The sequence below is a fragment of the Cynocephalus volans genome, chromosome 17, assembly GCF_027409185.1.
Source record: "Cynocephalus volans isolate mCynVol1 chromosome 17, mCynVol1.pri, whole genome shotgun sequence".
Taxonomy (NCBI): Eukaryota; Metazoa; Chordata; class Mammalia; order Dermoptera; family Cynocephalidae; genus Cynocephalus; species Cynocephalus volans.
In genome coordinates, this window is record NC_084476.1 from 17,351,816 (window position 1) to 17,495,994 (window position 144,179).

The following is a 144,179-nucleotide window of genomic DNA, read 5'->3' on the forward strand; positions in this document are numbered from 1 at the left end:
ATAAGGTAGGGTATTTTTCCCTCCCATTTTAACATTTCTGAAATTGATTTGCATCTTACAATCAATGGCATGTCATAGTTCAATTGGCAACATTTTCTTTTTGTTGGTGATACATAAAATTATAGTGTGTCATGCAACTGAGGGCAATCTAAATCCGATGCTTCCGTTACTTCTTCCTTCTTGTAACCATGCAAACCAAGTGAAGGACCCAGGTCTCACAGCAGGTAGTGTCTTCTCTCTGCATCACTTCACAAATCAAGCTGTTTGGTTGTAACTGTTAGAGTTAGGTTAAGCTGCTTGTGAAAGAAGCCCCCCAAATAATAGTAGATTTACAGAAATTATTTTATTTCTTTCTCACTTGCAACAATTCCAGAAGAGGGCAAGCTGCGGCTGGTATAGGGTGTTTAGAGGCTTAGCCTCCACTAAATTTTTGCTTCTTCATCCTAATGCATGGCTTTTATACTCAAGGTCACCGTTAGCCAAAGATGGTGGATGGAGCTTCAGCTTTTCACGTCGAGGGAGAAGCAAAGAAGAAAGGGAAATGAGAACAAAGGAACCACTTTTGCTGATTCAATTTCCTTTAAAAGATCTTCTTGGAATTATCTCACAAAAGTCTACTCACTGTCTGTCCAGAACTTGGTCACATGGCCAACCTTTGTTGAAAGGGAGGCTTGGAGACATAATCTTTTTGCTTGATTCCTTGCTGCTTCAAATAAAATTAGGGTCTGCTACAAAGGAAAAAGAGAAAAGAGGACAGGACTACTGGGTAGGCATCCAGCAGTCTCTCCCACCTGAGTGAGGTATGGAGACTATGAATCTGGGCATCAGGAGACAATGTTTCTAATTTCATCTTTCCTTGTGTGGCCTCAGCTTTCTCATAGGCATAATGTGGTTAGCAATGTTTCACTAATGGAAATCATTTTCTTGCAAATTATATGAGACATAGTTACAAAACAGCTTTTTAAATAAAATATATACTCTACAATGAAGGGATTTGTTTTTTTTAGTTTATCAAGAAAATCTTTAAGAAGATTAGGAAAATCATGAATAGTTCAGCTTCTCACTGTGCTGATCTTCATTTCTGAACTTTTACTCTTTTCCTCAAACATGGAAAGAAGCTTCCAGGTCTTTTAAATCCATGCATCAGTATCCATCCTGGACCAGAATCAAACATTCTGGGTTTATGGGCATTTATGTCTTTAAACATAAAGCTGTCCTGGTTTCTACTCTGGTGTCTAGATACCTTCAGACCATTCTCTTTTTCCCTCAAATTGCAATCCTTCATTCTGCAGCTTAATTTCCTTTTCTTGCTTCTGCTAGTAGTAGACACCAAACTATCTGCGGGCTCTGGTCTGGGTTTTTTTCATATGATTATGGAGGTAATTTTGAGGTCAGGAAAGATGTTTTAAGAGTCAGGCTGCCTGGGTTTAATTCTAGTGCTGACTTTTATATCTACACAACTTCAGAAAAATCACATCCCACACCACCACTTTGCAATTTCCTTGTGAGGAACATAGAGGCTATTGAAATCCACTCTACAGAGATGTGAGGATAAAATAGATGTATGTACAAGAGCCGAACACAGTCCCTGACCAGAGTAGGTGCTCTTTGTTGACTCTGCAGTGGAGAACGCTGGAATCTTGGAGCAGGAGAAGACTTAGAAATAAGTGGTTTCCACCTTGTTCTTTTTATAAACAGAAATGAAGGCCAGCCAATGGGGAGTGACTTGCTCATGGTCACAATGCTGGTACGAGTATCAGAGCTCTAACTCAAACACGTATCTTCTTTCTCACAGATGCCAACTTTTACCCACATTCCAACTTTGAACACCTTCAAGCATATAAATTTCTATCTTTAAATTTTGCAATAAAAATTTAAATGCTTACAGTAAAAAAGAAGATAAGTTCATTTTTAGCACATGGGATATGTCTGACATAGCGGAAGCCAGTCCTGGTGGCTGGTTCCATTTGTCTCTCTCACAGCATTTGGAGCAATCTGCAGTGGTGATAGCTGCTACAGAGTGCCTACGACATCAGCCTGACCTCCTGGACTGGTGGGGTCAGGGATCTTGCCAGGTCTTGTCTCTGGCAAGATTCTGAACAAGGTAGAAGTTCCCCAGACCTGGCTGTCCACTGGGTGCCAACAGCTGCCACTGTCAGGAAGTGCTGCGCTGGTGGCAGATAACAGGGTGAAGCGTGTGACAGCTGTGGCTCTCACTTGGGGCCTGGGCTGGGAAATGCCAGTAAAAATAATAAAATCCCCTGGGATGCTGCTGCAGTGAGACAGGTACGCCCTGCTAGATGTCTGACTAGGGTCTGCAAAGCTATAGATAGTGTTGGCTGATGAAGATCCAACACTGGCTAGTGACCACTGTTGCTGCTCAGATCCTCCTTCAAGAAAGGACCCGAGGCCCAGGTTCATGGACTGTGGTTAGATGACAACCTCCAGCTACTAGAACCTATGGGCTCATCTGAGCTTTTGAACTAAGGTTGTGTTCTTCTTGGGGCAGCTGCTGTTTTTCAGATGATATTCTTCTCTTTCTCATTACTTATGTAATATAACAGACATTTGCTATCTCCATTAGGTGTGTGGCATAATAAAAGACAGCAAAGGTGGAGATCAAATCTGTTCTTATATCAGAGGAACACACGTGTAGTAAGCCAGGGAGTAAGGAGACGAAGATAAGGATGTCACAGCCCCACTCTCTGTGAGCCTGATATGTGTGACGTGCAAAGAGGGTACCCAGGACGTGTGCGTATTCATAGCAGTGATGCAAAGAAGAGGAAGGAGGAGGGGGAGTCGGTGTCTTTTAGGAAGAACAGGGCAGGTTTTGTGGAGGTGCTGGCTTTAGCTCTGGACTTTGAAGTGATGACTGCATACATGAGAGGTGGATTGATGTGGTTGGCAATCAAGGACCAGGGTTCTGTAAGAAGAAAAGTGAGGAGGCAGGAGATTATGTCTAGTGCTTAGCTAGCAGTGTATTGTTCACTTTATACTTTGCCTAGAGCTAAAAAAGACCCGGCCTACCTTTCCAGCTTACTCAAACCCTTCTCATCCTTGCTTTGTACCTCTTGCCTTATGGCCTTTCATTCCTTGATGTCCCAGCCTAATCTCCATTTTTGAATCTTACTCATGCTGATCCCAATACTAGAACATTCCCTTTCCCCTCTACCTCTTAGTCTAGATCATTACAACTCAATTTAAATGTCACTTCCTGCAGGAGGTCCTTGTGACCCTCTAGCTAGTGGTCTAACTACACATTGAAAATACGAATTATAGGGGCCGGACTGTGGCTCACTTGGGAGAGCGTGGTGCTGACAGCACAAAGTCAAGGGTTAAGATCTCCTTACCGGTCATCTTTTGAAAAAAAAAGAAAATACTAATTATACTTTGCAACTGACTTTAGTGACACCCATAATACCTGTGTAATAATTATTCAGTCTCTGTTTTCCTTGCCATCTATGTAGCCCCATGAGGTCAGAGAGGGTATCCGTTGTGTCCACCACTGTTTCTCCAGTGTCCAGCATGTGCCCTGTAGCATAATGGGTACTCAATTATTATTAGTTGAATGAATAAACAATAAAGGTAATGTTGGACAGGCAGTGGGTAGCAGCTCTTGAATGTTCTTAAAAGCTGAGTCAAAGAGATTGGGTTTCATTGTTAAGCAATGGGGAACCTCATACTTATTCATAGAAACATAGTCCTGAAAACCTTCTTGGTAAGCATTAACAATATTTTACATCTGTATGGTGCATATTTTTACATTATCACATTATCCTTTTAGTGATTCCTTGAGAGCATTTAAGAAACTTCTTTTATCCCCTTGAGGATAAGTCTGAAGCTCACGGAGGTTGAATATGGTAACAAGGTCACCTAGCTAGGCTTATGGAAGTGTCACTTCAATTCCAGGCCTAATGACTCCACATCCTTGCTTTTTTCCCCTATTGTGCTGATGCTTTCTTTGATGCTCTTTTATTCTTAAAATAATTGAGAAACCATAAAAGACAGTAAATACAGATGAAAATATTTATGTATTCTCAGGGGCCCACAGCACTAGGCAGACCAAAATTACTAAGAAGAAAGCTTGTGTCTTCATTGAATCAATTATTACTTGGGCCAGTCAGTCTGAAGCTGAATAATGAATGAGATTTGAACAGTCAGTAAAAAGAAGGTGACAACTTATGTCCTTACAAACAGCTTTAGGGAGATGCTTCTTAGATCTTCTTGCTGCTATATTTCCACTCCATTTCTTTGGTCATTCCATTTTGTTTGAGATGCAAAAGAAAACACAGGCCCACCATAGAGCTGTCCCTTCCTAGTGAAAATGAACAGTTGCTGTGTACAAAATGCTATTTTCTAAGCATCTTTTGAAATCTTCAAATCCATCCAAAGGCTGAAGGTGGTGTTCTCCATGTGTGCTTTTTGTCAAGAGGAATGAGCTGCACTGATTTCAATTTTAGGGGGAACAGCCTGGGAATAAAAAACAGGACAGAAGTTCCAAACCTGGCTCATCATCAGAATTACTTGGGATTATTTAAAAATATGGGGGCCTCACCCCTGGAGACACTAGCTTCTATGGGTCTTAGAAGGGGTACCAGGAATCTATTTCTAAACCCACCTTTCAAGTGATTCTGATGGAAACCTGACTTGAGTCCCCAGGTATAAAAGAACACTGCTGCAGGTTTAGTTTTTTTTGTTTTGTTTTGTTTTTGTTTTTTTGCCAGATATGTCAATGTATAAAGCATGGTAAGGTTTATTCCAAATAGGGAAGACTGGTTCAACATTTGAAAATCGACTAATGTAATCCATTATATCAACAAACTGAAGAAGAAAAATTCTATGATTATATCAACTGACTCAGAAAAAGCATTTGAAGAAAAACCAAAACCCATTAATGATAAAAAACTTCCAAACTAGGAAAGGAAGAGAATATCCTCAACTTGATAAAAAGCATCTACAAAAAACCCTGAAAATAACATGACACCTAATGGTGAAAGACTGAATACTTTCCTCCTAAGACTGGGAATAAGACAGAGATATGCACTCTTGTTCAACATAGTACTAGAAATGCTAGCCAGTGCACTAAGACAACAAAAAGAAATTAAAGGCATATTTCAAAATAACTAAGAGCAAGGTGATAGATATGCTAATTAGCTTTGTTAAATCATTCCACATCATACAAATATATCAGAACATTGTACCCCATAAATGTATACAATTATTATTTGTCAATTAAAAAAATAATAAAGAGGCATACAAATAGAAAGGAAGAAATAAAATAGCACCTGTTTGCAGAAGACATGATTGTCTACTTAGGAAACCCCAAGGAATCTACAAAAACAAAAACAAAAAAACCATAAACAAACAAAAACCTCTAATAAATGAGTTTAGCAAGATTACAAGATACAAGTTTAACACACAAAAAATCACTTGCATTTCTATATACTAACAATGAACACAAAGAAACCAAAATTAAAATAAAATACCATTTAGAATCATGCCAATTAAATGAGGTATTAGATATACTTTTTAGAAAACACATAGAGGATCTCGATGCTGAAAAATATAAAATACTAATAAAATAAATAAAAGACTGAAATAAATGGAGAGTAATACTGTGTCATGGACTGGAAGAGTCATCATTATAAAGATATCAATTCTTTCCCAAATTGATCAATAGGGTTAATGCAATTCCTATCACAATCCCAGCAAGCAAGGTTTTTATGTAGACATAGAGAATTTTATTCTAAAATGCATATAGAAAGGCACAGGATCAAGAATAGCTCTAACGATTTTGGCAAAGAAGAATAAAGTGATAAGTTTCACAGTACGCAATCATATGAGTCCACTTCTCTTCCTTACAACAGAAATACCTGAAACTGGGTAATTTGTAATGAAACAACATTCATTGCTCACAGTTTCAGAGGCTGGGAAGTCCAAAGTCCAGGGAGCACAGTTGGTGAGTGCCTTGTTCTTGGTGGTGGCTCTACAGCAATGCAGAGTGTCACATTGTGAATGACTTAGAAAGAGACTGCTCAGTTGCTCTGCTTTTCAAGCCATCAGAACATGCTTTTTACTCCATGAATGATCAATTCACAAGGACATAGTCCTCACAATCTATTTACCTCCTAAAGGCCCCACCTTTCCATTACCATAATAGAATTTCCCACCCTCTTAATACTGTCATGGTGGGGATTAGGCTTCAGTGAGTTTGGGGGGCCATTCAATCCACAGCAATTATATTAAGGCTTGCTATATAACCACAGTGATCAAGACAGTGAGTTATTGGCAGAGGAATAGACATGTAGATGAACAGAACAGAACAGAGAATCTAGAAATAGCCACACACAAGTATGGCTGGCTGATTTTTGACCAAGGTGCAAAATTAACTTAATTAAGAACAAACTTTTCAATAATTTGTGCTGAAGAAATTGGACATCCGTAGGCAAACAAACAAAAAACTTCACGCTTTATAAAAGTTACTTCAAAATGGATCATGAGAAAAACGTAACATAAAACATTGAGAAAAAATTAGGAGAAAATGTTCAGGATTTAGGGCTAGAAAGGGAGTTCTGAGACTTGACCCCAAAAGCACAATTCATGAAAGGACCAATTGATATATTGGACCTCATCAAAATTAAAGACTCTTGCTTTGTAAAAGTCTCTATTAAGAACATAAAAAGACAAACTACAGACTAGATTCAAATATTTGCAAATCACACATCTGACAAAGAACTAACATGTAAAATATATATATTCTATATTATTATGTTATAGTATATAATATATACTATGTAGTATATATCATATATACATTATTAATTTCTAAAATTCAACAGTGAAAAAGCAAACAATCCAATTAGAAAATGGGTAAAAGATAGGAAAAGACATTTTATTGGAAAGGGTATACAGATGGCAAACAAACACATGAGAAGATGTTTACTATTATAGCTATCAGGTAAATGCAAGCTAAAATCAAAACAAACTATCACTACACACTTAGCAGAGTGGATAAAATAAAAATGGTGACAACACAAAGTGCTGGCAAGAATGCAGAGAAACCTGGCTGACTGGTTACCTAAGTTGGTTAGAGTGCGGTGTTGCAACATGAAGGCCAAGGATTTAGATTCCCATACTTGCCAGCTGCCTCAAAAAAAAAAAAAAAAAAAAAAGAGAAACTGTGACTCACTCACACATATAGCCAAAGAAGTGCACTCAGGGGCATCCACCCTAGAGACATGAAAACTTATGTTCACACACAAACCTGTACACAAATGCTTATGGCAGCTTTATTCATAATCACCAAGAACTAAAAAGAGTTCGGATGTTCTTCAGCAGGTAAATGGGTAAGAAACCTGGCTACATCCATACTGTGGAAGTTTATTCAGCAAGAAAAAAGATCAAACAATTGATACATGCAGCAGCTTGGATGAATCTCCAGGAAATTATGCTGAGTGAAGAAAGCCTATCCAACATTATTATATACTGTGTCTTTCCATTTATACAACATACTTGAAATCATAAAATTTTATAAATTGAGAAGAGATTAGTGGTTGCCAGGTGTTAGGGATGGTGAGCTGGGGAATAGTGGGTGTGGTTGTAAGAGGGCAGAATAAGGGTCCTTGAGATCCTGGAAATGTTCAGTACCTTGACAGTGATGGTGTTCATGTGGACATATACAGGTAATAAAATCAGAATTGTATAGGTAGAGCGCAACACGCACCCACACACATTAATACAAGTAAAACGGGAAAAGTCAGAATAAGATCAGTGGGTTTGATCAAAGTCTGTGTCCTGGTTGTGATGTTATGTACAGTTTTAGAGAATGTTATCATAGGAGGAAAATGGGCAAAGGCACAAGGAATCTTTCTGTATTATTTTTTCCAACTGTATGTGAATCTATAATTATTTCAATAAATATTTTAATTAACATAGAGTATCTGGTTTTCGTTTTTCTGACATAGCCTTAGGATAAAGTCAACATCACAGAATGCAGGGCAGAAAGATGCAAAATAATTCAGGTTTGTCATAGCCTGGCTCAGCTCTGGGTCAAACCAACTCTGATGTTCATTCTGTCTCCATCCTTCCCATGGAGGCAGTGAATTTCCTTATTGTTTAAGGAATTGGACTACCCAAGAGATTTTCCTTTCCTAGGGACAGTTCTCACTCATGCATCTGAAAGGTGACCCAAAGATATATGTTATGAAACTCATGTTTAGGGGGCAGAGATGGTATAGCAGAAGTACAGTATTTGGAAGATGAAGCTCTTTAATATCTGGGTGACGTTGGTCAAGTTACTCATCTTTTTTGAAGAGGCTACTGGTATTTCTATAGTTTTTGTGGTAAGTCTCCATTTACGAGACAAGTATTTACTGAGTGTCTTGTCTAGGTTTCGGAACATAAAGTTAAATGCACAAAGTCCCCACCTCATGGAGGTTGCATGCTAGCACAGGGATACGTACACTAAATACATAATCAAACAAATAAATAATACATTAGCAGGTGACACGTATTAAAGAGAATGTTGTGGGGGTGGTTGGGGAGTATATTAACTAATATTGTATTGTGTGGTCAGGGGAGGTGTAAATTATACCACCACATTTGAACAGAGGTTTGAAGGAAGTAAGTGACTGAGCCATGTGGCTATCTGGACAAAGAGCGTTTCAAGCAAGGACAAGAGAAAATGGCTTGCCTCTTCAACATCTGTTTATAGAGCTGTAAAAGACGGACAAGATAATCTCATAGGGAATCTTTATCCTCTGCTTGTTTGAAATATTATATTGACTTGATGTGTAGTAAGAAACTAAACTTTTTATTAAAACAGTCACTTTTCAGTTGCCCGAGCTGCTTTCCTAAGAAAAATCTGTATGTGACCTCTTGGCTCAGGTAGGTGGAAAAAATGTGTGAAATTCCCTACTGAAGGGATTGGGCTCAGATGTTGGTTTCTCTTCTTTTTCATTTCAGGAGAGTGGCAGGCAGGAGAAAAAAATAAGTGGGTGTTAGTGGGCATGAGCTTATAGGTATCTGTGCTTGGTGTCCTCGGCTATCAAAAAGTCATAATTGGGGCCGACCCCATGGCACACTCGGGAGAGTGCGGGGCTGGGAGCGCAGCAGCGCTCCTGCTGCCGCGGGTTCAGATCCTATATAGGGCTGGCCGGTGCGCTCACTGGCTGAGTGCAGTGTGGTCAGTCACAAAAAAGACAAAAAAAAAAAAGTCATAATTGTAAGATTAACTCCACAAGGTTGTAGATGTGTAAATTAAGTGAAGAAATGGCGAAAACGGCACTTTATAAACTTAGGTATCTTTGAGATTGGGTCAATGAGATCACCCCTGTGACTTGGTGATCCAAAACATTTTGTTGGAGGAAGAGGCATAAGCATGAAAACTGTGGGTCTTAATATTAAAAAAGTATATATATACACGTTATTTTGCATTCAATTTCAGGGTAGTTCTGATACCCCCTGAAAATCACCTAATAAGGCTCAGATTAGGGATCCTTGTTAAACCATAGGGTTGAAATGCACACACACACACACACAGATACACACACACACACACACACACACACACATTTTTATCAAATAACAAATGGTTATGACGGAAGCAAAGTGGGGAAATGAACATCAAAAAAACTCTGTATGTTGTAAAATGGGGCTACTGGCGTGTTATTATTAAATGTTTATGAGGGCGCTTTTGTGAATAGTCATGCATGAATTAGTGCATCATCTGTCCTGTGCTTGCTGTGATGGTGATGGAGGATGATGTATTGCTTGTTTGTGAAAGCATATGCATGAGGACATCTGTGAGCCTTGGTAGGCATATCTTTGAGTTCAAAAATGCATTTGTGTGTGTGTGTGTGTGTGTGTGTGTGTGAGTGTGCACGTGTGTGTAGGTGTGTGTGTGCCTCTATGTCCAGTGTCTTTGTTAGGCTTGTTGGGAGTGAGGTCTTGCCTTTTGGATCAATGCACCAAAAGATGAATCTCATCTAGAACAGGACCTGGCCCTAGGGGCTGACATCCTGCAAAGATGTCTGAAAAACCCTTTTGCAGGCAGATGCAAGCACAGCCTAAAAAACGTTGACCATATCCAGAATCATGGCTGCTGATTTTCCATGAGTTTTAAAGAGAAAAGAAAAACATAATTCTTTCTCTGGTTTTCAGTAGTTTTCACTTCTTTTGTTCTGTATAGCTATGGAGAGCCAGAAAGAAGAAAAAAGTTTCCATCAAGAAATAAATTTCCTCTGCATCCCTGGCTTTTCAAGAGAGAGGGTACAGACAGTGGCAAAAATTTGAACTTGGTAGTTAAAACATGTGAGTTCTCATCCTGTCTGTACTAGTGGCTGACACACCGTGGACAAGTCATTGAAGCTTCCCAAACTACAAATTGCTTATCACTAGGATGGGGGTAATACCTATATTACTAGGTTTTGGCATTGTTGGGAGTATTATAAGAGGTAACATGTGCAATGATTTGAGTAGAATAACATATATTTATTTTACAAAAAGGTAACATTTCATGTCTAGTCAACAAAATTTAAAATACTTGAGAGAATTAAATAGTACTTCCTCTTCTGGGGTGGGCTTTCTAGACGAACTCTGAAAAGGAAGTGGGGAAATTCTCATGTTGTATTTATTTAAAAAAGGATGTTTGCTCAGATCTTACTTTATGCCAGGCACTGTGTCAGATGTTGAAGATACAGTAGAGAGCAAATATAGTCATAGTTCTTATGTAAAGGAATTTACAGTTTACTGAGGGAGACAGCATCAAGCAAGCAGACAAATAAATATACAATTAAAACTGTAGTAAGAGCAATGAGAAGGACTAATAGGAAGGATCTAATTTAGCCTGAGTCATCAAGAAAAGCTTCTCTGAGGAAATGACTTTCAACCTAAGATCTGAAGGGGATTGGTTGAATTGGTATGGAGCTAAAATGTTCTCTTAATGCTGCCTGTTAAGATCTGCTTTTCCCCCTGCGATTCGGTGGAACAAACATGAAATTGAATTCCTATTCCATGCTGAAAAGTAAGTAAGAGAAAGAGGTGGAGGAATATATGTAAGAAGAATATTAAGAGATAAATCTTATTTTTATATTGTAGTCTCTTTCCTTCAAACTGCTCCTAATCCCTTGACTTTGGGTTCATAAATAGAATTTTCCCTCACATTATAGCCTTGCCTAAAGACAATGAGCAATTTCATGACAAATGATTTATGTACTGAAATCTGGAGAGATTTGACTCATAAAAATACTTTAGCTGTTTATCTTGATCATCCAATATATAAGAGCCTGGCTTGGATGCCTCTGAATTAACCACAGATTAAATGATTCAAGCCACTTGGAAAAGAATAAAGGCAGGGGAGGGGCACCAGAAGAAGCTGATCACCACCGTGATTGGATACTTATCAACTGAGAAGGCAAAAGGCTTCCACTGCTTATTTCTGGATTAAAAGCAGGAGAGGTTCAAGTGAGAGTCAGGACCTTGGGGAGTTCCTGGGTGGGTGAATGTTCAGTCGTCAACATATTTATGGAGTACTTTCCAGGTGTTAAACACTGAGGATGCAGAGGAGGGCACATTAGATATGGGCTCTGTTCTCTGAGAACTTACATTCTGATGGGAGAAGGAGACGATGAAACAAACATGATATCTACTAATATATATTAATCACATCAACCCTTCAATTTGGTGGAAATTGAGTGTGGGTCAGACCATGTTTCAGCCTTCCAGATACAATGACTTCACTCTTTCTGCCAAGTATTTCTTGATCTCCTCTTATACATTCATTTATTTAATTATCCACCCACTAGTCAACAAATATGTTTACTGAGCTTCTGTTATGCTTTTATTTTGTGTTAACCAGTAGGAACCCCAGAAGATAAATGAGATGAGATCCCCACCTACAGAAGAGCTTATAATCTCATGGAAGTAAAAAGCCGTTCTTGCAAATCATTACAGTGCAAGGCAGATTTGAGTAAGAAAGTCAAAAGAGTCTCATCTGAGAAGTTGTGAGTGCTCAGAGGGAACTGAGATCTTATTTAGCTGATGCAATTGATATCACGGAAGAAGCCAAGAATTCAACCAATGTATGCTGAGTACCTTACTCTAATGCAGGCTATAGGCTGTATTCTGGAGTCACAAAACTGGCTTTCATAATAAAAACAATTTATTTATGTTTAACAGCTTCATTGGTACATAATTCAAGTACTATTCAATTCACTTATTTAAAATGCACACACAATTCAATTCAATGGTTTTAAGTATATTCGTACATATCTACAACCATGACCAATGTTAATTTTAGAACATTTTCATTACCTCAGAAAGAAATCCTGTACCCTTAGCTATCAATGCCTATCTTCCCATCCCTCCCAAAACTAAACAACCACGAACCTACTCTCTGTCTCTAGAGATTTCCCCATTCTGGACATGTCACGTCAATGGAATCATACAACACAGGGTCTTTGTCATTGGCTTCTCTTAATTAGCATAACGCTTTTGAGGTTTATCCTCAAAAAAGCATGTGTCATTACTTATTACTTCATTCCTTTTATGGCTGAGTATTATTCCAGTGTGTGGATATACCACATTTTGCTTATTCATTCATCAGTTGATGGATATTTGGATTGTTTTTGCCTCTTGGTTATTATGAATAATGCTGCAGTAGACGTTGTTTTTATTCTCTTGAATATATACCAAGAATGGAATTGGTAAATCACATGGTAATTCTATGTTTAGTCATTTGAGGAACTGCCAGACTTTTCCAAAGCAGCTACACCATTTTATATTCCTATCAGTAGTGTGTGTGCATTCCGGTTTCTCCACGTGCTCACCAGCACTTGTCAATATCTGACTTTCTGATTCTAGCCATCTTAGTGGGTGTGAAGTGATAACTCATAGCAGTGTTGATTTGGATTTCCCTGATGATTAATGATGTTGAGCACCTTTTCTTGTGCTTATTCGCCATTTGTGTATCTTCTTTGGAGAAATGTCGATTTAGATCATTTCCCCTTTTTAAACTGGGTTATTTATCTTTTTATTTTTGAAGACTGTTTTTGTATGAATACTCCCAAGACATGGTGGGTTTTAGGTGAGGTTAGATCCAATGGTTCGACAATACTACCAAAACACCCATTTTCTTCATATATCTTATTTCTGTTGTCCACAGGCACTGACCTTCTCCTAAGTTTAGCTCCCTTAGTGGTTGAAAAATGGATGCTAACCACTGCTTGGTTAAATACTTCTTCTGTCATATCCACTGGGAGACTAAGGGAGTTCTCTTCCCCACTATAAAAGTTCTGGACCTCCTGTTGCAGACAGAGATCCAGATCAGAATGTCTGAGATTCGGATCACATGACCACCTCTGAATCAATCACATAAATTTGATTGTGCTGTTTAGGATGCATTTAAAGAGCTGAGATTGGGCTCAGTTCCTGCTGCCGCCCCAAATGCACATGGCTACTGCCCAATGGGGGAGAGCTGGGATTGATGTTAGAAAGGCGACCAACACGATCCACTTTTGCACATTTGTAATGATATATTTGTATAACTGTTTGATTAAAGTCTACACTTCCCATTAGAGTATGAAGGCAGGGACTATATTACTTTTGCATACTTGCATTTAGAGCACCATCCTCGTCCTCTCCAGTTTAATGGACAGCCAGGGGCTGGGTCCTGCGTAGTGCTCTACATGGATCATAACACTATAAAGTTGGTACTATAATTGTCGCTATTTCTATTTTACACATGAAGAAATCGAGGCTCAGAAAGGTTAAGACACTTGTTTAACATCCTACGTCCAGCAAATGGTGGAGCTGGGATTTGAACCCGAGTTATCTGAGTCTTGGTTACTCTTGACCACCTTTCTCAGGAATCATGAGTAATTGTCATCTTTGCAGCTCTTAGGACAATGTGTGGCTCAAAATAAGCATAGACACTCAATAAGTACCTATTGAATCAAAATGGAATCAAATTCTAACATTTTTCAATAAAGGCATGAATTCTTCTTTCATGGAAGAAAAGTAGAAGAGGTCAGAGACCAAACTGAAGAGTCAGGTGGCTGGAAGACTTTCCTAGCAGCCCCCTCCATCACAATGATACTGCTGCCCCCAGCTTGGAGACAGAGGTCTGGGTCAGAATGTCTGAGGTCTCATGCATCAGAGACATCCTTCGACCTTAACTGAGCTCTCCTCCCAGGAGGTCGGACAAACTTCCTGATGTGCATGAGTAAGTGTAGAAATCCAGAAATCAGCTTTTGAAACTAGGCCTTAAATGACTTCTATAATAAATAATTGAAAAGTCCTGTAGGTTTTTTCTTCCACCCTTCGAATCAAAAGAGAAATAATGTGAGATCAAAACCCCCAGAAGAATATAAAGAAAAATATTCAGAAAAGATATGGGTGCTTGGAATAGAAAACATCTTCTTTCCTCATGCATCAAAAGAAGTTCCCAGTTTATCAGACATTTTCACATGGGCTGTAGCACATTGGGATGAGAATAAAATATAGCAGCGAATTCTAGGTCATTAGACTAGAAAGTCAGTTGAAATGAAGCTAGATCTTGTCTATCCTTTGAGACAGACACATTTGCAAAAATTTCTTCAATTTATAACTAATTCCTAATTTTTTCACCCACATTTGGGATTGAGAGATACCTTATATAACCTGAAAAATAAAATCTTTAGGTGACTGCTAGTTTATAGTTTTCTATACATGTATAGATGCTTTTACTATATCATTCTCTCATGATTCTTAAAACAAGGATTGTACATCCCTTTTGATATAGGAAGGCTAGTATTATCAATCCCATTTTACAGAGAACAAAAGTGAGGGTAATGGTGGTGCATTGATGTGTTGAATGTAATACCGCTGGTGAGGACCAGAGCTGAAATTCTGTTAAGATCTTTGACCCTCTAGTTTGAAGAATTAAAACATTGAGGGTTTCTGGGAAATGAGACATGGGTTCAAATCTTATATTACATTCTAACTGGGTGATTTTGATCAAGTTATCTTTCCTTCATTTTCCTCATCTGTGAAATTGGGATACTACCTACACTGCAAGACTGTCGTGAGGATTAAGGGAGATAATGTGGTGTAAAGTTGAGAAGGCCCAGTAACCAGCAATCCTCTTTTCTGCCTGAGATCTGAACTGTTCCAGAAATAGAATTACAAAAGTAGGCAGATGGAGAAAATGTAGTTGGTATGGCTAGAAAATGGGGTATATAATAAAAAATAAATTTAAAAAAATTAAACCCTGGAACTAGGAAGATGTCACTCAGTCATATGCAACATATAGTGATCTAAGTAGGGATGCCATTGTCCAACTCATAGTCTCTGATGTAGCATCAATGAATTTTAAAATTCTGGGGGACATAATCATCAAATATTATTTTCTCTGAAAACTATCATAATGTGGCTAAAGAAATGGAGACCCAAAAAGGATATATCACTTTCCCAAGCAGCCAGGTAGGGAAAAAGCTAGAACTCAGTCTTCAGACCCCCAAAATGAATTTCTTCCCAGTGCACCAGGCTGCCTCAGCTCCCAGGAGCTGGGATGATCTTGCAAGAGGTGTTTTGAATATTTCCTTGACCGAATATGATACAAGAGTCCCAGTCATAAATATAATTAATAAATTAATTTATACATTCATTCATTTATTTATAAAACATTCATTGAGCCTACTGTGTGCAAGGCATTATTCTAGGTGCTGGGGATACCATTACTGATAGATGAAGATCCTCCTCTCATGTAACTTGCTTTCTGGTGGGGGTATATAGAAAGTGCACAGCAAGCAAACATATGCTATTTCAGATGGTGATGAATGATGGCAATGATAATGATGCTATGTAGAAAAATAAAGCAGGATAAAGAGGTAGAGAGAGGAGCATGGTGCCATTTACGTGGATGATTCAAGGGAGGTTATTCTGCGGAGGTGATATTTGAGCAGAGAGCTGAAAGTTGTAAGAGGGTGATTCATGCAAATATCTAGGGGAAGAACATTCCAGGTGGAGGCAAGAAGATGCTTGGCATGTTCCACAGACAGCAAGGAGGCCTGCAGACTAGAGCAGAGAATGTGAGGGGAAGACCGTGAGGACAGGGGAGGGGGTGGTTAGACTGTCAAGGGGAACCTGGTTCATAATGGTCCTTGTGGGAAATTATGGGGATTTGACTTTTACTTAGAGTGCAATGAGAAAACATTTGAATTGCATTTTAAAACAGTCCCTTTGGCTGCTGTGCAGGGAATTGGGGGTAAAGATGGCAGTAGGAGACTAAAGTGCTGTTGCAATGATTTAGGCACAAGAAGACACTGGTAGCCTGGAACAAAGCTGTAGTAGTGGAGGTGGAAGAAAGGGGTCAGTCTCTGGATGTATTTTGAAAGTAAAATCAACAGAATTTGAAAATAAAAAATCAACAGAATTTGTTGACTGATTAGATGGAGAGCATGAAAAAAAGAAAGAAGGCAGAGATGGCTGCTACTTTTTTGCCTGTGCATGAGAATGAATGAGCAGGTGGGTCACTGCTTATTGTGTTGGGAAAGATCGTGAAGGAACAGGCTGGGAAGTGTGCATCAGGAATCTGGTTTTGGATATAATATGTTTGAGATACTTATTAAACATTCAGTGTGTTACGAAGAGCAGAAGTTTGGCTATTTAAGACTGGATGTCAGGAGAGAGGTCAGGTGGGGAAGGTAAACACGGGAGTCATCAATCTACAGGTGGTGTTTATAGCCATGATGCTGGATGAGATCACCTTGAGAGTGAGTGGAGCTGGAAGAAAGAAGAAACAGGACAGAATGTTGGGATACACTAAGGCTAAGAAATCAGGAAAAGGAAAATAATTTGGCAAAAGAAATTAAGAGGTAGGATGAGAAACAATGGAGGGTGATATGCTTGATTTCAACTCAGGGAAGAATTTCCAGAGAGAAACATTAAGTGAGACGAGTACTGAGGACTGACTATTGAGTTAGCAAGATGGAGGTCATAGTTGACCTTAACAAGAACAGTTTTGGTGAAATAATGTGGACAAAAGCCTGATTCTAGTCTGATTCAAGAGAGAAGGGGAGAAGATGATACAGAGATGATGAGTACGGCTAACAGCTAACTCCCCCAAGGAAACTTGCTGCAAAGGGGAACTGTAAATGGGCCAATAGTTTGAACAGAGTATGGGGTGGGTGGGTGGGGGGTGATTTTAAGAAAGAACTTATTACAACATGTTTGTTTGCAAATGGGAATGGTTCAGTAAAGAGGGAAAATTTGACAGTGTAGGAGAGAGTGGGAACCATTGTTGAGCTGATGCCCTTGAGAAGGGGTAGGAGCCTGTACCTTAAGTGGGAACAGGAAGAGTTCATTAGCGGCAGCTGGAGGGAGGTGGGCTGTATGATTAGGGACAGAAAGCTTAGTAGATATAACAATGAAACAAGTGCAAAATTCTCTATAGGTATTTTCTCATTAAAATAGGAGACAACCTGAGACTGAGAGTGGGAAAGAAGATTTTAGAGATTTGAGGAGAAAGCAGAAGGTTCTGAAATAATTAACTAGCACAGTGGACAGTGGGAGAGTGATTGCACTAGGGAAATGTACTTGGAGTTCCTAGTATTCCATGAGCTTAGTGGCCATGAATTTAAAGTGGGAACAAATCTCTGAGGTTATATGCTTTTGCTTCTACTATATTTAATTGTGTGGGTGGGTGCAAGTGAATATGGAGGAAAGCTGAATTTAACTGAGATTGTGATTTTTCCAAGCAAGTGTGAAGAATTGCAAAGGAGCAAGGGAGTTGAGATTTGGGTGTAGTAATGATAATAACTATGGATATATAACTGAAGCTGGTTAAGACAGAAAGTGAGAGCATGAAAGAGTAAGAAACAGTGAAAATCTGCAGGATCAATGAATTGTAGATCACAGTAGGGCTAAAGAATTTTAAGTGTCTGGGAACTATCTATTGTGAGCTAGAAAGGTAGGAGGCAGTAAGAGGAGGGTGGGATTCCTAAAATTGAGATCATGGACTTGTTGAAGTTATTTTCAGTGGTGAGGTTTGTGTATGGCCATTGAATTGAGTGACTGAGGGTAGACAAAGGACGTGATTACTGGAGGAGGTGAGGCTCAAGAACTTAGAGGTCATGGTATGAAAAGATCATGTGAGTGAATATCACAGCCCAGGAACAACTATCCTAACATAGCTAATAAACACATGGTCATGTTAGGATAGTTGTTCAACATCTTTAGTTATCAGGAAAATGCAAATAAAAATCACAATGAGATACCAATAGGATAGCTCTAATAAAAAAAGCAGACCATAACCAATACTGGAGAGGATGTGGAGAAATGGAACCCTCCTTCATTGTTGGTGGGAATGTGAAATGGTGCAGTCACTTAGGAAACCAGTTTGACAGGTCCTCAAGTTGTTACTATATGACCTAGCAATTCTACTCCCAGGTATACATTCAAAAGGAATAAATACATATGTCCACAAAAAAACTTGCACACAAACATGAGGAGTAAATTATTCATAATAGTGAAGAAGTAAAAACAATCTAAATGTGTATTAACTGATAAATGGATAAACAGAATGTGGAATATCCATGCAATGGAATATTATTCAGCAACAAAAATAAGTGAGATGCTGATACATGCTCCAACATGGATGAACTTTGAAAACGTTATGCTAAGTGAAAGAAGCCAGATACAAAAAGTCTTATGTTGTCTAATTCCATGTATATGAAATGTCCAGAACTGACAAATCTGTTGAGATAGAAAGGAAATTTAGTGCTTGCCTAGAGCTGGGGGAGAGTGTTGAGAAGGAATGACTGCTAATGGATACAGATTTTCTTCCTGGGGTAATCAAAGTGTTCTAAAATCAGATTCTGTGATGGTTGCACAACTCTGGGAATATACTGAAAACCTTTAAATTGTACATTTTAGATAGGTAATTTTATGGTCTGTGAATACCATCTCAAAAAAGATGGTATAAAAAGGAACTATACTAGAAGTAATGTTGAAGACTGTGACAGCAATCTAGGAGCTAAGAACTTCAAGGAATAAGTGGTCGTGTCAGGAGGGTTTGCAGATGGCAGGGATAAGGAGAGGGCATAACTGAATGGTGTAAGCTTCAATTCTAGTGTGTGTGTTTGTAGGAGGAAAGAAGAATGACGTAGAAAAGGTGATGAGGGAAAAGGAGACTTTTTCTCCTTACAATAAACCCATGAAGTAGGTACTATTATACCCCTGACGTATGCCAGGATCTTCAGAGTGGTTAAAACCCTTGTTGATCTACCTTTTTCAGTACTGAAGGAGTGGAGACTGAACTCTAAGTGATTTTACTCTAGTGCTCACGTACTTAAATGCCAAAAATGTGGAACTCCTGTGAAGGTTAATTCTAGGTGTCAACTTGGTTAGATGAAGGAATGCTGAGAAACCTGGTAAAGCAATCTTTTCAGGTGTGTCCATGAGGGTGCTTCCAGTAGAGATTAGTGTGAGAGTCTGAGAGGCCTGGGTGTGAAAGACCCACCCTCAGTGTGGGTGGGAACCATCTAATCCACTGGGGGTCCAGAGAGAACAAAAGACAGAGAAAAGAGGTGAAGCTCTCTTGCTCAATCCGCTGGAGCTGGGATACACTCTTCTCTCCTGTCCGTGGACATCAGAGCTTGAGACTTCAGCTTTTGGGTTCCAGGACTTACACCAAGGGCACCATCCCCGTCCCTGGTTCTGAGGCCTTTGGACTTGGACTGAGCCACACTACTGGCATCCAGTTTATAGACGGCCTATTGTGGGACTTTTCTTCATAGCCATGTGAGCTAATTTTCCTAATAAATCCCTCTCATATAAATATAACATATCCTATTGATTCTGTCTCTCTGGAGAACCCTGACTAATACAACTCCCATCATAAATGAAGTCACCAGTATCTCTCCCAACTCAGTCCAGTTCTGTAAATTTGATTCTCAGCTTCTTCGGGCATGGTGTGAGAGAGGGGTCTTGGAGAAGAAATTTCCTCAGGGATCAGCTAGATTTTAGGTAGACCAAGACTGTGGAAGGAATCTTATTAAAACTGGTTGAAGATACAGGGGATCTTGCTGATGGAAAACTCTGATTTGTAGAGGGTGTCGTGAAAGGATTTGGGGAGCTGGAATGACAGGTGGGATTTGGGGACATCCAGCAGAGTTGGGGATGAGAGTCTAGTTATGAGAGATGACTTCAGAGTCCTGGGCTTTTGTGGTGATTGATATAAGCAGGCAGGTAGAGCACGGCAGGATTCATCCTGAAGGTCTCCAAGGCAGACTATGTTGGAAGGAAGAGGTCTTGCCCCCTTCACTCTTCTTGAGGATACTGTCAAGGCAGAGAAAAGTGTGGTTTTACCAGAAAGTAAAGTTATTTATAATTCATAAATAGTGTGTACTTTGATAGAGGAAGAGAACATCAGAAATAATAGAGGTAGGGCTGCTTTCTTGCAAGATTCTAGGGGGCACCATTTGCTTTGTGTCCCGCGTAAACCACCCTGGCCCACGAATTGTGTATCAGCAGTCTTCCATGGAGAAAGGATTCCATGCCCTGTGTAACCTTGGGAAAGTCACTCTGCAAAATGGGCAGGGCTAGGTGGTTTCTAAGGGATCTGGGATTCTATCTGCATATATCTCTGCCCTGTATTTCTCTCTTGCTTGATATTCACATGGCTCTGACTGTTGGTGTCTTAGCTTAGTCTGGGAGCTCCCAGAGCAGTAAGATGGAAATACTGGGAGGTATATTAAAGCCATCTGTTTCTTTTGAGTCCTGTTCAACATGAGGCCTCCCTCCCACAGAAGCTGCTTCCAGCCTTGGATCCATTTCACTCTTGTGGATGGTATTTCTGTAGAAGCAGGGGCCAGCTGTAGGCCTTGGTGGCACTGATTACTAATGTCCAAGGCAACAGCAGAGATAGAAACTGGAAAGAGTGTCCAAACATACTCACACATTCTGGTGTTGCAGGATACTTTTGGCAGATGTGCTGATGATGAGGGAAGGGGCTGTTAGAGTGGATTGCACGGTGTTCCATTGCTCTCAAAGGTAATCATTTAAACAAGAGGAGGAGGAAGGAAAACCCCAGCAGTCCTGATGGTTATCAATTGTGTGGGTCTGGCACTGCACCATGTACTTTACATGTAAAATAAACCCACAAGGTAGGTACCATTATACATGCTACATAGGCCAGGAGCTTCAGAGTGGTCAAAATACTTGCTGGTCTGCCCTTTTGAGTAGTGGAGGAGTGGAGACTCAAATCTACCTTATCTTATTCCAGTGCCCATATACTTAAACCACTACACAATATAAACTTCCATTATAAACAGGGTCACCAGTTATCGTTTCTCTCCCAATTCAGTTCAACTCTCTAAGGATTTAGCGAGCACATACTGTGCTAAAGACAAAGATGAAGGAAACCAACAGTTTTGTGCCCTGTGTATAAATCGGGCACTGTTGGAAGCATTGTGGATGAACTATCTCTTTGATCCTTCTCACCTAGTGTTGGGAGGTGAGAATCATGATGTCTGCTGTACATAGAAAACTGAGATTCTAGACGTGAAATGTCTTGCTCAAAATCACATCCCTGACTTGTAGCCGAACCAGGATGGCTGAAGACTCCTGAACTTGAGCCCTGTGTTCTTTCCACCTTCTTTGGACAGGTTGAAGTCTGGCTTGAGGAAGTAACCGCTTGAGCTAAAGCCGACCCCCACCTTCTTTGGTATCATTCGAAGTTCTCTCTCATCAGCAAGCTCTAGATGCTCCCAGGTCTAATTTATCACACAGTTAAAGTCTAAATCTCTCCCTCTATGTATATTTTTAAAAAGCATTATAGTTATCTCCACCTCAAAGGGAAGTTGGGAAGACCAAATTGCATACAAATGGATGTGGTAAAAAGACTTTATAAACTGTAAAGTGTGTGAGCATACTATTATTTATTGTTATTACTTTATGGTTATTATCACTCTTATAAAATCCAGCTGCTCAATAGAGAAGGATGGGTCCTGACCCAAAGCATGCAGGGTCTCTGGGAAAACCTGAAAGACAGAATTTTACCTTTTCCACTCTTTTCCTGCTGACTTCACCAAGAAAAGACTGATTAAGTGGTGCAGTGTTGACTTCAGCTCCATTAAAGTCACAGAGGAACAGTGTCAAGAGAGAAGGATCTGTCTGCTGGAGACAGGCAGGGAAATGGGATTTGCAGGTGGCTGGCTTGCAGCTCTTTCAGTGCATGGTGACTCCCTCTCTTCTGTACCCCTTAGAACTTCTTCTAGTTATAGAAAATCCTGACAACCGCTTGGAGATTTGGGTATCTATAAGATGTGAAGGCTGAGCAGAGACTTGGGGAGAGTGTAATGGGTAAGACATTGGAAAGTGCTGGTGGAGGGAGTTCCACCAGCTGGTTCAGATGCTTCTGAGCCAGAGTACTGAGTTCTACAAATGGCTTCCAGAGGGTACTCACTGAGTTCAAATCCTAGTTTGTCCTGTGTGACTGTAGGTAAGCTGTTTAACACATTCCATTCCTTACTTTTTTTTTTTTTTTAAAGATTGTATTGGAACCTAACTTGTAAAGTTGTTGAAAGAATATACAGAAATAATATCTGTAAAGCTGTTAACACTGATCCCTACACATAATAAATACTCAATAAGTTTTAGATACTATTATGTTATACAACCAGCCAGACATGTCCCACCACTATAAATGCAAGTAAATTCGTACTGTCAGATACCTTAAGCACTTGTCAGAACAAGGCATGGAAAGAAAATGAAGAAAACAAGAAAGACTAGGATAGATGAGAGAATAAAAGAAGGGGGTGCTGGTCCTCTCCTTGAGTATATTAAAAAGACCAAAATGTTTAGAGTCAAACAGGCCTGGGTTTGAATTATGAGGCAAGTCATTTAACCTCTCAGAGCAACATTTTCCTCATAAATAAAATGGAAAGAACAATGCCTTCTCCTAGAATTTGAACAAATCAGAGATCTGATCCCTCTTTCACTCCCGACATAGGAAGAGGTTGAATGGGGTTGGGAAAAAAAGAAGTAACATTTATTAAGTGTTTATTACATTCCTATTGTGAGGTTTGAGACAGGTGATATATGTGAAGTGCCTGGCACATAGTAGGTGCTTATGACAAGGTATTGTGTGATGGGGATGAAATTTCAGCAAGACACCCAGAAATGCCAGGAACCTAGAACAATGCTATTCAGCCTTCCATCCTCCATGGTTCCCAACTAAGGGGGTTATATGCATGGAACAATAAGAGACCAGAGCTTATAGCTATCACTTTACTAATAACTGTATAAGAACCTGCTCTCCCAGTTAAGCTTTCTGATAAAAGTTAGATATGAGCTCATGGCTTAGGCCTGCATCTGACCTACCTCTTGGTGTCAGCATGCTGAGGAGAGACAGGGATGGCCAGGACTTGAGAGCTACCTTGCCTCAACTTATAAAGTTCTCTGGATGGTGTAGAAGCTGGAACTGCCAGAGAATGGCTCGTCTACCCCAAGGGACAGCCTCATGTGGTGTGAGGCAGGACATGCATGCAGTGAGTAGAATATGGGGCCTGCCTTGGAAGCTCAGAAGCTTCTGTCCCTAGTAAAATCTGGCCCAAGTAGTGCCCTGGGCTCTGATTTATCTGAAAGCTGCTTCTCCTACCTGCAGGGACTGGGAAGATGGCTGTCAGAAGGGGATCTGACGTTGATAGGGGGTATGACCCTGTCCCCTCTCCACATTATTATTTCCCATGGGGATTCTTTAGGCTGAATGTTGGATATTATTTTCCCTTTCAAGGTGGCCCTTGTGTCTGGGTTTCATCTTCCCTTCCATTCAGCTCCACTTTGAGCATCTACACCAGGCTCTGTTTCTCTCTCTCTGGATCCAGTGACATGGTTTCCTAACTCATCTTCCGGCCTCCAGCTTCTCTGACTTTCCCCAGTTCACTCTTCTCACAGCCACTAATGGCTTTTCTAAAATATACTCCCAGTTCAAAATTCCACTGGCTGCAGGCCAAAGGTCACATCTCTTAGCAGGATGCTCTAGACCACTACATGCTGACTTCACCTACCCTTTCCATTCAGGGAATTGTCAGCTCCATCCATCCATCTCATGCCCCAGTGCCATCACATTATTGAGTGTGTGCTTGTTCCTCAGTAGACTGGAAACCCTTTGAGCTGGAGACTATATGTTGTAGTTGAACATGCAGTGCTTGGCACACAGCAGGTGTTCAAAATGTTGGAGCGGGCCCCTGGAGTCAGACTTCAAGTTCAGATCCAGTCTCTCCCACTTACTATGAGGCTTTGGAAGAATTGTCTAATAACTATACAACTTAGTACCTTCATCTTGAAAATGGAGGTAAGAATAATACCTACTGTATAAGGCTAACTTGAATATTGAATTGGTTAGTGTTTATAAATTCCTTTGATTAGTGCCTAGAATAAATAAGTGTGCAGTAAAGTTTAGCTATCTATTACTTATTACTATCACTAATACTCCCAACTCTCAGAGTGGGAGGTTTACAGGAATTAGTATGAATTATAAGCATCATGGTCCACCACTTTTATTGGAGGCTTTACTGCTTTTGTCACATTTCACATCAACAATTTCAAATGATGCTCACAACCAATTCTGTGAAATCCCTTTCTTCAGATGGGGAAACACAGAGGGCTTTAGTGGCATCTCCAGGTGACCCAGAAGAGACTCAAAGTAGAGCTTTGGATGTCTGGTTCATTACTCCTTCCATGACACTGTGACTTAGAAAAGAAATCAAGTATGAGGCCTACACTAAATTGATTTAATTTACCCACTTTTTTATTTTTTAAAATGAGACTGTGAACTTTTTGTGTGTTAGGACCATGTTACATTTTGTCTGTGTTCTCTGATTCTCATACAGTACGTGGAACAAGGCACACACTCAAAATGTTGTTGAAAGGGAAAAAAAAAATAAAGAAAAAAGAGAAAACATAAAAAAGAGTATTTTAGGGTATGCGAAAAATCACACAACCTCATTTTTATGATACCTATAACATCACTTATATTAACTATTCATTAGTAAAAGTGAGGGTCCTTTTCTTTTTACTTTAGAGGACAAATAGGCACTAGCAACCATCTCTTACCCAATTCCCCTTAAGAAAATGCAGAATGCAGACTAAGTAGAATAATTATCCCCTGCAAGAGTCCTCCTACAATTTCTCTGACATCATGAAAACATCCATAGCACAGCTCAGTAGGAGAGAAACATTAATCATATTCAAAACTCTTCAGTATGTTCCTTAGGAGTTGCTTGAGATGGAATTAGCAAACTCCTTTAAATTAATGAAAATCCTAAACTCATAGAAGAGACTCATTCAGCTGCCTTTCTCTGGCTTGCAAATTCACCATAGTCAAAGTCTTGGAAATCAGAGTCTTCAAAAGATGCTTTATTGGAATAAATGCTCCACAAGAGCATATCTTGCCTGTTTGTGCCCTTTTGTGCTCCTAGTGCCTAGAACAGTGCCTGGTGAGTAGTCAGAGTACAAAGAATATTTGCTGAATGAATTAAATGGATCTGATAGGAACCTTTGAATGACATTGCCTGTGGTTTATTTTCTCAGTTCAAGTCAGAGGCACTGGCATTTGCCTGATTTTGTCTCCTTTAAAAATAAGTTGATGTCAATTCTCCCAATGGCTCTGTGAAACCAGGCAGACTTGGCTGGATATTTATGGTTGACCATACTAATTCGTAAGTAGATACTTCGAAACATAAACTGTAACACCTGACTTGTGTATACAGCAAGCCCAACTGTATTCAAATTGTTCACATCACCACCATGTACGGTTTACCAGAAGATTTGATTGCCTTCTTTTGAGCAATGCTCAACGTTGCTGTACCTCAAGCTGCTTTTGTGGATCACACCAGCTCCTTCTCTTTGGGACTGAGGACAAGGACACTTATTGTGTTTAATTCTAATTGAGGGCTTCAATCCTGGGACATTTTAAGTATTGCAGGTGACACATGCTGTCTCTTCCAAGGCTGTGTTTCAAAGGGTTTTCTAACAAGGAAACAGACAGATTTGAATATGGTGACATTAGACCTTGTTGGACAAAAACATCAATATTGGTGCATAATTAATGCTTAGAGCTTATCCAACATGGACAGACAGGCCCAGAGTGCTTTCAAAAATCAATTTGCTACCTGAATTACAAACATCGTAGACGCAACCTGACAGGCTGGTGTTACTAAAACATGGGGGTATCCAGTGAAAGATCTGAGAAAATCAAAGGTCTGATCTCCCTCTCACTCCTGATACAGGAAGAGATTGAACGGAATTGAGACAAAAGAAGCAACATTTATTAAAGATCTACTATGTGCTATACATGGTACTCAGCACTATACAGGCATCATCTTGTTTCAATTCTTATAACAATTGATGAAATAAGGGTTGTCATCCTAATATTAAAGAGGGGGGAATTAAGCCTCAGATAGATTAAAGAACATAACCAAGGTCGCATTGCTAGTAAGTGACACAGGTGAAATTTGGATGCAAATATGGCCCCAAATTTCATATTCTGCCTTTAAATTCTTTCCTAAGACCACGTGTCTATATTCCTCCATTCTCTATCCTTTTAGAGTAGTTTTTACAAAGGTATGCTTCCAGGGAATGGTGAGTGCTTCTGCAGAAGGGCAATTGTGAATAGACAACTGCATAAGTTAACTTAGAAAAAAACAACTTACTTTAAAAGTTGTAATTAAAAAATATAATGTACACACTCCATTACATCAAATATCCAATTTACATGTAACAATGGCTACCAAAGAGTTAACTTATTTTTTTGTTTATGTGTGTGTGTGTGTGTACATGTATGTAGACTTTGAGATGGATGTAATTAAGCTTTCTCCCATAGTCTGTCTGTCTATCCATCCATTCTCACTATCTATCTATGAAATGTGAATGTGTTTAGAAGCCTATAACCCTGTAGTAGGATTTTTTTTTTAACCCAAGGAAGTGTTTTTCCACTTACATAAAACTCTGTGAGTACCACCACCTATCTGTGTAAAAAAAGATTTTTCTCAATACTGTGCAACTCAAACAAAGTACTAAAATGTATTAAATATTCATGCTGCTTTAGGTCTTATCCAAAACTCCTGAGTTATTGTTTTATCAGCATAAAACATTGTTTTTAATTATTTGTATTTAAATAAGTGTTGTGAAAAGGAACTTAGGAAATAAATGCATATTGTTAAGATATGCTTTTATCTGTTTTCTATATTAAGGCTTCATATAAAATTTCATTTTTTAAAAAAAGAGCTTTGCTATTAAAGCAAGTTGAAAATCACTGAGCTAAAGGAATTGGGACATCCTCAAGTTCTATTTCCCTTGGTCTTAATGATTTCAGTTAATTCAGTGTCTAAGAGTAAGTAAAAAGTTAATCATAATACCGTAAATGCCTCAATAGAATTTTTGTACGTAAAATCTATCCATCTTTCACTTCCAGTCAAGATGGCAGAATAGACGGTCCCCAGCATCACTCTCTCCCACAAATCAATGAATTTACAACTATAAAAATGTAACATCAGCCAAGCTGGGGCTGCTGGAGCTCAGGTGAAGAGGAGGAGAGACCTATGGAACTCATGAAGGTGGGAGAAACCATGAAGAAAGAAAAAACTGCTCTCAGTGTTTCGGGCTGCGGCCACTTTAATGCTGGAGCACATGGAGCAGGAGCCGGCAGAAGCCTCAGCTGTGCCCTTTAGATGGAGTCACTTGGAGGTGGAAGAGGAGAAGAGGACTTTGGTGGCCCCCAGGACAGCAAGACCACTAACAGAATTCCCGTGGACCCACGCAGGAGCAAGGAGCCAGAACAGCTGAAAAAGGGGAGCCACTCAGAAGCCAGTGAGTCATCACAAGGGACCAGCACAGGGCCCGTCCCATGGGAAGTGTTTGGAGCACAGGCGGTGGGGGAGACGGGCCCACCGGGAGAACACTGGGACACAGCAAGGACAGCTGATCCGCCCCCCAATCAGCACAGGATCACTCAGAGGAGACTGGTCGGGAATGCAGAATTGCATGGGGTGCAGTTTGATGAAAAGACTCAGGCACAGATCAGAGTTTCTACACAACCGGGGTGCACCGAGTATCTGGAGAGCTGGAAGTACCTATAAGGTCAACTATTAAACCCTGAGCTACACAAAAAGCCTTCCCTAGGGAAACAGCAGCAAAGCAGCAATTTAGCTCAACCACACAGCTCAAGTACTGGTTCCCACAGGAAGTTTCCCATGTTAGAAGCAAGCAAAGGACAAAAACTTAGTTCCGACCCAGGTATACCACAAATACCTTGGGGCCCACCAAGGCAATTTACCTCAACCACACAGCTAAAGTACTTGTTCCCACAGGAAGTTCCCCCAGGTTAGAAGCAAGCAAAGGACAAAAACTTAGTTCTGGCCCAGGCACACCATGAATGCATGGAGCCAGGGGCAGGACCCCCGCCCACAACCACACACACTACCACTCAGGAACCTGAGGATTGGAACCAAGGACCAGACCCTACTCCCACATACAGGCATACTACCAATGCCTAGGGGCCTGCCCAGGGACCCCGGGCTAGCAGCCAGGGACCAGACCCCCTTTCTATAACCAGGCATGCTGTGACAGTGCCTTGGGGACTGCCCAGGACCCATGGCATGGAGAATGGGACCAGACACCCCTCCCACAACCAGGCTTACCACACCAGTGCCTTGGGGCCTGCCAGGGGACCCAGGGCATGGAGAAGGGGAACAGACCCCCCTCCCACAACCAGGCTTACCACGCCAGTGCCTTGGGGCCCACCAGGGGACCCAGGGCATGGGGAAGGGGACCAGGCCCCCCTCCCACAACCAGGCTCACCACACCAGTGCCTCGGGGCCTGCCCAGGGCCTGGGATAAGGAGTTGGGACCAGACCCACTCTCCCACAACCAGGCATGCCAGGACAGCACATCAGGGCCTGCCCAGGGGCCCAAGGCATGGAGAAGGGGACCAAACCTCCCTCCCACAACCAGGCACACCTTGCCAGTGCCTCTGGGCCTGCCTGGGTACCCGTGGTATGGAACGGGGGACTGGATCCCCCCTCCCACAACCAGGCACACTGTGCCAGTGCCTCAGGGCCTGCTTGGGGACCTGGGGTATGGAGAAGGGAACCGGACTCCCCTCCCACAACCAGGCACACCGTGCCAGTGCCTTGGGGCCTGCCTTGGGACCCAGGTCATGGAGAAGGGGACTGGATCCCCCTCCTACCACCAGGCACACCACACCAGTGCCTTGGGGCCTGCTGTGGACCTGAGGCATCGAGAAGGGGACCAAAACCCCCTCCTACACCCAGGCATCTCACACCAGCACCTCGGGGCCCAGCTGGGGACCCAGGATATGGAGTGGGGACAGGACTCCCCCTCTCACAACCAGGTATCCTGCACCAGCACCTTGGGGCCTGTGCTGGGACCCAAGGCATGGAGAAGGGGACAAGACACCCCTCCCACAACCAGGCACCCTATGCCAGTGCCTTGGGGCCCAATCTGGGGCCTGCCCTGGGACCCAGGGTATGGAGATGGGGACTGGACCCCCCTCCCACCACCAGGCACCTCATGCCAGTGCCTCAGGGCCCACACAGGTACCTGGGGTATGGATCTGGGGACCAGAACCCCCTCCTACAACTAGGCACCTCATGCCAGCATCTTGGGGCCTGCCCTGGCACCTGGGGCATGGAGAAGGGGACCGGTCCCCTCTCCCACAACCAGGCACACTGCCAGCACCATGACGCAGGCCAAAAACATCTCCTCCATGTGGGTGGCCCACCACAGCCACTATGATAACCATGGCTGCTGTGAAGGTGGTTAGATGCCACAACCACCATGCGGATGGTGTGCCAGCCATTGGAGTGAGGTGACTCTCACAAGGAGAGTCACCAGCAGATATAAAGAAAGGAGGAGGATATCTCTCTCCACCAAGCCCATTTCATGGTGATGGAAGAGACATCCGCTCGATGATAGTATTGGGGGACCTGATCACGCCTCTCAGCATTGGACAGATCATTTGGGCAGCAAATCAACAAAGTAACCATTATTCTTTCAGAGGGAGAGAAGAAATCTAGGGCGATTAGAGGGGGGAGGGGGCAGAGAATGGGAAATGGGGAGGAATGGGACAAGGGGCATAAAGAATAATTACAATTTGTAACAATATAGGTGCTAATAATATTGATTTGATCAACATATCTCAATGGTGAACCCCCAAAATATGTATAATCAATTTTGATTCAATAAAAATTTTAAATAAATAAATAAATAAATAAATAAATAAATAAACGAAAACAAAAAACAAAACAAAGCAAAAAATCTACCCATCTTTCAAGGCATAACTAAAAGAACAACTCCTTGATGAGTTTTTTTTATCCCAGACCACAGTCTTTCCACAATGTGGAAATGGTACCAGGAGTGAGATAGCAACAGAGACACTGAGATAAAATGTGGAACTGGCTGCATATAGTGCCACACCAAGCATTACTATTCAAGGGGATTGACAATATTCTTTCTTTGCATATGCATAAAGTTAGTTCTGACCCTCTTGCCTAACCCATTGTTCAAGTGTCATGCACTTATTCCTTCTAGATTCTACTTCTATTGCTGAGTCTCCCATTTCTCTCTTCATAGGAGTCTTCAAATTCACTACATTTTTGTCTTTCTGGCTGCACTCTTTCTTCCTTTCAATCACAATCTGAATTCTCTCTCCAGCTGTAACATTTTAAGGCTGCACTAGTTAAGCAACTTTGGTGCATTGATTACACAGATAACATCAATTAATGGCCTCTTTGAATCCACATCCTTTATCCTTGTCGTTTCATAGTTTCCACTCTGTCTGACTTGCTGGTTTTGTGACTTCCTTTAGCCAATAGAATGCAGCAGAAGAAACAATGTACTCATTCTGAGCTCAGGACTCAGAAAACATTGCCTACTTCTGCTTGTTCTCTTGCATAATTGGCTTTCCTGTGATTACACTGTGGCCTTGACCTGAGAACATGCTAGAGGGATGTGAGGGACATGTGGAGGCTGAGACTTGTGGGGAGCAGAGGCCCCCCAGCTGTCAGCCAAGCCAAAACCAAAGAAACTGCCCAGCTCAGTCCAGCCTAAACAGATAACTCTGAATTGTGGAATAAATAAATAAGCTTTCCTTTAAATCACTGAGTTATGGGATAGTTTGTCATGTGCAATAACTAACTGACAGAGTAACCCTGTTGGACTCAGTTTAGCCCCATTTCTCCTATTGGCTCAACTGAGTATTGCTGCATGCCTGCCTTTAATCAGTTCTTCTTTCATAGAATTTAGCAATTTTTGAGGATTTTACCTTAAATTATTTTTGCTTATTACACCTTATCTTGTCTACTAGATAGCGAACATCTTGAGGATGATATTTATGATTAAATCATGCTCCAACTTGCTCTCTAAGTTCCAACCACATTGCTCTTCCAACAGTTCCTGGATCATACCCTGGTATATCTTGCCTTGGGTTTTTGGCACTTACTTTTCCTTTTCATGAAAACACTTTCCCCCAAGCATTTCCCATTCTTCTTATGGCAAATTTCAGTTTAAATGTCACTTCCTACTAGAGGTCTTCCCAGACTACTCAGACTAAATCATGTACATCTTCCTCGACTTTTTTCTCTATTGCAATGCTTTGTTTTCCTATCACGATCTTACAATGTGCAGTTATTTCCTATACTTATTCATTTTCTTGTTAGTTATCAAATTCTTTCACTAGAATATAAACTCAGCAAGCTCAGAGACCATGTCTGTATTGTTCTCTTCACTGTATCCAGTATAATTGGCTCGGTGCTTGGGATAAAGGAGGTATAGTACTAATATTTATTAAATGAATGAATTAATGATACCTTTCTATATCCCCCCGAAAGGACTTGTACCTTGTAGCTGTTCAGTGTATGATGTGTTCATTGACTGGTTGATTGAATGATTTCACTCTATCACCCCAAAGCCTTATGAGGTCAATATAAACTATAGTAGTGTCTTTATTTTCTGGATTGGAGAGAACTTGTGAGGTTAATTACTTACCCTGATTTACTGGGCAAGTTAGGAAGCACTGTGATGAGAACTTGGATATTCTGAGTTCCTGCCTGTGCCTGTCCATACCACTCCACAGTGGTTTTGCACAGCAAACTCAGTGGAAAGTTTGTGCATTTAGAAAAATTAGAAAGAGGCTGTTGTGAATTACCAAAGTCTCAATTATAATTTAATAAAAAAAAGTTGTTAATCACAAGTACACACCACAGCTCAAACTAGTCTAGCACAGTTGTATATAGAACAGTACAGTTCTTCTGAGATCCTTTAAAAGTGAATAGATGAGAATAATTTTGTAGTTAGTCAAGTGATTTTATATGAATGGGTATTTGAATCTAGGCTTAAGCCCTCACCTTCATGCCATACAATAATGTCCCAGAGCAGCTGACTCATTTAAGGTAGTTAACGAGTCATCTTCTTTGACCCATTTACCAAAACTTTTAAAGCTCTGGTTGAATTACCATAAAGTTTAAATTAATGGAACTGAAATTCTCAAGTTTGGTTATTCTTGGAATGCTGGAGATTGGGTGAGAAATGAGGCAACCTTTCATAGGGACAGGGACAGGTTAACCTAGCCAAGAATCCCAAGGCAGCTGATGGGGGTGGTGATGGTGTCACAGTTCACTGGACAGGGACGTCACTCACAGGCTCTGTCAGAAAGGGCAGCAGGCGGGGCTTGGACAACAATTTAATCAAATTGACACTCACCCCTCCCTTCAGGTTTAATTCTGTCCCTGGAAGTCAGATGCTTAAGCAAACCAAGCAAAGTATTTGCTCACTTTAAGTGGGGTGATTCAAAGACAATCAAGAAGTCAAGCTATGAGTCACAGAATGTCCCACTTGGAGGGGTCCTTAGCAGTCACCTAGTCAGAAAAACAAGTCCTGACTAAAATAAAGAAGATAAATAAAAATAAACTGTTAATTTGAGAAAGCCAGAGACAGGTACAGATCTCTGTGCTCTGGCGGATGGAGGCAGGAAACCATGGAGGCATCCCAGAGCAGCTGCTTTTGAGTCTTGTCACCCTAGACAGGACACTCCCCAGAGTGGATCTCAAGTTTTGGATTAAAAAATGGGGCGTGCATGTGGAGGTGTTGATTAAGCCTCTCAGGTCTCTTCCAACTCTTGGCTTTTTTTGAGTAAATAAAGGCAACACAAGTCAAGGCAATGAGAGGCTGAGAAAATCTGGACTTTAAAAGGCAGAGAGCCTAGAAATCTTGATTTTAATCTGACTGTACTTCCTTCCCCTCATAGGTTTTCAGAGAATCAAAACAACATTCTGGGGTGAATAATTCACAAACCAAGACTCAAATGTTTAAAAAAACCCAAAAAGTGTCTGATTACTTTTTGTCTCTCATATCACTTTAGCCACCAACCCCTGATTGATTGGGGAGAAGAGAGGCATTAAAACTTAGCAAAAAAAAAAAAAGAAGAAAAAGAAAAAGAGAGAGAGAGAACACTGTCTCTCCCAGCTTTACACGCTCTCTCCCGGAGTCAGCCAGCTTCTTTCAGACACACGCTCAGTCTATTGGTGTTTCTCTCCTTTCTGCTCTCTTCTTCCCAAGAGAGTGGCAGGGTGCAGGGTGCAGGGAAAAGGGGAGCTGTCCTTATGGTGGCAGAGGAAGGGGGTTGTGGAGCCATGACCTCATGGTCGTGGAGGCCACGCTGGCCTCGGGTTTGGCGGGGTCCGGAGTCTTGCTGCACTTGTTTCTGGGCACGTGTTTCTCTCCTAGCTCGATCCCTGGTGATGTAACTCTTCCTGCGGGGCCTCAGGGCCTGGCCAGTGCTGGCTGCTGACCTTGCAGTCTCCATGAAAGTCAACCCTGGAGGCTCCTTGAGGTTAGCTCTCCTAAGGGTCCCGGGGGATATTCTGGGCCCCCTGCACAGCACACTCGGGGCATGGAGTTAGTCACACTCACTTTGCCTGTGCAGGGTTCCTGCATCCTTGCCTTAGTGCATTCAGCAGAAAGTCAAACAGAAGCCCATACATCCTCAGATTCTCTGTCACCACTTCTGGAGATTTTGCTGTTATGTTCTCTCCTTTGATCCTTCTTTGGGATGAGGCCCTTGAGGGAGGGTGGGGTTCCGAGTCTCTTTCTGAGGACTCAGGCCTCATATCCACCTCTGTCTTATCCCTTCCAAATCCCTGTCCATTGGTAAAACACATTCCCCTTCCTCCTCCTGTGTGGTGGAAACTGGAGTTCTGTCATATCCTGAGTTTCTTTTGCGTATGGCATGGGATAAAACTTGATAGTAAATTGTCCTGGCTGAGCTCTTGGTGTCTAATGGGAGCTTTTGGAATTTAGGAAATTCCTTTCCTTTCTAAACAAAGCCTAAAGACTATTGTTTCACATTTAAAAAATGTCTAATTTGATAGTCCAAGTTGAGCTGTAACTTCATTATTTTAGCTAGCAATGTCGTCTCCCTCAAGGACTGCCTGCAACACACTGATTCAAACCTAGGAAACAACAGTTCATCATGAATTGGAAGAATACAAAGCACATTGCTTTGTATTGTCAAAAATATTACATATTTTACACAAAGAATAAAGAAAAAGGAGAGGAATGTAGCAAAATGTGGTATAAAGAGCAAGTGTCTGGGACTCAGGAAACTCCAGTTCCAACTTTGACCCTGACCCTACTGGACTTTGTCAATTTCAGCAAGTCATATGGCTTTCTGGTCCTTAGTTTCCTTCTGGTTCAGTGAAAGCTTTCGGTGAGATGATCTAGAGAGTTCTTCTGTGTTCTAACAGTCCATGTGTGTAGATGGGTGCTGGAAATCCCCCAGGTTTGGCAGAGCGTGTTGCTGGGGACAGGCGGCAGGACAGTGCACAGCATGTGGGCTTTGGGGTCGGGCAGGGCTGGGCTTAAGTCTCAGCTCTGCCAACTTCCCTGCTGTATCTTGGGCAAGTACCTTGACTTCTAAGCCTAAGTTTTCCGATTTGTAAAATGGGGATTTTAAAATTAGATAAATGTATTGTGAGGATTAAATGATATAATTGTTCTCCCTCACTATGAGGCCAGGGACGTGTCTATTTTTGCCTGCCATTGTATTCCTAGTGCCTGCTTATTATAGTGTGTGGTGCAGAATAAGTTCTCATAAACATTTGTTGAATCAGTGAAAGAAAGGATGACATATTTAAAATACATAGCAGAGAGCTGGGCATGGTGGATGGTCTTTGAGCTCTTCTTTCCTCCTTACTGCCTGTCTTCCTTCTCTTTTTCTCTCTTCTTTTCTTCCTCCCTTTATGCTCATTTCCTAGCTTGTTAGTTGGCACAAAACTCTCCCTACCAGTTGCAGGAAACCCTGGGGAGATGGGGCCTCTGGCTCCAGACCCCAGGGGACACACATGTTCAGGCTGAGCTGAGATGGAGAGGGTGTGGTTGGGGACCTGAAGGAAGAACACAGAGGCTGAGCTGTGCTCCTCACAGCTGGGGCTGCTGGCGCCTGCCACCCAGGCAGTGAGCAGCATGGTGGGTAAAAATAGGCTGCACGAATGGAGAGTGTCAGAACTGCTGCCTCAGGATTCTTCTCAGCAAAAACAAAGCAGCATATGGTAAGGCTTGTGTGGACAGGGATGGGTGGGGAGGGTGGGAGGCGTGCATAGGGGATCAGAGAACAGGAGGAGAAGCAGGCCATGTCACTGCACGGACTCTTGTCCAGGCCACCCAAGCATTCCTTTGCATAATTTTAGACTGCAAGAGCTGGAAGGACCCTAAATGAACCCAACCTGGAGCCTGACTTGCCCATTTCACAGGTGCAGACACAGAGGTTCAGTGAGTGTCTTCACCTGCTGAGGTCATGGAGTGAGGTGAAATAGCAGTCCACTCCTGAGTGCCTGAGCAGGATGTGCAGGCAGGACACCAGCGGGGGCCAGCCAGGCTGGGCTAGGCATCAGCAGGCATCAGTCGCCTCTGGCCTGAAAAAGCACACAATTAGAATGAGGACATGCTTGGCCTAGACCCTGGTAGGTCTCTGGGTAACCCACACACTCAATCCCACCCCTTAGAATACATCAAGATTTAGAGAACTGCAAAGCACTTGAACTGTCAGCACTGAAGCTGTAAATAGGTAACTAAATCCTCTGGTTTTGGTGCATATGCCCCATTTTTAGGGATGGGAACAGCAGGGTGGTGCTGGTGGGTGGGGAAGACTGGCAAGAATTTAAAATTGGACCCAGGAGCCCAAGTACCTCAGTTTCTCACTCTCAGACTCACTTTCCAGGAACATGGCAGCTGTCCGTCTTCCGTTTTGTATAATGTAATCCCAAGGTCTAGAATAGTATTCTAGTCATATAGTAGGTGCTCAATAAATAAATATTTGTGGCCTAAATGAGTGAACTCATCTTGGAATTAGGTAAAGCTGAATTCTAAACTCGGTTCCTAATCTCCCTAGCTCAGTGGCTTGGGCATGTCTCTTCTCTGTTCTGAATCCTCATTCTTTCATCAGTAAATGGGATCATCGAATCTAGCTGGTGAGGGTGTTAAGAAGATTAAACAAGATGGATTATGGAAAGGATCTAGCAGAACGCTAGATGGTGTTGACACCAGCATCCCTGTTGAGGCAGCTTCTCACAGGATTGGGGGAGGAAAATTCATTTAGGAGTCAAATCCACTTTGGTTGGTATTGTGACCTCTTGTGCTTTTTCGGAGGCGAGGCACCATTACATGCATCTCTCAATCCATATTTTCTTTCCTATTTAACAGGGCCTCTTGGTAATGCCTTGAGCCCCATTTTGTCTTAGAACATCTTACCTTTCCCTTGTTGACATGTAAAATTTACGGAAATCCATCTGACTCATCAACACTGGTCACAAGAGAGGACCAGGAGATGTCTTTGGAGCCAGTGTGCCAGAAGGCTCACATCTATTCAGACTATTTCTCAGGGCTCATGAATGGGTGGCATATGCAGAAGATGCCAAGAGCCATTAGAAAATCATGGACATAGAACCACTGTTGACAAACACCTCACAATGCAGCCAAGGTTACTCTAGGAAGACCTTTTCTCCTGTCTCCTGTAATAAAATCCTCTCTGCTGGTACTGCAATGTGGGTTGTCGTGGAGATAGGGTTAGGCTGCTGAACAAGGAAGACCTATGCAACACTGAAATTAGAAAATGTTTTTGAAGTTGGTGTTACTGTGGTTCTGACCTACATAAGAATTGACCAAAATGTATTCTTTTGAGGTGAACATGTGACATTCACTCTGATACCAAGAGAATGTTCTAAGATTTAGCAAACTCAAGTCATTTCCACCTTCCCTACATCAGTCAGAACTCAAGACATCTTTTCAGAGGGTTCCAGCACTGGTAACACCATTCACTCACCCACGCAGTCAGCAAATGATTTTCTGGTCTGTGGAGGAGTCACACATTGAACAAATAAATCTATAAATACATAAAAATTTCAAATGTCGATCAGTTCCATGAAGTAAAAGTACAGGGTGCTATGAAATAGGAGAAAATTTAGATCTGGATCTCTTGGACAGCCTCTGTGAGGAAGTGACATTTCAGCTGAGACCTGAGGGATGAAGAACTAGCCAAGAAAGGAGTGGGGATGGAGCATGTTCTGGGTGTGAGTGTGGGTGTGGGTGTGAGTGTTCCAGCCTTTGAGGTGAGAAAGAGCTTGCTGTGTATGAGCATCCAAAGGACGACTGCTTTCTGGAGAAAAGTCCTAGGGCTTCGTATACTTCAGCACTGCAGTGACCTTGAGCTTACCTCCTGGGAGTCTTGGGCAATCACTGACTGGTCTTTCTCTTTTAGCCCTAAGAGATGAGAGGTGATAGTGGAGCTGTCTTCATAGCAGGTGTGCTTTGTAACTCTCAGTGCCCTCAGGTTGCTCTCAGTACCATCTTGGTGTCAGAGAGAGAAGCTGCTTCCCCATCACGTACCTCAGCTGCAGAATGAGACAATAGCATCTCAGGTTGAGAGCTGTCACCTGCCAATGTTCCCTCTCCTCCCCTGCTGGGGGCTCAGCACAGTGTTTGGTGTACATAAATACAGTTTGTTGATTAAAAGAGACCATGAATTATTGTATGCATGAAAAAGGAGTGCCTACACTCTTGAGAGGAAGAAGAATTTGTCCATAGGGATAGAACATCCTTTAAGTAGATGCCAGATGTCCCATAAAGCTCTGGAAGCATCTCTGGCCTGAGCAGGAGCTGACACTTGAGCCTGTGGAAAGACCTGTGGGAATTGCTAGAGTGTCAGGAAGCAGATGGCTCCAAGTTGATTTGCAGCAACTGTATAATGGCCCAGAGGAGGGTCTGCTGGCGGGGATGGGCTCCTCTGTACAGCTGTGGAGTTACACTCATGCCGTCTGAGACCTGCATGCATATCCCAGGCTTTCTGCCTTATATCTTGGCTGGATCTCCATAAAGACTGGATGCTGCCATTCTGTCTTGTTTACGCAGAAGGTAGCATCAATTGGTGGTTTCGATTTCAATATTCCATTTCTGATTCAGCCCCTCTTCACTTCTCCTTTCCGGAAGAGTCTTACCCCTCTCCACTTACTCCTGAGCTGCCTTGTGGACAGAAGGAATTTGGGCACCATGAAATGAGCTTTGATTAAAACATGCTGGTTACTGTACTAATCATGATGGTAATGATAACTGATAAAACTACTTCTATCATGTATCATGTATCATTCATCATTATCATCATCATCATCATCATCATCATCATCATTGTCTTGGACACCAGGCTGCTTGTCTGTTCATACTTCTGGATGCAGTTGTAAATAATAATAGCAAAATGGTAATTCTTTCTGTTTATTGTTTACTATTTGTCAGTGCTTTGCATATCTATCTACCTACATTTTCTGTCTATCTTTCTATTTTCCTATATTCCTATCTTCATTTATCTACTATATTCTCAACTCCCCTATGGGGTAGGTACCTAATCCCTATTTTACCAGCAAGAAAAAAGAGGCTTAGAGACGCAGAGAAGAAACTCAGATTGCTCAGTTCATAAGGCTAGCAACCGGCCGTGCTCAGACTCTCACTCAATTCTGTGCAATGCTACACTGCCTCCTAATTCTGTACCCAATGGCCTGGACTTTTTCCTTGCCCTGGATCCTAGGTAGGTGGGGGGTAACTAGTGCACTGTCCTGGGGGTGAGTCCAAATCCTTGTCCTGGCTGCTGTCATTTTCTATGCACTTGTCTTCAATCTCTCCACTTTCCACCAGAAACCACTAATACAGAGGCTGAGGATGCATAGCAGGATAGAAAACCAGAGAGGTTAAGCAACTTTCTTGGCATCTCCCAGCCACCAAATGGAGAATTTTGGACGTCAGCACGCTCTCTCTCTCTCCTACGGTGGCAGCCACCAAGCCAGCTGCCTTTCCTTGCCAATAGCTGACAAACAGGAAGCCACGTATCGGGTGCTCCAAAATGTCGCACAAACAGTTTGCACCAGCACTGGGGTTCAAATAGTAGAGGGCTCCTGTGACATTAACAGCATTGTTTCCCTGCCTGTGGAAAGCTCAGAGTCAGGGAAATGGCTGACTGTTTTCAAAGGGCGAGATAATTCTGTGTGACCAACAATAACATTTACAGTTATTTAAGCTTAGATAAAGGTAATTAAATCTCATGCTTCATGGGCTAAGCTGATTGCCTGCAGGGGTCAAGGAGGACATCCTCCCCCACCCACTAGCACAACATCCACAGAGATTATCCGGGTGCATTGTGGGTCCTCAATGAGAGCATGGGTTTTCTCTAAGTCTGAGGCCCCAGACAAGGCAGCTTCCCTATCAGCATCTCAAGAGAAGGGCTCAACACTTTGGATTCAATGTTCTACTGCACTGTGGCTAAAAGTCAGTCTCCGAAGTCAGACAACCCCAGATTTGAGTTCTGGCCCTGCTAAGTGCAGGGTGATCTTCAGCAAGTGACCTGACCTCTATTAGATTTAGTTTCTTTGCTTATAAAATGAAGGTAGCACTATATCATTGGGTGTTTAAAAATATGAAGAACAACTAGTATTTATTGGTGTTTTTTAGGAGTCAGACTGTCGAAGTGTTTTTCCTTACTTAATTCTCACGAGGGCCATGCTGTTCATCCTCCTTTCTTTCATCGTCTTGCCACCAGCATCCTCCTTTGGGAGAGGAGGAGACTCGGTCTCAGAGGAGGGGTGTGACTTGCCCAGGACCCCATTCTAGAAGTCAGAGCATAGCAGGAATCAGATGACACACACAAATGGTGTAACTGCGGAGAGTTAATGAAGAGCCCACTTAAGAAGGAGTGGGCCAGGAGGTTGAGAGCAAATCACCCTGGGCTAAGGGGCAAAGGGTGTTTTGTCACCAGAACCTGGGGAGAAGAGCTGACCCAAGAGAGGGCTGTCATCCTGGTTAACTGGGGGAAGGGTTGTGATGGCTTTGCCCTAGCTCTCCTCCAGTGCAATGGCTGAACCTAATTGGACCATACAGGTCAACTCTCAGGGCAGAGGGCAGGGTGGAGAAAGGTGGAAAGGATCTGAAGGAGGAGACAAAATATCCAGTCGTGTGGCTGATGGGTGACAGAAGCAGGAGGTGAACTGGGGCAAGGCCACTTCTACCCTCCATGCTGTGCTGCCTCCCCTAGAAGGCGTACAGTAAGTGTTCAGTAAATGATAGCTATCAAAGTTTGTTGGCATCTCTTCCAAACCCAAGCAGAGAAGGGGAATAGATTATTGTCTTATCCCAAGTGGAGTTTGGAGTCTTGCCCTGCCTCAAGTTAAGAATAGGGACTTCCTCTTCCATTTAGGGAATAGACATGAATGTCCCCCTCCCTGAAGCAGAATGGTCCTATTGTCTGCCCCTGGACACTCTGGTTACAATGTGAAGATTGGAAGGGGACAGATTGGGAGGCAAGATCCCAGCCTGGAATGGGCAGAGGTGGTGAGGATGCAGAGGAAGGGGTGGGACTGAGATTTGTTACATGGCAGGATGACTGGATGCAGGGAGAGAAGGAATCCAGGGTGCGTGAGTGCATGGGAATAGAATTGTGTACCCCACTGGAGCCGGTAGAGAGGAGCATAGAAGAGTGAGTGGATGACCCTTGAGAAAATTTTGGTGTTAGTGACCCCGTGGCTGATGCATGTCGAGAGAGATGGAGGCCGTCAGAGAGCAGCTAATTGTTTCAGGAGGATGGCAGAGTTAAGGGATCAATTTATAGAGACGGGTTTTCCAGCTCTGGCAGGTAAAGGCAATTCAGTCCAATTTATGTCCGGTGAAAATGGACACTTAAGAGAAAAATATTTGCAGATCGGTACAAATTCAATCTTGCCCCTAATGCCAGCCTCAAGCCAAAGGGGAGGAGGAGGAGAAGGGGGAGAAGGTGGAATTTTCTTTTCCTTTCTTCTTTCTTTCTTTCTTTCTTTTTCTTTCTTTCTTTCTTTCTTTCTTTCTTTCTTTCTTTCTTTCTTTCTTTCTTTCTTTCTTTCTTTCTTTCTTTCTTTCTTTCTTTCTTTCTTTCTTTCCTTCCTTCCTTCCTTCCTTCCTTCCTTCCTTCCTTCCTTCCTTCCTTCCTTCCTTCCTTCCTTCCTTCCTTCCTTCCTTCCTTCCTTCCTTCCTTCCTTCCTTCCTTCCTCATAATCTTAGGGAATAGCGAGTGTTGCTTCTGGGTGGAAAGAAAATTTGGTTTGCCTGTATTCTTTCTTCACCTACAAAACAGGGAGAATTATCCATGTCTTCCCAGTCACAGAAGTTGTCGTGAAGATCGGATGACTGACTGAGAAAGCATTTTGTGAACTGAGATGTGAAATATTCATCCAATTGATTAATTATTTAACTTTTGGTATTATTACTACATTACATGCTATAATGGAACACCATCAATCAGCAGCTTGGGTCTCAAATGAACCCGATTTCACATCTTAGCTCTTCCACTTAAATGCTGTGTGCCTTTGGTCCAGTTGCTTCACTTCTCTGAAAATCTATAGCCTCATCTTTAGAGTGGGAATAACAGGACCTTGCAGGGCTATGGTATCATATGAGAAAATGTATGCAGCAGGCTCGGATGATGTCTGGCCCACAGACGGTACAGAGTATAGACATTGAGGATGATAATCATGATTTGATTGACAAAAAATCTGGGTAAGAGTGGAGGAGGAACAAGTAAGATATCTAGAATGGATATCCTAGGAGGAGAGGCCATGACAAGAGTAAGCATGATGATGAAAAGGTATATGATTTGTTTGGGGGATGGGGGACCACTGAATCTAGAATTTCTGGGCTGAAAAGTCACTGAGATGATTTATTCCAGAGGTCAGAAGGCCAACCACCCACAGGGGCCAGATGGGTGATGTACATGTGTTAAGATGGCTGGAGAGACACGAGGGAGTGGTGAGGACTATGGCGCTCACAGAGCACATGCTATACCTACAAATATCCACATTCAAATATTTCAAAACCCTGTGCAGACAAACAAAGCACATGGGCCCTTGGCACGAGTTTGAGACCCTGATTTAGTCCAAACGTCATCTTACAGAAGGTGAGAGTGACACTCCAAGGAACAGTGACATTACAAGATTAGTGGTTCAAAGGAGACTTGAAGGGCTACATAGAGAGGGTGAGTTATTATAGGGGCCTTCACCCACCCAGGGAAATCCTGGACAGACGTAGTTGAAGGACAGATGTAGTTGAAAGACACACTTTCCAGAGGAGCCTGGGAGTTAAGGGTGACTAGTGGGATGGGATTTAACACGCATAACCCCCCCCAAACTGACCAAGAATTCTAATGTATGTTTCAGCTACCCTGTTCTCACTTAATTGTCATAGTAATCCTGTGAGGAAAGGATATTAATATCCCCATTGTGCAGGTGCAGAAGCTGAGGATCAGAGATGTAAAGTGGCTTCCTTGTGGCCCTACAGCCAGATTGGGATAGGAGCTGAAACTTGAATCCAGATCTGAAATTTGGCTCCCAAACCCAGTTTCTCTCCTCTGTCCCACTCCAGGCTGTATGGCCACCTGCTTTATACAGTCACCGTGTTCTCTTCCTTTGAGCTATAAACCTCATCTTCCTTGCATAGCATTCTCTCATTGCTATAAAAAGACTAGAGCCCAAAATATTCTCTTGAAACTGTTCCCCGGTGGCTCCCTCCTCTGTACCTCCAGGTAAGGCGTGGGGTGTGGGCCACCCACTGACACTTAATAAAAAGGAGAAAGAATCAAGGTCGGCTTGTCAGGTGCCATTGGAAACCTTGCATCACATCTAAAATAGGCTCCAGAGCAGCACACCCAAGGGAAGTGGGCCCAGCCCCAGGAGGTGTCTGGGTTACTCAGCCCCTCAGCTCACTCTGCATCCTCTCTGTTCCTTGGTCGTTTTTTATCTCTGTGGATTACAGTAAACCCTGAGACATCGTGATGCCTGCAGAGCAAACTGCTGGTCGGCTTCCAGTGTTTTAGAATTCCAGAATTCTATCACCCATCCCATGACTTAAGAACTATCCCTGCAGGATGTGCTACTGAATCCTCTGACCCCAGCTCGCCCATCCAGCCTCATCGCCTGCCATCTTCTGCCACCACACGCACACACACACACAGACACGCATGTGCACACATGCACAACTATTTTTTACACATATACACACATGCACACACATGCATCACTTTGTGCTTTAGCAAAAATGGATTTTCTTTTTCTGCTCTTTACATACCATGCTCCATTAAACCATCCCCTTCTACATGTTATTCTTACTTCCCAGAGCAATCAACCTAATGGATATCTCTCAACTTTTTTCTCTATAGCATTTCTTGCTTTGGGGAACAGACCCTCTCTCCAGCTCCATGTGAATCTGGTGAAGATCTCAATCCTGCAGCCCTGACAAGGTGACATGGGATACCTAATAGAGAGCTACATTTCCCTCTCTCCCCAGGTCCCAGGTGTGTGCAGCAATTGGTCTGGGGAATCTTTTTTCTTTTTTCTGAGCACTAATGTAAATGCTGGAGAACCTCATTCTTGTTCCGAGCTCTAGAGCTCAGCCTTGTAGAAGAAGCCTGTTTGAGAATGAAGCCAACAAGAGTCAAACTGGAAAGAGAGAGAGAGAGACCTAATGATATAATCCTTGGATTCCATTCTGGAGTCAACTCTATATATTACATAAGTCAATGGATTCCCCTCCCATCCCCCCCTTTTTTTAGCTTACGATATGTTAAGCCACTTTTGGTTGTCTTTTTAATGGTAACTCAGAGTCCTGATGTTATAATAATATAGTGCTAATCACTTTACCTCTACTGTATGTATTATTTAATCCTCCCAATAGTCCTCTGAAGGGGACGTTATTAAGCCCATTTTGCTGATCAGTAAACTGAGGCTAAGAGAGGTGAAGTCATTTGCTCACGGTATGTCCTTTTTGTGTTTGATAAAACTATACTCATTTGGCATAGTTGGAGTTAGAAAAATACAGCTCGTGAATTGTGCCACCAGCTGGCTCTCTCCTAGACTATAAACTCCTTGAGGTCAGGGACTGTTATTTATCACCAACATAGACATTATAGACAGTAGTAATTCAGGAAATGTTAGTTGATTTGTACTGAATGTGCACATATGAATCTTCAGGGAACGAGGAAGAGTATTCACAGCAGAGTTGGAAGACAGAGCAGCAGATAGACAGAGAGCCTCCACTGAAGCATTATTACGACACAGAAAAACTGCTGGGCCTCCATTGTCCTTAGGGAAACTGTGATTCTGCAGAGTAGGGATATTTAGACAGATCAGAGCTCTTTCTTTCAACACAGAGAATTTTTTTAAAAAGACCATTCAGTTGGGTATCCATCTAACCAGATCACACACTCCCCTGACTTTCTAAGCAGGGCGTTCACTCTCCCATCTGTGAGGACTAAGAGTTGCCACGACAATCGTCCCACAGTGCATGGTACCACCATGCAGCAGTGTTCTCGGGTGTGTGCAGGACCACCAGAGCCTGCCCTAAATGGCATCAAACCACTGCGCTTTATGAGTTAACTGGGCTGATGTCGACCACCCTTTGTTTTGTTTTGCTGTCTTTTCTTGAAGTCAGATTGTTGGCTATTACTTCTTTGTCATTTGTCACTGGTGTCGGGGTCCTTGCTATGACTGATCTCCTGGGGCTTCATCAACGAGATAAATAAGCCTTCACACTCATGCAAACAACTCCTATAGCGAGCACTCGTATTTCTGAGACTCTGCAGTACACAGTTTGGAAGCTATGAGGTCTCCTTGACAGGCATGTGGGCTGTACCTGATGCATGGGGGACAGTACTTGTTTTGTCTTTTCTTCACTGGGGGACCTCGGGCAAATTAATAGTCCTCTTTAAGATATAATTCCCAGATCTGTGGGAATAATAACAGTGCCTACCTCTGAGATTTGCTGTGGGGAATTAATGGAGAAATGAATGTAAATGTTGGATATTGTTTTATTTATAAGTAGCTTAGAGCCTGATATGGGAGATAAGACTTATAGATAAAGATTTGGGAGGTGATGTCTTGGGGCCTCCAGGGAAGAGACGATCAATTGGTAGCTCAAAGAACTGGTAGGATGTTTAGGAAGAGAAGAGAAAGACAATCTAGGCAGAAAGAACAGGAAAGTGGTACAGAAGCTGGAAATGAAGGAGCTTGCATGTGGAAAGACAGTCCTTTCTTTTGACAGATCGAGAGAAGGAGAATGAGGTAGGGCAAAAAAAAAAAAAAAAACTGCAAGCTGAATCTAGTCCAGACGTTGGCACACTATGGCCCAAGGGCCACCTTGGCCCCTTGACTGCTTTTATACCATCTGTGAGCTAAAAAAAAAATTTTTTTTTCATTTTAAAGTGGTTGAAAAAAATCAAAGGAAGAATTTTGTGATACATGAAAATTATATGAAATACACATTTCAGTATTCATAAATAAAATTTTATTGGAACACAGCCACTCGCATTTGTTGCAATATTTATGGCTGCTTTTGGGCTACAAAAGTAGAATTGCATAGTTGCAACAGAGACCATATGGTGTGCAAAGCTTCAAATCTTCAGTACCTTGCTCTTTACAGAAAAATTCTGCTGACCCCTGATCTAGACCCTAAAGTGGCCTAAATTCCTATGAGGGATTAGACCTTAAACTGGTGGCAAAGAGGAGACACAGAGCTGGGAAAATGCAGGAATCAGGAGTGAAAATGCCACCTGACCCCTCTCTGATGATCACAGCTCTCCATGCCCCATTAAGCACCATCTTCTCTATGATGTCCCCAAATACATGCTTTTGCCCAAACTTCTGTCCTTTGAACAGACAAATCCATTCTTTTCTCTTTTCATGTGGGAGTTTTTTTTTTTTTTTTTAAAGAATATTCAAATGGCTTTCTACCTTACACGCAACGTGCAGAGAACTCTGGGCCTCACACTAATCAGACCGGGTGGCATTCTGTGAGTCATTTTGTGCAATTTTGTGTTCTCTCTCTCTGAAAGAAGTAGAATTACTTTGATAGATTAAAGCTGTTTCCTTATTGGAATGGGCGTTTTGTCTCTTTCTCTCTGCTCTTGTCCACTGTCTTTCGATGCCTGCAAGGCAGGGTGGCCCTAATTTCCCTGAGTCCCTTGTAGGGAAGCAATTTCTCATCTCCTCTGACCCTCCAGGGTCTCATTTGTAGAATGAGGGGGACCCTGGCTAGGGTAGGAAATGGAAGGGGCTTGAGGTTGACCCGCTCCTTTCTGCTGTGGATTCCTGTTGTAAAATATTTTTCACTCAGAGGCAGATGACCCTGGTTGTTGGTCAAAGGGGTTTCTTTTAACTCTGTACTTTGCAAGGGCTGTAAAAGGGCATATGGTATATAATTGGGCTCCTACTGTGGAGTAAACTGGACACTACGCTCAGGTAATTTAAACCTAAACAGCTACATTTATAACCCCACATAACATATAGGCGTACTATGAGTAAAAGCCTGGTTTTAATTGCTAATTCCTCCTTACTAGAATTTTGATGAACTTAGCACTTATACATTAGTGTATTTAAGAATCACTTGGAGGCATGCTAAAATGCAGATACCTGGGCCCCATCTCCAGAGTTTCTGATTTAGTAGGCTGAAGTTTAGAAGTGGAAATTTGTATTTTTAACAAAATCCTTGAATGATTCTGATGCTGGTGGTCCCAGAACACCCTTCGAGAAATGCTGTCCCATGATAACATGTTTCTGGTTATTTTTTAAGCTTGCCTGAGATACCCTAAGAGCCTGGCACACAGAGGGTGCGAAATAAACAGGGACTGCTGTCATCACTGATGTAGGCTCTGTCATCATAGTCGTTACTCCTATATACTTTTTGTGCTTCTAATTCATGTGATCCATGTGGTTTGCATTTATACCCTGTGCTGATTCATACCGGATTTACGATTAACTTCTTGGAACTTCTGTGTCCTCCTTGATGGAAGAGAAAGACAAATATTTCACTTCAAGACAGTGTCTGTCATCAGGCTAAATGCTAGAGATTCTTAGTAATCAATTAAAGTTCTGTTGCTTTATTCCAGTTTGTAATTCCTTCTGCACAAATCCACATACATAGAGGCTGTTTGTTTATTTATTTATTTATTTATTTATTTATTTATTTATTTGGTCTTTTTCGTGACCAGTACTCAGCCAGTGAGTGCACCGGCCATTCCTATATAGGATCCGAACCTGCGGTGGGAGCGTCGCCGCGCTCCCAGCGCCGCACTCTCCCGAGTGCGCCATGGGCTCGGCCCCATAGAAGCTGTTTAGATGGATCTCTCTCCTATGCCCTGTGGCCTTCAGATGGAAATATGCTTTACCCAGATAATACTCTGCTAAGAGGAAGGGGAGGCTGTTTTCAGGACCACCCAGGATGAAGAATATACACAATTTCATTTGTAGGTTTCTGCTGCAGGAAACAGAGTGGACAGGACACAGGGTCAGGAAACCTGAGTCTGCCCAGGCCTTACAATCAATGCTTGCTACTAGTTTCTATCGACCTGCAGGTGTAGGTAACACACACCTTTATTTTCCTACTCACACTATTTTCTTCTCATACTATTTGTTCATTTTTTTCTATTTATTTATTTTACTATTTATTTTTCTATTCATACTATTTCTATACTTCAGTGTTGCAAAACTATATTTCTAAAAGAAATAGAGCTAGATTTAACTACATGCCTGGGAACATTGTTATCACCTTTCACACTAATTTAACCCTTAACTGCTGCAATGACCACTTTATCCAATCCTGACTCCCAAATGGAAGGAAGTAACTACCCCCGAAACTTCTCTTGAGAATGGAACTTCTCTAAGTGTGTTTGGAACTATGGTGGATTTTATTTTACAATCACAAACCCTTGGGACTTCATGTTAAGAGTTTTTATTCTTGGAAGGGTTCCCAGTGGCAGTCACTTAGTGCCACCACACTCCTCTACGCTGAATATTAGGCTGGACATCAGGGCTGCAAACATGAACAGGGTAGTGTCTTCAGCTTTGAGACACTTTTGGTGCCATTTTTATTTATTTTTTTGGCAGCTGGCCGTTAAGGGGATATGAACCCTTGACCTCAGTGTTACAAGGCTGTGCTCTAACCAGCTGAGCTGCCCAGCCATGTTGAGACACTTTTGGTTTGTTATAGAACAGTGGGAAATACAGATACATCTAATAGAAAAACAAAAAGGTCCTGGGGCTAAATGAAAGTTTTGTGAAAAAATATATGGGGGTATGATAATTAGCAGGAATGATGAGGGCCTGGAGAAGGGAGTGTAAGGAAGCTATTCGGAGGAGATGCCGCCTGGATTCCACCTGGATGCCACCTGGAGCTCCTGCATGAGCTCTGGGCCTCAGGAGGCATCCAGATATGGGCACGAACATGTGCGAAGGCCCAGAGGCACCCAATTCACTTATTCACTTGCTCGACCCTTAAAAAAAAAAAAAAAAAAAAAAACACCGAAATAAACTAAGTCGGGCATGGTGCTTTGGGTTTGCGTGAAGACAAAGAACATGTTTGGGAGAATAGGATGACTCTTATTTTGGCAGTAGGAGTGGCTACAGAAGATGAGGCTGGAAAGGTGCTTTAGGGCATTTTACATAGAATTTTATAAGCCAGTGGAAGATACTTGTGAGCAATGTAGAGACCTGGAGTTACGTAAGAAAAGGAGAGACCCGATCCAAGTGGTACAATGGGTACTCATAGTCAGAGAGGATTATGAGAGGCAAAGAAATAGACAAATGCATCCTCAGACCCCACTCCCACCCCTCCCTTGTTAGCAAGGACCACTCTCTAGAGCAGCCACTTTATCCTGGCTTTGAGGGTTTCCCCAGAGCCTGCAGTCACATCAGCCTTCCTTTGGTGTCTTTGCTGTGATTGATAATTTGTACCAAATCCATTTTGGGAGGTTGTTTTTCTTCCCTGACATACATCACAGGATATTTTTATAGCTTGATGAATCTAACACATCTGTGTAATCACACAGTTTCCAGAAATCCAGATGTTCCCTAGAGCACCTCTGGCTCCCACGCTCTTGCAAACATTTGCTGTAAACACCAAAGGCTGTTTGTTGGTTTTAATGTTCTAGCTCATCTCATTACCCAGTGAAGGTGAAAGATTGAAGCCAGATAGTGTTGCCAGTAAATGTTTTCGCCCCTAATGCATCTATTCCTAGTGACTGATTAGTATGCAGTGGGTCCCACAGGCCGATGCTGTCTAAATGGCCAATCGTGTTCTGCCTGCTCTGCCACAGAGAAGGAAGTCAGGCTGGGTGTGCAGATTCCCTTCTGTTTTCTGGCCTGAGGTTCCCAGCTGAATAGAGGCTCAACCAGCTGAGATGAGACAGCGAAAAACATGGGGCCAGTATCAAGCCCTATACCACTGGGTGGCTGGGATGACTATAGTGTTTAACCGTGTCTGGAATATGAACAAACCTTAACAAAAAGTAGCTAGTATTGTTACTGCTATTCTAACCATTAGTCCATAATGAAGACATGCACATTATTTCATTACCATGTATGCAACTTAACCCCGAAGCTGGGGAAAGAACACTGGAGTGGGAGCCAGAAGACCCCGCCTGAGCCCCAGCTCTGACACTGCATCACTATGTGGTCTTAGGCAAGTCTCCCACCTTCTCTAGGCACCAAGTTGTCCATTTGTAAAGTAAATAGGTTGCCCCATACAATACCTAAGAGACCTCCCAGTTCTAAAGCAGGTGATTCACTTATCCTAAGAGGCTGTTACAAAGTAAAGCAAGAGGAAGCATCTCTAACCATAGAGGCACTTAACCGATCACCTAAAATGGAAAGTGTAGGTGCTTTTCCTCTACAGATCTTTAAACAGTAGGTAGGAGGTGGTTTTGGGGGAAGAGCCTTCCTCCTCTCTGTTTCTTCCGTGGGGAGTCCCTGTCCAACCTCCTATCTCTATGCAGCTCATACATCTCAAAGCGGCCTTTTTCTGACCCCGCCTAATGACCCTAACCAGTGAGATAAATTAGGTCCCCTCTGTTATTACGTTGCTCAGCATCACACATTGAGACTATGTATTTTGTAATTATTTAATTAAGAATACACTACGGTGTGGGCTCCATGGGATCTGGGACCATGTCGGTTTTGACCATCATCCTATCACCCATGCCTGGTTATCGTCAATCAATATTTATTGAATGAGTGAGTAAATAATTGAATAAAGCCTTGCCTGGGGAAGGGGGCGGGTTAGACAGCTGCCCTCTGGGATCTTGGAGCCCTGCAGTCTCTTACAGAGGAAGTGCAGGAATGCAAAGTGGGCAGCAGATGCAAATACTGGCAGAAAAGCCAGATGAACGTCACCTGTTATCAAGGACAAAATTCAGCTTTAGAGTGAGGAAGCAGGAAGCAAAAAAGAGAGGAATGAACGTGCTATTAAATAGAAAAATAGAAACCACGAAGAAAAACAAGCACAGTGTGTAGTGTTTGAGGGAGGGAAGGACAGGGAATGGTTTTCTGACCAAAGCCTGAAGATCAAGGATGCTACTGAGCACATTAAATATTTCACAATGATTATCAACTTATTAAGACAGAAAGATTGATTTATTCTTATGTTCTTGAGAGAGAATTCTGAAAAGCAGTAACCCATCTTGAGCACAATAAGCTTGCCTTAATCGGAACAGAGAAAGCTTAGAGGACTGAAGGAGATTAAAAGATGAAAGAATGAGTCCCCTGGGTTTCTTGGGGAGGCAGTGTGTTGAAGAGGAGAAAACTGTGGGGAAGTCGTACAGACGTGGATTGAAGCCCAGCTCACTGCTCAGAAGCTGGGGGACCCTGGTCAAGTCTCCTTTTCTCTCTTACACCAAATTCCTTTTCTCCAGAACAGTGGTCATCAAACTTGGGACCATGGGCTAAATCTAGCCCACCACATATTTTTTTAAATAAAGTTTTATTGAAACAATATTGCCAATGCTTGCTTTTGCCTTACAACCCTAGTTGTGATAAAGACCCTATGACCCACAAAGCCAGAAATCGTTACAATGTGATAGAGTTCGGATGTGTTGTCCTCCCAGAACTCATAGAAATCTGATCCCCAATGTGGCAGTGTTGGAAACTGATTGATTCATGGGGGGGGATCCCTCATGAATGGATTAATGCTCTCCTTAGGTGGGGGGATTAATGAGTTCTCACTCTATTAGGTCCCACAAGAACTGGTTGTTTAAAAGATCCTGGCAGCTCTCCTCTCTCTCTTGCTTCCTCTCACCATATGATCTGCTTGTACCTGCCTCTGCCTGCTGCTTTCTACCATGAGTAGAAGCAGCCTGAGGCCTGTGCCAGATGCAGCTGTCCCAGAATTGAAAGCCAAAGAAACTCCTTTTCTTTATAAATTACCCAGTGACAAGTATTTCTGTTAATAGCAACACAAACGGACTAAAACACAATATGACCCTTTACAGAAGAAGTTTGATGACTTCTGATCTAGCATGATGCAAGTGATAACCAATTCACAGGCTTGTTTTGAGTATTTATTTATTTATTTGGTATCTGGAGTGAGAAGGTGCTCAACAAATGTTGGGGGTGTTTGATTGAATCAATAAATAAATGCATGAGTGACATAATATACCGGAATGGGTAAAGACAGTTGTGAGGTGAGATCTCTCAGCTCAGGTTCCTAAGAGCTGTGCAATCTTGGGCAAATTACTTCCTCTCTTTCAACTTCATCTTCTCACCTATAAATTGGATATCACAAAACTTATCTTGCAAAATGGTGGCTAGTAAATGAAACACAGTATGATTATTTTGAACATAAACACTTGATAATTTCTTATTTAATTAAGGCCAAGAGAAAATGAAAATAATTGCCATTGGTCAATCATTGCCATTAAGGCACCAGAGTGTTGTGGGAAATAGCTGGAATTCTCAGCTTGGGTTCAGAAACTACCTCTAATAGCCCCTCACTTGAGGTCATTGTGCAGAAGCAGAAGTTCTTTTAGCTGGACCAGCACATAATAAAAGTTTAATATTAATGAACGAATGCATGCATGAATGAATACATGCGTAGGGGTTGGTTCTGGTTAGGACTCCCATTGTGTGAAGTAGTGCTTTCCAGATTTTTCTGAGTCATCTCTAACTCTTCTTAAGTTGTTTCAGGACAGTAACTTGATCCTTTCCATCTTGTTTGGGCTGGAAGGAATGCTGTAGCCATTATCCAGAGGATATTCCTATAAGGCTTTCCCACTGTCAGTTTTCGATCTAGCCTACTCGTTAGAGTTAACTAGGGAGTTTTTGTTTAAAAAAATAATAAATAAATAAGCTGATATATACACTGTGCATCAGAGCAGCTAAACTAGAATTTCTGGAGGATGGCCCTAGGCATTGTAGTCATTTAAAAACTCCCCAGGGATTTAGAGCTCCTGCCCTAGAGGCTGTGGTTTAGCCTTGCTAGGATGGACCCTGAAGTCTCTTTGGCTGGTTCTTGGGAAGCCTGGGGCATTTCTGCTACCTTCTCAGCTGAGCTAGAGAGACCTTGGTAAGGCTGTAGGAACAGTCCGACATTGGATTTGTGGGTCTCAGGAAAGTACACTGGTTCATACATCTTCCAAAACTTGAGAATTTTATCCTGGAGGTGGGGCAAGGGGTTGAAGGGTCCCCAAGTTGAAGGAATTTATCTTTAGGATCCAAAACTGCTACTGGGGGTAGAAGCAGACTTCCTTGGTTCCTTAGAATTTGAAGAAAAAGCAACTTCTCAGACAAGAGATCCCCAGGAGCATAAAAAACATCTGGGTCCAGCTGACTAGTGTCAGAGGGGCAGCTAAAACTATGTCACTGAGTCCAAGGCAGTAGTTGTTACTTACCCTATAGTGAGGCTGTGTCACAGGAATGAGGGTTTAGGATCCTAGAGTCCAGTATAGGTAGAAGTTAGAAGGAGGCTTTCAAAGGGAAGGAAGCTTCTTTGTCTCAGGAGAGACCCAAAGGCATGCCATCAATTTGGAGAGCCTGGCTGAATTGTTTTTCAGGGGTCTCTGGGACTCTGGACTAAATTGAGCCAGCTTGGCCAAGAACCAGGCTCTTCTAGGATAAGACAACAGGTGGATTTAATGTTTTGGCCCAAATGTAACCAGTTGATTGTGGCTGTTAGAGCACTGTGTTTAGAAGGATTCTGATGTCATGTCTGACTTACTAGGAAAAAGAGCCATGATTCATTAGCTTGGCTGCTATCTGTGAGAGAGGGGGAATGACTTATAAGAGAAAGGATAAGAAGATAGTGTGCGGAAAGACCGGGAGGTATGACAGGAGCTTTGGGGGAGACAAGGCTGGGGCCAAATTGTGCAGGGCCTTAAATGCCAAGATGGGGAGCTTGGATGTAAATTTTTTAGATTCTGAGAAACTCTGTTACACCTTGTAAACTGAGGGCTAATGGAACCAGATTGAAATTTTGGAAATATCTTTTGACTGCAGTAAGGAAGACAGCTTGAAGGAGGAGGCTGTGGCACTGGGTAGGGGTATAAAGAGATCACTGCAATCCACAGTCCGGACAAGAGATGAAGATTTACTTATTCCTCCACAATCGTTCCAGTGATGAAGTCTGCGGGAGGGTAGTGGAGTATGCAACTGCAGAATGGTCCTGTGTCTATGTTATTTATTCCAGAAGGCCTTAGTGATTGGTATTCTGACCCCAACCTTTCTTCCAAAATTAGGAGTGAGAGCAAAGTATGTTTTACTTTACTCTCATAAGTAGTAATAGCAGTTGTAATAATAACCATCATTTACTGAGTGTGTTTTAAGTGGTAGTGCAATTCTATGCACTTCTGATAAATTTTTCTATTTAGTCTTCACAATAAGCAAATGAGTAAGGATTATTTTATTGTTCTTATATTGCTGATGACGAAACTTCAGCACCATTCAGTGACGTTAGGTAGTGTGCCCAGAGTCTCACAACTAGTAAGCAGCAGACCTGGGATTCAAACCTCAGGCTAGTCTGGTTCCACGCCCACACTCGCCATTACACCTCTCTATCCCTGTCTCTGAGATCAGCCACTCCCATGGGTCCCCTTTGCAGTATTAAATAGACCTGCAGGCTTTCTGATTCCACAGGGATACTGTGCTCTGATTGTTTCTTGTTAGCAGTTGGTTACATAATACCTGAAAATATTAAATTAGTCTTCCTTTACAGGAAATTATGCTCCATTAGGGCCACTGACATAGCTATTCCGAGACCTCCAAGAGAGTGTGTGCTTTTTGGAAATGTCTGGCAAATCTGATTGCTCTCTGGCAAGGAGCTCTCTGAAGGCCTTGTGCCTGGTTGAGTAATTAGGCGTTAAGTGGCTTTAATAATAGAAATAGGAGGCCCAGACAAGAGGGTTCCACCTGTGAACATCAGAGCTGCCTTGGGTCCTGCTTCTGGCAGAAAAAAGGAAAAGAGCAGAGGCACGTGGTGATCTGCAAAGCCATCCTCTGACCTTCTTCCATCACTCATCACTCAGCATAGGCAGGAGACTTGCTCCCCTTCTGCATTCCTCTAGGGGGCGCTGCTTTGATCCATTGCACTGAGATACTATTCTGCTTGAGTCATGCCCCTGCTCAAATACCCTCTCAAAACACAGGGTAAAGTCCACCTTGGTTAAACATTTGAGATCCTACAAGATCTGGCTTCTATGTATTTTTCAGAAAGCTTCTTTACACGGAGCTAGTGGCCCTTGTGATTTCCTATTCCTCCCATATTTGCTCCATAATTTACCCCCTTGGCCTTGCCTGGGATGCTTCCTCCACCAGGAAGACTCTCCTATCTCTGCACTTTCAAATCCTACCTAGAGTTCAAACCTCAACTTCAAGACCATCTCTTCCTGGAAATTTTTGCTAAATTCTCTTGCCAAAGAAATCTCCCTCTCTTTTGCATACTAAGAGCACTTTATAGCACTTAAACTAAACATCTTATTTTCTCTTTCCTTGCATTATAATTATTTTATACAAATCTCATCTCTTCTGTCATGTGGTAAATTCTTCAAACGGAAGGACTATAATCCCTCTGTATAGCTTCCCTGGCTCCTGTTACAGAGCCTTGCATGTTGTAGGTGTTTAGTAAATACATGCTATCCGTAACTATCATTTTGGAGGTAGATAACATATCTAGAGACTGATGTCCCATGACTATCTATCCATCCATCCATTCATTCTCTCTCTAGTGGCTCTTAGAAATACCCTCCATCCTTGCTCCACTGTCAATCTCAATATGGTATTGATGCAGGTAGAGGAGTAGGGTATGGGATGTTAGAACCCAGGACATGGACATGTTTTGGGCACAAGTCTCAACACACAGATCGACAGGCAGGCACCTTAAGAATGGAACCCCATTTTCCTAAAGGGAAGGTAGATTTCAGACTTCAGGCCAATTTGATATTTGGTAGGGGGGTAAGAGCACTGAAATTATGTGACAACTTGGGTTTCTCCTCTCCCATTTCTTAAGAAACAAGTCTGCCTTCCCAGCTGTATCTCACACCATCCAAGCCCTACCCTGTGGTCTAGGTATACCAAACCATACGCTGATCCTGCAGCACATTGTGGGAAGTCTAGAGCTGCTGATACCTGGCTCCTACACCACTCCAGGTTGGATGCATTTAAGACAAACACAAAGATTCAGGTAGGAAATAAAACCAGTGTCAGATTCACTAATGGTAAAGCTGGATTAAAGAATGTGACTATACTTGGACCTTCTTTCCTGAATCTGTACTGTGGAACCCACCCACCCCAAGACTGATGGAGAAGCTGGCAGAGCAGAGGACTGCTTGAGCCCACAGGAACTCAAGCTCCTATGCCCAGCACCCAACTACCTGGGAACAAGCAGGTGAAGGGAGCCCCAGGAGAGACATCTCTGCTTATTTCTGGAAGACTTTGCTCTTTCTCACTCTTCCCCAGGTATGCCCTTTGGATGGTGGGATGAGCTGCTCTTCAGCCTTGCTGATCAAATCTATTACTCCTTTCATGGGGAGAGGTGAGTGAGGGAGGGTGTAGGGAGAGGTTCCCTGAGTCATCGCCAGTTCTTCTAGGAGAGGACTAGAAGCCTCTGTTTCTCAGTAGATCTGGGACACAGAGCTCCAAATGACTTCCCCCTGACATACACTGTGTATCCACTTGCCCTCATACTTTTGCCAAGATTGGTCCTTTTCCCAGAGTGTCCTCTCCTATTTCTACCTGAAAAAGTCCTACTCAAATGTTTCCTCTCTCTGGAAGTTTTTCCAGATTTGTCTTCATTTTTTTGGGGGGTGGAATTCAATAGCTCCCTTTGGGCTTCCATTGACTTTAGTGGTGCCATTATCACAACACTTACTACATCCAGCTGGTGTTCTGGAGACACACGAGGTGTGTCTCTTCTCTCTCTCCATTCCTGCCCATGTTCTCTGGATTGCAATCTTCATGAAGGATGGCACCTGGCACAGAGGTGGTTCTCGTGAATGTTGACTTGATCTGCTCAGAGAATTGGCTGTTTGATGGTGCAGGGCCAAGTGCTGTGATTCTAACTCTGGGATGAACATCTCCCTCTCCTGCTGATACAAACAACATTCTTGTTTGTTCCCAATTCCCACGCTGAGACCTGGACCATGAGATGTAAGGAAGCCATTGCACTAGACTAACACATGAAGACCTGTTTCACAGTAGCCTGCATGGAAATTTCTCTGTCTTCGCACAGAGCTGACTTTGCTTCAGCAAAACTCCCTTCTTTCCTCCCATGAACTAAGCAAATCAGTGAGTGACTGTGTCTTTTAGGGAGCACATCCCTGACTGCAGTCTTAGAGCGGGATCTTGCTCCCCAGTCATAATGCCAGGGGGATGGCCATCATTTGCTCGGTGGATGTTGTAGGAGGGGAGCTCAGGCCTGGAGTCTGACAACTCCAGGTTCTATTAATGTTCTTGGTGTAAACAAGTAGCCCATAAAGTCTGATTTTCTTCCCTCCTACACCTTAAAAAGGGACACAGTTTTAGTGGATACTCATAATAACCCTGGAGAAAGTTGTTACTGTCATTATTAGTTTTTTTTTTACTGTCTGGTTTAATCTTATGAAGCAGAAAAGAAAGATTTCTGCTTTAAAGCAAATGAAAAAGGGAGGATATTTATCCAGCGGCTAAGAACATAAAGATTATATTAGATAATATATGGAAAGTACTTAGCATAATAGGAGACACTCAATAAATAGTAGCTACTATTATCATTATTATCAGAAAGGGGAAATGACTCACCCAAAGTCACACAGCTGATTCATTTTCTGGCATTTGCATTTGGAATTTTAGGCTCTTGGTCTGCTGCCCTTTTCCTATTCCCATGGATCTGTGTGTATGAACTTCTTGATTTTTTTTTAGGTCTTGGCCAGATTCATTCTGCCACTCAGCAAAAAAAAAAAAAAAAAAAAAAAAAAAATCTTCCAGCACGAAGCAGGGAAAAAATTACCCTTAATTACTGGGGCTTCTCTACAATTATAGGACGTGCATTTGAACTCTGAAGGGTCCTCTCCTGAGGATAACCTTTATTTGCCTGATTGCGTCTGTTCAGTTAATTCTGGCTAATTACTATTTTCTTCCTATTAGATTCTAATTATATACAGTATTTTCATTATAAAGCGTAATGTTTCCCAGAGAACATGTCAATTATACAGGCAATATTACCAGAGGTCTGGTTTACTTCATTAAGCCCTAGCGATGGAGCCACACATCTGATTAAACACACAGTGTGCAGGGTGGACTTTAACTATATGTGGGCACCAGTGACTCCCACCTAAAACTTGCTGGATGTGGGAGAGGGCTAGAAAGCCTTAGAGAAACCCCTCACAGGAGGTGGAAGCCCATTTGGATGTCTTGGGTTTTCTGCAGGAAGGGCAAGTGTTGGTCCACATTGTCTGTTTCTGAGCACCCATGATTTCCTGTTTGGCTGAGGCACAGATTTGTTGTTATGTTGGAAGAGTGAGTCTAACTGCTAAGACAAATATTTCTGCAAGACCATCCTGCACTGCCACCCCTATCCCTCAACATACTGACAACCTGACGTCTTTCTGAGCTCCTGATATAACCCTCCAACAATGGTTTGGTATCTTTACTTGGGTATCTAATACTCAGCTTACTCTGAATATGTCCAGGACAGAAATCTTGATTCTGCTTTACCTGAACCTTAAGCCCTTTACTCCTTATATTACTCTCATTTCAGTAAATGCTGTCCCTGTCCACCCAGATGCTCAAGCAAAATACCTAGAGGTCATACTAATTCCTTTCTTTACTTCATCTCTCATAACCAACCCACGAGTATGTCCTGTGAACTCTAGGTCCCAAATATATCCTGGATCCATCCTGTTCTCATCTTCACTGCTGTCCCCCTAGTTCAGGCCACCACCACCCCTACTGTGTAGTGGCCTCCTAATTGGTCTCCTCGTTTTATTTTTTCCCTCTACACCCGTATCCCTTCTCCCAATGCTATCAAGGTGATTTACCAAAAACAAACAAACAAAAATCAGATCATGTTACTCTCCTGCTTAAAACCTGTTGTTTTTAAAATTAAAATCAGGCTTTGTACTATATTCATAAGACACTTTGATTATACTCTTGCCTACTTATTTAACAAAAGTTTATTGAAGGTCTACTATGTTCCAGGCACTGTTCTGGAACAAAAGGTTTCTTGCTGTATGGGAATAAAATGGACAAAAGTCACCCTCATGAGCACTGCTTTCTTATATCGTCTTGATATTACCTAATATTGCATATGTTTGTTTCATCCAACTGGATAGTCTAAAAGGTCTGGGTCCATATCTGTCCCCCACACTCCTGAACCAGCCCCTGTACCTGGAAGCTTCTCAAGAAATGTAGGCTACTTTGCTATAATTTGACACTTGGGCAGGAGTTGGAAAACAAAATTGATTAAAAAAACACACTTTTATTGGATTCTAAAGGAATTAATAAAATCCTCCCTGTGGGGATTAATAAAACAGGAATTTTTAATATTAGCTTTATTTTTTTCTACTTTATAAAAGTATTTTAATCAACATTCTTGGCTTTCATGGATGGATACAAGTTAAGTTCTCTACTTGGGGGGTGGGCAGGGGTTTCATCAGCTCATTTGTAGATGAGTCACGTTTTTGATATTGGCTGTCCTGCCTGAAAAATGTTGTGTCTATTGTTTTCTTAATAAAAATCCATAGAAACTGTGAAGTTTAAGCAAAAAGGGAAGTAACCTTTCTTGAGCATCTCATAATTTAGGAGTTAATTTTTTTGATCAACTGTAGGCCATGACAATATTGCTTTAGTTTAGAGAGATTCAATACATTGTCTAACATCCTCAGTAAATTAGTTAGAATGTTACTAACCATGTGGGCTCTGGAGCCAGGGTACATGGGTTCAAATTCCAGATCTTCCGTTTATTAGCTGTGCGTGACCTTGAGGACATTTACATAATGTTGTACTTCACTTTTCTCATTTGAAAAATGATAATAATAATAGTTCCTACTTCCTGGGGTTGTTTTAAGTGTTAAGTGAGTGAATCCACTTAGAATACTGCCTGGCATATACGAGTACATGCTCCATAAATGCTGTCTGTTATTATCTGGGTCTAACTCTAGACTGGTCTTATGCCAAACTACCATTCTTGCCATTAATAAATACTACCAGCAGCATCATTTACATTCACTGAGTGCTTTCTATTACTCAACCTCTAATCCTATTAAGATACTTGCAATGCTAACACTATTATTTCAATTTAAAGATGAGTAAAACTGAGGTGCCCGAAAGTATTTATTCAAAATCAGGCAGCAGATGTAGTAGTCATGACCAGGTTTGCCTGTCTCCAAAGCTCATGTTCTGAAAAGTAGTTAAAATATTTTGTAAGCTTTAAAAGGCAATATAATCTACACATGGAAAGTGTTAAAGGTGTTATGGACTGAACTGTGTCCTCCTCAGATTCATATGTTGAAGCCCAACCCTTGAAGTGACTGTATTTGGAGACAGGGCCTTTAAAGAAATGATTAAGTAAAATGAGGCTGTCAGGGTGGGCCCTAATGCAGTCTGGCTGGTATCCTTATATAAAGAAGAAGAGTAACCAGGGATGCGCTGGCACAGCGAAAAGGCCATGTGAGGACGTAGCGAGAAGGTGGCCATCTGCAAGCCAGGCAGAGAGGCCTCAGGAGAAATCAGACCTGCTGACACCTTGATCTTGGACTTCCAACTTCTAGAATGGTGAGAAAATAAATTTCCATTGTTTAAACCACCCGGTCTCTGGTATTTCGTTATGGTAGCCCTATCTAACTAATACAGAAGGGGACACTGCTAGTGGGAAAACCATAAAATGAGATGTCAGGTGACCTGTATCTTTTATCAAGATGTTTCCAAAGCTTAGCTCTGCGTTGGGTTCTTAGCAAGAGCTTAGTAGATAGAAATATACATTTCTATCTTAGTAGACATATTCCTATCTACTAAGATATAAAAAGTGCCTTCCCTTTCAAGATTGAGCAGGGGGCCCCTTGCGTGGGCCCCTTGGCGTTTTAGCACCCCTGTTCTTTCACTTAGCCCCCTGCATGGCAGTGGTCTGTCTTCCCCACTGGACTGGATGTGCCGTGAAGCTTGGAATCATGTGTGTCTTTTTGTTTGACTCAGACATAGCACCTGACAGCTTCCCAATAATTACATATTGGCTGCATATCTGTATAGCCATGAGTCTATCGGGGCATCTTTCACTTCTACAGGCCTCTTTTCTAAGGAGCTGCCCTTGGCTGGTTGAGATGCTCGGGTATGGGGAGTGGGTTTCATGTGGCCGTCTTGCTGGGCCCCTGCCAGGGCGCCTGGAGCCTCTGAGTCTGGGACGTGCAGTCTATTTATGTGAGCATTAGAGAACATTGCTGGAATGGACCATAAACAAGGGGCAGGCTATCAGCCTTGTGCTGATTTCTTCCTTATCTCAGTGAGATCTCAGGACCGAGGCAAGACAGGGACTCTGCCAAGTGGAACTGGAGCCTGAGAGAGGGCATGAGTCTCCCAAGTCTGAGGTCCCTGTGGGGGTGAACCTTTCTGAGGGAGGGCTGGGTGTGGATTCATACACGACAGATGCTGAGCCAGGGAGGAGCTCCCACTCCACTTAGGAGCTTGGACCACGGTAAGAGATAGAACTAATTTGTTATAGGAAGAAGAAGAGGAAGAGGAGGAGGAGGAGGAAGAAGAGGAGGAGGAGGAGGAAAGAAAAAAAAAACCCTAAGATAAGAGGGAAACTTCAAAATTTTTTTCCCTTAAAAATATACATTAGAGGAGGTTCAAAGGTATTGCTTTAATTTATTTTATTCCACTTTTACTTTATTCCAGTTACCTCTTGAATGGGAAGGATCTTCGTGGATTTTAGCTGTATCCAGAATTGTGCCCCATCTCGAGTGTCCTGCAAGTGAAGAGGTGGAAGAAGGATTGAGAACGATTAACAACAGGACAGACCACGCAGAATTACTTAAGGGGTTCTTTGACGTTTTCTTTCTTCCCACTAATTTTTCTCCCAGAGGCCTAAAAGTCTTCTCTCAGAGCTGTTTTTCCCACAGGAGTCTGCCATGGGTAATAAGCATCCTGACAGCTGCGTTCCAGTGGCAAGCCTGATAACCTGGCTCTGCTGCCCAGGTTAGCCGCTTGGGAGGTGTGTGTCGTTGCTGGTTCCCAATTCCCATCCTGTCTGGGTCTCAGTTTCCTCATTGGTGAAATGAAGAGGTTGGTCTAGAATCATGACTTGTTCTGCCTCTGTGAGTTCAGAGCAAAGGTACCTCCATCTGGATGTCACAGCCCCTTGTGTGAAACCTTGAGCGTTTGGCAAAATCAAGGAATCCTTCCAGGATGACTGAGGCCGAAACTGTGACTGGTGCATCTGCATGGTGTATATGATAGAGCAGGTGTTTGGGGTGGGTGAGAGGAGAGGGCAGGGGGCCCCCAGATCAGGCACCATGTTGTGTGTGACCAGCACCTGGACCGGCTGTGGGGACATGGGTTCTGGTCCTGGTTTCAGCATTTGAAATCAAGTTTGGTTATAAGATTGATTTGTGGCCAACAGAATACTGGCTGCAATGATGTACACAGTTTCTAGTCCCTTAAAAGCTTGTATAATCCCCATATTCTCTTTCTCCTCTTGTCTTCCCTTCTTCACCTTTCTCTTCTTTTTCCTGCTCTCCCATCACCCTCTTCTCTTCTCCTTCACTCTCCCCCTGCCCCTTCTTCATGCTCATCAGCCAACCAGATGAAGCGCATCCATCTGAAGATGCTGTGGTCCTAGAGGATGAACAAACCACTAGAAGAAAGGAGCCCAGGTCCCTGAATGATACTGTGAGCAGTGCTAATCCTGCCAAGACTCCATCCCCACCCAGGTGAAGCCACTGATATTTTGGGGTTATCAGAGCAGTTCCTATACCTAGACTAATACACTAGAGTACTGGGTTTTTGTGCCCATAACCCTTGAGAAAAGGTCATCTCTTTCCTTGCATTACATGACAACCTTTGGGTTGACTGAGACTCGGGGTGCCCTGAAAGCATAGACATGGGCTGGCTTGGCCTGGAGTAGGTGTTCCAGTGAGTCTTCCCAGAGGAGGTTGTGATGTAGAAACAGCAAGGACTTGATGCCACATAGACTGAAATAGAATCCTCCTGTCACCAATCATAAGTTTTGCAATTTCATATGGGTGGCTCACCCCTACTCTTTGCCTAAATTGAGCCTACTGGTCATTCTGGTCTCTGCAAGTGTCACGTCCAGAAATTCCTTTCCTGTTTACCAGGCTGAGCAAACTCTGCAAAATCCCTATGTCTCTCCTTTTTAACTTTCATTGCATTTGTGATACCTTATTTAATGTCTGTCTCTCCTGTTAGTTAATAAGCTTCAAGAAAGCAGGGACTGAATTTGTTGCATTCAACTCTGTTATCCTCATCTCCCTGTAAAGTGCCTGGAACACTATTGATGCAAAAGAAATAACTGATTTAATGAATAGATAAATATGTGGATGAACTTAACCATCTGAGCCTTAGTATCATCATCTACAGACTGGGCATAATGCTAGCCACATCCTGGCATTTTGGCAAAGATAAAGTCAGATCCTACATACAAAGTCCAGCCTAGCACAAGGCTGGCACTGAGAGCCCATGGGAAGTGTTAGTTCCCTTCTGCCTTGAAGCATAAGTTTGCCAGACTCAGAAAAAGGAGAACATTTGTAGTAGAGGTAACAGCACCGTGCAAAGGCAAAGCCATGCACTTAGTGTTTGTGGAGGGTTGTACAACATCAGAAGGGTCTTATACTAGCACATTGGATGTACAAGAAATAGAAATATATCATCATTGTGACTTAAAGCCTCCAAAAAGTGATGAGATTATAAATATTTAGAAAATAAGGAAAACAAACACCCTCATTAATATGTGTTCATGCGATGAAGACCTGTGATGGCAAAAAGGACTCTTAGGGGCTGGAAGTTTGCACTGAGCCTTATAAAATTCATGTTGCTGAAGAGCAGGAGGAAGTTATTCCAGGTGGGAGTTACAGTGCGGGCAAATGAATGGAGGTTAGGAGCAAAGGGGCAAATACCAATTTGGCAGCAGTGAGGTTTATGTTGGGGGCTAAGAAGACACTAGGCAGCATGGAACCAGAGCACTGGGTATCTTGATCTGGGTCATGTGACATGGAGGAGCGAGAGCTGTAGAGAGCTTAAGTGTTGTGAGCATTTGATGGCCATATTTTGCCTGAGGGTTTTTAAGAGACAGGGCCTGGACCAGATGACCTCTGGAAGTTTCTTCCAACCAGAAGGCTCTGTGATAGTCAAAAGACAGAGAGAAACAAAAACCAGAGACCTTGGCCTGGATTTCCCTCCCTCATAAATCTCCTCGGCTGCCCCGTGTCATCTCTCTGTCCTCAGATTAATCTTCTCTGGCCTCCTGCAGGGAAAGAAAGACCTATTGACCTCATCCTGTTCTCCAGCCTACAAGTGAGAAATGGAGGTCTCAAGTGGCAAAGGCCTAGGTGTGGGCAGAGGGCAGCTGAGCCTGAGACCCAAGCCCCCAGGGAAAAGCAAAGTAAGCAGGTAGAAGGTCTTGCTCCAGAAAGGCTCTCACCAGGACAGGCCCAAGAGTCCATGACAGATTATGAAACATGCCTTGTTCTTTTGCACAAATGCCTTTGATCTAAGCCTGGCAAATGTTGGAGGAGACAGAAAATTCCTATCAGGTAATTTTCTAATGCAAACACTGACCTGGACTAAATGTGATTTTCACATGATTATTTTCTTGGTTCTTTTCTTTTTGCCATTGGTAACTTGGATTTGAGGCCCTGTGGCTCAGTAAGAGGAGCAGGAGCTTTAAACAGGAAACCCTGTACTCTGTCCTCAGCTATGTACTGCCTGTCCCACAGTTTCCTCATATGTAAAATGGGAATCAGAATAGGACCACCTCAAACAATGAGTATAAAGTTCTTAGAATACTCCCAGGCACACAGTGTACTGAAGAAATGCAATTCTATTAATTTTATCATTCATTACAAAAGGGGGATTAAAAATATCTGTTGCACAGGGCTGTTGTGAGAGTAAAATTTATGCATTCATTTGTTCAACAAATATACACTGAGCACCCACTGTATGCCAGGTGGTGCACTAGGCACAGGAGTGCCATATCGAAAACAAATAAAGCCATTTCTCACTCCCTGGAGCTAACAGACTGCTGGCAGAGAGAATTACATGTGTAAAAGCACAGGCATAAATGTGCAAATTTGTAATAATGCTGTGAGCAACATGGGCAGTGTGCTTAAGGAGAAATTAAGACAGAAGCTACATTTGGTAAAGTGGTCACAGAAGGTTTCCCTGGGGAGGCAGCTTTTGAGCTCACATATGAAGGGTGGGTAGGAGTAAGTACCCCAGGTAAAGGCAACAACATAGGTAAAAACCCAAAGGGGAAAAAGGGTGTGGCACGTTGAGGGTGTGAATGAAGTGACTGGGTTAGTAAGGATCAGGTGGGACAGAAGCGGAGTTTTATCCTGAGTATAAACTGCAAAGCAATGGAGATAAATGCTTTTGGGAACTGTAAAATTCACTAATCTATAAGTTATATTTTCCAGCACAAAATAGGAGTTGGAGTTCATAGAGCAGAGGCCAATTGAGGGATTTCACCTTCGTTGCTTTAGCAGTCGCACTCAGGAGGAAACAGTTGCCTGAAAACTACCAATGTTATGCCACAAAATGCACGTGTCTGTGCATCTAAGTCATTCTAATTCTCAGAGTGGTGTTCGGAGGCTGGCAGACCCTGCCCCTGAATCCCATCTTCTGGGTGTACATTAGCACTTCGAACCTCAGATTCCTCCTGTGTAATAATGGGGCTGTTTCCTCCTCTTTACTAATGGGGTCGTTTTCTCAGAAGGCTGTTTGGAGAAAAGCTCCAGTAAATGTTGGTTCCCTGTACCTCTTCTCTCCTCGGTGGCTTAAGCTTCACTGTCTGGTGCTTCGGATGACAGTCTGCATTTGAGAGGAGGCATTAAACATTCATAGCTGGCTGTTTATCAGTATGTGTCCTGCCCACTACACAATCTTGGAGAACCCGATGGGGTCTGAACACTCCAGAAATTGCCCCTTTCTTAAAGGACCCCCCCCAGACCTCCCCAGCCAGTCCTAAAACCCATCCGATTCACACACCATTGCTATGAAAGCAAGTCCTCCTTTTAATTCTGATCAAGTGAGCAAAAGGAACATAGGGAGGGATCCATCGGAACGACTCATGAAAAATTGTATATTCTTTAAAGGAAGACGGCATACAAATGGGATATATATATTTTCCAAAAGGGAGGGGAGAAAAAAACGCAGGCTTTTAAACAGAAGACTTTAAGCAGGGAGTGAGAGAGGAAAAATATGTCTCTTAAATGCATTCAGCGCCATTGCCACAAGGCTGCCGAGCCAGGATTGTTTATTAGAAGATAAGATAGTGAAAAATGTATTTTGCAGAAAGAAAATAGTAAAGTCAGGTCTGAGGCAGATAAGAAGCCAAATTTCTATTTTATGCTCAATTGAGTGACTCAGTTACATTATCTGGGAAGCAGGGGTGAAATAACACCCTTCAGAAATGAGGCCCGGCTTGCTCTGGGTCTCCTTCCAGCCTTGGCTACACTGAACTCAGCACAGCTGGAATGCTGCCTCCTTGGAGCACTGCATTTGCTGTCTGGGAATGAGGGGAAGACAGGTTCTGGTCTTTTCTGTTCCGTTCCTTTTCTCCATCTTGTTTTATATGTGCTTCAGTTCAGCATCACACCTCCCCTTTTGCTGCTGAAGGTGGGAAAATGAAAACACACGTGCATACAAGATGAAGCTCTGCAAAGGCTAGCAGATGTCATAGATGGAAGCATCATTAGAGATCAGTGGGTCTAGGGCTTATAGACTCCTGTGACTTGTGGTCAGTACATTATTTGGCAAGCACAAATATCTTATTTGAATGCTTTTACTTTACATAGAGCATTGATTTCCAGGTTGCCAAAGAGCCCACCACCCCCTTTTCTTATTTTTGCCTGGCTGCTTTACACATTTTTCTTATGCACCTGGTCCCTGGAGGAATACAAGCTGGTTACCCCAGACATATTTCAGAATCCTCAGTGTGAAGATGGGGGAACTTTCATCTCGAGAGGCTGAATCTCACCTCCAGTCACACAGATAGTGACCTGCATCATCACCAGCAGAGCTCAGGATCCTGAGATCTACTCTCAAGTGTCTCTTATTCCTTTCCTAATGGTTCAAACTCTGGGTCCTTTCTTACTTTGAGGATCCTTAGTTTATTAACCAGTTGGAGGTTAGAAGGATTTGAAAAATAGAGATTAATTTAATTCAACAACTGTTCTTTGGGCCGGCAATCAGATGAACAACTCACCCAGTTGTGAGTTGTTAAGCTTGTGGTAAGTGGAATAATGGCCTCTGACGATGTCCACATCCTAATCCCAGAAACCTGTAAATAATTTTGCAGATGTGATTAAATTAAGAGCCTTGAGTTAAGGACATGATGCTAGATTATCTAGTGGGCTCCACCTAATTACACGGACCCTTAAAAGTGAAGACATTTTCAAGGTCAGAGAGGGAGAGATGTGGCAATGGAAGAAGGGTCAGAGAGATGTAACTTTGCTGCCTTTAGAGATGGAAAAAGGAAGCCATGAGCCAAGGAATGCAAACAGTGTCTAAAAGCTGAGAAAGCAAGGAAATGGTTTCCTGCCCAGAGCTTCCAAAAAAAAAAAAAAAAAAAAAAGAAAGAAAAAAGAAAGAAAAGAAAAATGCTGCCTTGCCAGCACCTTGATTTCAGCCCAGTGGGATCCAAGTGAAACTTCTAATCAACAGAAATAACCTTAAAATAATAAATTTTTATAGCTGTAGACAGTAAGTTTGTAGTAACTTGTTACAACCACAATAGGAGTCATTTAAGTCCTAACTACACTTCACACCCCCATTCATTCCCTTTTATTTCTTTCCTTCAAAAAGATTTCTATGAAGTCACTTGTAGCTAATTTTTAGGCTCATTTGGAACTCAACTTTGAGATAAAAATCAGCTCCAATATGGAGCGTAATTATAGAAAAACCTTGCATTTGGCAAGCCGTTGTATAGTAGAGCACAGGAGCAGTGTAGTCACTGTGTTCTGACCCCTTATATCTTTTATCAAGAACGGTTGCTCAGAGAAGGAAAATACTTCCCCAAAGTTGCAGAGAAAATTAATGTTAGGATCAAAATTAAAATTTTGGTTTTCCACCTTCTAGCCCAGTGTTTGAAGATTCTGGTTTTTTTTCATTGCTTTAAAATATTATCTGTCTAGAGACTGACCCACACATTTTTTATCATCTGATTTTCCACAAAGACATAATTGCCATTCAGTGGGAAAATGATGATCTTTGCTCAGTTAATTAGATATCCATAGGGACAAAAAGGAATCTTGACCCTTCTTTCTCAGCATATAAATTCAAGATAGAATATAAACATACATGAGAAAGGTAAAACAATAGAGCTTCTAGATGAAAACATAGAAGAATGTCTTTATAATTTGGGGGTGGGTAAAGAATTATTAACAGGACATAAAAATTCCTGACCATAAAAGAAAAGAATGATAAATTGAATGTCATTAAAATTTAGAACATTTGTTTATTGAAAGACACCAATAAGACAGGAAAAGAAAAGTCAGAGACTAGGAGAAGATATCTGTAGCACATGCATCTGACAAAGGGCTCTGCTATTATCTGAATGTTGGTGTCCTCCTAAATTTCATATGCTGGAAACCAATTCCTAATGTGAAGTATTAAGAGGTAGGGCCTTTGGGAGTTGAGGGCCCCACCCTTATATAAGAGGCTGAAGAGGGTATGTCTGCCCTTCCACAATGTGAGGACACAGGAAGAAGGTGCCAACTTCGAAACAAAAAGCGAGCCCTTACCAGACATCGAATCTGCTGGTGACTTGGTCTTGGACTTCCCAGCCTCCTGAACTGTGAGTAATAAATTTCTGTTGTTTACAAATTACCTGTTCTATGGCGTTTTTGTTAGAGCAGCCTGAACATACTGATGGGCTCATACTAGGAACATATAAAGAACTATTAATCAATAAGAAAACAACAACCCAATTACAAAAGACTTGAACATAAAATAGTATATCACAATGGCCAATAAGCATATAAAAGCTGCTCAAATGCATTAGCCATCAGGGAAATACAAATTAAACTACAATGAGTTGCTACCCCATGCCCACCAGAAAGGCTAAAATTAAGAGGACTGATAACACTAGGTATTGTCAAGGATATAGAGCAACTGAATTCTCATACATTGCTGAACTATAATTCCTCATCATGACATCGTTTTTTTCACAGCAAAAGCCATGTTTGATTCATATTTGTGAATGAATCACCCACTGCCTCACCTGCCCTGTGCCCATAATAAGTAAGTGCTTAAGTCTTTGGACTGCAAGTCATATTTCAGATGAGAAGCCACAAATATGGCAAAAAGCAGTGACCATGATAAGTAGAGCAGTAGAGAAGGACCAAATAATCTCCCAAACTGGAAGTACGAGCAGGTGGAGTGGTCTTGGCACCAAACTCCAGGCGAATATGCAACTTTTCATGCAAATGGGCTTCTATGACCTCAGGAAGCAACATGGTACTGGGGACTTCTGGGCTCTGGAGTGGAAAGAATGCTGGATAGTATCCTAGCTCTGCCATTTACCAGCTGTTTGACCTTGAAGCAAAATAACTCAACCTCTCTGGGCCTTGGTTTTCTCATTTACAAAACAGAAATAATAATTGTATATACCGCATAGGATTGTAGTGAGAATAAGTGAGATGCTAGAAGCAAAACACCTGGCCCATAGTAGGTGCTCAGTAATGAGGCCATTTTTCTTTTTGGGCTTCATGACGTTCTCTAAAGGGAATTTTACACTTTGCATGACAGTAACCCATTTTGGGAGCATTTGTGAATTGTTCTTTGTATCTTCTGGAAATCTCTTCTGTTTACATTAAAACTTGACCCTCAATAAAAGCTCTGGCCAGCATTATCCAAGACCTCAACATTTTGTGGCCTGTGGATATGAAGGTCCTTCTCTTGGGAAAGGTGGGGCTTTGGGAGCCCCTTAGACTGGCCAGAGCATCAATCACCCTCACAGCCTGGCTCCTGCTGCACTATGAGAAGACAGTGGTCAGGAAGAAAGCCACAGACCTACAGCCCATACCTTCATCATTACGGCTCCTGAGGAAAAGACGGAGATGTCCTGGAACAGTGATGTGGGAGCCTGTGCTGAGCATATGCTGGAATTGTTTATGCCTTGTAGGTACAAAAAGCTGGGAGTAAATATTTACAGTCAGGGAGTCTTGGCACACTGATACATCGATGGAATGAGAAATTGTATGTGCGTGAATGTGTATGTGTGTGTTTGAGAGAGAGATCTTCCTCTTTTCTCTGCCCATGGTGGGAGAGCTGCTATTTAAATGGAAAGAACCATCCTATGGGTCACAGTAAAGTGCCCTCTGGCCTGGCCTCTGCTCTGCCATTTTTCTGGTCTACTGTATAAGAGGCAAGAGGCAGAGAGTCCCTCAGGAGAACTAAGGGGAGAGCAGTTTATTGTCTGGGTGACTATGATCCAATGAGGGGATTGGATAGACCCTACCAGGAGATTCAAGAATAGAAAAACTCGGACTCACAGAGGCCAAAACTGGATGGTGACTCAGAATCCAAAGAAGTTCCAGGGCCTTTGGCAAGAAGATTCATAGATCTGATTGAGTGCACAGACTCTGGAGTCAGATGGCTAAGACTGGAACCTGGCCTCCTGGTGGTGTGAGCTTGGACAAGATACTGAACCTCTCTGAAGCTTTAACTGCATCTTCTGCAAGATGAGAGTAGTAATAATAACATCTTCTTCAGTATGTAGGATGATGCATATAGAACACTCAGCATAGTGCCCAGTACATAGTAAGAATGATTGTTGCCATTGTTGTCTTTCTTTTTTGATGCAGTTAAGGTGATCTAGTTCTTCATCCCCACTTTCCTCATCTTTGCTCTGTATCTTTACAGCAGCAGTTTGCATGTGTGGCCCTGGAACAGCAGGATCTGCATCACCTGGGAAAATGTCATAAATGCAAATTCTGAGACTCCATGTCTGTCCTATTGGATTAGAACCCTGGGGTGGGGCTCAGCAGTGTGAATTTTAATGAGCCCTCCAGGAGATTCTGCTGCACACCCAAGTTTAAGAATCACTGACCTACATTATGGCTACTAATTAATTCTAGTTTTGTCCCCTCATAGCTTTTGCATTCTTGTGGAACATTATGGCCCTTCTGATCTGGCTTCTATTCTCACCCTTATAATCTATTCTATACATCGTTTACTTTTTAAAAATCCTACGATGGCTTCTCATTGTCCCTAGAATAAAACCTAGACTTTAGCTACAGCCCAAAGGCCCTATGTGATCTGGACTCTGCCTCCTCTCCAGCTTCCTCCACCCTCCCCTTTTCCCCATCCTGGCTATTTTGCTGTTCCTCAAATACACGAAGGGCTTGATTTAAGATTCCTTCTGCCTTCAATGGAATGGTCTTCCACCAGGTCCTAACGTGTCTGGGCTCTTTTTACTATTTAGGGCTCAGCTTCCATATACTCCTTCTCCTATAGGCCTTTCCCTGCCCTCCCTCCCTCCAACTAAAGAAGCCCCACCCCTCACACTAGCAAATACCCTCTCTCATGGCTATCAAGCGTCTTGTCACTGCCCTGTATATTCTTGCTTATTTCACTGTTTTTGTTTACCAACTGTCTTTCCAACTGGAATATAACGTCCTTGAGAACAGGGCCCTTGATTACCTGTTCCTATTGTATCCTGGATGATTACAAAAGTGTGTGGCACACAGGTGATGCTCAATAAGTATTCGTTTGTTGAAAGAATGAATGAGAACGAATAGAGGGATGGAAGGATAGATAAAAGCAGCAGAGTGTTCTAGCAGGATAATGACTGAAAGCTGTCATTTAATTCCCTTCTAACCCAATGATGTCACATTTCCATAGTTTGTTTAGCTCAGCGATTCACAAGAAGGTGGTACAACTCCCCCTCCCACCCCCACTGCCCAAGGAATTTGGAATGTGGGGACATTTTGCAGTCATCACAATTGTAGGCACAAGGGTGTCAGGCATCACGTGGGTGGGGCAGCTGGCCAGCCTACACATCCTGCGATGTGCAGAGGAGTCCTATTCAATAAGGCATCAGCCCAGCATCCCTCCCCCAGCAAATGCCAGAGCATTCCATCTGAGAAACAATGGCCAAGCCTCATCTTCTTATTTTATAGTAGTTGGAAGCTGGAGTTTCCAGGCATTTCAAAGCTCCTAGCCTCTTGTGTTCCAGCCATGCTCTGTGCAATATTTATAGCTTCAATGAACAAAACCTCACAGTGGCTAAGAAATAGTTAACCCTGGCTGAGACAGCAGCTATTTTGTTTGTGAGTCTTTATTCTCAGTGACTAATAGGTAAAAGGGACACGAGTTCTCTTAGTCTGTGGAGACTGCAGCATAAACGACGTCTCGGAGGCCCATTCCTGTGATTACTGAGCTGGATATGAGTGATAGGATATTTTGAGGAGATAAAAACGTCTGACCAGCTAATAACTACCAGATGCCAGCACCAAGATGGGGGGCAGAGAAAGGGGAGTGAAGGGGGATGTAATTCGCCCAGAGACAGAGAGGCCTGGTGAGGGATTCTTGCTAGGCATATACAAGTGCACACGCACGTGCATATACACACATCAAGTACACATGCAACAGAGACACTTAGATACACAGTATGGACACTTACCCCACACACAGACATAGAAACACAGACACTGAACACACCCAGATACACCGCATTTTAACTTACAGGACACAGACTACACACACAGGTACACACACAATATACACTGATGCAGAACACATCTTTCCTAGACACACCACACATCCACACATAACACCTGGCTCTCAACACTGAGATACACCCATATAGGAAAGGCATATGGAACACAACCAGCTCACACAACAGACAGATACACATATATAACACACAAGACACATGCACACAACTCACTCATATGGACAATATCCATTCATACACCATATGCAAAGTAACCACAATACACAGATACTTACAGACACACACAATCACATGTAATATTTAGAGATGTACGCATATAATTACAGGTTCAGCTAACACAGATATAAACACAGACACAACATGCAAACACACACACACACATGCACACACTGCACTAAACACACACACACACACCATAGAAGTATACATATAAGCCATAGCATGCACATAAACACACACCTCTTAGAGGCACACAATCTTAAGACACAAACATCACACATCTACTCCATACATATATGTGTGTTCATTTTTTGCTAACAACCACTTTTGAAATTAATTCTCAGACTCCTGCTCCAACAACAACAACAAATCAACACAATATAGAAATATTACTTTGTAACTGTCAGGTTAAAAAATAATTATGTACAGAAAACTAATGCATCATGCAACCGTCTTTCACCTTTGTGGATATCACCTCACCCTCACTAAAGGCAGAAAATCAGCCCTCAGGACAGCTGAGGTGGGGCCTGTTCTTCTGCTCTCTTCCAGCTGCAGGAGCATGAGGGCAGAAGGCAGGAGAGGCCAGGGCTTCTAGCAGGCTGTTCAAGTGGGGCTGGTCTCAGCAGCAGGAGACCTGGGCGGGGGCCCTTCAATCTAATACTATCTTACTATGTGATCTGGAATGTGTTGTTTCCCATTTCTAAACCTCAAATTTTTTCCTCTATAAAATGGGTAAGAACCTACCTTAAATAATTAAATAAGATAAACTATAGCATATAATTCAAATGTGAATTGTGGACTGATGTCTATATATTCCTAACAGGAGATAAACAAGCCTGTAGCAAACCAACAAAAGCATCAATTTTCAGTTTTACCCTTCACTTTGCCTTTTCTCCCAAATGACCTTCTTTCTGCAGGATATGAATAACTAGTCTAGCTGGGCTTGTCCACAAAGAGGGGCTGTGACTTATTTTACTGTCTTCATTGAGTCTATTAAATACCGGGTCCTGTGCCAAGTGATTGACCTGTATTATTTAGTTTAATCCACACAACAATCCTTTAATGTGACTTCTGTTATTATCCCCACTTTATTTTACAGATGAGGATATGAGGTGCAGTTTGGTCAAGAGACTCACTCAAGAAATCAGCAGCCAGTGAGTTTTGGAGCCAGGATTCAAACCTGCTTGGCTGGTGTTTAGATTCCTATCCCTCTTTACCCTCCCCACCAAAGCTGGCCGTAAGCTTCTATTGAGTTAGTAGGTGATGCCAACTTGAAGTCAGAAGTGAGGGTAATTCATAGAAAATCCCTCTTATGCTGACACATTCTCCATAGCGACCCAGGAGCTGGGAATGGCACAGGCTTCATCCGGGGAATTACTTACCTCTCACTTAACACACAGTCTCTGTTCAAGTTTGTACAACACTTTCAACCAAGTGACAAGTCTTTAATTACGCCCTCATTTCTACTCTCCACTATCTGTGATCGGTAACATTGGGTTGATCAATACACAGTGTTTCTGTAAGTAATACTGGAGGTCCATGTGGGCATTAGGACTCCCTTTTAGTCATTTGGATGTTGCCTTTTGTATACCCTACACTGCTGCATGGTTGATGATTGAGAAACAAAAGCTTAGAGTCAGGCATATTGCGTTCAAATCCTGGCTCTGTTACTGCAGGTAAACTTGAACATATTACTTCACTTTCCTGTATCCCAGATTATCTCTACATAAAGTGAGGTTTGATCACAATACACAGACTTTTTGAGGTTGTTGTGTGGTCTCAATGAGTTAATGTCTGTCATGTGTTTAGAATAGGATCTGGCACATAAATGTTAGCCATCAGTGTCATCAACATGAGCCTACAGCTCTCTATGATGTTGCCATTGGACTATGCTCTTTGTTTTATATTTCAACTTGTTCAAGTTTGGGCCTTCCTCTGGGTGGGCCTTTCTCCAGTCATCTGTTTCCTTGGTCACCATCACTGACTTCTCATTTCCTGAAAAGAACACGATATTCCAGACCCACCTTGACTTTGCCCCAAGATTCAGGGCTAGCTGTCTTCTGTGGCTCCTTTTAGTTGAGGGTGATGCAACAGAACCAAATTTGGACATTAAAGGTGCACATTTACCTACCTTTGTGGTAGGCAGCTGACACCAGAGGTGGCATGGTTAATTTTAGTGACAAGGTGGAGCCCATGCTGCTGTTTCCCATTTGACTGTGCTTCCTAAAATCCTTTTCCACCTTGCTCCAATTAGAGAGCCTCGATTTCCATTTTCCTTGCTTTTTCTGAGTTACCAGCTTCTCTTCTCTCTCCTTTACAAAATCCTCCCACCTACTTTGATAGATCATGTTATATTTTGTCACAACAAGACTTGTGTTTAAATTGCTATGCAATCCAAAGATTTAGAAACCTCAATTTCCTGCTTTGATAACACTAGATCTTATCCAAGTATACCTTTGGTGGAAAATTCACTGTATTCCCCCCAGTCATCCACTGTCTTCAGGGAGAAGTAATATGGTTTGGCAAGAATATGAGGACGGTACTGCTGTGAGAACAACCCCACATTGTGTGTGTTTGTGTATGTGTATGTATGAGTGTGTGTGTGTACACATAACATAGGTCAAAAGAAGTCCAATTTTGGCAACCCAATATGGTTCAGCCTTATAGGTCTTGCCCCCCAAAAGAAAACAACTTCTTTCTGCCACAGGAGAATACTCAAGAATCAAGAGTGTGGCGTGTCCAGCATCATAAATAGATTGCTCACTATTGAACTTAATTCTTATCTTTCCCATTGCTTTTTTTGACACTGGCTACACAGCTGATGTTTCTGTCACAGGCCCTTTCAAGCTGAACTCCAACTTCTTAGAAACCCTTGTGCACTAGCAGACACCCATGGCCTCAAGTTCTAACCACCTAAGACCACCTTGGAGCAGTCAAGAATATTGGAAAATTTAAACAAATCAATATCAAGGAGTATTAAAAGTAGACATTATACTTGATGTGAGAGAACATCATTATCTTTCTCTGAGTCTCAGTTTCCTCATCTGTGAAATGGGGACACCATTTACCTCAACTGGTCATTGTGAGGATTAAGTGAGAGGAGCCAGGTCAAGATATTTACATCCAAGGTCTTGTTTCTGAGGCTAGAACTGGAGCCAGACCTCTCAGGACTTTGGATAATAGAACAGGAAATTTGGGACGGTATTCGGTAGAGGATGGGGAATGGTATTCATTCACTCATGAATTGTTTAATTCAGCTTCCATTCCCAGGAAAGATAATGATGGATAAGATAAACAAGATTCCTTTAGTTTTGGAGCTTAGAGTGTTTAGTGTTCAACAGACTTTAATCATATAATCACACAAATAACTATATAAATTGGTAGCATTTAAGATAAAGAGAAGCTGATGTAGACTGGGGGGTGGGGTTGGGTTTGGGGAAGATTTCCTTGAAGAAGCAGCAGGAGTGCTTAGACGCAAAGGTGGGTATGTGAAGGGGTTGGGGATCATTCCAGGCAGAGAAAACACCCTCTGTAAAAGTCTTTATGAGGCAAGGGGGAGCATGGCTCATTTACACAAATGGCCAGGATGGTTGAAGCCTTGATGGAGGTAAGAAGTTGTGTGGATCAGGCCAGAGAAATAAAGTCTGGAGAGGTAGGTGGGGGCTAGACAAAGCAGGACTTGGCAAGACCTTCTGGCCTTTCCCCTAAGAACAATGGGTCACATTTGAAGGGTTTTAAGCAGGGGAATGACACTTTTATATTTGCTTTATACCAGGAATTATTTTGCTTTTGAGGATGGGTTGCAGCAGGGCAAGTGGGGAACATGGAGATCAGTTACGAGGTGGCTGTGGTCATCCAGGTGAGAGACAGATGGTTCCACCTAGAGCCATACATAATGGTAGAGCTAGAAAGAAGTGGGTGGGTTCAATATATAATTAGGAGATAAAATTGGCAATGTTGGAATAGACCACTGGGATGGTGATGAAGGGAAAGGAAAGTATCAAGGATGACTTCTAAGTTTCGTACTTGCCAAGACAGTGGCAGTGTTCACTAACACTTTAAAGATAGAGCATTAGAGAATGACATCTACCAGACTTGTTGAGATAGACTTTTCTTTTTTTTAAAAATTTTATTTTGTCGATATACATTGTAGCTGATTATTGCTCCCCATCACCAAAACCTCCCTCCCTTCTCCCTTCCCCCCTCCCCCCCCAACAATGTCCTTTCTGTTTGCTTGTCGTATCAACTTCAAATAATTGTGGTTGAGATAGACTTTTCTTATTTGGTGGCTGTCTTGCAGGAATTCATTATGTCTCTCTACAGATCTATCTTCTCTGTTCCAGTGTTCTCTGTAGTTCTGGGCTCACAGGAGGGTGTCTGGCAATGACATAGAGTTATAGAGTGAGGAACACGTAGGACGCCAGCCATTCCAGCACCCCACATTTTACAAAGAGATAAAGAAGGCTGTGACTGAAGGCCCCAGAGTGAGGGAGCTCCAGGGCTGGGCTTAAAAGTTTTAGGCCTGGGTCCTCTTCATTATTTCTTCTGCTATGTAGCCCTTGGCTTGATGTGGAGGATGTAATGAACTGCCACCCGCCCAATCCTCTTGTTCAGAAACCCTCAATACTTATTGTATGTCAATTAAAGGATTTACTATTTGAGCAAGCCCAAAGTCCTGGCATCCAAATTGGGTTGTGAGGATTAACTGAGTTAATATAGATAAAACACTTAGAAAGTGCCTGGCATAGACTAAATACTATGTAACTGTTTGCTTCTGGGAGGGCCCTGTGACAAAGACCCCTAGTATCCATTCTCCCCTCTTTCCTTGTAATAATACATCCATCCCTTCTGCCAGGCTTGGTTGAGCACACAGCTGCCCAGCCAGTCACTACATTTCCCAGCTTCCCTTGCAGCTAGGTGTGCAATGTGACCAGGTTCAGCCAATACAGGGTGAGTGGAGGTAAGGTGAGTGCCTTCCCATTTCTAGAAGATTCAGGCCATTTGTAAAAGGCAAACCTACCTGCTCTTGACTCCATGTCCCCATTTCCTTCTGGCTCAGAAGTGGCAATGACTGGACAGCTGCCTTGGATCAGGGGTGGAAGTCCCATGTTGAGGACAGCAGATCTGACTCAGCAACTCAGGTCACTGGTGATCATGTGCACCAGAGCAGCTCTGACCCCCACCCCCCGAGGTCTTGAGACACTCACTGGGGATCACTCATGTGAGGGGGAAACAAACTGCTGTCTTATTTAAACCCCTGCATTTTGGAGGTCTCTTTGTTACAGCAGCTTAACCTGAGCCTCAACCATCACATGTCAACCTACCTTTCCTGCCCATCTCCCATGACTGACTTTCACTTACTCTGTGCTCCAGTTACACATTACAGTGCCACCGTTGCCATTTCTCTTAGCATCAGCTTTCCCCCCTCCAGGCCTTTGCTCAGTCTGTTTCTGCAACTGGAATGTCCTTTCATCACAAATATGAATGTCCGGAGTGTTGCCTAGTGAAAAGCACACAGGTTTGAGTTTAGACAGAATTGGATTTGGATCCTGGCTCTGGCACTTTTCAGTTTGTGACCTTGAACAGGTTCTTTCAACTCCCTGAATCTCGGTTTCCTCATCCAAAAAATGGGTCTAGTAATACGTGTCTCAGGATGTTCATGATGACTGATGTGAGGTGTGAGTGCAATGCTTGGTTCTCAAAGAAAGCTGGAGGTTACTATTACTGTTGTCCCCTAGTGGACAAGTCCCAGCGTGGATGGCATTGACTCCAGTGTTTTCCAAGTTTCATTTATGATACAAATCCTGGGGGTGCTTGTTAAACATATAGCTTCTCCAGCTCTTTCCCTGGCTCCTTCTCTAAAGATTGGATGTGGGCTATGGCTGATGAACTTGTATTTGACAAGCTCCTCATGTGATTCTTATCATCAGGCAAGTTGGATAAACTGACCCTGTTTCCATAGCTGGGAGCTGCTGTCTCTCCTTTGCAGTAGCTCAGCACTCCTTGTATTCTTCTGCTTTATCCATTTCTACTTGGCATTATTATTATTTTTGTAATGTGCATGTCTTTATCTCCTCTAATAGTAGCCACCACTTATGGGGAGTGCTCACTAGGTGCCGGATACTATGTGAAGTACTTTACATCCATTAGCTTACCTAATCCCCTAACCTCTTTTTCATCAGCTGCTGATGAAGAAAATAATAATAGATAATTTATATTGTGCCTTTAAAATGTGCCAGGCACCTCTCATGCTTTATCTCACTTGTTCCTCACAGCAGTCCTCTGGGACAGAAATTAGGATCCCTAATTTACTGGAGAGGTAGCTAGTTTCAGAGAGGTGATGTGACTTGTTCAAAGACACACAACTTGAAGGTAGGAAAGAGCAAAGGAGCTGATCCAAGGCAGTGGTGAAATCAGGATAAATCTCCTGTCTGAGGGGAGAACATAACTTCTGCAAGCTGACACCACTCATGGTAGCTTCATAGAACATCCTCTCCCAGAGGTGGCCACCAAAGAGACAATTTATGTCTTTTTTCCTGCAGTGCTAGAGGTACAGACAGCTGCAGCACCCATCTGGGCACTGGAGGGGAAATGGGAGAAGGGAAGGCAGGCTCTACACACTTCCTTTTGATTGGTGGTTGATTTAGGAAAATAATAAGGACTCTGCAGGGCAGGGGTCAGGGTTCCCCTCAACAAGAGGCTGGGAATGTCTTTAGGGGCCTGATATATTCAGAAATTCCTCATATGATTATAATGGCTGCTAGTTAATAAAGCATTTATTAATCAAATATTTATTAACCATGTATAGAGACAAACTGGGTGCACATTCTACCCTCAGGAGCAAGGAAGAAGAGCTAACCATCACTCCCTTTTCAGTTAAGGAAAGTGAATAGAAGCAAAAACAGACACCATCTCTCCCCCCAATATTTTTTCATTCATGTCACAAGGGCTTCTGAGTGGCAGCTAGGTGCTCTGAACCTCAGTAAGACCTCGACTCTTCCTTCTGCATTTTACCTCCTCCACATTGGGTCCCCAATTCATATTGAGCCTTCACCAGCTCCTGACCCCCAGGGAGCCAGCCCTCCTTTGAAGGAGGCAGAATTGCTGCAGGATTATTCCATACTGTGAAGAAATGCAATCTAAAACTGTCAATGTATGCAGAATGTGGAATTTAGGAGCCTTGTCAGTCTTGTATGAGCAAAGAGAATAATTGATCAGTGGCAACCTTCTCTTTAAAAACACTTCACATCCTAAAAGATACTCATCATTTACATATGAAGCAGCACGTTGGAGTTTCTGAGCACTTCATGCCCATTATCCTATTGAGCCACCCAGAAGTCTAGTGAGATGGATTAGGAGGGAGAGACTCAGAGAGGTCTGGTACCTTATGCAGCGTCTCACGGAGTCTGGGGCTCTGACTTGAAATTCATTGCTCTATTTGCTAGACCAAGCTGCTACTCTAATCAAATCACCCTTCATATTTCTGTTTGCTTGACTAAAAACCCCCATTTCTCACAGGAATGTTTTCTCCTGCCTTCAATCATCTCTTATGTGGGGTAGAAATGCAGCTATATTAAAGAATGATTCCATCAAACTGCAGAGAGGCATAGCAAGAGATGAAGTGTTTCCGGTTGAGAGATCCTTATTTTTCTGAGTTAATGCCAAGTACAAGGGGCTTCTTGTACCATAGTCAAGGAGGAGAAATACCCCTGAGAAGAGATCTCCAAGGTGACCAACCTCCAGACTGTCCTGATAATTAGAGTCACCAGGTAGAACCATTGACTTCTCAGGAAGCAGCTCACATTCAAGTCAAACAGATGGTAGGTATGTTTGAAAATCGTTCTTTCCAGGATTTTCCTGCAACCAGATAGTAAGCCAAGCAGACACCTGAGCCATTATCTCATCGACTTGGCCTGTGCTGACTGCCAATTTTGGTAGCTCAAGATCAGAATCCAGGTCATGTCTAGTAGATCAGTGGGCCAAGAAAAGTCTGGAAGATAGATACAGGGCATCAGAGGTGATGTGGACACTCCAGACCTGGGATGGTGAGAGAGCAAAGTGGTGAACTCCTGTCTGGCACAAATGCATTTCACCTTTCGTTCTGTGTTGTTTGCCTGTTGGATGGGGAGAAAAGGCTGGGTGTGCTCAATAGTCAGCTCATGAAGCAACATGGAGCTACCATGTAATATCTCTCCCTTTGTTTTTGTTGTTTCTGTTTGTCTGTCATGGTTCCCCCACCCCACACAGATGCAGCCCAGGGTTCTCTTTGACTCCATTTCCTTGCATATGTTCTTCTGTGGGGTCCCAGCAACAGATTTTGTCATTAAATGTCAAGAATTGGAAAGGCTCTTGCAAAGTGATGGTGCAATCTCAGCATTTTGCTGGCAGGTAAAATGTCCATGTTTCAGGTTTCCAGAACAAAGTTTACATCTGTGGTCCTGATGTAATGATTGATAGTGTCTCCTTTCACTCTCAAAAAGGTCCCAGTTTAGGTCATAAATTATGGGTCCCTGGATTGATCAGTAAATGTGGTCACAGAGAGGGGTAAATGTCTTGCTCGAGTCACACCGTGGGTTGGGAACCAGTGCTCTCCCTCCCAGGGAAGAGTCCCCCCTTCCCCAGGCACCCTTCCTTAGGTATTCATTTATTTACACCTTGCTCCATTCCAGAGAGGATTTGAGGCAGTCACGCCCCCACAAAGTTTAATACCTGTCGTTACCATTTACCACCTTCAAATCATAGAAGTTTAGAGCTTCCCCTCATAAAACCAAGTTGGAAATGTGGTATGCTTGTATATCAGGAACATACATTAATTCCAACCTCTCCAGGGATTTAAAAGTTTTCCCTGAAAAGCCATTCTTTATTCTAGAGTTTTATAATGACTTTGGTCAGAAGCGATAATGCTCCTAGCATGATTCTAGCTATTGGAAGACACTTCAGAGGCAGCTGGAGCACCAGTTAGGAGCACGGTATAGGGAACTAGAATTTCCCCAGGTTAAATCCCAGACTTACTATTTATTAGATGTGTTACTTGGAGCAAGTTTCATCATCAGTCTGAGCCTCAATTGTGTTATATGCAAAATGAGGTGACTAGTAATAGCTGACATTTATTAGATGCATAGTAGGTGCCTGGTTCTAGGAGTTAAACATTTTATAGGCACTATATCTTTTAACTCTTATAACAGCCCAGTGAAATAGACACCATTAGTATCCCCAGTTTAGAGACAAGGATATTGAGGCCTGGAGTGGTTAAATTAGTTGCTTAAAGCCACACAGCAAGAAAGTGGCAGAGCTGGGATTTACATTCAGGCAGTGTGCCTCCAGACCTGCTGATTCTGACTATCACACACAGAGTTACTCTGGCAATCAATGGAAATGACACTAGCCATTGTCATGACCAGTGCATATTGAGTTCTTACCATGCACCAGGCACTATGCTAGTCACTTTATGTGATTAACCTATTCGTTATGTACATTTATGCACATTAACCTACTTGATCCTCACACTACATCTGTGAGGTAACTACCTCCTAGTATATGACCAGTACTGAATATATAGAAATTCCTTTGCTCTTACCCTACATTTAATTTTTATAGAGGGGGAAACTGAGGCCCAGAGTGAGAAAGTGGTGTAACTTCTCAAAACCATACAGCAAAGAATCAAAGCTAGGATCAGGATCCAGGTCTTAACTCCATCTAGGGTGGTGCTCTTCTGTCGGGACCAGCTGAGAGCCGGCTTCTGTGGGGATGAGTGGCAGAGAGGGCCCAGGAGGTGACATGGCCTCTCTTTGCAGTCTCCACTGGCTCCTGTTAGCTCACCCATGCTGGCCTCAGCACTCCTCCCCTGCCCTCTTCCTTATGGGCACTCTCGCTGCTTCCATTCCCAGGCAGACCATGCACGTGCACACCACAACCTTTGTTCATGCCATTCTGTCAGCCTGGAAGGCTGTTCTTGGTTCTGTTCACATGGGGAATACTTGTTTTTCCTTCTAGAATCGACTTATATGCAAAACCTTTCTGACACATTATGCTCTTGCTCTCCCACTGAAGACAGAAGGAATATGTCCTTTGCACAACTCTGTTGTGCCAATGTCACAGGTACAGCCAAGAGGTTAAGCTGCATTTGAGTTTGGCTCTGTCCCCTTGGGCAAATCTCATAACTTTTCTATGCCTCAGTTTTCTCCTTCATATAAAGGGACACTAATTGTGCTGTTCTCCTATGGTTGTTGTGAGGATTAAGGGAAACACTCTATGTAAAGTGCCTGAACACCGTAAGTCCACATAAGCAGGAGAAGCTGTTGTTATTATCCACGTCCATCTCATCTGCTAGATAGTGAACACTTTCATGGTAGGAAATGTGCCTTTTTTTCTCTTTGTCTTCATGTTTAATGAGCATATTTTCATTGAGTGGCTTCTAGTTGCCTGGCACTGTTACAGGCACTGGGAATACAGTAGTGGTAAACAAGACAGATAAGGTCCTAACCCGCACCAAGCTTATGATCTGTTGAGAGAAAACTGGCATAAACAGGCATATATCAGTTAGCCAAACTACTCCCCAAATTTAATGGCTTAAAATGACACTCGTTTCTTTAGCCCATATTCTATGGGTTGGCTGGGCAGTTCTGGGCTAGGACCTCAGCTGGGCTTGCTTAGGCATCTCGGGTCAGCTGGTTGGTTGGCTGGAAGCTGGATGATCTGGGATGGCATCACTCGTGCCTGGCAATTCGTGGGATATTGGCTGGAGAGTCAGAGTACCGCATGGCTTTCATCCTCCAGCAGGCTAGCTTTGCCTTCTTCACGTAGTGATCACAGTGTCCCAAATGCAGCAAGAAAGAGCAAGCCCCAATGTGCAAACACTGTTCGAGTATTGGTTTACATCATGTTTGCTATTGTCCTGTTGGCCAGAGAAAGTGTCACAGCCAAGCTCAGAATCAGTGTGGAAACTGCCAATGCATGTGGATACAGGGAAGAGAAGAATTTGTGCCTGTTTTTTGCAACCCTACTGATGACATCATCAAAGATATTTCTTAGAACCTGTCACTTCTCTCTGTGGTCATCACTCTCACACTGGAGCCCAAGCTACCATCTTTTATCTGGCTCCATTTCTTCCCCCATGTTGACCCAGCCTGTTCTCTACTCTGGTCCGAGAAGCTTCTGCAAACCACAAAACTTGCATGTCACTCCTTTGCTTAAACCCCTCAATGGCTCCCTCTTGTGCTAAGAATAAGACAATGGACATACAGTGGTTGTAGGACCCCGCATGATCTCCCTTGCATACATCACCAGGCTTGGCCCCCACCCTCCACTCTATGCCACCTTCCTCCTTGCTCTCTGAGATCCAGGAATATTGGTGTCCTTCCAGCTCTTCAAACATTGGTGCTCCCTCTGGTCCCAGGGACTTTGCTCATGCTGCTCCTTCTTCTTGGAAGGCTTTCCTCCTATCCTCACCTGGTTGGCCCCTATTCATCAACCTTCAGGTCCCAGAGCTAATGTCACTTCCTGGGAGGAGAGAAGGGTGTCTTCTCTGACCCCTAACTGTAAGGTCCTAGTTACCTGCTTCTGTAGTATCACATACTTTCCCTCTGGAACAGGTGCCCAGGCTATAATGATGCACGTGTGTGGTTATTTGGTCATGTCAGTCTCCTTAGCTAGACTTTAAGCTTCAGGGAAGGGATGGTATCTGTTTGGCTTGCATGGTATAGTGGATTGAATTCTGTCCCAAAACTCACTGGAACTTGAATTGTGTTCCCCAAGTTTTATGTATTAGAAACTTAGCCCCCACTGTGACTGTTAGGAGGGTGGGAAATCCTACTGTGGTAATTGAAAGGTGGAGTCTTGAAGAGGTGATTGGATTGTAGGACCATGCAGTAGTGAATGGATTAAAAATGGTGGTCAAGGGCGTGGTTCTGAGGGCTTTAAAAGAAGAGGAGAGTCTGTCTTTCTCTCTCTCTGCTCTCTCTGCTTCCACCGTCTTGCAATGTGAGACCCCTGGGTCACTGTTGGAAGACTTTGGACTTCCCAGTCTCAGAAACTGTAAGCAATAAATTTCATTTTCTTTATATATCACCCAGTTTCAAGTATTTTGTTATAAGCACCAAAAATGGACTAATACTCATGGTATCTGTGGAACGTAGTGCAGGAGCAAGTCAGTACACAGTAGGTGTTCACTTGATAGCCATTTATTGAAGAATGCTGAGATGCTCCCGTCTTGCCTCTCCTCTGTGCTTGTGTGGAATTTGTCAGCAAGCGAGCCAAGAATTTGTCCTGAATTTTAAATAACATTTGATTCCAAAATGGGGAGATTTAGCAGACAAAGCTCTTTCCTTCATCTTTTTTTTTTTAAACCAAGGCTGAGATACTGCTCAACTTCTGGGGACATTTCCACCCCCCTCTCTCCCTACAAAATGGGCACTGTGAACTGCTCTCTTGGAAATCTTGTGAAAAGGGCAGGGTATTGGAATTTGAGACAAAGGGAAGAAAAATGAGCTGGCTTGAAAAGTCTGCCGGCATCATAATGAGCCAGATTATTCTGGGAAATGCAGGAGTCGGCTGTAAAGGCCCTGGTAAGGGGCAGTTTATAACCAGCCTTGGGTCAGACACACAGCCCACTTGCATAGGCAGACATGGCCATGCAGCCAGCCTCCCTGCACCAGCCATGGTCAGATAACTTACTCCAGGTTAGGAAATTCATACCTAGCATGACTGGGCAGCCCAGCTGATGGGAGAAGGGACAAGATAGCCGAGTCTGGAGCTCAGGTTAACTGGCATCACCTGGTGCCACCAAACTCAAGAGTTGGGCTCCAGTTTTCTTACAGTTCAAATCTTCTAATGCCTGGGTCTACCTTCTGGGGTACAGAGGGAGGTAGCTCTGTGGGGCCTAAGTACACTATACTCAGCCCAGGAACCTGCATTTGAGTTTCAGCTCTGCTGCCAACGTGTTGTGTGCTTTTGGGCATGTCATTCTTTTGGCTTCAGTTTCTTCACCTTTAATAATATTTATTATTTTTACTTTGATATTTATTGAACACTTGAACACTGATTACATGCCGGGCACATGGGCTTTAACCATACTTCACCCTCACAACAATTTTATCTGGTAGGTGTTATTATTTTCATTTATAAGCACCAACATTGAAGCTCAGAGAGGTAGTCCAAGGTCCCATGTCAAGTAAGTGGGAGCATCAAGATTTTATATGATATAAGATTTTATATCCAAATTCAAGTAGAACAATGAGGACATTGATTATTTTCATATTTTCATTATTTCATTGTCTGGATTATTTTCATGGTCTAGAATTCACACGATCTGATTGGCACAACCGTGGATATCGGTATGGTTCCTGCTCTACAGGTAAGAAAACAAAGGCTCAGAGAAGTTGAATAACTTCCTTCAAGGTTTCATAGGAGAGCCAGGATTCAAACCTGTGTCTTTCTTATCCTAAGACTTCCATGTTCTTTAATCCCTACACTGTGCTTTAAAATGAGGGGACTGAGGCTGGCCAGCTAGCTCACTGGAGAGTGAGGTGTTACAACACCAAGGTCAAGGGTTTGGATCCCCATAGTGGCCAGATAACAAAAAATAAAATAAAATAAAATAAAATGAGGGGGTTGAGCTTGACATTCTCTAAGGTCCTCCACGTGACATTCATGAGTTTGTGAGCATAGTGAACTTGAGTCTGGACTCCTCACAATGATGCAGTGTCCTCTGGTTCCCTGCTAGGGTGGAGCAAGTGAGGCACTCATCTCCAGAGCAAAATTTAAGGGATCACCAAAAAATCTCAGTCATTACATTGTACACCTGTACTGGAATAGAACACTGTACCCCATAATCAATGCATGTCAATTAAAAAATTTAAAAAGATAGATAATATCCAATTCAATATATTTTTTAAAAACCCCTCAAAATTAATGCAAAAAAAAAAAAATCCAAATCATTGAAGACAAAATTAGACCCTGTACTTGCACAACTTTCCTCTCCTGCCTCCCCCTAATCCCAGCCCTGCACAGGAGAAGGCCTGTGCTCCAAGGTGTGGCTGCTGATCACAGACTCCCATGGTCAGCAGTGGGAGGAGAGTTCCTGTGGCAGGGACCAGAGCAGAGACAGCCCTCACTGCAGGGGACCGAGCTACTGAGTGAGCATTGCATAGGCCATCTGTGGAGAGTGGTGGCCAGGAATGGGTAGACGTGGAGTTTGGAGACAAAATCACACTGGGCTTAAACCTTTCTTTGTTGAGGAAAATAGTTGAATGGACAAAAATATCTAGCCTAAGAACTTCCCTGGAGCAACAGGTAGATACCCTATACCCTGCAAAAATCCAGTAGCCCTAGTGGTTTTTAACCTGAGAGTTGTAAAGATGTTGAGCTTGTTGCCTTCGGACAGAAGTGCCCCTGCATGAACACATACAGAATTTGCACACAAGTTCAAGAAGTTCAAGGATACCTCAGACCCCGTTAATGGAATTTGAATGACCCCCACCTAAGGAGCTTTGGTGAAGTGGAAAGTGCATTGCATTTGGATAGAGGAAAATAAAATTTCCCAGTAACAATCTGAGCAGGTGGCTTTGCTCCCTGAGCCTGTCTACTCACCTGGTAAATGGGGGTGAAAGCAATATGCTTACCTGGTCAAATACTCTGAGGCTCAAACAAGCTAATGAGAGTGAAAATGCTGTGTAAACTGTAAGGTGCTCTCTTCCCATGGGCTATCAGTTTCAATTTCACTGTTATCTCTATCGGTCTTTAAAAAGCTGGCTGGCCTAGAATCTACTGCCCCAGGAAGGTGCTTCTTCTCTTTTTCTCTGGTGGGTGGGTGAGCTGGGCCTGGCTGGCTCTAAGGCCCAGGGCTTGGCTCCCCGCCACCTGTTCCTGTCTCCCTTCACCAATCACCTCGAGCCCCTTGGAGAGCTCTTTCATGCAGACATAAATTTCTCTCCCTGCAGATTAGTCACAGTAGCAGATAAAGAAGGTTGAGTGGTGGAGGGAGGCCACAAATGAGCTCCCATTAGCGTGGTCTGTGTGTCTCTTGTGGAAGGGGTTGGTAAACAGTTCACACTTATCTTGCTCCTCCGTGTTTAGCTGATTTCCATAATGAGCTCCATCGAACTGCAAGGCCCCAGAGGTGTCCCCAGGCTTTCAAAATGCACTGTGTTCTGTAAATCTGATTTATGTAGAGGTGAAGGCAATTGTGTTAACAAAGGGAAACAATACCATCAATGCACTGGCTGCAGCATCTGGGGGTGGAGAGGTCTCTGCCCCTAGGTCCCAGACTGGGGATACTGAGGCTCCCTGGACCTTGACAGACTCAGGTGGGAGAGATGTAGCTGCTGGGATTTTGTTGTGGCTCCTCCCAGGCACAAGGTGAGAGGGTCTGATTGTTATACCTCCAGGGGTAGGTTGTAGGGTCTGATCATAGCCTGAGCTCTATCAACACTTCTGCATTGTTTTCAAGGACAAATGACATAAGCAAGGTCATAAAGCATCCTGATTCCTCCTGCATCAATACATCATGTGACAACCAACTTCACTGCAGCAGGATGGGGCAGACTTAGAAACTAAGGACAAAGAGCATTTGTTCCAGGCATTTGCCCTTCTTTCCTTCCTTTATTTCATTCTTTCAGTCAAGAAATATTCACTTAGGGCCTACAATGTGCTGGACCATTGTATGTACTGAGGATTAGACGATGAACTATAACAGTTCTGGACTGTGCTCCCATGGAATTTACAATCTGATGAGAGAGATGGAAATTAATAAAACCATCAAATAAATAAAGATGAAATTGCCACTTTGAGAAGAGCTATGAAGGAGAGATACTTGTTAGGATGAGAGCCTCTGATAGGGGAGAATGACATAGTTAGGGAATACTTCTCTGAAGAAGAAATACTTGAGGCTTGAGATCAGAAGGAGTTATTTAAATGGAGAGGGAAGAGACTTCTAGGAAGAGGGGCCAGCTGGAGTGAAGACCCTTTTGTCAGAGGGAGAATGGTCAGCATATTGTCAGATGAAGCTAGTTTTTTTGTGGTAACAAAGCATCCCCAAATATTAGAAGTCAAACATAATTGTCTTAGTTCGGGCTGCTATAATAATACGATAGATTCAATGGCTTAAACAGCATTTGTGTCTCACAGTTCCGGAGGCTGGGAAGTCCAAGATCAAGGCTCAGGCAGAACCTGTGTCTGGTGAGGGCTCGTTTTCTGGTTTGCAGATGACCATCTTCTCATTGTATCCTCACCCAGCCTGGAGAAAAATCATCTCTCTACTGTCTCTTCTTATAAGGACACTATTTCCTCCCAAAGGCACCCCCTTCTAATAGCATCACATTAAGGGTTAAGATCTCAACATATGAATTTTGGGAAAACATAAACATTCAGTCCATAATAATAGAAAGATTTGTTTCTTACCCGTACTCCATATCCATCATAGTTAGCATAAGAGCTCTGTTTCCTGTCACTTCCATTTGAGAATGCAGACTGATGGAACTTATATCATCAAGAAATTGGCTATGAAGGTTTCAAGATGGCGGCGGCTGCGGCGGCTGGCGCGGAGTAGCTGAGGTGGAAAAGGTGGCCACTGGGCCTCAGGCAGCCGGGAAACTTGTGGACCTTCCTCTGGCCATCTCTTAAGGGAGGACTGCTGCTGCTGGCCGGTCGTGGGGGCTCAACGCCACTTTGCCCCCGGCAGGAGAGGCTGCCTCATTTACAGGCAACAGCTTTGAAGTGTGGAGCAGGAAAAGAACTGATTCTTAGCTGCAAAAGTGAGTCTTGAAACAGGGAACACGGCGCCAGGGCTGCTGTGGATGCAGCCAGGATCCCGGAGGCTGGGGCCGCACTGAAGGCGGCCAGCTGCCCTATTCAGGATTCGAGGTTTCAGGCCGGCATTAAAGAAGATTCCTGGGAGCGCCCGAGCGGCGCCGCGACTGAACAGCCCGAGGCGGCAGCGCCGAGAACACGGAAGGCAACAAACCAGAGACAGAGCGAGCGCCCGACCTGGCACAGCACTGTGAGTGATCCCTGGCACAGCTCTGTTCGGGGGGTGAATGCCCACGCGGCTCCCGCCTGCACCACCAGGCCACTCACTGCCACGGTGCTGCCTCCATTTTCCCAGGTGCGGGCAGCTCTGCCCTGCTCGGCCATCACTGAGCCCATTTGCTTGGCCTGGCACGGGGCTTTCCGGACCCTGCGGGCCGACCTCCTCTCCCACTCCCTCCGCGGTTCTCTGGCGGGGCTGGGGGTGTGGGGCGTCCCGACCAGTTTTAGGAGGGCTAGGAAGTACGGGCGGGCAGACTGTCACGCCACCACACCCTGGACTCCGGCCCCGGTAAACTTCCTGTTACTGGGAGGCAGATACCATCTCTGCGACCACCAGTTTGGAAAAAAGCCTAACGAATTTCTGGTTGGGAATAGTGTGGTAGGAGAGTTCCCAGGTCCGCTTGAACCTGCCGGAGAGCAGGCTGCAGGCGGGCACTTGACTCGGTTTATACCGGGGGGATACAAAGGTGAACAAGACCCGAGAAAGATCTACACAGTGCTACAAAGGCACCCAGAGAGACCGGTCGTCTGTGCCTAGCAGAAACCTGGTAGACTTCCTGGGCGAGGCGGTGCTGAGCAGGGTCTTGAAGGCCCAGCTGATAGACGAGGGGTGCAGAAGACACGCCCCAGCCCAGCACAGTGTGTACAGAGGGGGGAGACGTGCGGCCAGGGAGGCGGAGACTCGACAGAAACCACACACCCGGTGGGGTCGCCACTGCACGATCTAACAGCCTGGGCCAGAGCACACGGAACGGGGAGAAGTCCTGTACAGAAAGTGAAAGCTCAACAGAGATCACACACCCTGTGGTACGTGATCCACCAGCCCAGCAGAGTACAAGCTGACCAGAAAGGTGGATCCCCGGAGAAGCCCAAGACCCGAGGCAACCACACACACAAGACACTAGAGGCCAACTGAGCAGTCACGGCGGGAGCCATACCAAATTGGCAACCACAGCAACATCCTAGTTAGTCATTAGTCTTAAACCGGTGGACTGTGAAACCCCCTGCAACAATGAATAAACACCAAAAAAAAGACACCAGAAATACAAAAAATCAAGAAAGTACACCACCAAAAGTTAATAAATCTCATACTCTAGATCCTATAGAACAAGAAGCCCTTGAAATAACTGACAAGGAATTTCGAGTGATAATTCTAAGGAAACTGAATGAGATACAAGAAAACTCAGCTAGACATCATGATGAAATGAGGAAAAGTATACAGGATCTGAAAGAGGAAATATACAAGGAAATCAATGTCCTGAAAAAAAATGTAGCAGAACTTGCTGAACTGAAGAAGTTATTCAGCGAAATAAAAAACACAACGGAGAGTTTAACCAGCAGGCTTGTAGAAGTTGAAGAGAGAACCTCTGAACTTGAAGATGGGCTGTTTGAAATAACACAAGCAGACAAAAAGAAAGAAAAAAGAATCAAGGACATGGAAGAAAATCTGAGAGAGATATCAGACAACCTCAAGCGCTCAAATATCCGAGTCATGGGTATTCCAGAAGGGGAGGAAAATGGAGATTGCATTGAAAACATATTCAACAAAATAGTGGCAGAAAACTTCCCAGGTATAGGAAAAATCACAGATCTTCAGATCCAGGAAGCTCAACGATCTCCAAACGTATTCAACCCAAAAAGGCCTTCTCCAAGACATGTCATAGTCAAATTGGCAAAACTCAGAGATAAAGAGAGAATCTTAAAAGCTGCAAGAGAGAAGCGTCAAATCACCTATAAGGGAGCCCCAATCAGGTTAACATCAGACTTTTCATCACAAACCCTAAAAGCTAGAAAGGAATGGGATGATATTTTCAAAATACTAAAAGACAAAGATTGCCAGCCAAGAATACTCTACCCTGCAAGGCTATCCTTCCGAAATGAGGGGCAAATAGTATATTTCTCAGACAAACAAAAACTGCGGGAGTTCACTACCACAAGACCACCCTTACAAGAAATCCTCAAGGGAGTACTGGGTTTGGTTCCTGAAAAATAACTACCACTGCCATAAAAACCTAAGAAAAATCTAAACCCGCTAGTACAATAAAAATGGCATTCATGAAGAGAAAACAAGCTAACAAAAACACTATCTACAACCTAAGGAACCAACAAACAAAGAAACCAAACAGTAAATCAGAAAGCAAGGAACAAAAGACACCTAAGACAACCAAACAACCAATAAAATGCTAGGAATAAATCAACACCTTTCAATAACAACTCTTAATGTTAAAGGCTTAAATTCCCCAATTAAAAGACACAGACTGGCTGACTGGATCAAAAAGCAGGACCCAACTATATGCTGCCTACAAGAGACCCACCTCACCCATAAAGATTCACACAGACTAAGAGTGAAAGGATGGAAAAAGATTTACCATGCAAACAGAAAAGAAAAACGAGCTGGAGTGGCTATTCTTATATCTGACAAAATAGACTTTAAACTAAAAACCATAAAAAGAGACAATGAGGGACACTACTTAATGATAAAAGGACTGATCCATCAAGAAGACATAACAATCATAAATATGTACGCACCCAATGTTGGAGCAGCCAGATTTATAAAACAAACTCTATTAGACCTAAAGAAGGAAATAGACACTAATACCATAATAGCAGGGGACCTGAACACTCCACTGTCAATATTAGACAGATCATCTAGGCAAAGAATCAGTAGAGAAACACAAGATCTAAACAAGACTCTAGACCAATTGGAATTGGCAGATATCTACAGAACATTCCACCCAACAACCTCAGAATATTCATTCTTCTCATCAGCACATGGATCATTCTCCAGGATAGATCACATATTAGGTCACAAATCAAGTCTCAATAAATTCAAAAAAATTGGAATTATCCCATGTATCTTCTCAGACCACAATGGATTAAAACTAGAAATTAATAACAAACAAAACTCTGGAAACTATACAAACACATGGAAATTAAACAGCATTCTACTTAATGACATATGGGTCCAAGAAGAAATCAAGCAGGAAATCAAAAAGTTTATTGAAACTAATGAAAACAATGATACATCATACCAAAACCTGTGGGATACTGCAAAAGCAGTATTGAGGGGAAAATTTATTGCATTAAATGCTCACTTCAGAAGAATGGAAAGATGGCAAGTGAACAACCTAACACTTCACCTTAAAGAACTAGAAAAACAAGAACAATCCAATCCTAAAGTTAGCAGACGGAAAGAAATCATTAAGATCAGAGCAGAACTGAATGAAATTGAAAACCAAAAAACAATTCAAAAGATCAACGAATCAAAAAGTTGGTTTTTTGAAAAGATAAATAAAATTGACAAACCATTAGCATGGCTAACAAAAAAAAGAAGAGAGAAGACTCAAATAACAAAAATTAGAAATGAAAAAGGCGATATTACAACTGATTCATCTGAAATACAAGGAATCATTCGAGACTACTATAAACAACTATACGCCAACAAATTTGAAAATCTGGAGGAAATGGATAAATTTCTGGACACACACAAGCTCCCAAAACTGAACCGTGAAGACGTAGAAAATCTGAACAGACCAATAACAATAAAGGAGATTGAAGCTGTTATCAGAAGGCTCCCAACAAAGAAAAGCCCAGGACCAGATGGATTCACAGCAGAATTTTACCAAACATTCAAAGAGGAATTGACACCGATTCTTTACAAACTATTCCAAAAGATTGAAACGGACGCAAATCTCCCAAACTCATTCTATGAAGCAAACATCATCTTGATACCAAAACCAGGTAAAGATATAACCAAAAAAGAAAACTACAGGCCGATATCCTTGATGAATATAGATGCAAAAATCCTCACTAAAATACTAGCAAACAGAATACAGCAACACATACGAAAAATTATTCATCACGATCAAGTGGGATTCATCCCAGGGATGCAAGGTTGGTTCAACATACGCAAATCAATAAATGTGATACACCATATTAATAAACTCAAACACAAGGACCATATGATCATCTCTATAGATGCTGAAAAAGCATTTGATAAAGTTCAGCACTCATCATGACAAAGACCCTCTATAAGTTAGGTATAGAGGGAAAGTATCTCAACATAATTAAAGCCATATATGCCAAACCCACTGCCAATATCATCCTGAATGGGGAAAAGCTGAAAGCTTTTCCTTTAAGAACAGGCACTAGACAAGGATGCCCACTCTCACCACTCCTATTGAACATAGTGTTGGAAGTACTAGCCAGAGCAATCAGAGAAGAGAAGGAAATAAAGGGCATCCAGATTGGAAAAGATGAAGTCAAACTGTCCCTGTTTGCAGATGACATGATCCTATATATCGAACAGCCTAAAACCTCTACAAAAAAACTCTTGGAATTGATAAATGATTTCAGCACAGTAGCAGGATACAAAATCAACACACAAAAATCAGTAGCATTTATTTTCTCCAATAGTGAACATGCAGAAGGAGAAATCAAGAAAGCCTGCCCATTTACAATAGCCACCAAAAAAATAAAATACTTAGGAATTGAGTTAACCAAGGAGGTGAAAAATCTCTATAATGAGAACTACAAACCACTGCTGAGAGAAATTAGAGAGGATACAAGAAGATGGAAAGATATTCCATGCTCTTGGATTGGAAGAATCAACATAGTGAAAATGTCCATACTACCCAAAGTGATATACAAATTCAATGCAATCCCCATCAAAATTCCAAAGACATTTTTCTCAGAAATGGAAAAAACTATTCAGACATTTATATGGAATAATAAAAGACCACGAATAGCCAAAGCAATGCTCAGCAAAAAAAATAAAGCTGGAGGCATAACACTACCTGACTTCAAGCTATACTACAAAGCTATAATAACCAAAACAGTATGGTACTGGCATAAAAACAGACACACTGACCAATGGAATAGAATAGAGAATCCAGAAATCAACCCACACACTTACTGCCATCTGATCTTTGACAAAGGCACCAAGCCTATTCACTGGGGAAGGGACTGCCTCTTCAGCAAGTGGTGCTGGGATAACTGGATATCGATATGCAGGAGAATGAAACTAGATCCATACCTCTCACCGTATACTAAAATCAACTCAAAATGGATTAAGGATTTAAATATACACCCTGAGACAATAAAACTTCTTAAAGAAAACATAGGGGAAACACTTCAGGAAATAGGACTGGGCACAGACTTCATGAATACGACCCCAAAAGCACGGGCAACCAAAGGAAAAATAAACAAATGGGATTATATCAAACTAAAAAGCTTCTGCACAGCAAAAGAAACAATTAAAAGAGTTAAAAGACAACCAACAGAGTGGGAGAAAATATTTGCAAAATATACATCTGACAAAGGATTAATATCCAGAATATATAAGGAACTCAAACAACTTTACAAGAAGAAAACAAGCAACCCAATTAAAAAATGGGCAAAAGAGCTAAGTAGGCATTTCTCTAAGGAAGATATCCAAATGGCCAACAGACATATGAAAAAATGCTCAACATCACTCAGCATCCGGGAAATGCAAATCAAAACCACATTAAGATACCATCTAACCCCAGTTAGGATGGCTAAAATCCAAAAGACTATGAACGATAAATGCTGGCGAGGCTGCGGAGAAAAAGGAACTCTCATACATTGTTGGTGGGACTGCAAAATGGTGCAGCCTCTATGGAAAATGGTATGGAGGTTCCTTAAACAATTGCAAATAGATCTACCATACGACCCAGCCATCCCACTGTTGGGAATATACCCAGAGGAATGGAAATCATCAAGTCGAAGGTATACCTGTTCCCCAATGTTCATCGCAGCACTCTTTACAATAGCCAAGAGTTGGAACCAGCCCAAATGCCCATCATCAGATGAGTGGATACGGAAAATGTGGTACATCTACACAATGGAATACTACTCAGCTATAAAAACGAATGAAATACTGCCATTTGCAACAACATGGATGGACCTTGAGAGAATTATATTAAGTGAAACAAGTCAGGCACAGAAAGAGAAATACCACATGTTCTCACTTATTGGAGGGAGCTAAAAATTAATATATAAATTCACACACACACATACACACATACACACACAAACCGGGGGGGGGGGAGGAAGAAGATATAACAACCACAATTATTTGAAGTTGATACAACAAACAAAAGAAAGGACATTGTTGGGGGGAGGGGGGGAGGGAGAAGGGAGGGAGGTTTTGGTGATGGGGAGCATTAATCAGCTACAATGTATATCGACAAAATAAAATTAAAAAAAAAAAAAAACATTATTTGGCATAAAAAAAAAAAAAAAAAAAAAAAAAAGAAATTGGCTATGAAGGAGGAGAACCAGAAATATTTGGTGAGCAGCACTGATGTCCCTACAGGGGATGCAAAGGAAGGAAAGACAGCTGACATGAGAGGACAGCAGGAATGAAGGGAGGTGTGAGACAAGCTGATGCTGGAGAGGCAAATGGGATCGGATTCTGCAAGGCCTTGCAGGATATTGTAAGGGTTTAGATTATTATACTAAGAGGAGGGAACAGCTGTTGAAATTTTGTGAGCACAGAGAGTTTAAGAAGAAGCAGCTACTGGTGTTGATACGGATAGTAACCAATTATTGAGTGCCTACCCTGTACCAGGCACATTTCTTTCCCCTGCTAACTCCAACATATTTTAAAATTTTTATCCCTATCTAACAAGGATACGAATGCGACTTAGAATGGAGAAAAAACTTGTTCAAAGTCGCAACTACTAGTCTTAACTACTAGGTGATCCATATTCTCACCAATCCATCATTCTAGTCTTAGACAAAGTCAGGCATCAATAAGGCTCCTGGGCCTAAAGATCACTGGAGGAAGAACACAGGTAATAGAAGGAAAAAGGGGATGAGGGAGGTCTCACATAGGGCAGCCATGTGCCCTGCCTGTATTGGTAAGTTCCACATCACTAGTCCTAGCACAGTGAATGATACCTGCAATACACTTTATACAAATGCACAGGAAAGACTGGAGGATGGAAGGATGGATGGATGGAAGCATGGTGAGAAGAAAGAAAGAATGGATGTTTAGATAGACAAATATAGGTAGGCAGCATCAGGGGAGCTGGCTAGCAGAGGGCAGCCTCCCAATCTCAGACTAGGCTTCATGAGCAATATCTCAGTTCCACAGATGGGAGTAGGAGCTGAGAAGAGCAAGAGTAGGTCTGCATGGTAGGGCAAGAGAAACTAGTCTGAACAGACCTACAGTTTGGACCGTCTCATATGTGCTAGGTTCTTTTGAGCATTATCTTGTTTAGTCTGTGAGTTAGAGGCTTATATGGTAAAAGCAGATCAACATTCACTAGGAAAACTAGTATCAGATTTTGTGTACCTAATAGTTGCTGAATTATCAAATTTTTGCACCACTAAAAAGCCAAACGCAGAAGAGAGAAAACTTCAGCTCTGCTCTGTAAGGTTATGTTAAGTGTGATTCTTAATATAAGTGAGTCAACAGGCAGAGAACTCATCAAAGGGCTGCTGCTAACATTGTTATGAGCCTTGCATCTCTCACATCTTATTTCAGTCTCTCCCAGTGGGGTTATTGTTCCATAACACCCTTCTGGAATGCACACCTAGACATCCTGCGTGATTTCTATCTCTGGCAAGAAAGTAACACCAATGCGTGTCACTGGCGTGCTGCCTCTTTGTTAATCAACACGTTGCTTTATGAGAGACGTTCTTCATGCCTCTTGCCCCGGTTTTTGTTTTTTGCTGGGAAACCTGAAACTCGCAGATTCCCTGGGCTGGGGGAAGAAGCAAAAAGGTCGAAGAGAAAGGAAGAATGCCTTGGTAATGTCTTATTTTTATTACCCACTTCTTCCAGTGTACTTTGAAGTCTGGCCAAATCTTTCCTAATGTCACTCAGCTCAGGTCTCACAGCTCATAGTAGCCAATGGTAGCCCAACTTCTGTTGTTCCCTTCATTCATTTATTTGCCTACTTATTCATTCATTCACTCACTCACTTATTAAGTGCGCAGTATATATCAAGCCCACTGCAGGTGCTGGAGTTCTTCCTTCTGCTTCCTGGATATGGATTCATGTTTTAAAACATGCTTCCCATCATGACTTTCTGTAGCTCAGGAATCTGCAGCATCGCCTTTCTGTCCACCAGTAGCCAAGGCTCTCTGCAATCCTATCCCTGACACCCCAAACTTGTCCTCTGGTAGGGTGCATTTATCACTTTTGTCCATGCCCTATTGTTTTTGCCTCTGCATCTTTGCTCATTCAGTCTCTCCCTTGTCCAGTTTGCCATTTAAATCCTACCAGGCCTTTGAGACTGGAGTCAATTCTCCATTTTCTCCATAAAATCTTTTCCCACCTGCTCCAGGCATGCTTACCTTCCTGTGACCCCCGGTAGCAGTGATTTTTGCTTATCACTATAGACTCAATTATTCTCTCCTGGAATATTAGTCTGATTTATTAACTAGAGGGAAGCACTTTGAGGTTGCAAACTAGACTCTCCACTCTTTTTATTCATTCATGGTGTAGTGGAAACGGCTCTGCTTTCAGAGCCCAAGAATGTGGGTAGTTCTTGGCTTTTTACTTACTAGCTGGGGAAACCTGGGAAAATTATTAAACATCTCAGAGCCTGGTTTCCTATTCAGGAAAACCAAAATAGTAACAGCCATCTCGAGGACTGTGGTGCTGCCAGGGAGGTGGTTAAAAGTACCTGGGACACAGTAGATGTTTACTGAATGTCAGCGGCTCTGGAATAAATTCTGAGTGTTAATGAGGTGCCAGGTTCTATGCAGGGCCAGCCTCCGATCTTGCCATTAGGAAACCTACAGTCATCTGGGGATGGTGACACTGACTAAAATAAGATTAAATGAGATATTGAATGGAAAGTCCTTAGCATGGTGTGTGCATCTATTAAGTGCTCAGTAAGTGGTGTTTTAATCTACTGATGTGCATTTATCCCTTCATATCATTTAACATAGAGCATATGTGAGAAAGTATGGCTTGGTTATGAATCATAAATGGTTGCTCTTTAATCATGTAATGGTATTGAGTTGGAGCTGATTTCAGAATGTAAAGCTAATGCACATTTGCAGGTTTGTGCTGTTAGTGGACAGAAATGGTGTGAGAGATCAGGTTGCTGAATAACAGAACAATGCCTCCAGGGAGCAGGGCTTGGATGACAAAGGAGTTGAGGGTGACTGACAGTACCCATGGGCATGAGGTGCCCCAAGATCCAAGGTCGTGTCTTTGGAGGGTTTCTCTCTAGCACCTCCTCCAATCACAATGGGGTTCCCAGAGGCAAGGCATCCGAGTGTTCCCAGAACGAGTTCAAGAGTCCTATGTGAGACCACCAAGTTTTCAGTGACTCAGAACCATCCATTGATCACTATGTGAGAAATGATGCATTTGGCTGAGAGGCACATGGGTTCCAGTCTCTCTCCAGCTGAGTAATCTTGGCAAGTCACTTGACTCCTGTGAATCCTGGTTTTTTTTATCTGTAGAATTGGGGTAGTCAAACTCACCACCCAAATTGTTACAGAGCTCAAGTGCAGTATAATAAGTGATGCAGTGTCTCAGTGCCATGGCCCATGGTTCTCCGTTAAGCTGAGGAGTAAGTGAGGCCTCCCTTGGCCTCTCCCTTGAATAGAGTCAGGGTCATTGCCTTTGCACAGACTGCTGGCTAAGTGTCAACTCTTGCTAAACCAGTTCTTTTCTTTGACTTCCTCCAGGTGCAGGCTTGCAGGGAAGTAACGAAAGGCCCATTTTGGCTGTAGGTCTGAGTTGCGTTGCCAAATTCAGCTTTACCAGTAATAAAGCTCACATGTTTATCTCCATCCATCTGTGCTCGGCATCAATTTCTCAGACTCAGTCCTCACGGGAGGAAGAAGTCAGTCACCTTAGAGGGCTGGGTGAGAAAATGTGCAGGCACAGGCCCTAGTGGGGGCTGAATAGATGCACATTTTCAGAAAGTTAGTGGGAACTTCTCCTAAGAGAAGGAATCCCTTGTCAAGTCGTGTTTCTTAGGCAAAGGCAACATGATCAGCACAGAGGGACAGGGGCGTTCCGGGAGTCATAGAAAGGGAAAGTTAAGAAGACTTACCTAAAACCCCACCAGATCATTGTATAAATTAAAATAATCTTACTACTGCTTTTACTCTTTACCTTCAGCTTGGGAATCAGACAAATTTGGGTTCTAATCCTTAAGATCTGTGTACCTCGGTTTCTCCACCTGTCAAATGGGGATGATGATGCCTCCCTCAAAGAATTATTAGAGGATCTCATGGCGGTAGTCCACTGACAAGCAGCACAGTGCTGACACACAATAAATACTCAATAAATGACAGTAGTTATTATTGTGGTCCTCACGGTTATTCTATAAGATAATTTTACAATAATCGTTCTAGAGTATAATAACCATTGAAGCAGGCAGAATAGATATTATTAATTAAATGAGAAATTATTGGGTTTAATAAACATTAATCAGGACCTACTCTTTGCAAGACAGAAGTAGACTCTAGCAGTTAGATTAGTTTGAACCTTTTAGAACTTTATATAATGGAATTGTGCAGTATACACTTTTATTTTGGGGTGCAGGGGAGGTCTGGCTTCTTTCGCTCAGCATAATTATTTTGTGATTCATTCATTTTGCATATTTCAATAATCCATTTCTTTTTATTGCTGAGGAGTGTTCTTTTGTATGAATGTAGCATATACGTTATATTCACATGTTCATAGACATTTGTGTTGTTTGCAGTTTGGGGCTATTACAAATAAAGCTGCTGTGAACATTTGTGTATAAAAACAAACAAACAAAAAACAATGAATCTGCCAGGGCCTGGAGAAAGGAGGGATAAGAAAAGACTGCTTAATGGTGACGTGTTTCCTTTGGGATGATGAAAAAGTTCTGGAACTAGATAGGGGTGATGGTTGCACAATATTGTGAATGTAGATACTGCTATTGACTTGCACACTTTAAGATGATTAAAATACTAGATTTTATGTGATGAGTGTTTTATCACCATTAAAAACCAAACCAAACCAAAACAATGGACCAAATAGGTTCTGTGTTCTGGAACTTACAAAGTAAGAGTCGGCAGTTTGGTTGTCATGTAAAGGATCCACATGAGGGTTGTGGGATTTTAGAAAGGAAAGTGACTCAGGGGTCCTGATTGACCTGCCAAGAGCTAACTGTAGGTGGGGTAAGTAGCTGGGACTAGGACAAGCCTCTCTTAGACTTGAAGCTCAGGTGTTTCCCTCTGTGATGAAAAAGCTAAGAGTTGTTATAGGAGGTGAGCAACTCTGCAAGGGAAAACATGAAAGAACACTGGCTTTCCCAACTCCACCACAGCCCCAGACTTGTGGGGTAAGGGAATGGATGGTGTGTGCCTGGAGCGGAGGGAGGCCCTGATGGGTCGCTTGGGTGTAATTGTATATTTTGGAGTTTATGGAAAGTACAACATGAGATTTTCTTTCCACCCTCATTTAATATTCCACAAACACTCACCACATAAACAACATGTCTTTTCTCAGCCCTTATTATCATTCCCAGAACCACTTGCAGGCTTTCAGAAACCCATTATTATAATTATAATCAAGAATCTCAGGACACAGCCATTTGTGCCAAAAATACATTTACACTAGGAATTGTTTGCAGAGGAATAGGAACGAGAGATGTCATTTTACAGCTCAGGAATCTATGGGTAGGAACTCCTATGCCATGTAATTTCTTTTCTCCCATTTAATTTCTTAATTTAAATTTTTGTTGTCAAATTCCTAACTAATATTTGCTTTTGTCTCTTTGATTTTTTACCCCTCTTAGGTCTTAGTTTTCAAAGGCCAAAAGCTTGCTCTTGTGATTGTCACCCTCTTGGCTTTTCCATCAGGGACAGCCACAGGCAAAGGCAAAAGAGGGCTTATTTCAAAAGTATCAGTGGGGTCTCCCATAACTCACACCCCCCATGGAAAATAACTGCCTACACCCTTGATTCTTTTATATGAGAACAAAGACTTACATTCCATAATTTAAGAGATAAATCAATGTAGAATTACTTTAATTCAGTTCACATGTATTTGGTTTTTCTTTTTCTTTTTTTTCTTCCGTAGGCATATATAGATGAATCAAACATAGCTCTAGTCCACAGAAAGAACATGGCTCATTATGGGATACAGACTGCAAATAAATATTCGTGATGGGAGGCAGGATGTGATGAGAGCCATAAAAAATAAAAAATACAAAGTAAAAACAACAAAAAAAGATGTGCCTTGGGGATGAGAGGAAGGGAGAATTATGAGGCTAGATTTGATGGAAAAGAAAACACAGAAGTGGGCTTTTTTATTATTTTTTGTTAATGGAGTGGTCATTATTTGGTCAGGTCTAAGATCAAGGCTTAGCCTCATATTTACTCCATGGTCCCCACAGGTGAGTTAGATAACCACTCACCTCAGTTTTCTCACCTGCCAAATGAGAATAATAATGTCTCCTTTCCTTTGACTTCCCATGATTCCTGAGATCCTGGTTTCATGTCAAGTTTTCTTTTTCACAGGATTCCATGAGAAATACACGTGCACCGTGCTTGCTGGTAGTCAAGGATTTCACCGATGGCTCTGAAGTCAAGGGCAAGGATCACATCACAGAACTTGGGCTTCCACTACCCACTTGGCACCTTTTCCTCGCCCTCCCTGCTCTGCTTCTTCCCAGCAGTGTAGCAGGTAAATTTTGTTTCTAGAGCAGTCCTTGCCTTCAAAGATTGATTCCAAAGGAGTACAGTGTTCTTACATCTCCAGAACCTTGGTGAGCAAAGTTTTCTCCTTTGTTACACAGACAGAGTTTTAAGCACATACTAATTTCACTTGTTGTTATGATTATTGTTATTGTCCGTGTTCATTCATCTCTGCCTTATGGCATCTGACTCATTCACAGACCGGAAATCATTAAGAGCGTGTATGGGAGAAGTCTCAGCCCCTCTCACTGTACCTACTTGTCCCCTTGCCCTTTCCCTTCTCTGGGCTTCCTGTTAGTCATCTGTGAATCCACAGTCTCTAGAGTCTGTAAATTCAAGTCGGTGTAGTTTGATTTAGTGACTGGGGTTAGTTCCAGAACAAGTGGGGTTGACTCTCTGTCCCCTATTACTGTGCCCTTTGATCTTGGAAGTTTCTGTTTATTCACTTTGAAAAGGGGATGATAACATTTACCTCGCAGTGTTGTTCTGCAGACTAAGTTAAAAGTCATTCGTTTATTTATTTGTTCCTTGATTCAACAATTATCAAGCATCAACTTGTGCCAGCTCTGAAGATACGATAGTGACTAGGACGGATACATTCCTGTCTCCATGCAGTTCTCATGCTACTGCCCCAGAAAGACAGTAAACAGGTAAATTAATTACCAAGTACACGTTGCAAAGAGTGCTATTAAAAAAAGTGAACAGGGCCCAACAATAGAGAAAAACACACAACCAACGTGGATGCTGAGGTCAGGAAAGGGCTGTTTGAGAGGATGTTTGTGTTCCTAGGAAACAGTATTTGCAAGGATCCTCCGGCAAAGTCTGCAGCAGAGCATTTCTCCCTCCTCTGAGCATCCGCAGAACTTTGTAGGCAGCTTTGTTACAGCACCTGTCACCTTCTTTTGTAATTAGCACATGGTGAACCTAATTATTGCCCATGGACTTTCATCCTTACTCCTCCAAGATTAGAATCCTAGTAGAGGCAGCATGTGATAGCAGAACAAATAGATCTGGTTTAAACCCATAGCTATCAATGGTCAGCTGACCATAGATGAGAAACATAAGCATAGAGTGGCAGTTAATAACAGCTACTTAATGAATGTGACATTTTATGAGAATGAAGTCACTTGATTCTACGGAAAAACACATATTAGGCACCCAAGAAATGTTGGCTGATAATCCTCTGTTGCCTTTAATCCTTAGCTTATGTTCAGGATTTTCCTGGTCTAAGCCTTCCTCACAGGTTTAGGTAGGAAATAGACTAGATTATGCTTATAATGACTGCAGCTGGCATCTAGTAGGCCTTCAACAAATGCCATTGGGATAAACTGATAGGAGAGGGTGGTGGAGCTGGATCCCCAGGGAGGCTATTGCATTGGTTGTTGAGAAGTTTGGGGTGGAAGAGTCTTTGTGGGAAAACACAAACACAAGTTGTTCCTTGGTTCTATTAGTCTGTTACCCACGTCTTCCCTCTTGAAACACTTTGCAATCAAAAGATTTTGGAGTGGACTATTTTCAGCCCTGAGGCTTCACCCTGAGCTGCACTAAGTGGAAAAGCTGATTATGGAAGTTCTGTGGTGTGCACGTAAGTCAGAATCACCAATATGCATCCTCTGCAGGATTAGACCGTTAATTTTCCCGCAGAAACATTACAATCATGTTTTCAATACCCTAGTGTCACTCTTTTAGGATTCATTATAGCAAAGACCCTAAATTCTATGACTCCTTTTAGCCAACTTAAAACTTTTTTCAAGACCTGGTTCAAAACCTATCCTTGACTAAGATGCCTTCTTTAAGTAACCCCTCCCTCCCTGTAAAGCTCAGGTACCTTCCTGCTACCCAGAACCTCCAACTTATACTTGCAGCTCTTTGTACCATGGTTATTTGCATTTGATTGAATGTTTCCTCTTACGTCTTCTTTATAAATAAGAGAAGACTGGATTTGGAATGAGACCACCTGCCATTATTTCATCTCATTGAACCGCTTGTTTCTCCATCAGAAAATATTATGAGCAAAATAAAAAGACCTATCTTTCAGGGTCATCATGGTAATCATAATAAGGGATGCTGGTCTTTTCAAGAAACTTCTGAGCACTCCATAAGTTTGCCAGTATTGTCTTTTTCCTTGTGGATATGGCTGGTGTATTAGTCCATTTCTGTTGCTTATAACAAAAGACACAGAACTGGGTGATTTAGGAAGAAAATGAAATTTGTTACTTACAGTTTCTGAAGCTGGGAAGTCCAAAGTCAATCTGGTGGTGGTGACAGTGACCCAGGGGTTCACATTGCAAGAAGGTGGAAGTAGAGAGAACAGAGAGAGTAAGAAAGACAGTCTCTATTCTTTTAAAGCCCTCAGAACCACACTTTTGACCACCATTTTTAATCCATTCACTACTGCACCGTCCTACAATCCAATCACCTCTTAAAGGCTCCACCTTTCAATTACCATAATAGGATTTCCCACCCTCTTAACAGTCACAGTGGGGACTAAGTTTCTAATATGTAAAACTTGCGGGACACAAATCAAGCTTCAGTGAGTTTTGGGGGAATATAACTCAATCCACTACAGATGGTCTTCCTAAATTATGTTGTTAGATTCATGAAGGCAGGGACCAAATCTTCTGTCACTGACTGTCTATGTGATCTTGTGAAAATTCCTTCCTTTCTGTAGGCCTCAGTTTCCACACCTGTACAATTATGATTTTGAATCAGATAGGAAATTTAAAAATTTTAGTACACATGAGAGTGTACTGGGAAGGTTGTTGAAAATGCATATTCCCAGGCACCACTCCCAGAGGTTCTGATTTAGTAGGGCATGGATGTGGCACTGGAATCCACATATTTTGCAAGCTCCTTGGGAGATTGTGGCATATGTTGTCTCCAGATGCACTCTGGGTAATGTTGTACTGGATGATCCAATAGCACAAGGCCTCTCATTATTTGAGAGGTAAATGTGAACTTGGGTCCAAGACTGATTTCTTGCAGGCTGGCCTTTCAGAAAAGGAATTGGCAAAGTTCCTCAGAAGCCAGTTATAGCTCAATTATAGCCTAATCAATCAATTCAGGTAAACACAAGGTCTGAGACTCCCAATCACACCAGGAGATGGGCTGGTGTTCCACCAGCCACAAATGTAGAGCTGGCTACTGAGTCCCAGCCCATGACTATACCAACAGATGGGCTGTGTTTTCTTAACGATAGAACTTCAAAACCCATGGCCTGGGGTCTCACCTCTAGAGTCTGACATCTGGCCCTGCCAGATAGCCGTGTGCTGCCCTACAGAATGATTTGAAATGGGAGTCTGTCCACCTGCTACTTCTGTCTCCATGAATTTTCTCCATGAATGCTGTTCTAGCAGGCCTAGCATGTTTGCTGTGTGGTAGCTTGCCTTTGTCAGCATCGCAGATATCTTTAAGCTTGAAATTCTGTGAATAATATATGTAAAAGGACACTCTGAACTGTAAAGAGTAATTTTTTGTATTACTGCTCACATTCCTTTAAGCCTGGGACCTAGTGTTGACCATGCTGTTTCTATAATTTTTCCCTCTGCCAAACTCAGAATGGTCATTAGTCATTCATTGTATTAGTTTTCTATCGCTGCTGTAACAAAACACCACAAACTTAATGACTTAGAACAACACAAAGTTCATTATCTTACAGTTCAGGTCAGAAGTCTGAAATGGATTTTACGATAAAATCAAGAGCTGTGCTTCTTCTGGAAACTCTAAGGAGAGTCTATGTCCTTGTCTTCCAAGCTTCTGGAGGCCACATGCACTCTGTGGTTCATGGCCACTTCCTCCATTTGTGCTTCTTCAAAGCACACCACTCTCACCTCTGCTTCCATTGTCCCATCTCCTCTCTGATGCTAATCCTTCCACCTCTCTCTTATAAGGATCATGGTGATTACTTTGGGCTTATCCTGATAATCCAGAATAATCTCCCTATCTCACGACTGTTAACTTAATCGTATCTGCAAAGTCCTTTTTGCCATGTAGGGGGACATATTCACAACTTCTGGGGATGAGGATGTGGACATCTTTGAGGGACTGTTATTCAGCCTGCCGCATTAATCAAGTAACTAATAAGTAATCACTATGTTCCAGGCAGTTGGGGACATGATGGTCAATATGACAGACATGGTCCCTCCCTTGAGGAGACTTATTGAAAGGAAGATAGAATAGCAAAAAGGTAATGAAAATAAAGGATGGGGAAAGTTTTGAAAGGGAGGATTAAGAGAACTATTTTGGAACATAGTAAGTACCAGAAGGGCTTCTTGATGCTGATAACCTGCCTGGACTGAGTCACGTAAGCCCTGAATATCCCAGGCCTGTGTTCTGCTTGCATGGAGTGCTACCTACTATCATAGATGAAAAGCTGCTGGCTGGTTTGGGTTGCCATCTATCTGCCAGCCTACCAGTGGAACCTCGTGTCCATCTGCCAAGCTGGACAGGCAATACTGGGGTCCCCAATAACTGTGCACAATTCCAGGGGTTGATCCTGATTTCTTTTTAGGATCTGCCCTCATCCCACTCCAGAGGACTGTCTGTGTCATGTTTAGTCTAGTCCTAAACCATGGCAGAGCAAAATGAGATAATCAGTGCAGAATAGTTTGAAAATAGACACATAAGTACAAGGAATCCTTGTCATTCCACCTCAGCCTGATTATGTCTCACTCCTACTTCCCACCTCATCATGGCTTCACATCAGCCACTGTCAAACCTTAGCATCTTACCACATTCCAGGTCCCTCATTACCCAATACTTGCCTCCCTCTCTGGCTTTATTTCCTGCTGCACAGACCTCCAAAATTAACACTCTAATAATGCACTGATGGTTGGCTTATTGCACTCTGAAAGACCATGTTCTTTCATCCCTAATTATCTTTGTCCATGCTCTTTTTTCGTCTTGGAACCGCACAATCCCCACCCCCAGCTTTCCCATTCTAATCTACCTAATAGATTCTTATGCATCTTTCAAAACCCAAATCAGACATCACTACCTTCAGAAAATCTTCCCTGACCCTCCCAGAGATAGGAAGGCATGCCTCTGGAATGTCTGTCTACTCTGAATATGTTTCTAATTTTACTCCTTCCAAAAGGACACACGAATTGGTAATTTACGTGCTTATAAGTCTGACTTTCCTACTTGACTATGAGCTTCTTGAGGGAAGGGGACTATATCCTATCAATTTCTGCATTTATAGCACTGTCTTTTGTAGGGCTGCAATGTCTGGCAGTTCAGTCCCCAATATGAAGAATGCCCCGGAAGCTACACAATATGGTTGTTCTATCTACATGGTAGGTTTCAGTACCTGTTTGTTAAATGAATGAGTGAGTGACTAGAAACATGGTTGGCCGGTGTAATATGCAGTCTATATGCATCCTATGGACATGTCTGTAAGAAGATGATAGTGACATATATTCTTAGCACCAACGTCAACTCCATAATCCTAAAAAGTTGAAACCTTGTGGATGTACTTCTAAACACTGTGTATCTTGCCTGTGCTGTTCTGCTCCAGTTCCCAAGCAGACACTCTTTGGAGAGGTGTTCCTGTCTCTGCTGACACCATTAGTGAAGACAAATAGGTACAACAAAACAGTCATGTTGGCTTCTGTTTCATTAGAAACTCAAGGGGAAGGTGGGGAAAAAAAGACTATCAGTGTTTGTTGCTCAGGATAACTTCAAGAGAGGAAGGAGTTTTAATTTTTTAGTTAGAGAGAGGTTATTAAAGTAGTGGCAAGGTAAACATGAGGTTGGATGCTGAGATAGAGTGTCTTTTCCAACTCAGAGTGACAGCCACGGAACACTTCCTTCGAGTCCCTCTGAACTGGGATAAGCCACCAGCAGCAGTGGAAAAGGACTCTCCCTTCTGACTTTGGAAGGCTTCAAACAGATTTATTATTCATTTAGCTGGCCATTAAATATTCATTAGCACCTATGTAACCAACATTGCATTAGGTGGGCAGGGAATTCAAAGATGACTGAGATCAAATCCCAGACCTCAAGAAATTTGTAGTTCTGTGTAGAAGACAGGTAGATACGCCATTATTAAGTTACAAAATTTCAAGTACTAGATAATAACAAAAACTTGTTGAACACTCAGTCTGTGCCATATACTACATTATACACTTCAAGCACATTAATTCGTTTTGTCTTCATAGCAATCCTATAATGTAGATGCTAGGTTATCTCCATTTTTCAGATGAACAAATGAAAGCACACAGAGGCTGAATAGCTTACTCAAGATCACACAGCTGCTGAGTAGCAGGGGAAGGATTTTCACCCAGGCCATCTGTCTCTAGAGTCTGTACCCTTAACCTTCCTGCTATACTGATGGAAAAATGATCTACACAGTTTCCTATGGGATTCATTTAGTCTAGAGGGTTGTGGACAGCTTCTCAGAGGTGGTGACCCTGGATCCAGGTTTTGAAGATTAAATTGGGGTCACCAGGTAGACAAGGTACATAGGAAATTGTGAGTATAACTGAAGGCACAAAGGCAGATGTGTCTATAATGTGTTCACTGAGTACCTGTTAATATACTGTGCCTAAAGCAGGAATGGTAAGCAAAGCAGCCTAGTCCCAAGGCAACAGTAACATATCTCAGGTAGACATTGCCAGTCACACATAGCATCCTTTCTGAAGTGTTTTCTGAACAAAGATGGAAAGATGCCCACTACTAATGATCTATTGGTAGCATGTGGGGATGGGATGGGAGTCAGTGCTTCAGTGCCATTTGACCTTCCTGGCCTAGGCTGTTGGATATTTGAGAGAGACTGGGAAAGAATGAGTCTGGAGAGACTGGCTGAGCAGACTGTAGTCGGTGCTGAGGGTCGTGTTAAGGCTTTTTCGCGTATGTGATGGAGATTTAGGGAAGATTTGTGGAGGTTGGAAGGAAGATGGATGTGAGTGGGGAGGGACCAGTGATCTCTTTGTTCTGTCTTATTCCACCGTGATTTCTGGCAGGGGGCAAAGTCAATGATAAAGGAATCCCAATGGATTATAATCAGAAGAAAAGGTGTGGAGCTCTCACCGAGAAAGACTCAAACTCACCAAAGTAACCTAGAGTTCACTAAATGTAGATAATCTTGTTTGGGGAAGATTTGGGATCAGTACCAGATATTAGGGATCAAATCCTAGCCTGATGTGGGAAGAAAGACAAAAGTTGGAAGCAAGAGTGAAGGAATAATAACTTCCTAAGATTGACTAAGGGTTTCCGATTAAGGATCTTTGGAGATTTGTGGGAGCTGGCTTCTTTATCACTGGGGTGGGAGCTGCCTTCTGCCTTTTCCAAGCCATTAGCTCTTTGATTCTGCCAATGTGTCTTTCATTAGAGTTCCTCCGTCATGGAAAGAGAACTGGGCTAGCAGTCAGGACTCGACTCTGTTGCTTATGCATTGCATGACCTTGGAAAAGTCACCTCCCCTCTCTGAGACTCAGTTTCTTTCTTTCTTTCTTTTTTTTATATAAAGATGACCGGTAAGGGGATCTCAACCCTTGGCTTGGTGTTGTCAACACCATGCTCAGCTAGCGAGCCAACTGGCCATCCCTACATAGGATCCAAACCCATGGCCTTGGTGTTATCAGCACCACACTCTTAGTGAGCCACGGGCCGGCCCTAAGACTCAATTTCTACATCTGTAAAATGAAGTGGTTGGATGAAAACATGGAGGAATAGCTGTGGCATGTGTGGTCATACTCCACCGACCAAGCCCATGGCAGACACTCTTAATCATCCCAGCGTTCTTTACCCAGTGAGCCTGGCTCTGACTTCAGACTCCTTCTTCTACCCAGTGCTCCAAGATGCCAATCAGAGTGGACATATGATTCCAATTCTACTTGCCATTCCTGGAAAAGGTAATCTCAAAAGTCTCTTCCATTTCTGATGTTCTTGGATTGTATGAAAAATCAGGCATGAGAGTAGAGGAAGAAAGTTCTGGAAAGATACATCAATGCCAGATATTTTAGGAAGGCCTTGAATGCCAGTCTGAGTGTCAACAGCTTTGGTATCTCAAGCTGGGCTACTATTCAATATGCTCAAAGCAACATAACAAATGACAGCCCAGTGGCTTCATTTTAATTGGCCAGAGCATAAGAGGCCATGTTCTTATTACAAGGAGATCTATAAGGAATCACACCCATTAATGGTTCCCATTAAATTCAGGGCATGTGGGGAAAATTGTAGTTTGATTTAGTTTAGCGACACAAAGATATTGGCAAGATAATCACATAAAAGCAACACCTTTTATGGCTGGGCTATTTGATTTTATGTCAGCGGGTTTCAATTTCCCACATTTTTATGATGACATATATGTCCCCCCATCTAATGTATGCATTAGCCAGAGCAAAGGTTAAATAGATTGTTTTAACATTCAGGATTCAAACCAGATAATAATGATATTATAAAAATATCCCTTGTTATAGAAGACCCCCTCCCCCCGCCTGCCCCATATCTATCATTCCTCCTAGGTCATCCTCATGCTGAGAGACAGTGGGAGCTGGGCAAGCCAGTGGGCACAGAAGGAAAGAACATGGGTTGGGCACTCAGAGGCCTGAGTTCAAAGCAGGTGGGGTGCGTGGCTAAGGTGTTTTCCTCTCTATAAAACATCTCATCTATAAAACAGAGACTATAAGACCTACCCCATAGGGCTCTTACCCAGATTAGGTGGGACAATGTATATAATGTGTATAGTACAGTGCTGGGGTACCAAGTGAATCCTCAATAAAGGCACAGTCACTCACGCCCTGTACAATGGATAGGGGAGCAAAAATGAGAGCCCATCATCTCAAGATATATTTCTTATTTAGAAAAAAATATGAAAGGGCCATTATTTCTTCCTCAGAACATAGGTCTATAGGCCCTAATGATTTTCTGCAGTGTATCAGGAGATAACAGCTGGCCCAGGTCATCTGATCTCTCAGGGACTGCTGGAAATTAGCTCCTCAGAGAGAGGGACCAAGTCACTGGAGTTATTTAATCGACATTGTTTTGGGGCTGAAAGGAGGCATGCCAGAGGGGAGGCCCACAGAGCTATTCGCTTTCAATATCCCTCCAAGTTCTTGGTACACTGAAGCCCTTAATTCATCTTCTATTTATGTCTCTTCTTTTCACTAATAGGTTTTTGAGGAGTCTTTGAAAGAAAGACTAATAATGTCCAGGGTCAATGTAATTGGCAGCCCCCTCCCCTGTGCTGTTGTTGAAAATCATTCGTTTCAGAAGCTTTGGTTTCTATCAGGGGCTGAATCTCCGGCAATTATTTGGTGGGCTCCTTGAAGAGAATTCAAGCTGTCCCTTTAAATCCATCCCTCCGACTTTCAGTTTGGCCCTATTTAAATATTCCAGACAATTTCAAGACTTAATAATGATGAATACGATTAAGATTAGGGTTTAATAAGAGTGCTAAGAGAAGATTTTTCATTCCGATGGAGGTGGGCTGCTGTGAACATTGAATTGGCACTGCTGACCAGAATGGTTCTTCACCTCTCCCAGTATGTCAGCTCTCTCAGGCTGGCATCCTAGGAACTAGGTTATCTCCATTTTTCAGGTGAAGACATGGAAGCACAGAAAGACTGAGTAGTTTGCCCAAGATCACACAGCTGCTGAGTAGCACAGGAGGGATTTGCACCAGGGCCATCTGTCTCCAGAGTCTGTGTCCCCACTGGAGGTTGGCCACAAGCCACTCTCTCACCCCTCCCAAGTCATCCTCCTACAGTGACATCTTCTTTATATGCAAACCTCACCCTTCCACTCCCTCAATTAAATCCCTTTGTCATGGTTTGTAGGGGAGGTTTGGACAGATATGCAAAGGAAACCTAGAAACTGCTAATCCTTGTCCCAAACCAGACCCACTTCCCGCCACAAGGGTGTCTAGATGAGATGTAATGCAGTCAACCATAGTGAATGGGGAAACAAAATCATTGTAATTCTGGTATATTGAGCTCCTTAGCCCAAACATGAATTTGGGGGATTTTACATACCCGGGCCTGGCCATATCAGGGAAGTGGGAACAGAGTCAAATTCAACAGACAAAGGTCTAGGCCAGGGTGAGCAAACGTTTTCTCTAAAGGGTCAGGCTGGGTGGACCACATAGTCTCCTGGCAACTACTCAACCCTGCCCTTGTCGCTGGAAAGCAGTAAGAAATGCTACCTAATCCATGGGCGTGGCTGTGTCCCAATAAAACTTTATTTATGGACTCTGAAATTTACATTTCATGTGTCACAAAATATTATTCTTTAAAATTATAAATCATGAGACCTCTCATGGTCTTGTCCTGGCTTCCTCCTTCCGACTCATCTCTCACACCTTGCATCACTTTCTCCATTCCAGCAAGCCTGTACGTCCTCTAATCCCGTCCACTCCACACGGTCACTCTTTACTCTAGGACTTTGCATGGGCTGTTCCCTCTGCCGTGCCCTCTTTCTCTAATTCACCTGCCTAATTCCTGCTCATCCTTATGATGTTAATTTAAGAGTCTGCTTTGTGAAGCCTGTCCTGGCCCCTGCCCCATGCTCCAAGGCTTTTGTTAGGTATCTGGTTGGGTACTTCCCTCAGAGCAGCAGTAACAAGCACCCTGAGGACAGGGGTCTTGGCTGCTTGTTCATTCCTGTATCCTAAATATCTAGTACAGGGTCTGGTACATTTATGGTTAAGGCTTAATAAATTGATTTTTTTTTTTTTTAACTGACTGAATTTGGAATTTGGGAATAATAGGCTGGAAGGTTTTTCTTTGTAACATTCCTTCTGGGGCCAGATGAAAGTGTGTTAAGTATGAGGACTATTAATTTGTGTGACTGTGGGTGATACTTAGGAAGGGCAAATGGGGATTGGGAGGAGAGAAGGGCTGTAAAACTGATGGCTAACTAGGGGTAAAGAGTTTTGCAAATCAGCCCTGGGAGAGATGGGGGAGGCTAATAGTACACTAGGATCTAACCCAGCTTCTCAGTATTCATTTGTAGGAAAGAATCTGAGACAAAGGAGGGGGTCTGGCATGGCTCAGACTACATAGGCCATCATGCTCTGGCTGGGAATTACCATGTCCCAGGTGTGGCAGAGTATGTAATGCATAATCCATACTTTCTACATTAGCTGAAGATAGGCTTACATTAAAAATTCCAGGAACTTCTTTGATCTCAAGAATCCAAATTACTACTTATTTCCAGGATCGAAATGGGCTCTTTAGGCAGAAGTCAGACAGGACTCCCTCCACCTCCATACCCTGGAGCTGATGTAGCAGATGAACTTCTGTATAGTGAGAGAAGGATGTAGCTAGAGTTATCTGCTGACATGGTATCTGCTATTAGACCCAGGTTGTAGGTCATCTTTTTAGACATCATCATAGACACCACCTACTCGGCACCTCCCTGCATCATGCCGAGCACTTCATGTACTTTATCTTGAAAACCCTTTGAGGCAGAGACTCTAACCAGCCTCTCGTTATGGATAAGGAAACTAAGGCTCACAGGCGTAAGATGATCTGTCGGAAGTCACTCTGCTCACAGTGGGGGGTGGGGTGGGGGCTTGGTTTGAATTAGAGTCTGACTCCAAAGACATGCCCAGCTTCCCACACACAGTGTTGAGGTTTAGTCTTCTAATTTCTTCTGACAGGTCTCCTGGGACAGTCTTAAAGATAGAGACTTTATTTACCAAGCCACGGGTTGGGGGTTGAGGTGGAGAGCCCATGGTGATTTGGCAGAACAGAGATGGAGCTGCTGTGGCAGTCCGACTGGGAAGGCAGACAAAATGCCTGTGAAGCCCAGGCAAAGGCAAGGATGAGAGATTAGAAGGTGTGTAGCTTTGAGATTATACCTACTAATTGCACTGAGACCCCAGACAGATTGAAGCTCCTTTGTGAGCTTAGGTTACCTAGCTGGCTTCTGGATGTGATTCCCAAGGTCTGTTCCTGTTTGTCCTCTGAGACCCCATCATGAGAAAGGCAACATGGGCACCGAAGCCCTTCACAGTTCCTCCCCCCTTGTTTTAGTGGCCATACCTGCCATGAGGCTTCGTACCAGTGACCTTGAATGCCACGGTGAGAGGCTTTGGCTTTTTCCTGTAGTTCTGGTGTAGGGTTTCTGCTCCAGACTATTGGCATCTTGGACTGCATGATTTTTATTGTGGGAAGCTGTCCTGTACACTGTAGGATGTTTAGCAGCATCTCTCTCTGCTGCCCACGGCCAGTGGCACCCTTCCAGTTGTGACAACCAAAAATGTCTCCAGATATTGCCAAATGTCCCCCAGGGGAGTCAACAAGCATCTTCTTCCAACACAAAGATTCTCTGATTCTCTAGGTCATCTATTCATACCCTCTCGCTTTGGTGATAAGGAAACTGTGAAACCCAGAGTGGAGAAAGGACTGGCTCAAGACTCAGCCAGCTGTGGCCTCATGTCTCATGCCTCCCAAGCTTCAACCATCGTTGTTCCTTCAGGCCACCATGCCTCTGTCTGCTCAGTTACCTCCATTTTCTCCTTTAGTTCTGTACCTAGAGAATTCTTACACAATCTTCTTGATATGGACGGCCCTATATTCTCATTCCTCTGTTAATGTAGTCATGTTGGTGCATCTGAACAACTCACTTGTTCTCACTTTCCTCGCAGCTGTGAAATCCCAAGGAAGGAGGACAGTGCCTGACTCAGCTTTGATTTTGCACGGAGGCTGGCATGTAGCAGACACTCTGTAACTATTTATTGATTAAACAAATTAAAGGTCATCCAGTTTGGCTGCTTTCATGCTTTTTTTTTTTTTTAAGACAGCGCATCCTTTGTTCAAATGCATCTTGCATGGAAGTGTAAATGAACAAAAGTGATCAGAGTAGGGTGCTCTAATTAAAACTGGGAGGCGGGACCTAGATGCTCTCTTCCCCCCCATCACCACTCCCTTCCCACAAAGCTGTCCCTCACTCTCACCACCATCATGAAGCAGTCCCCAAGGTGCTCCAGGGAGGAGCTCAGTTTAAAAATCAGTCATCTGGTTCAACCTCAATTTGATGCTTGAAGTCTTGCCAGTTAGGCTCATGATTCTCAGACTGGCTGTCCATCAAAATCACCTGGGATGGTGAAAGGTACAGACTCCCAGACCTCATGGCTAAAGATTCTGATTTAAAAGGTCTGCGGCTGGGTCTGAGAATATTTATTTTAAATAATCTCACCAGGTTGATGAATATGTTATTTGTCTTGACTGTAGTAATCATTTTACTATGTACATGTGTATCAAAACATCACGTTGTATAGAATACATACAGTATATACAACAAATATATTGTTGAGTGTATTAAATATGTTAAATATATATTAAATATAAACAGTAAAATATATTTAAAAATGTTTGACCTTTACCTCATACCAAACATGAAAATCAATTCCACCTAGATTGTAGTTTAAATGTACTAGGAAAAAAAATAGTCTCGGCTGATTACTGGACAGCACAGTGTAGTGGATTGAATTATGTCCTCCCAAGACTCACTGAAGCTTGAATTGTGTCTCCCAAGTTTTATGTATTAGAAACTTGGCTCCCACTATGACTGTTAAGAGGGTGGGAAATCCTATTATGGTAATGGAAACGTGGAGCCTTGAAGCAGTCATTGGATTGTAGGACCATGCAGTAGTGAATAGATTAAAAATGGTGGTCAGGGGCGTGGTTCTGAGGGCTTTAAAGAAGAGGAGAGTCTGTCTTTCTGCTGTCTCTGTTTCCACCATCTTGTAATGTGCAACCCCTGGGTCACTGTTGCCACCACCAGATGGACTTTGGACTTCCCAGTCTCAGAAACTGTAAGCAGTAAATTTCATTTTCTTTATAAAATACCCAGTTCTGTGTATTTTGTTATAAGTAACAGAAAAGGACTAATACAGACAGGGAGGCTTTGGGAACCTCTGCATTCATCCCTATGGTGAATATGTCCTCTGATGAGGACCTCATCCTCATTCCTTTCTAAACTGCTCTGATGATTATAAACTTGCTGTTACTCTTAAGGTTGTATTAGCTGTAAACTTTTTAGCATCCTCCATGACCCTTTGGAATTCACCCATTCCAGAAAATATTATCTGTTTGGTTGAACCTTGACTGTAAACAAGTTTTAAAAGGGAAGATCAGAAGAAAGGGCAGGATTTCATTGGATCTTATTTTGGTTACTGCTATGGGTCAAATGTGTCCTTCAGAAGTTTATGTATTGGAAAGTTGATTTCCACTGTAGCAGTGTTCAGAGGGTGGGAAATCCAATGTTGGTAATTGAAAGCTGGGACCTTTAAGAGGTGATTAGATCATGAAGACTGTGCCCTTATGAATGGATTGATCCACCCATGGGGTGATGGTTGTGGTTCTGATGGCTTTAAAAGGAGAGCAAGTGAGGAAGTGAGCTCTCTCTTGCTCAGCCTGTTCTTGCATGTGTTATCTTGTGTTGCTGTGGAGAGTCACCACCCAGAAAAAGGTCCTCACCAGATGTATTCCCTGGATCTTGGACTTCCCAGACTCCAAGAAATAAATTTCACTTCCTTATAAATTACACAATTTCAGGTATTCTGTTTGATAGAGTTCAGATGTGTTGTTCCCCCAAAACTCATGTGGAAATCTGATCCCCAATGTGACAGTGTTGGGAGCTGTTTGAGTCATGGGGGAGGATCCCTCATGAAAGACTTAATGCTCTCAATGGGGGTTGGGGGTAGTGAGTGAGTTCTCGCTTTATTAGTTCCCGTGAGAGCTGGTTGTTTAAGGACCCTGGCACCTCTCCTCTCTCTCTTGCTTTCTCTCGCCATGTGATCTGCTTGTACCTGCCACTTTCCACCATAAGTAGAAGCAGCCTGAGGCCCATGCCAGATGCAGCTGTCCCAGAATCATAACCCAAATAAAGCTCTGTTCTTTATAAATTACCCAGTCTCAGGTATTTTGTTATAGCAACACAAAAACAGATTAATACATTGTTATAAGCAACAGAAAACAGGCTAATACAGTCATCCTTCCATATTGTCCCTGCCCCATAGAGGAAATAAAATTGGCTCTTAGGCCTGGCAATAGATTTGTGAGCTCTGGAGTCTGTCCATATAAGGGGACTTAGGTAAGGTGGCTGCTTGTCAGCAGCTCTACCATCCCCCAAATCTACATGTGTCTTCCAAAAGCTGTAGCTTCCCATGACAGCTCAATCTGCCTTTGAGGGCAGGGAAAACTGCTTCAGAGAGAAATGACCCAGAAAGAGATTCTAGCCCAAGTGATCCTGTTCCTTGGTTAAGCTGGGGAGTGAAGGTTCATGTAGGAGAAAGGAGCCTAGTAACTGGAGTTGGAAACTGGGTTCTGGTTCAGGATCCACCATCAGCCAACTGTGTGGTCCTGGACTCATCATGTCATCCCTCTGAGTCTGTTTCCTCATCTGCAGACAGGTGATAATATGCTTCCCTTCTAACCTCACAGGGAACATCAAATGCACTTGTGGACATAGGAGCACTTTGTCAGCTATCGTGTAATACACAGATGTATGGTAGTTCTTCCACCAGTATTCAGAGGAGAGGCTAATAATAATTGCAATAGCTCCCATTTAGTGAGTACTTATGTTCCAGATGCTCTACTCATATATTACATAGACTACATATTTTATTTAATCCAACCAACAACCCCGTAAGGATCCGTGTCCCCATCTCACATGTGAGAAACAGAGACTTTGAGGGATTAAATATCTCACCCAAGCTGGTAGTGACATTTGGATTCTGAGGCTGCCTGCCTCTAAAACTTGGACTCCTACACACTACTCAGTACAAAAATGGAAGATTTTGAGCAAGGAACTTTCTAGGTGGGACGAGGATCATGGACAAAGGGACAGAAGTAAGAAGGTGACAGATTTAATTGAGAAAACAAAGGTCCCCAGAGAAACTGGAAAACAGGTGAAGTAGTGGCAGATGAGGCTGAACAGCAGGATAGAGGGAGACCACGGAGAGTCTTGAAGGCCCAGTAGGGAAGTATAGATTTGTCCAGGCAGGCAATGAGGGGCTATTGAAGGCTCTGAGTGTTGCATGAACAGTGATGGGCCTTTAGTGAATAAATGGATGAATAGATGGGTTGATGAATGGGTGGACGGATGGATGAACACGTTGATGAATGAGTAGATGAATCTGAATTTACAGGAAAATAGCGGCTAGCAAGTTAAGAAAAAGGAAGGAAGGAAATAAGGAAGGCAGTTTCTAAAAGGACCCTTAATGATCCCCATCTCCTGGCATTCCTGCTCTGGTGTAATCTCCCCTTGAATGTGGGCTGCCTTCGTCACTCGCTTCTAAAGGATAGAATACAGCAAAAGTGGTAGGATCTCTCTATTGAGATTAGGTTACAAAAGACTTTGACGTTTCTCTTGCTCCACTCCCCTCTCTCTTCTCTCACTTGCCTGCTGATGAGTTGGTGGAGAAAGTTGCCACACTGTGAAATGCCCTATGGAAAGGCCATATGACAAAAGACTGAGGAAGGAAAGAGGGAAGGAGGGAAAGAAGGAAGGAAGAATAGAAGGGAGGAAGGAAGGGACAGGAAGACAAAGACAGAAAAGCCATGGACTACTACCTTCAAGACAGGGAAGGGAAAAAATATTTTCATGCATGAAGATTCCAGAGAACAGGAAAAGGCACCCTCCAATTGAAGATGAAATCAGTTGCTAAGAACAATAAACACTACAGAAACCTAGAGAAAGACATTATGCATCTGGAGTTGTATTAGTCAGGGTTCTCTAGAGAGACAGAATCAATATAATATGTTATAAATCTATGAGAGGGGATTTATTAGGGGAATTAGCTCACGCAATTATGAAGAAAAGTCCCATGATAGGCCATCTGCAAACTGGATGCCGGTAGTGTAGCTCAGTTCAAGTCAAGGCCTCAAGACCAGAAAAGCTGATGTGTCCTTGGTGTAAGTCCTGGAATCCAAAAGCTAAGAGTCTCTAGCTCTGATGTCTTTGGACAGGAGAGATGAGTATAACCCAGCTCCAGTGGAGAGAGAGAGAACTTCACCTTTTTTCTCTGTCTTTTGCTCTCTCTGGGCCCCCAGTGCATTGGATGGTTCCTGCCCACATTGGGAGCAGGTCTTTTCCACTCAGTCCACTCAGGCTCTCATCTCTGTTGGAAACACCCTCACGGACACACCTACAAAGATAGCTTTACCAGGTTTCTTGGCATCCTTTAATATAATCAAGTTGATACCTAAAATTAGCATTCACAGGTGTATTAGTTAAAAACACAGACTCCCAAGTCAGACCATGGTATGTGTGCAGTAGGGCAGAGATAAATGGCTAATTGTCTCCTGGTATCTGTTCTCTCCTTTCTCCTCCATAATAGAACTCTCAAGTGTTTAGCTGGTGAATTAGTTATCTATTGTGTAGTGAATTACTCCAAAACTTAGTGGCTTAACATATCAATGATTATTAATTGCTTTTTATGGTTTCTGTGCTTCAGGAATTTGGGAGCAGCTTGTCTGGGTGTTTCTGGCTCAGGGTCTACCAAGTCCATTGGAGCTGTAGTTATCTGAAGGTTGACTCTGTCTGCAGGTCTGACGCTTCCAAGTTGGTTTACTCATATGGCAGACAAGTGAAGATTCAGTTCCTCTATGTGTGGACCTCTCCACAAGGCTGTTTAAGTGTCTTCATGGCATGACAGTGAGCTTTCCCCAAACTGAAAAATTTGAGAGACCAGAGCAGAAACTGCAATACCTCTAAAGCCTAGTCTTGGAAGCCATACACTGTCTCTTCCATGGTAGTGTATTAGTCCCATGGTCAATGTAGGAGAAGACTACACAAGGCCACAGACACCAGGAAGTGAAGATCATTGGAGGCCATCTTGGAGGCTGGCCATTTTGGAACTAGACACAAGCCTACCAAGAATAAAGACTGTATTTCCCAACATCCTCTGACATTAGTGTGGCCACGTGACCAAGTTTTGGCCAATGGAAGTAAGCTGAGGCAATGTGTGCACCTTCTGAGACTTGTGGCATGCTGTCCCCCTTCCTTTCCCTCCTTCCTAGAGTTTGGAATGTGAACATCATGGCTGAAGCTGAAGGAGCCATCTTGGACTGTGTGATAGAAGCTGTGTGCTGAAGATGTTGGAGAAACGAGTAAAAAGAGCTTGACTCTTTATGATTATGGAGCCATAGTGCTTTCGACTGCCTTGATTTACAAAAGAAAAATGAGCTGCTTTTGCATTTAAGTCACTGCTACTTTAGCTTTTGCAACACAAACCAGGGAAACTGAACCAAATCTAGTCAAGATGCTTACTTTCCCAACCCATCAGTTTCCATCTCTAGAAAACAGAGGCAATTACATCGAGATGCTGTGAGCAGTAAATAATGCCATGAGTGGAAAGTGCCTGGCATGAAACTGGGATCATAGGAAGCAGCTGACACGTATTTAAATTAGTTTATTTTAATTGACACACTGTAATTGTATATACATATGGGGTACAATCTGATGTTCTGATACATATATATGTTGTATAATGATTGGGTAAGAGTAATTGATATATCCATCACCTCATATGTTTATCATTTCTTTGTGGTGAAAACATTCAAAAGGCTCTCTTCTTGCTAATATAAAACATAATTTTTAACGATAGACACCCCACATGCAATAGAACATCAGAACCCATTTCTCTCTTTTAATTGCAATGTTGTACCCATTGGCCATTCTCTGGCTGATTTCCCTTCCCTCTCCAATCTCTGGTAACCACTGTTTTACTCTGTCTTTATAATATGATTTTTTTTTTTTTTTAGATTCCACAAATGAGTAAGATCATGTGGTATTTGTCTTTCTGTACCTGACTTACTTCACTTAAAATAATGACCCCCGATTCTATCTATGTTGCCACAAATACCAGGATTTCATTCTTTTTTTATGGCTGAATGGTCTTCTATTGTGTACATACACCATATTCTTTCAAATCCATTCATCCATTGTTGAGTTAACATCTCCCATTTACAGATGGTGAAAATGTGCTGAGTGACAAAGGCAAGACTTGAACACAGGTCTTTTCCCAAAACCTGTTCTCTTAAGTATTATGAATCATTCTTTTGGCAAAGGCGGAGGCAGGTAGCTGAGTAAGGCTATTAGAAGTAGACTAATTTGATGGTGAATTTGGAATAGGGTGCATGAGTCTGTGGATACTAGGGAGCTTTCAAATGTGCTTGGAAGATGAGAGGCAGGTTTAGAGCCACAGAAATGAAGGCACCATGTGTCCCTTAGGGAGACCCCTTTATCAAGCCCAGCTTCACTATCCTGGCATGTTCAGAGGATTTTTTTCTGTTGTCACTTGTTCTTGATTCTGCCTCCAAGACAGGATGTGGAAGAGGAACTGAAGTGGTAACTTGGAGATGACTTAATTTCTGACTTGACTCACTTTCTGACTTGACTCTTTGTCAGTGCTCCTAACCAACACTGAAATCTCTCTCTTTTTAAAAAATCCCCATTTGGATGATCAGGTGTAAATATACATTTTAATTATTTACATAATTAAGTCAGTGATTTGCTGCTGATCCAATATGTTTGACAATATTTCAGTGCCATCTGTTTCCTAATTGAACTTAATCTCCAAAAGATGTTACCAAAGTAGCCACCAAATAATTACAAAAAAAGAATCAAGCCACAAAACAAACCCTCCACTCCCCTGAACTGCATTCATAAATACACACAACACCATTTATCCCACCATTTGGAATAGTTTTATGCATTATGTGTGTGTGACCTGATGGCTTATATCATATATGGAAAGTAACTAGGTGATATAAGGAAGTTGGCTTATATTGGCCCTGGGAAGTGGGCTCAAGAGCTGTCTTTGTGTGGCCTTAGACAGGTCAATTCTCTGGGAGTTAGCTCTGATGTGCATATAATCATGGTCCCCATATTGTGCTCAAATGTCTTCATTGTGTGCTGCACCTGTCACGTGGATGCTACTCCACTGTGGGGCATATTTTATTACTAAAGTTCCCTCTTGAAATATGGGCTGGAAGCCTAGGTGAGGTCTGAATTTGCTCTGTGATCTCGAGTAATTCCCTTCCTTTCTCTGAGCCTGAGATTTATTATTCTATAAAATAAAAGTAATAATATCCAATATTGATTACATAATCTTGCTCTGCTCGGTAATGTCTGCCTTGCTGGGTTTTGGACTTGCTTGGGACTGGTTAGACCTTTCTTTTGGCCTATTTCTCCCATTTTGAATCAGAATATGTGCCCTATGTTTGTCCCACCATTGTGTCCTGGAAGTAAATAACTTGTATAGATTTCACAGATGGGACTTTAAACTTTGGACTTTTGAGTTGAAAAAAGTTAAAACTTTGGGGATGAAGTGAATGTATTTTTGTGTGAAAAGGACCTGAGTTTTGAATGCTTTGGGTTGAATGCCCCCCCACCAAAAAAACTTAATCCCCACTGTAACTGTGGAGGATTGGAAATCCTATTATGGTAATTGAAAGGTGTGGCCTTGAGGAGGTGATTAGATTGTGGGACCATGCCTAGTGAATGGATTAATAATGGTGGTCATAGGCATGGTTCTGAAGGCCTTAAAAGGAGATTGAATGAGGAGGTTGGTCTCTTGCTCTCTCTGCCCTGCCATTTTTGCAATGTGATACCCTGCTGTCACTGTTGTCACCACCAAGGTCTTCACCAACTGTGTTCCCTGGACTTTGGACTTCCCAGCCTCAGAAACTATAAGCAATAAATTTCCTTTTCTTTATAAATCACCCAGTTGGTGTATTTTGTTATCAGCAACAGAAATGGACTAATACAGTAACTTTGCCATGTAAACTAGCATTTTTTTCAATAGTGTGGGCTGTGAAATCAAAATGCCTGGTTGGAATTCCCACTTCACCACTTATTAGCATAAGCCCTTGAGAAAGTTCTGCAGGGTGGAAGTCTGAAATCAAGTTATTGGCAGTGTCATGCTCCCTCTGAAGCTATTAGAGGAAGATCCTTTTCGAGTCTTCCAGCTTCTGGTGGTTGCCAGCAATCTCTAGTGCTCCTTGGCCATGGCAGCACAACTCCAATCTCCTCCTCTGTCTCCACGTACCTCTTCCCTGTGTCTGCTCTATGTGCCTCCAAATCTCTTTATAAATACAACAGTCATTGCATTTAGGGTTCATCCTAATCCAGCGTGACCTCATCTTAACTTGACTACATCTGCAAAGACCCTGTTTCCAAATAAGGTCACATTCATAGGTACTGGGGGTTAGGGCCTATATAGGACCAAAATAGAACTTCAACCTATTTTTGGGGACACCATTAAACCCACAATAGGAGGTAGTGTAGTTTCTGATTGTCTCTGTATTTTGTGTCTTTTGTCAGCACTGCCTGACAATCATAGTGAATATTTATATTTTAATTCTCCCTTCATTGGACATTTAGGGTGATTCAGTATAGCAGTGTTTTCCAAATAGTAATTATGCAGAATGTTATGAAGGTAGTGTTAACCTGAAAGAAGTTTCCTGTGGTCAGATACATTTGATCAATACTATGTTAAACATATATATACATATATCTATATTCATATATGTATATATTTAAGTTGTAGGACTTAAAAGTGCCTTTATTAAGTGAATGGACATTGGGGATCTCCAAGAAAAGTTATAGAGTAGACAGCATTCCCTTTAGTTCCCAGGACCTTAAGGTCACAGCGTATGTCATGTTCAGATGAAGGGGAAAGTGTAGATGACTGGAATGTGGTACTCTGTGAGAGAGTTGAGATACTGAGAAATCAAGGAAGACGGTCCTGCAAGTGACATGTAAATGACCTTCAGCCACTTATCCTCCAGAAAACGCTCCTGTGCACACTGCCTTGTCTTCTCACAATCAACCAATTCCGTTATGCAGATGAAATCCTATGGAAACCAATCTGACATGAGGAGAGAGAGAGAAAGAAAAAAAAGAAAGTTTAATCTACCTTAGACATTTGATTTCATTTTAACCTTCTCAGGAAAATGTTTCCTCTGTAATTTTTCCAGTGGATTTGAGTTGATCCTATTATGCTCGCTATTCATTCTTTCTTTTCTGACTAATATTTGAATGTTGATCCGGAGCCCACTGTGGGACAAGTACATTATGTATATTATCCCATTTAATCTTTTCCATGCCTTAAAATGTTTTCTGCCTTTTATAAGTTAGGAAACTGAGGCTAAGACAGGTGGAGCCTCTTGCTCAATATTGCACAATTAGTAACAGCAGTAATGGTATTCAATCCTAGAGCTGTCTGCCTAAAAAAACCCATGACTCTTCCAGACAAATCTGGGTGCCTTATTCTTATTCATTTGCTTTTTGGAAGAAAGAAGGAAGAAATTAACCTTACAGAGAACATCAAACAAAGGAGAACAAGTTATCAAGGAGAGTAATAGTGTCTAACCATGGTCATGTTTTTACCAGTGGGCAAATGTTTCTGGTTGAAACATCACAGTGTTCCTATGAAGCGAACATTTATATTACTATTTTACAGATAAGGAAACAGAGGCTTAGAATGACTTTCCAGCTAATGAGTGCTATAGCTGGGATGAGAAACCAAGTCTGACTCCAGAGTTCAGAATTTTATCCTGTTTGTTTTCCTTCTTAGGATCTTTAAATGAGATCTTCCACTGGGTGGTGGGAGGTCATGGGAGTAGATGGTGGTGCTTATTTGTGTTACAAAGGCTCCTGAAGCCCTATCTAGACTCAGTGAGAAAGAGTGATGTGTAGGTTTGGTGATGTGCGCCCTGGGGACGGAGACCACAGGGATTTGTGCTGCCATCATTATCCTGGCTTGGCTCGTCCACTGTCCTGAGGCACCTGTCTTCTTTTCTTCTTTTCCCTTTTTTACTTTTCTTCCATATTGCAAAGTACAGAATGAATAGTTTGCAGAGGGAGAGCTAGGTTAGTATCTTTATGAGAGGAGTTTTCACTTAAGGACGTGTCTAAATGGGGGATTCGGTGAAAGCGGGTTTCTGAGGTAATTATAATGCTATCTAACAACACCTTGACATTGTCCTACCATTTAAGGGCATCTCTATATGCTCTTGAGTTAATTGATCCCCACCACAGACTGGTTAGGTAGCCAGGATAGAGTGTATTGTCCCACTTTACAGATGAGGAGCCTGAAGTTCAAGGAGGCACAGTAACTTCCTCACGCTCTCACACAGTTTCTAAGTAGCATTAACAGGTTTGGATGCAAGTCTTCAGCCTTCAAATCCAGTGGTCTTACTACTACACAAATACCTCTTCTTATGGTTTGGTCTGGTCATTACTGTAAGTGTGCTCAGAGTTGGGAGAAGGCCAACACAGAGGTGACATTAGTCCTGGTTTGGATGGAGAATGATGGGCATCGTCAGGAAGGAGTCAAGTTTGGAGATAAAAACATTTCAGTACCTTTCCTTCTCTTTACAGCCAACAATTCTTTTCTATATTGAACAATAATAATAGGGTTATAATAACCCACATTTTCCAGGTGATTACTATGATCCAGGCAGTGAGCTAAATGCCTTAACTCTCATGTAATTTCATCTTAATTACAGTCCTGCAAATTAGGCCCAATGTGTGCTCTCCATTTTAAAGATGACTAAACTGAGTCTCACCAAGGTTCACGATTTGCCCCACCTGGGAAGTTTCTGAGTTGGGATCCCAGTGCAGGGGATTTCAGAGCTGCCTCTCTTACCAAACATTCTCCTCTGCCTCTGTGAGCTCTGCTGTCAGACTAGCTGGGAAACACAGACACCCTTTCGGTATCTATTTTAAGATTCCAAAGCTGTTGTTTGCTTATAAACATTATATCTGCAGCTGATGTAACGCACAGCGCAGACTCACGGCGCATTACAGAACTGGCTGCACCAGGTTGGGGCCAGGACCCAGCCAGGCAGTCATGCGCCTGCTATAAATACAGCCCTTTCAGCTGATGCAGGTGGAGACTTAAAGTCTCCCCTTCCAGAATTCTGACTTCAAACACATTTTTTTCCCCAGGCTTTCTGTCTTTTCTCAAATACCCATAAAAAGCCTCAAATTTGTTGTTACTCCTCCTTGGGTCATTTTTTTTTTCTTCCTTTGTATTGTTTTAAAAAGGAAGAAAACTGCTTTTTTAACAACAACAACAAAAAAACAATTTAATACCCCATTTAGAGTTGTCTTGCCAATCAGGAAATGAAATACAATCACATCAGGCAAGGCTTTAAATTCAGCCCTGTCCTCATATTTTGCCATTTGAGTCCTGAAATTTACACAGCCTCGTTTCCACTCTAATTGATTCTTCTAACCTGACCATGACTTTTCACCATTCTGTGGTTAGAACACTTGACTGGCCTTATTTCTCTGCTGTCAGAGCATATATCACCTTTAAAGGGATCCACACTGTCAGGAAGTTTATGTCTCAAATTTAAGATTTCTTAAACGAAACAAGAACTGCTGGGTAGTTTAGAGAGCTTAATATAAATAATAAAACATTTAAACATGAGGCTATCTTTTCCCCTGAAAACTTTATTTAAAAAAATATTAACAGTTCCCTGTCTCATCCCATGGGCACTCTTAATGTAACCAATTTCTCTCAACCTTATAGAACTTGTAATGACAGACTCTACCCTAACTTGAACCATGATATCATTAGACCTGGGCTTGCAAAGGGTGACTCTATCTGATAAAATAAGGAGAGATTGGCTAAAGTGATTGAAGCTCTTAGAGAATATAGTTGGTATGTCTAACGTCATCATTTACTACATAACAGGCACTTTAAATGTCGACTTAAACCTTCACAAAAGTCTGAGGGCAGTATTATTTTCCCATTTGATAGATGAGCAAACTCCTTTAATGAAGGAGTTTAACAAAACCTCACAAGGACATGCAGCAAGTAAATGGAAAGTTGGCACTTGAGCACGAGTCTGCCTGATCCTAGGTCTCTCCTGTTAGTCACTATGCTGGTTCACCCTGTGTACTTGAACTAGTCACTTTCCATCTGGGTCTATTTCTTTATAGTGGAATAAAAAAAAAACGGTCCTAGATAATGTTTTTTACAGAACGAAAATGATCGTGGATTCAGAAGACTTGCTCTTTGAGATCCAGAATCCCTTTACAAGCTGTATAGACTTGGGCAGGTTGTTTGCCCCTCTGAACCCCAGTTTCTACATCTATGAAATGGGGGTAAAGTCCTTACCTAGAGATCACATTAAATTGTGTAAATAAGAGTGTTGTATACAGCCATGGGCTTATTTTTATTCATTTATTAAAGATTGCAGTAGGACTAACATCTGAAAAAAAAAAGATCTTGTTCATCAGTTTAGTAGGTAGTTTAAGAAATATGTATATATTTGCTATCATCTCTAAGATGCAGTGGCTGGCAGAGGAGTATTGCAGAGTAATTATAAGCAAGGGCTATAGAATTAGACAGACCTACCCACTCTATCATGTACTAGTGATATTATTTCACGCAAATAGCTAAAACTCTCTAAAGTTTGGTGTCCTCTGCAAATGGGAGTCACAGTGGGGCAACCCATGCAGTTGGTGTGGAAACAGCACAGGATAATAATACCTGTATCATCACCCAGAGCAGGTGTACAGTCAGCATTAGTGAAGGAAAGAACATCTAGTTTGGTGGCACACGGAACAACCTGGACGGCAGCACAGAAAACTTGTGAGCTCTTTCGACTCTTTTGATCATTTGCTTTATGAAATTAAATAATCCACATAAGCTCCCAGGGCTCTTTGTTCTCATGGCCCTCTGTGTCACTTTCCCAGCTGGCAACAATATTAAATCTGCATGAATAAAGTCCTTCCGCAGGGAGGAACCAGGACAGAGTAGCTGGATGAAGCAGAAAACAGAGATTGCTTTAATTTCAGAGATAGTTCTTCACTAATTCTTATTTTCATCTAGACTATGCTCTATACCATGTTCTTCTGTGTGTACAATCCCATCTGATTTGTAGACAACCCCACGAATAACAGGACTAACATTGCTGACACCATTTGAGATGCCAGAAGGCTGAGGCTGATGAATGACTTATCCAAGAGCACTCAGATAATCACTGTTGGAACCAGGATGAAAATCCAAGCATACAAGCATTCAAGGCCATCTATGCATGTGTATGTGTATATGTGTGTATATAGTGTGTGTGTGTGTGTGTGTGTATATACTCATATACATATACATATGTACACATATATACACACATACATACACATATATACACACATACATACACATAGTTTCACTTTTCCCTTCTTTGCTTGCCATTGAGTGACTGATCCTCTCACGTTTAAAAGAGGATTATTTGCCATTGGGGGACCATCATGTAAGCAAGCTTGGAATTTTTGGAAGAGACACTCTGGAAAAGTTCCTGGCATCTATAGCACGTGGAGGATATACCTTTAAAATATGTACAAAATCTACCCTTTTCATCTTCATTGTTCCCACGCATGGTAAGCAAATAATCACCCTCCAAAGATGTCTATGCCTGGTGACTTATGAATATGTTACCCTACATAACAAAAGGATCTTTGCAGGAGTGATTAAGTTATAGAGATCTGAAGATGGGGAGATTATCTTTTTTTATATATCTAGGATCGATGTAATCACAAGAGTCTTTACAAGAGAGAGGAAAGAGGGTCAGAGTCAGAGAGAGATATAAAGATGCTGTACTGCTAGATTTAGAAATGCAGGAAAGAACCATGGACCAAGGAATGTGGATGGCCTCTAGAAGCTGGGCAGGGGAAGGAAAAGGATTCTCCCCTAGAGAAAAGAAAGGCAGCCTGGCCCATACCTTCATTTTAGCTAGTAGAGATCCATATCAGATTTCTGACCTCCAGAGTTGTAAGATAATAAATTTGCCTCATTGTAAGCTACTAAGTGCATACTCATTTGTTATAGCAACCATCAGTAACTCATACACTACCACCAATGCCATCCCTTGCCTGAGTGACTTCAGCTACCTCCAAACTAGTCTTTCTCCTTCCACTCTGCCCACCCCCACCCACAAGATTCATTCTTCATAGAGCAGCTAGAGAGATCATTTAAATCCTAAACCTGCTAATGTTCCTTGTGTACTTAAAACCCTCAACCGCTTCTGTCACACTGGAGATAAAATTCAGCCCTCTTATCATGGCCTCATTTTTCCAACTGGGACATGAAGGTTAATGGACTTGCTCAACCATTCCTGGGAGTTGGGGAAAAAGCTGAGCCTAGGACCTCAAGATCTGGCCTAAGTTCTCCTGTTTGGGGATATGTAAGCACATCTTTGATCTGAACTCTCTTCCTAAGAGAAAGGAAATGAAGAGCTTTCCCCCCAAAATGTCAGTGCAATTATTGCAAAGTGCCTAGGGATTATAGAAGAAAGGCCGAGAGAAGCTGGAAAACATTTTTTGGAACTTTATTCTTCCTGCTCTCAGAATTTTCTGTGCCCAGAAGTACACAAAGTGCTGGAAAATCAATGACTCAGGGGAATTCTCCAGAAAAAACAAGGACGATTTTAACAAACTACTTGTTCTTTTAATGCATAAATAATAAATAAATAAATAATAATGTTAAAATATTTTTATTTATGCAGTGTTATCAACTTAAATGCCTGCAATATCAGACTGGAAATATATGGGGGAACATATAGGCCAGGAGTCACTAGATCTGCCTTTTCAAGAGAAAATAGAAATCTGGAGTTTTATGTGAAAAATTCCCAGTCTTTAAATACTGACAAAGGATTAAAACAATTCTTTTAACCCTGTGAAGATGAAGCCAAACATTTCTGTGTGCTGGATAGGGCCCACAGCCATCTGCCTGAGATGCTGGTGCTATGTTGTATCCAAGAGCCACATCACCTGTGCCACATTGGAGTTCCATGGTCAGGTATGGCCTTACTCCACTTAAATGTCTTTTTGCCCTTTGGACCTTGGTGGGCTGTGGCAGCCCAGCACAGCAGCCTACGGTTGAATGACTGAGATTTCAGAGTGTGGAGTCGGTTCATGTCTGAAGGCTGTGTCACACCCGTGCTGGGTGCTGAGAGCACAATGACTGCTAGAGGCATGCTCTTTTCTCTACTTAGTTCAATTTTAAAAATATCCAATGGGTCTGCTAAAGCTCTAGAATCTATATTAGAGTCTTCAGTCACTGATCTGAAAAAGATGGGACCCTGTGTGTAATGAATTCACAATGGGACCTAGACTGGTTGTGAGACACACAGATAAACAGTAACCTCTATAATTTGGTTCATGTTGAACACGGTTTTATAAAATTAAGTAAATCTAAGGATAGATAGCTCAGCCTTCTAGGAGTGTTAATCCAGTAGGCTTCTTAGAGTAGAAGACTTGAAGTGAGTCTTAAAAGATGACAATAGTTTTTTTTTTTTGCAAGACAAAAGAAGATAAGTGTGCTTTAGGAAGAGGAAACCCCTTGAGCAAGGTCTTTGCTCTAATCATAGATAGAGTCTAGTTAGGGAGAGTGAATGTACATTTGAGGAAATGAGATGATAAGATAAGATATGAGATAAGTTGAAATAGATAAGATATTGGGCATAATATGGCAGAGAAAATACTCAAAAGATAAATAAGATGGTGTGAGAGAAAGAGGGTCCCATGTTGTCATGCTGGTCTTCTTGGCTTGGCACTGGTCTTGCTGAAAGTCTTGGTCCCCTCCCCAGGATAGAACCTGTGCTCATCATCTGTGGGGCTGCAATTGCCCAGGGAAGGGGACTCTTCTCCCCATCAGGTGCTCATTGATCATCTTCTAGGGCACAGAAGGAGTCCCTGTAGATGGCCTAGGATCAGACACTGAAGACCAGGTTAGGCATGGCATCTATGTTCAGATCAGCACGAACAAGTGATGTCAGCCAGATTAGCCTAGCCTGACAAGAGGGGGACAGGGAAAGGCACCCCTTGTCCTTTACCCCATGATCCACTGTGCCCACAACACTCAGAGATCCAGAGTTGGTTATCATAAAACTCTCGATGATTTTGGTTCCAGCTGTCCTCCAGGCCGAGAATATTCTGTTTGACTCCACCCATTTCCACTGCACTTTCTATCTCTTCTGATTCCCAAAGCATCATTTACCATTTTACCATTGATTGGTAAGTGGTAAAATGGTTTGCAATGGTCCACAAAGAAGGCTTATTCTTTTTGCAATCTGTCTTTCAAGTCCTATCATTAACGCTTTATTTGAATGGCAACTCAGTGAGGTTTATTTTGACCATCCTATTTAATTCCACCCCTTAACTCCCTCTCCTATTCTGCTTTATTTTTCCTAGAACATATACTCTAGCAGGGCAAGTATTTTTGTGGTTTTATTGGCTGCCCCATCCTGGCAGCTACAACAGTGTCTGACACACAGTAGACTGTCTTTCACATTGATATTTATTTCACATGATATTTATTGAGTTCCTAGAATGTGCCAGATCTCTACTCTCACAGAACTTACAATCTATCTGCCAGTTGAATATCAGACATGCTCTAGGGCAATGACTGCATCTTATCCATCTCTGTATTTCCAGATATAGAATGGTGTATAGTTCATGGACGATGCTCAATAAGTTCCTGTTGAATGGATTAATCTGTTCAATGTGGCCCCCTACAATCCAGCCAAACTGGGCTTCTAGATAATCTTGAGGACTTCCATGCCTCCCAGGACCTTTAAACCATTCTCTGCAAAAACACATTTCAAGTTCTCTCTCTAGTATCACTCCCTCAACTGCTGTGATGCATCGCTGTACAAAAAAATAAGCTTTGGAGTCAAATAGGTGTGGCTCCAAAACCAAGCACCATTATTTACTGCCTCTGTAAATGTGGTTAGCTTGCTTAACTTCTCTGAATCTTGGTTTCCTCACCTTTAAGCAGAATTGAACAGCAGTGTTTCTCTCTGTGAAACACTGGATTGGATTGCTGTGAGGATTAAGTTAACACATTATAAAACATATGGTATACCAAGCAGTTAATGTGTCAATCATTAATATTATTTTTTGAAAAACCCTCTATTTACAGTCTTACTGCATGATTCTAGTGCCTCACTTATAGTGCCTGACTCAGTTTGTCTTGCAGTATGAATGCTTACCTATTAATCTTCTAAGTTGTGTTCCCTGTGTAGGATGTGTTTATGACAGAGAAGTGAGGTGGTAAGAGTGAAAGGTGAAGGCTAGGCTGCTTAACATCACTTGCTGAAGGATGGAGTGTCCATTGAAGCCAGAGACCTCTTCCTAGTTCCCTCTGGGACCCAGAACCTTTCCCTACATGCCCTTTTTACATTTCACACAATCCCACTGCAATAGGAAAGCTGGATGGAAATGTCTCCCAGCCTCTTGTGGATGATTAGTTTACGCCCAAATCACAAAATCTGGTTATAAGTTTGTAAATGTCTTTGCTTGCAGAGAGAGACCCATATTATTAATGGTCATAAAATTAAATTACCCAGTGCATTTCTATTCCCAAAGAAAAACTGATCCATGTTCACTAGTCAGCCTGCATAACATAGATGTATCAACAAAAACGGGGGGAGAAAAACACCCACCATGTTATTTATTCAGTTCCAAAACATTTTCCACACACCATATGGCAGGATTTTTTTTTCCTTCTCAAGCCTTTTTCACAGATGTAATTATAATTCTTTTCACCTTCCCCAGAGAGATCATCTTGAGTATTGTAAAGATTGTGTGAAACTTGAGACCTTACACAGAACTTTGTTATCATGGCAATCAGTCTCCTCCTCCTTTGCAAAGTTCAGGCACTGGGCTATGGACAGTTGCTCTGCAGAGCATTCAGCCTGAGGTTCCCCCCGGGGGACCATTAATGATGGGTGAAGTTTAAACGTTATCATGATCATCACTGTCTTTCTAACAGGGCTGCAGTTCAGCCAGACCATTGGGCTACTCTATCAGCCTGAAGCATGACCCTGCCCTCTCTTTCTCTGGCTTCTTTATTATCTTTGGGGTGTTCTCTGATCTCATTTGAATGCAAACCTTAGCAACATTTCCACATCACATTCTTTTTTAAAATTTTATTTTATTGGTTATGCATATTCATGGGATACAAAGCTGACGATCACCACTTGTACCCAAAATGTAATGGCAAGATCGATACTGTCAGCATGCACATTACCACAAATAGTGATTATTGCCCATGTCCCACACCCAATTAATCCCCGACATCCCTCCTCCTCCTCTCATCCCAGCCCCAGTCCACAGCCCTAGGTATGTTCTCTCCCTCTGCAAGTCCAGCAGACCACTGTGGTCTTTCTTTCCTTCCTTCTTTCTCTCTTAGCTCCCACTTATGAGTAAGCACATGCAGTATTTTTCCCTCTGTGCCTGGCTTATTTCACTCAGTATAATTTTCTCCAAGCTCATCCACGTTGCTGCAGATGTCAGAATTTTATTCTTTTTTTATGGCAGAGTAGTATTCCATGGTGTATACATACCACATTTTCCTTATCCAGTCATCTGTTGATGGACATTTAGGTTGCTTCCATGTTTTGGCTATTACAAATAGAGCTGCAGTGAACATGGGAGTACAGGTATCCCTTCAACATGATGATATCCATTCCTCTGGGTATATACCCAGAAGTGGGATTGCTGGATCTTATGAAAGATCTATCTGTAGTCGTTTGAGAAACCTCCATACTGTTTTACATGGTGGTTGTACTAATTTACAGTCCCACCAACAGTGTAGGAATGTTCCCTTCTTTCCATATCTGTGTCAGTAGTTGTTATTATCAGTCTTTTTAATAATGGCCAGTCTAACAGGGGTGAGATGATATCTCACGGTGGTTTTAATTTGCATTTCCCTGATGATTAGTGATGTTGAGCATTTTTAAAAGTGCCTGTTGGCCATTTGTAAGTCTTCCTTAGAAAAATGTCTATTCGGCTCCTTTGCCCATTTTTTTAATTTGGTAATTTGTTTTTTTACTTTGTAATTGCTTAAGTTCCTTGTATATTCTGGATATTAATCCTTCATCTATGTATAGTTTGCAAATATTTTCTCCCATTTTGTAGGTTGTCATTCCACTCTGTTGATTGTTTCCTTTGCTGTACAGCAGCTTTTTAGTTTGATATAGTCCCATTTGTTTATTTTTTCTTTTGTTGCTTGTGTTTTTGGAGAACAGGGCAGCCACCTGCCAGAACCCCATCCTACCTGTGCAGAAGTCCAGACCTGTGCTGTGCTACTGCTGATGGGGTGGTACCCAGGCAGGCAGGAGAACAGGACAGCCACCCGCCAGATACACATCACAGTCTTAGCTTAAGGGACCTTAGCAGCTACCTGTCATTTATGTAATATGAAACCAAGCATAGGATTGAACATGAAAAGGCATTTGCTAAATATTGGTTGTCGTATTTGGGCTGCTATAACAAAATACCGTAAACTGAATAGCTTATAAACAACAGAAATTTATTTCTCATAGTTCTGGAGGCTGGGGAGTTCAAAATGAAGGTGCTAGCAGATTCAGTGTCTAACAAGGGTCTGCTTTCTGGTTCATAGATGGAAATTTCTCACTGTTTTTTTCCCATGGTGGAAGGGACTAGCTAGCTCTCTGGGGTTTCTTTTATAAGTTCACTAATCTCATTTTGAGGGCTCCACCATCATGACCTGATTACCCCACATCCTGTTACCATCACACTGGTGATAATGTTTCAACATCTGAATTTTGAGGGGTTACAAACATTCAGACCATAGCACTTGTTAATTTTATTTTTTTTCTGGTGCATAGGAGTATTAATAAAGATTGATTTAGTTGAACCCCAAACTGTATGTAGATATGATCAGGCATTCCTGACATCCTCCACCCCCCTTTATTAAACACTCTCTGTGTTAGGCTTTGTATTATGTGCTTTGTGCACTTGATCTCATTTACGTTTATAGCACTGTGAGGTGAATATTGTAATTACATTTTTACACAGATGGAAACTGAGGCTCAGAGGGCTTAAGTGCTATGGTCAAGGTCACAAGTGATTTTTCTATCCTAATGTTTTAATGATAAAAAACAGTCACAGCAACCTAGTATTAGACCCTCTGTATGTACATCTCACAATGCCCCAACACTGCTATATAAAGGTAACCCTTAGTGATCCCCTTTGAAAATGAGGAGCTAGGACTCAAGAAACATAAGGAACTTATGCACAAGTTCCCACAGCTAGCAAATGTGTTCTTCCTCAGTTCTTGCTTGGTTCACCACACAAAATATTCAGCATGTCACATACCCTCTGAGTTTTAAAACATGGAAACCTAACCTCCATTTATATCCTTGTTTCTATGGGATGATGTGTTCCAAACATCTGAGTTATGAAGGCACTTTTGGCAACATAACCTGTTTATGTGTTGAAGACTGTCTGTATCTTCCATACTGATAGGGTACGTCTGGCAAGAACAAAAATCATCTTGTGATTTACCAGATGGCAATTCAGTTCTCCAGCTGGATTGGGAATCCCAGAGGACCCATCCCTTCCTGCAGGATTCAAGCAGCACCCCTCTTATGCTGCAGCTTCACAGCCAGACATGGGTCTTCATGGGCCATCAGACTGGGACCACATTGCTCCAACAGAATGAGAAGGAAGTAACCCAGGTGTTTAAAGTCCCACACTTGACTTGCACCACAGGAGTTACCTCAATGGACACTTTTAGCCTCAGAATAATCACAGCTGTGCACAACCTCCAAAATTTCATACTGACAATCCATTAGCTCTAAAAGGTGGAAAAAGTCCTATGAAAGTCATTTGGGGAAGGGTTATGCTCCATGGTTTGCAGAAGTGTTTTTACGAATGTTTTTGACCACAATTTCCAGAAACATATACATTTTACATTGGGACACAGTATATATATAAGTGCATATGCATATATGCATATAATTGAAATATATATTGTATGTAAACATACATATACATGTATGTGTGTATGTAACTGCAGCAAAAGTTCACAGACCACTACTTACTCAAGTTCACAGAACAATACTTACAAAAGTTCTCAGAATGATACTCATTCTTAGTTGTGTGTGATTTGCTCTGATTTTTCTATTCTAATTCATTCTAATTAATTCCATTTCATTTTTTTCCATAAAAAGGTACTAATTACAACCTCCTAAATTGTTTTTACAGCCTCCAGTTTGAAAAACAGTGTTTTAGTATGGGTTCCAGTTACAGCTCTGGGTACTAGACCTAGTTTCTCAGTCTCAGTTTCCTCATCTGTAAAATAGGTACAATAACACCATTATTCTCATTTGATTGTTATAAGAATTAAATAAGACAATGCTCACCCACAAATCCTCAATAAGTGATAGCTTTTCTAATAATAGTTTTAAATTATTATCTAATCCATATCCTTCTTTAATGATGGGGAACTGAGAGCCACCAGGTGGGAAGAAGTTCACCAGAGGACACTCTAGTAATGAGCATAGTTTACGACCAGAATCCAAACTTCTGACACATTCTATTATTGTAGGCCAACTCAAAAGTGTCCTGATTTTAGAAGCCACATTAACTGCACAACATGCCCAGGGCATCTTCAAACATTCCACTCCTTCTGTGCATTTCCAGCCTTTCTGGGACCCATTCTTACCAGGTTTCCTGCTGTTACTTTTCAAAATGCCAGTGCCCCAGGGAGACCACGTGTTTTCCCACCTGCTGGGTATAACGGCTAGCAAATGGCTCCCTTGGTCAGGGAAGTAGGCCATGAGGGATGCTCAAATGGGAGAAAAGCCTCCCAAAGGGGTCACTTACTCCTTCTAAGTCACCCAGAGAGGCTGGCACTGGGAAGATAAGACGGCAGAGTGGGCTTAAGTTCTGAGTCTGGTCTATAACAATTGCGGTGGCGTAAACTCAGGGTTTTGTGGGGAAGCTGGTAGCTGTGAGTAAAAAATGTTTTCATCATCTTTCCATAGCTGTGGGATGGGAAACTGAGCCAGGGCTTTCCAGCCCCGGCATTCCTTGTGATTACCCAGTGCTTTTTCACCTCCTTACCTCTGCTCAGGCAGTTCTTCCTGCCTAGAACACTGTTCCTTCTTCTACCACATACTCAAATCCTTCCCATTTTAATGTCTTTCTCTGATGCCTATCCTAACCCCCCAGCTAGAACATACCTCGTAGTAGCTGGTATATTTTGGGGAGCATTTGTCATACCGTAGCTATCATAGGTAAGTGTATAAAATTGTCCCCTTCTACTAATACATAAGCCCCTCAAGGGGAAGAATCTGTACCTGATTTATCTTTGTGTCTTTCTCTGCACCTGGCAGTATTTTGTTCATATAAGGCACTGAAATATGTGTGTTGGGTGAATAAATAAGTGAGAAAATACTAGTAGATGAGTGTATGGGTAGGTGAATGTTACAGGGCTGCTTTCCTTAGTATCACCAAGGATAAAGTATTGAGAATGTATTTAAAAATGTGTGCATGTGTGTGTGTCTGTGTGTGTGTGTGTGTGTGTGTATTTTCCATAATTAAATTGCAAGCCAGAGGTTCTCGCTGTTAGTCACTCTTGGATGCTCATGAGTATCACCTGGTGAGTCTGTATAAGAGATTGTGGTCCCATTACTAGAAATTCTGTTTAGATTGGTTAGGCTGGGACTGGGGCAACCATATACTTAACATTCTCTCTCAGCTATTCTAATGTGCAGTCACAGTTCAGAGATGCTGCTATCAGCTTGAGACGCTGCTGTGAGCTTTTTCTTAAAAGGAAAAGGATGCATGGATGTGCCTGGCAGAGTAGCTGGTATATGTTAGTTCTTTATAAATGTGTGTCAGCACCTTCTTTTCTTCCTTCCTCGTGAAGGTTGGGACTCTATAGTATGCTTCTTTCCTTTGTACACAGAGCTGAGCCCAAGGGACAAGTTAAAGAGAGAGCAGCAGATGTTTCTGTGGGAAATGAGAACGAGTGTCCAATGAGCCAACCCACAGGATGCATGTTACACACTCTCAGAACTTGAGTAAAATCACTGTAGATTGCAGCATTCAGGGAAAACTTTGTGAATAAGGCTAGAATCCAGTTGGCTTTCAGGGAATGTGCAGAATTTGGTGAACTGGTGAAAAGCAAGCGGGACATTCTAGACGAGGAGTACAGCGTCATCGAAGACAGGAAGACAGGAGGACAGTCATGTGTCAGGCACAGTGCTGAGCACTTTATAGGCATCGTCTTATTTAAGACTCTTGAAACTGTAGCTATTCTCACTTTGCACATGATGGGACGAGTTTCAGAGTAGGTAAGCAATTAGCTCAAGGTCACATACAGTAAGTGGTGGTGCTGAAATTTAAACAGGTTTGTCTGAGATAATGACTGTGGGAAAAAGTGGGGGCAAGGGGTCACAGTGGATAGACAAGTCTGGCTGAGTAGATGGACTTGGAGAGGGAGGAGGAGGTAGATAAATTAGAAAGGCATGTTTGGGCTGGAATGTGGATGCTAGCGTACCTTCAGATTTTGAAGTTTTCCTTGGGGGCCGTAGGGATTTGTGAATTTCTGAGTGACATGATGAATGGGGCTAAAACTACAGAGAATTAAGAGTTAGCAGGGTTGACAGGAGCCTTGGGGTAAGTTATTTAATCCACCGGCCTAACGAGGAAATTGATTTTTACCATTCCTGAATTATTCTTGCTGTGGATCAGGTCCAACAATTCAACCCTTTCTAGAGAAAAGTATCAGCATGAACAGGTTTAGCAATCTTAGATTATTTCAATTTTTTTTCTAAGGGGAACCCAACAAGAATGTTTTTACTGAACACCTACTCCACGCCAGACCTGGTGCTAGGAGCTGCAGAAGATTCACTCCCTTGGCCTTTCCCTCCCCTGGAGATGCCCTGGGGGACTGAGCTGAAATGGACTCATCAGAAGCTTCCCATTATCTCCCAGCCATTTTTTTCACTGAGCTGAAAATGCACAGAATTACCTTAACATGCCCAACTGGGTCTTATTTTCCAAGCTGCTTTCATCCGTCGCCTTGCTTTCCTTTGAACTACATCCAATTTATCACTTTTTTTCTTTTCTTTCTGGAAACATGATGCTTAGAATTGAACACAGCCATCCAATTAAGTGTTAACCACAGCCAACTAAGGCATAGTAATTGTCTAGCTTGTTTTACATGGTGAAGCCTTATTAATTGGTAGATGAGGAGGGGAACACCAGTCTACTTAGGTCTCTTGAAAAATGTTTTTGAAGTAGCACAATACAAAGTAATAGTAGCAAACGCGGGCAGCGCCTTAATAATCCAAAGAAGCCATCAGATGCCTTGAACACATTCTTACTTAATTTTTTGGCATGTTTTATTTGGGATGGTTTTGCATTTGCTTATTTTATTACCCTGACATTTTTATACCTTTGGTAACATTTTTTTTTTTTTTTTGGTATAAGTTAAGCTTTTACTTAGGTACAGCGTAAATCCGTTCTTGAGATGAAAGCTGTTATCTGATTCAGAGCTTAATGTTCAAAAGTTCTCAAGCTGGTGAATCTAAAGACATTCCCTGCATAATTGTGTACTTAGAATTCAGTGGCAGCATAAGAGAGAGAGAGCTTCACGTTCTGTCTGGAGTTACGAAAAAAGATAATTTATTTTTAAGTGAACTGGGGGAGAAGAGGGGAAAAGACTGCGATGGAAGGTGTTTGGCTGAGTGACTGAAATACCATCTGGAGGCTTGGCTGGAAAAAAAGCAAAACACTAGAAGGAAGAAGAAATGAAACACCTAAGCTGAGAAGGGCCAAGCGCCTTCCAGGAGATGCGGTCTTAAGCCATGATATGTATGTGTACAGAGTGGAGGGGGTGAGCTAATTTGCTCATTGGATAAGAAGGCAGTTATTATTCAAAAATTCTCTTAATTGTGGCATAGCATACATAATGTAAAATTTACCATTGTAACCACTTAAATGTACAGTTCAGTGGCTTTATAGTCACATTGTTATGTAACCGACACCATCATCCATCTCCAGAAGTTTTTTTCTCTTCCCAAACTGAAACTCCATGCCCATTAAACAGCAACTTCCCGTGTTTCCTCCCCCTAAGTCCCAGGCAGCTACCATTCTACAGAAGGCAGTTATTTTTTAAAGTGTAGAAAGAAAATGATCTTTGTGTTAGGGCTCAACTCATCACACCAATTTTACGAAACATTTCCTAAGCACTCCAACTTCACCATTTTCCCCCAGCCTAAGTTCTGTCTTATCTTTTACGGTGGCTGTGGTCCAACAGTCTTCTCTTGTCTGTTCGACCAGACCCTGATGTCCATGAGAACAGGAAGCTTCAAGAGTACCTTCTGCAGTGCTCAAGGCTCCTGTAAGACTGGATGATAGCACCTAACTCTTTTTAACTGCTTATCATCTGGCATTGTGACAAAATACTCTATGTCTTTTACCTCTAAGATACTCACAGCAATCCTGCAAAGGAGGCAATGCTTAACTTGTTTTACAAAGGAAGAAATTGAGCATATGATAATTTAAATAATTTGCTCAAGGTCAAATGGGGAAGCCAGAGTTTCAATATAAGTTAATTTGTCTTCCAAATATGGGCACTTTCCAGTATTTTTCCTTCCAAAGCTGATCTTTATTGGAATCTTCTGCAGGAAGGTGGAACTTTCAGATACAGGTTCCATGTGGATAGTAGAAATCCATTTCCTTTCTAAGACTGTATTTTCCAGAACACTAATTCCATGGGATGGTAGTAAGTATTTCTTGAAACTGAAAAATTGGTAGGTGGGGTGGGGGTGAGCCTTTCCTATGTGGTCCAATAGGTTTGGGATACACTGAGTTAAACACAGCTATAAAAAATTCTTCCTCGCAGGACTTCTCAGAGCCTAGGCTATTCATTCAGTTTGTAAACTTCTTTTTCCTTGTTTTATGACAATCTTGTGAATCCAATGCTTCATAGGAAAACTTTGGCAAGTGAGAGGGGTGACATTCAAAATATTTAACTACTACCATAGCCTGAACATTGGCCAATCAGAATGGACAGCAGCCAAACAGAAAGAACATGAGCCAGCAACTGGTGTGCACGTGCTGATGTGTGCTGATGGGAAATAGCACCTGTGGGGCATCAGGACTCACCTTAACTAATTAGAGCCCTCAGAAGGTGGACTGCACAGGGGGTGGGGAGCATCCAAGCTGTTAGGCTGTCCCAGGGAAAGGAGGAAACCTATTTTCTGAAAATGCTCTTTGGGGATTTCCAGGGTGTTTGGATTGGTAAGGAGCTTTTGTCTGTCTGATGTAATCCACTGCCTAACCTGTGAGTAAGTAGAGGTTGGAATGCGACAAGTCTGCCAGTGGTAGATGTCTGCTAGGCTCTATTTTGTTTTGAGTGGAGGCAGCATAACTTACTGAAAAGAACATTGGATAAAGATGGACACAATCTGACTATGCCTAGGAAGCACAGTGACTACAGACTAGTTTTCACCCCTTGTCGGGCCTCAGTTGCCTGTCTTTGTAGTAAAGGGGTGGGCTAAGTTATCAAAGTTCTCTCCAGCCTCTAACATCTTACAACTCCATCACTGGCCAGCTCTTAGATGTGCTGATTCCTATTTTTAGTAAGTAACTACACTTTTTCCCCTCCTCAAGTAAAGACAATATATGTTTCTCCCTTATCTGTCAAACTATGTTGCTAGAAAGATAAAGATTCCTGACTTTGGAATTCCATGTCTGTCTGATTTTCTTCCATGCTTGATGCAAAGCCAGGAGTGAAGTGGAGGAAAGTAACTTTAATATTTATTAAAGCACTCCAAATCTCTGTAATCTTCGATCTTTGATCCTGTTAAATATTCTAAACTCCTTTTTTTGTTTAAACATGTTTGACTGGTGTAATCACGGACTGACGTGCACCCCTAGCTCTCTCCGCATCCTCTGCAGTGAGACAGGAGAGAAGGGATGAGGCTTATGGGAGAAGTTTAATGTTTGTGTCAGTTCTATTTCTACTTTGTCTAAGTTGAAGCAATCTAACCTGAAAAACCTGCAACTTTGATTGATGCTTAGGAAATTATTACAAAGAAATTAAAGCTGCTTGTTTGAAGACATTTGTCACTATGTTATTTATAAGGGTACAATATTAGATATGTACTCACCATACAAGACAAAGACCATGTTTAAGTAAATTGTATTAGAATGATAATTTTATGTAGTTATTTAAATTTTAGTTTGGAATAGAACTTTAGAGAAACTCTATGGCTGTAACTGCATAAACTCCACAACTGCCTATGCACAGGGTTGAAGAAGAATGTGGACAAATAGACATGGTAGAGTTATTAGGGTAGTGGGATTATGGATGAATTTTTTTTCCCTATCAGTTTCTCTTACATCAATGGCAACATCTATATAATATATAAGACACGGGAAATCATATGTTACATAGAGTACAGTAAGCACTGACTGTAGAATCAGATGAATCTAGATTCAGATTCTGATTTTTGTTACAACTTTATGTAGGATTTTGGGCAAATATCTTAAGAGCCTGGTGTGTGGAAAGCAAGTTCTTTTCTTCTCTTCAAATCAAATCAAATTAAATGGAACTATTAGTGTAAAGCTATCAAGGAGTATACTAAGCCACAGAGTGTGGCCTTTGCTTCTTCCTGACAATCTCTATTTTGAATCTATTCTGCTCTAGAATTAGTAGGAGACACTACAGCATTATGGCTCTGCTTTTGAGTTTGAGCTCCCTATGTTAGCTCCATGACCTTGGGCAAGAGATCCTTAAGGATTTCAGTTTCCTCGTCTGTTGGGGCTTGACCTGATTAGTAAGCAACATTTCTATTTTTCTTGCCTGAGTTCAGAATAAACTGAGAAAGAGGCATGTGAGTCATGGAGATAGAGATCAGAATATTACCTGTATTCCTTTAAAGCCATTTGGAGACTATAACAAGGATGCACACCACGGATGGGTTTTCTAATCCAGATTTTTTCCTTCCAGCCACATATAGCACCGCACAACCATAGGAACTCCTGCCTTAGGGGAGAACAGGCTCCTCTGCATTCACAGGAAGGAAGAAAAGAGTGCAGACAAGAGGAGCTAGACTCAAAGACCCTCTTTCCTTTCCCGAACACAGCCTTGAAGACAATGGGATTGTGCACATTGTTTTTTATACAGCAGCTGACACATAAGTCAATAACTAGTACTCAACAAATAGGGGTTGCTACTGTCCATCCACCAGCTTTTTCTCAAGTAAAAGACCCTCCTGGGTGTCATTGTGGATGAATTGACAGACCAATGTGGCCACATGAACAGAGGTAATATGGCAAGGGGTCAAGAGCATGGACCTGGAAACCAGATGGTCTGGATGTGAATCCTAGCACCACCATTTCTGGTTGCATGACAGTGGGCAATTTACTGAACCCCTATGCATCTTAGATTCTCCAGTCTGTAAGATGGGGATAGGAGCAGTAACTACTCACAGAGTCTTTTGGAGGATTAAACAAGCTAGAATTTGTAAAGCACTTACAGCAGTCCCTGGCACATAGTAAAAACGTTTGCTAAACATAAATAAGTAAAGAAGACCTAGACGTCAATTGTAGGGCTTCCCCTCTCCACAAAATCAGTGGATTTTTGGCACCATGATGACGTGCTGTACCATCTCTATTAATGAACAGATAGATTTCTTATCTCTGTGAGATCTTCCATCCTTTTACTGTTTTGTTGGAAAAAAATTACTGTGTGGCTGGCAACAGGAATGATT